At 41.9% G+C, this 134755-nt stretch overlaps 3 protein-coding genes across 7 annotated transcripts; 2 read left to right on the top strand and 1 right to left on the bottom strand.

Moving 5' to 3' along the window:
- Positions 1–17696: 17696 nt before the first annotated feature.
- On the top strand, positions 17697–21907 carry ABRACL (ABRA C-terminal like). Of its 4 annotated transcripts, none has more exons than XM_048299599.1 (3): positions 17697–17769; positions 20121–20187; positions 21354–21907. In XM_048299599.1, the coding sequence occupies exons 2-3, from the start codon at positions 20127–20129 to the stop codon at positions 21536–21538; spliced, it is 246 nt and encodes an 81-aa protein (XP_048155556.1). In that variant the 5' UTR covers positions 17697–17769; positions 20121–20126; the 3' UTR covers positions 21539–21907. The 4 variants fall into 4 exon arrangements, with proteins under 4 accessions (XP_048155556.1, XP_048155559.1, XP_048155557.1 ...); XM_048299602.1 differs by lacking the exon at positions 17697–17769 and adding an exon at positions 17882–18076; XM_048299600.1 differs by lacking the exon at positions 17697–17769 and adding an exon at positions 17986–18067.
- A 23132-nt stretch (positions 21908–45039) lies between these two features.
- Positions 45040–71555, top strand: HECA (hdc homolog, cell cycle regulator). The gene is made up of 4 exons (XM_048297440.1): positions 45040–45293; positions 60311–61351; positions 64453–64607; positions 67230–71555. The coding sequence occupies exons 1-4, from the start codon at positions 45062–45064 to the stop codon at positions 67392–67394; spliced, it is 1593 nt and encodes a 530-aa protein (XP_048153397.1). The 5' UTR covers positions 45040–45061; the 3' UTR covers positions 67395–71555.
- Positions 71556–86454: 14899 nt separating this feature from the next.
- Positions 86455–122722, bottom strand: TXLNB (taxilin beta). Of its 2 annotated transcripts, XM_048299300.1 has the most exons (10): positions 122531–122722; positions 116795–117211; positions 114766–114857; positions 110796–110966; positions 105058–105252; positions 103305–103424; positions 98072–98146; positions 92770–92862; positions 91557–91652; positions 86455–90469 (listed from the first exon to the last, which is right to left on the bottom strand). In XM_048299300.1, exons 2-10 carry the CDS (start codon positions 117195–117197, stop codon positions 89678–89680), a joined length of 2037 nt encoding a protein of 678 aa, XP_048155257.1. In that variant the 5' UTR covers positions 117198–117211; positions 122531–122722; the 3' UTR covers positions 86455–89677. The 2 variants fall into 2 exon arrangements, with proteins under 2 accessions (XP_048155257.1, XP_048155258.1); XM_048299301.1 differs by lacking the exons at positions 116795–117211; positions 122531–122722 and adding an exon at positions 115516–115714.
- Between the last annotated feature and the right edge of the window lie 12033 nt (positions 122723–134755).

Here is a 134755-nt window from a genome sequence, read left to right as displayed (position 1 = left end):
CGCCCCGCCCCGCGGTGCCGGCGCCATCTGCGGCGCCCTGGGGGCGGGGGGGAACCCGCGCGCCCCGGCCCCGCCCCCGCCCCGCCCCCGCCCCGCGGCCCCGCCGTGCGCGGCAGCGCCCCCTGTGGGTGCGGCGGCGCGGGAGGGCGGCGGCCCCGCGCAGGCCGGCGGGGCGCGGGCGTTCGGACCCCGGTGCGGGGCTGCTCGCTCTCTGGCTCGGCCGGAACTGCACAGGCCCCCGAGCAAACTGCCCAATAAATCAGGGGATGCTCAGCCGCCCTGCCGTCACGGCCGTCCCGGCTTAGTGGGTCGTGTGAGAGGCTGAGGCAGTGCCGAGCGGCTGCCTTCACAGAGTCACAGGCAGGTTGGAAAAGACCTCTGAGGTCAACCTCTGACTGAACACCACCATGTCAACTAGACCATGGCCTTCAGTGCCACGTCCAGTCTTTCCTTGCCTCCAGGGAGAGTGATGCCACCACCTCTATGGGCAGCCCATTCCAATGTCTAATCACCCTTTCTGTAAAGAAATTCCTCCTAGTGTCCATCCTGAACCTTCACTGGTGCATCTTGAGACAATGTCCTCTTGTCCTATTGCTGGTTGCCTGGGAGAAGAGACGACCCCCACCTGGCTACACCCTCATTTCAGGGAGTTGTAGAGTGATAAGGTCTCCCCTGAGCCTCTTCCAGGCTAAACACCCCCACTCACTCAGCTGCTCCTCATAAGTACTCCAGACCCTTCACCAGCTTTGTTGCCCATCTCTGGACTTGCTCCAGCATCTCAATGTCTGTCGTGAATTGAGGGGCCCAGAACTGGGCACAGGACTTGAGGTGTGGCATCACCAGTGCTGAGTACAGGAGAATAATCACTTCTGTGGGGCTTGGGACACTTGATATCATCCCCAGTGCAGGTTCTGCTGATAACTGGTGAAGGATGGCCTATTATGCCATATAGGCGCACCTATAAGTGGTTGCTCACTTCCACATGCTTCCTCTTTCCACGATCACTACTGTATGCATCAACACCACATAGCACATAATAAGTGGCCTGGATAATAGCTCCATACATCAGCCTTGCAAGGAAGAATAGGTAAGAGCTGTGTTTTCCAAGCTTCTGTGTGTTTCCTTGGGTAGAATCATAGAACGGTTTGGGTTGGAAGGAACATTAAAGATCATCTAGTTTCACCCCTCCTGCTATGAACCGAGACACTCTCCGCTAAACCAGGTTGCTCAAAGCCCCATCCAACCTGGCCTTGACCATTTCCATGGATGGGGCATACATCTGGGCGATCTGTTCCAGTGCCTCGCCACCCTCCCAGTAAAGAATTTCTTCCTTATATCTAATCCAAACCTACTGTCTTTCAGCTTGAAGCCAGTTCCCCCTTGTCCTATCACTATAGGCCCTTGTAAACAGTCTCTCCATCTTTCTTGTAGGCTCCCTTCGGGTACTGGAAGGCTGCAATTAGGTCCCCCTGGTAGATCTATGTTTTTCCTGCAGTGCATTAACAAAGTTGCCTCCAAGCTACTTTGGCTTCTGGAGGGCATGTTACAAATGCCATGATCTCCTGCCTGACCCTTTTGACTACCTGGTCTGATATAAATCCTGCTGAGTTGGCAGTCCACTACTTCATGCACTTCTATCGTTCTTAATTTATGTTTCTTCTCTTTTTCCACTTCACTTTCCTTCACAACTGTTCCAACATTTCTCTTCCCAGATTGCTGTTGCTGACTGCTCTACTTCCCTTAAGCACCTCTTTCTTTCTGCCTCTTAAGATAGTTACATTTTGAACTTAAAGCAGACATTAATCTTCCTTGCTACTTGAAATATAGAGTATATCTTTTTACTGCCAACTAAAGTTTCTGAAAATCACAGATATGTTAGTTTATAGTTAAAACAACAGACAAAGGGTTCTTCCCAGAAATGTACCATTATCAAGCTTTTGCAACTCCAAATGACACTAATGATGAAACCACACAGATTGAGCACATTGTCAGTTAAAATTCCTCAAAATAGCCTATAGTAAAGAGATAACTTTAAAAAATATTATAACTAATTATTATTAATTTATAGACTTAGATAAGGCCAAGTTAGCATCATAAGTCACTTCCTTGGAGCTATTGACCCATCAGTATCTCTGCAAGTAAAATGATTGTAACCTCTCCTCTGATGGCTGGATCGCATATCGCAATTCTACTAGTTATACAGAGCTATTTGTAGAAGAGGTTTTTAAATCACTTATCAGTAGGTGATTTGGTTCCATGTGCCTTTGCTTCTTACAGTGATTGTGCACTAGTTCAGGCACTGGAGTTTGAAACATTAATATATGTATGTATCTGTAGTTATAAGTTAGTTTAGGGACCCCAAAATACTTTTATTGTCAAAATAATTTTGAGGTTTATGTCTAAGAGTAATCTGGACATCTCATTATTTTAATTGAGTAATCTGGACATATTGAGTTGCTATTTTTTATTGGCATCTTTGCAGCAAGAGCTCTCTTTTTACATTAATGGGGATCACTTGGCTGCAACAGTTTGTACATGACACAGACTAATACAAGGATGAAGTTCCCTAGTATGGACTATTCCCACATATCCAAATGCCAAACAGTTCTGAAGTATGTTCAATAACTGTATGTTTCACTAAACCCATGATACGTCATGTGAAAATGTGATGTCTTTGCTTACTGGAGGGTTGAATGCTTTCCCCTGTGGAAAACAGCATCTCTCTGAAGCTGTTCAGGTAGATAGGTTGGGGATCAGATCATCGGGTTTCATGTCCAACTCCTGTATTATAAACTTACCTGCTTGTTTTGTGTCAGTTCAAAGACTGAGCAGAAATAATAAAAAATTACATGACTTGTAGCAAATTAAATTCTACTTTCAAAGATCTACACATGGACAAAGCATCTTTGCCTCAAAGAGTCCCAGTACTACGTTTCTGTGTTTTACCTTGGGATCTCCCTTCCCTGCCCCAATCAGCCCCCACAAACCTCCAGCCCGAGGAGGGATCTTCTGTTCAGAACTTTACTGGTGCCCATCACGCCAGACTTAGCATCTATTGAGATAAAAAAAATTAAATGTTTCCATTGGCTTCTCAATGACAATTCATTTTGTTTATCTGGAGAATATGCTGTTTGCTACAGTATGAGCTGAGGAAAATAGTATTCATGCATGTTAGTAAGAAGTTAATAACTTCTCTGTAATTGCACTTGCCAGTGCAACTGACCCAAACAACTTTGACTTTTACATCTTTTGGTTTGGAAAGATTTGTATCACAGCATTTCCCAGAGCTTATATTATATACGCAAAGAAGGTTTTTGGCAAAATACCCACCAAAATGTATCATTAGTGATACACTTTTGATACAGTAGATTCAGTGTTCAGTACATGAAACATTTGGTTCAAGTGCCTTGATTTATGTTTTAAATGGAACAAGAAGAGGACCTTTTTGTCCTGGATTTTTAGGTATTGTACTTATTATTGTCTCATTTTAATGTACCTTCTTAGAATTCAGAGTTCTGAATAGCTGAGAGTTAAATCCTCCACGTGATGCCTAATTTTACTGTATTTTATTTTCTGTGAAGAAACAGTTAGATTACATATATTGTTTTCAAAGCATTCATCCTTTTAAGAGATAAGAGTTAGAGAAAATCATCATTGTCATAGGAAGGCTACATCTAATGACCCAAGGGGATTAAAATGCAAGGTTATTTTCTGCACATAACTCTTAGAATCAGACCTAAATTATACATCAATAATGCATTATTCTTAGAAAAGGCATACTTTTGCAATTTGGTATGTGACCAGAAATATGTATGTTCATTGGTACTAAAAAACAAAAAGAATTTTGTTCATTTAAGGGCAATACCACTTAAAACTGGTTTCAGCATCTTTTATCAGCTGTGAACTTACTATTGGTTTCTGAAAACTTGTTATTACACATGTTGAGACTCATTTCTAAAAATAAGCATAACTCATAAACAGATGCAGGGTCTGGTGTTCATCAGGTGATGGGGGTGTGCCATGTCTACAGTCTACGTGCTTTGATGTTCTTATTACAGTTAGTGGGTCTCATGTACTACCTTATTTGCACTAAAGTAAGATAGATGCCCAGATTTTTTTTTTTTTTTTTATTTAAAACACCTTCAAATAACATTCAGCCTTATAATGTATGTATTCAGGTCCAGTTTCCATTTTGCATCTGGTTCTCCAAGTTTAAAAACGGCCCTGAGGTTATTTGTCATTGCCTTTCTAAATTCTTCTGCATACATAATGCTGTGGAGCAGGTTTTACAATCTCTGTCAATATACTCCTTTACCTGCAGCTCATCAGGAGTTCTGGGAATTTGTTCTATCTTGATTCTTTAGTGTAAAGACAAGTAGATTAGGGCTATAAATGAATGGGAGATGTTTAAAAATATCTGCTGTCTCAGACTTTAGAACTGGTTTGTTGTTACTGCCTGTTTTCAAAAAAGAAGATACCTTTGGACATAAGGTACTTTATTCCAGACAGAAGAAGATTTTGAGAATAGTGTTAACAGTTACAAATGAAAGAAGTTCCTGTTCTGCTTTTCTAAAAGCATGTGTATTTTCTTTGTATAGAAGCAACATTTCAGTGGGATTATAGCCACTTTACAGACATCATACCCATACTTTTGTAAATTTCTGCATGGATGTTCTGTGTTACAGTTTACAACCTCTTTCCAACCTTACATTTTTGCAATTTTGAAAAGCATCAGTTTTATCATGTGCTGTTTTTACCATCTGTGAAATGGCATCCATATTTCAAAGAACTTACCAGTTCTACCAGACCTATTGGGATTGTTTGTCCATCAAAAGGGCATCCTACATTTAAGGCTATGAGATTTCCCATGGATGAAAAAAACCGTTCCACACAGAGCCAGGTAGCAGACAATAACAACGTGGGGTTTGTTCTTTTCCTTCTATACAAGGAGAGTACCTTTGCAAGGAGCATTTGTCAAGCAAATGGTGGATCTAAAGCAATGTGGTTACTCATCAAAATGTGGTTACTCACGTGTACAGGCACATCCTAGATGGGAAAATAGTGACTTCTTTCTCAGCAGCCTCCCTAACATGTTGTGTTGCCACTGAAATATGTATGGGATCCTGGCTGAAGACATCTATTGTCTCTAAACCTCCTCAGTGCAGAATGAATGTAGAGTATCCTTTCCATATCATTCACTATTGCACCAATTTTCCCCAGTCTCTCCTTTAAACATTTAATTGTATATATCTATCATGGTCCTTGTAAAAGTTGCCCATATTAAAAAATTGACTCCTTTTCTCTTTCATCCAAATATTTCAACTGATTGAAAAGAGCAAGCAGTCAAATGAAAGCCTTTAAAGGAAAGGGGTTTCAGTTAAAGCAATCAAATGGAAGATACTGGAAATGAGCAACCTTGACTCCTTAATGATTTTGGCAGATTTCTACAGGAGATTTCATCTGCGCATCTCAAAAGGTGAGGGTCCCCCTACCCTCACCACAGCAGAGCTACATGTGTTTGGTAGTTTCCAGAGAGACATTCCTTTACAGAATATATTGAAGGCAGAGTGACTTTTTATATTTACCTGCCTGAGCAGCTGATTGAATATCACCTGTCTTTAAATTTTAAAACTATCCTTGTTTCTTCCAAAAGAAAAGAATGTCTCTTGCTTGCATGATACTATCAAGTAAGTCTCTTATATAAATTAAAACTCCTTTTAGATCCTTACAATAGTTAACTACAAATCCATCTGCTCTTGCTGCCGTATTTATTTACAGCTTATTCATGACAATGTCTACATCTTCTTTTATAAATATATTCTCTATAATTTTGCAGAGTCAGGAGGAGTAAGATTAACTTTTCTTTGTACTTTTTGACACTAACATACATGTTTATTCATAAAATTATTTATATATTGATAACTGCTGCCTTGAAGTATTATAAGGCTATATTCTAATTAATTTTTAAAAATTATTTGGGTTACCTTTGCAGTCCTTCAATATCTTTCTTTCTTTTGAAGCCCTAGAATTTTCACTACTGAAGTCCCAACTAGTCTGAAAACAGTCTTAACCTCCTCCATTACCTTTATTTACTCAGCTTCCATCACCCTGGATTCTTGAGTAGTTCTCATTGTTCTTGTACCTTTTACTCTTTCCTCTTGTTCCCTGAATGTGGAAGTGCAGTGTAATTTGATGATGAAATAGGATGTTATCCCTTCCTGATGGGATTATTCCTCATTATTCCTTCCTGATTATTCGTCATTATTCCACTGAATCTCCATCTGGGAGGGTTGTTAATAGCTACTTCAGGAAACTTCTGGCACATTACTGAATTTGTCAGAAATTGGTTATGAGGTGGGAAGAAGTGCTGAAAGCAAAATTTCACATCTCTCCCATATTACACACATACTCAACTCCTCCTTCTTTTTATATTCCCTGCTTTTAGCTGTATATATAAATGTATCTGTCCTTTTCCACTTCACTTATATTTTAGTTTCCATCTTACTATTTTTTTACCTAGAGTTTTCAGTTATAATCTGTTATGCAAGATTTTTAATTTCCCCCTTTAACCTTCCTTTCTGCATATTTTTTCATCACAGACAGTAATACAATCCTCCACAATATTGATAGTCATGGAGTTTGTATTCCAACTTGCCTTTTCCTTGTGCTTTGGTGTCTTCTCTATTCTGGATTCATGGGTTTGTTAAATCACAGAGTGATTCTCCCTCTTGGTCAGAATTTGACTCAGCCTGTTCTTTTAGCTGTTTTCCATTAATACCAGTTTCTCAAGGATTTTAATTTGTTCCTTTTTTGTCCACAATGATGTTCTTGGTATGTTAAGATGAATAAACTAAAAAACCCTCCCTGTGTCTTCTATTTTTTAAAGATAGCAATAATCTAGTTTATTTCTTTTTCTTAAATTCCTCTAGAGCAAAAACACCTTCACGTGCTTTCAAATATGCTTCATTTGTTAAAAACAACACTGTTGTGACATTTCTCTGATGTTTCAGTCAGGTATAGGAGGGATATTAAGATGCTGTGTGTTCCATCTGTGGTGGCTCTAGGAAGGAGTCTCATAATTAAAGGTCTTCCTCTCTATATATAGCTTTGCTTTAATATGTTTTTCCAGACTCTTATATGTTCACACTTTCTAACTTTTGTGTAATTTTTTCTGCCCCCTGTCTTATGCTTTTCTCTTTTTTCCTTCTGAATATCTTAAGTTATTTTGGAGATCTATTTCCAATTGGCATCTCTTTATCCACATTAATTGTGAGGAATTAGCAAGGGAAGCTGGGATCTGAGCATGATGACAAGACAGGCAGTGGTCATCTTTGCTGGCAAAAGCCCCATGCTGCCACCCCCAGCCCGGGCAGTGGGCAGGACCGGGCAGTCTGGACCAGCAGCCCACAGCCAGGAACACACAGGGCAGCAGTGCAGTGGAGCTGCAGCTCTGGCCAGGCCCTGCAGCAGAATCTGGGATGAAGGCAGCTCCCCTGGGACAAGGCTGGCCCTGGCTGTGGCTGCCCCTCTAGCAGCTGCTTTGCAGCCCTGACCCCCACAGCCAAATCCCCATCTACTTTAGATCATTGACCTCACCTACATGTCCCCAGCTCACATGTATTCTTATAAAAGCTAGGATAATTCCATCACATTGAGGAGCCTAACTTTGCACCTGCATTAGTATACTTGAGAGCAGAACTTGATTTCAAAATACACTAGCACTTTCATTGTACTGCCATTTCTATTCACAGAAACCATTCACAGACCTCACTGTTTGAATTTGACAGTAAGATACATAAAATATACACAGAACTGAAACTTCTTCTGTCTGCATTGAGAGTCTCAAGATGTCAGAGAAGGATGTAGTTTTCCTGTCAGTGTATAAATAATTCCTGAAGAAAAGCTATTACCATCAGAACTTGACTCAGTTAGCAAATGCTAATGACAGTCCTGTAATGTAAAATCAATAAAAGTTATTTGAACTAAACCCATGATTTGAGCAGAGTGGAAATACACTTAATTAACACCCATTCAAGTGTTCTAAATAAATGTAATTTCCTTATTTTTGAAACACCATGTTCTGTTCCAGTCATTTTAGCAGGACTATATTTGGTAGAATTTGGGCTAAGCCTACATAGTGCTACAACTTTCTGAATTTAAGTGGAATCATTGCCAAGTACTTTATTTCTCCCTGTTCCTTTAGGGAAAAAAAGAAGTCCGGATCTCACAGTTCTTTAAATTAATCATAAAATTAGATGAGTTTTAGAGTTAGAGACCAGCAGGATGGAATGGATCTATGTATATAAATACAGAGGGATGATTGCATCTTTTGCTATCCACGTATTTTTTCATGGAACTGTCAACTTGTGTCTGCTTTCCACCAAAGTAATTTACCAGGATTTGTGTCTTTGATGGAGGAGAGAGAATACTCTCGAGTGCATGAAGCACATATCGCTCTTATACTAGAATATGAAACAAAAGGTGAAAAAAAGCAGCACTTTGCATCATCACTCTTCCCATGCGCCTTTTCTTTCAGGCTAAGATCAGGTTAACTCTCTAAAAGAAAATAATTTAATCAGCAAGCTATTAGAGTGTACAGTCACCTCTCTGACTGAAGGGCTGTGTCCTGAATCCTTATCTCTTCTGTACTCCCCAATAGATCAAAAAACAGTTGTGATAAAAGGCAATGCTGATTTTTTGCAGGAATCTAAGCACTGCTGCTACCTGGCTAATGTAGCAGCTTAGATCTCTTAGTTTGAACAGGAACCAAAAGGTAGCAGGCTATCTCAGCCTCCTCATCCTCTGCTGATCCATAGAGTGATGTACTAGGAGGCTTCTTCGTGGGAAATGTCTGGGTAGTGCTTCTTTATACAAGTGCCTTACAAATGGCTGAGAGACAGTGAGGGCAAGCCTCAGGGCATGATCCCTGCAATTCCTTTGTAGAGGATGTCGTAGAGATGGAAGGAATAGCACTGGAGAGCAACGCAGGGCTTGCCAGGAGCACACAGTGGGCTCACGCTTGCTTCTCCACATCTCCATCTACAGCTTATTGATGAGTGAGAACAGAAATTTCTTGTCCGACTTCCCAGTCCATTTCAGTAACAGTTGTTGCAGCCCTGGCAAAAAGCCTGGGACTAGGGTGGCCAAGAGTGCACCAATGTATTTTGTAATGATGGATTTGATGATCTTAGATGTCTTTTTCAACCTAAATGATTCTATGACTCTAAAACCTTTCTCTTGTTTATATTTGATCATAGTACTCTAGCCACTCAATTAACTGAAGACTTAGGAAAAACAGTTGAGAAAAGGAAACCCAAAAATAGTTTATTGAGATTTTTGGGCAGATTATTTATTTGTGTAGTTTGATCTTATTAACTTGAAAGAAAGAGAACACTTTTAATGAGGAGCTACACTATTTTAGATGAAAAAAAACCCCACAAACTCAGAAGCTACCTTTCACATACAACCTTTTTACCAATAAGGGCTTTTCTGATATTGTCTGTGTACTGCAAAAGCCATATATATATTATTAGATATCCAAATACACTAAATCGTGATGATGCACTCCAAGTGGCAAACCATTGCTTTTTTGAATGAGGCATAGTGGAAAAGGGTGCAGGAAACTGTAAGAACAATAGGTCTGGTCCCATTTTCCTCTTCTCTTTATATAGAGATTATGAAGGAAGTGAAATGGTTCTGTTTCCTCACATCTGACCTGTGAGAAAAATAGCCTGTGCAGTCAGTTTTAGCTTGGGAACACATACAAGTTCTATTTCCCAGTAATGAAATAAAGGATATGTATTCCTTAGAAAGTGAGTAAACAAAAAAACGCCTTCATTTCTTCTGGTGTGAGACACTGGCCTCAAGTCTTCTGCTTGCCTCTGTGGTGGAAACATTTTGATCTGTAGTAACCAATTAACCAATGTACCAAGTCTTTATTGATGACTATTTGCTATATAAAAAGTGGTTAGTACTGAGCCTTTGTATTAGTTAACACTGTTAACTAATTATTAGTTAACGTTGACTTACTTTGCTTGGTCTGTGATACAACTGATTGTCTCAAGAAAAAAAATAAAACTACCCCTCCAATTTCTGTTCCCTGTTAGCACTGTAATTACAGTTATTTCTGGATTTTAGAACAGAAATATATACACAAATTCTGGAATCATCAGCCCCCTCCTCACCCTCATCATTTCTGCCAAATTTGCAGATCAGCAGAAGCCTACTTTCACGTCATCTAATATTGTTTTATAAGATTCCATTAAAATCAAAGTGGAGATTAACTGTTTACTATGGAGTAATATGCTGGTTCCTAATACAATAAATAATGATTATGCACTCAAAGTGGCAAACCCTTGCTTTTTTGAACGACTCATTGTGAAAAAAGGAGGCAGGAAACTGTAAGAACAAGATGGTTTAAACTTAGTTAAGGAAGACTTGGATTCGGAGGAAGTGCATTGGGAAGTTTCTGTAACTGTTCACTTGCCTGTGTGCAAGACAGCTTTTGTGCTTTCAGTAAACATAAAGGACGTGGGATTCATCTGTGTTATTTGTGTGACAGAGAACAAATAATATCTGCTTCAAAATATGACATCACAGTACCTTCAGAGGCAAATATTATTCATATACATGTAACACAATCGCATAAGATAAGTATAAAACAAACAAGAAAATGGTTATATATTTTTCTTAACTATATTTTAAATCTAAGTTTCTCCAACATGTCAGAGATCCTTGGACATAATTTCCTCAAGGAAAAATAAGAAGGGGTAAGGCTTATCCCAGAAGCTTAGAATACACAATTGCAATTAACTTTGCAGATGAAAAATTCATAAAATTTAGGTGTTAGATGAAGGAGAAAACTGACCCATTTGTAATCAAACCATGTGGCATAGTTAAAAGTGCAAATTAGTTTGATATTCTCATAGTACTTCCCTGGTAGATATTTGCCTACTCTCTGAAATCAACACACAGTTTTACCTTCTACACCATGACAGAAATCCTCCTATTAGGCTATTAGGTCAATATGTGAGACCACTTCCAGTGCTTCACGGGAAGCTGTGCTGGGAGTCTGACTGTTGTTCTCTCTTGCAGTTTCAAACAGCATGAAATCAAATTATTTAGGATCAAATGACTTGTGGCTGCAGTGCCAGTGAAATTAATAAAATCTGATGACACGTGAATTTGAACCTCATTTGGATTTCAGTGCTGGCATTGTATCTTGAAGCCAAAAAGAACTCCTAAAAGGCAGTTTGTATACAAATCTTATCCTAAAAAATACACTTCCCCATATGCAGGAAACAATAAGGTGTTTCTGTATGTGACTTAAGAATATAGTATAAATTCAGTGCAATTGCAAATATTATCAGATTCAAACGGTCCAATATGCACCACAAGCATTGTTTTTCATCTAAGAACCTGGAATGCAGACAAGCAAAATTACAGACAAAATTTATCCTTAAAAATGCTTATAAACAGGACTCTTTAATTAAATGATCATTAACTGTCATGAATTCAGTGATAAAGTTTTCTTACCTTTTTTTAGCCAACGGTAAACTGCTGAGAATTATGATTGCATGGTCAGCAGGTCTTGACATTTCACCAATTAAAAAAAAATTACTGTGATGCCTTTTGCCATGACACAATTTCATATGCTAAGCAAATGCATTCTGACAAATGCAAATTCACAGTTCCATTTCAGTAAGATTTGCTTCAGGAAAAGATTTGATGTACTTCTGTCATGACTCATGATAAATGCCTGAGCTTTAGAAAGGAAATTTATATGAAACCAATAAATAAAGATATTACACCTACAACTGTATTTGATGGGGATGTGGATAGTAATTCCATATTAATGTAACTGTCATCTCTGCTACCATTGTTTGACATCTTTTATGCAAAGCCTGTATTTTCGGTTTTCTGAAAAAGTCCCCAAAATATCAGTATGTGTATGTATATGTGTAGAGGGAAAGGAGAAGGGGAGGTGATTTTTTTCATGGTGCATATCAAACAAGAGGACAGAGGGACTGGATGATTCAGCTATTCCCATGCTGTCTGGAGATCAGGAGATGTACTGCTGTTTCCTTGCCACATGAGATTTTTTGACACCAGGAATATGAGAAAATAATTAGTCCTCATGTTCCTCTCTCTCCAATATTCAGCTCTTATAACAAAGAACAATATAAAGTAATTACGTATAATCAGAATTTTATACATTTTTTTCTCTTTGTAAACTGTCTCCAAACACTTTTTGATGCTCTTCTCTCTCAAAACATTCATGCACATCCTCTTTACTTCACATCCTTTCATGCAGAAAAGCATCACCCCCTGACTAATTCTGACTTTGTGCCTATTGAGAGAGGCTTTGGATTCAATCTTACAGTTTTCAAGTAACTGCTCTCAGACACATGGATTAGTGCCATCCCATAGTTTTTCTTACAGTGTGTGCTGTATAACTAACATTATGGGCCCAGTCTTCTAGCCTGTGTTGGTACAGCACCTTTCTGTAATTTCATGCAGAGGTTTACTCCTGGCTTAGGGATGGAGCAAGTAATTTCAGTGGTTTACTTCAAGATTTTAAATACTCCTTCTCTTTTGTATTCCACTGTAGTAAAGGTTTACATGCTAAATTTAGCAAGTAGCAGCATTATACTGTTTGAGGCACCTAGTGAATAACAGGAAGGCTGTGATGCACTGAGGCCATTCCTGAAATAAGTCCTTTCTCCTGGACAGACACCAATGAGTAACAGCGTAAGTGAATCACTCCATCTACCTCAATTGAAGTGTTCATTCAAGAATCAAGACTGTCAGCAGTCACTGTGTTTGTACTTGTAGTCTCTCTTGTTCTGAGGCTGGTCTGGCATATTTCCTTTTACGTCAAAAGAAATGTTTATGTTTTGCTTAGTTAAAAAAGTAACTCACTGAGAGAGTAAAAAAGAGAAGGTGTTGGGTTTTTTTCTGTTGTTCTCTTTTGGTTTGAGCTTTTTTGGTCATTATAGGAAAAGTAAAGCTATGAGCCCATTCAATCAATATTTTAAAATGTGAGTCTACATGCAAATTCGTGGAAAGTTTTCCAGAGCATCACTATGCTTTTCATTTTGGTCAAATTATTTTCTCAGCTGAAACAACTGCTGACTTAAGACAGAGAGAGTGGCAAAAGAAGACAATGATTGGACCAAAATCTATGAGGATCCTTTGGATACAGAGTTGGTAAAAGAGTGATGTTTTTGCCGTTGACTGGCTTGTCTCAAAAAATACAGTTATTCTTCTGACTGTCCCTAATATCCATACTCTTTGAATATTGGCTTATTCTCATCAGGTTTCTATAACAGTATTGACTTGAATTTTAACTTCTCATTGCATCCAAGGACCTGGTCATGTTCTAGAAAAAGATATCTTACTTTTTCTATGGTTTTACAAAGCCCACAGGAATAAGGAATGTAGTAGATCCTCTACCACTTGAAATCTTTGAACCTATGAAGACTTTTAAGACCTGTTTTAGCCGGGGCTGAAGTGGCTTTACAAGTTCATGTTGAGTCACGTTGAGTCATAACCCTGCAGCACATTCACGAAGTGGGTGCAATACACCCATGGTGAGAAGTGGCTCAGGGCGGGTCGATGGCACAGATACCTGATGGGGCTGGGCTAAGACAAGACACATCCACACACTCCTGTTTGAATCACAGCACTACAGTTTCCATCCAGCTTTGGAGGCAGTAAGGAGAATCTGGCACTTTGCACAGGTACAGGTTACTGGTGTTAAAGCAAGGGGGTGGGCCGCAGGCACATGCAGCAGGAATTCATGTCTCTACTAAATCAACATGTCAAACAAAAATGTGTTGGAAGGCAAAAGTAAGACCTGGATTATGTAAGAAGGCTGTTAATACAATCTCATCTAACAGTGAAATCTGCAAATTATGTTGTCAGTTCTAATGGTTTTTATCTGGGGAGGATCTCAGCAGAAAACTCTGTGTATGCACATGTGATGCATATGTCTGCCTACGCACAAGCACATACAATACAACAAAAATTAAAAAGAACAGTATTATACAAAACAAGAACAGCATGAGTTATCAACATATACTAGTAAAGTGAGAATGTCTAGAATATGCTGGAAAACAATAAAAATGGCCATTACCTAGCGAATGACCTTGTAACTTTCCCCTACATTTTTCAGGCTTGGCCCTAATGCTGTTACACACCTGTCTCTGGAGAAACCTGTACCAACAAATGCTTACCATGTGTTTATTGTAAACATTAAGTATTTCTATAAAACTAATTTCTCATGGGGTAAGAAGATATTAAGATTCCATTCAGAATCAATAAACAGCTGAAAGGTAGGAAGAGACAAACAGGTAAAGCTGATGGTCAACTTATGGTCGTGATGGAGAGAGGTTACTAATTACTAGTGCACTCTTAGTACCATTTCTGTTTGGACCTTCTGTGCTGTTCAAAGCTGTCATTGAAATCATGGGAAAAGAGGTGACGAAGTTTGTGCCATCCTATTTTAAATTACACAGTAAAACACCTGATGGTACTGAAAAATGCAAAGTAGTGTACTGGGGGGAGAGTAATCCTAATTATCTGTAACAGAACAATTAATCACTATCACTTTGGAAACAGTTTTTGAAACCATTGTGTATAGTGCTTAGAACTTCTGAAAAAGTCAAGTAAAATGTTGGGAATTATTATTATTGGGAATGAGAACAAAACAGAAAACATGTCTTTTGTATATGCTATACCCACCTGCTGAATAATACTGACAGTTCTAATTCAATCCCAGAAAATAACACAGAATTGTTTGAAAAATTATAAAGAGACACAAGAAGGATCAGCAACATGGAGATACATTCATCTTATATTAGATTAAATAATTAAATTAGGGAATGTGATGGAGAAAGGAGAAGATGGAATAATTACTTCCTCCAATAAGTGCCAGGAGCCAGGAGAGAAACCGATAGTTTTCGTTGATCGCACTGTCTTCCAAATGCCTGCTCATGGTCCTTGCTGGAGGCAAAATGTCCTGTTAAATTGATGGTTTGATCAGATGCAGTATGTCTACTGTGTTGTTCTCAAGCTATGTTTTTTACATTGTGCATAATTCCTCTGTTTGGCTGCCTTCATGTGCATCTGGGGGGTCAGTAACAATAAAGAGATGCCAAGGAAGGTCAAATCAGCATAGTCTGTTTTAAGGCAGAATCTCATGAGTTTTAAGGAGTACTCTTATGCAGCTAAAATGCATAATGAATTACGAGTCTGATTATGACCTTCCCCAGTTAAATGAAATATGTATGAGCAATATTTCCATGTCTGTCCTGTAAGCTTGTAAAGAACAATTTTGCGCTTCTTTCATTTTTAAAACAACATAAATTTGTGGAAACAGAATGATGGGAAATCACCATCTCCATAATTATAATGCTTCCTGCTTACTGCTGCTGTCCCTGTAAGGATATAATCAGTCACTCAGTTCTGATGCTGCCCAGCTAATTTTTGTACTTTGGCAGTATCTGTTACCTTAATTGTCATGGTAACAGATGGTTTTGATTTCTTATCAACCTATTTTAACATTACATGACCAGGAAGAGCCACGTAAAAAATAGTAACAAAAGTGTTTCAATAATCTCCTGATGTCTGGTGACAAATATTTGGGTCTAACACTTTCTTTTCAAAAGACAGAATTAAAAAATAAATTGCACTTATTCAAAAAATGTGGTAAAAGAAAATAAGATGAGCAATTACAGATTTTTGTTCATCTTTCTCAGATGTGTAGTTGATGTTTCTTGTATATTAGGGTCTATGAGTCAAAACTGAAGAGAATTTTTAACATAGATTTAATCATAGGCATAATAGTAATAATAACAACAACAACAACAATAATACATTTAGTCTGAAAAGTCACAAACTATTACTTGATCAAACATAAATTATCCATAGTAGTAATCACATTATGCAAAGGCCTACATTATTTGTGCAAATGTAATGATGTTTTTTGATGATTAAGAAATCTAGAATATGTGCAACTGAAAGCATGTTGTTGACAATAAAACCAGAAGATAAGCACTTTTATTCTATACTACTAAATAATTGGAATCTTTAACTTGCTAATATACTAATCAGATTCCCTTTTAAAAGCTTTATCTCAGATCTACCTTAAAAAAGTACCTTTTTTTACTGTAGTATTTAGTGTTTTGTCAGCCAGTATAACAAAGATCTTAGGAAAAGCAGTACACACATATGGCATCATATGCACAGAGCATCAGTGCTCTTCAGATACTACACTTTCCTGGGAATTTTCACTGTCTTTTGATTCAATTCCGATAGATTTAAATTTCATTTATTTCATTATCGACGTAGGAATGTAGGCCTTTTAATCTTGTTTCCCTAACTATCAAGGTTTGTTTTTTGCAAAGACCACCCTTTATTGATGTGAAATATATCCAATCTGTTCTGGAAAACGTTTTGATAGCATATCACAACCAGAAAGCAGTATGTTTGGTTTTTTTAGTAACCAAAGATTCTGTAACTGATAGATAAATAGTGATTATTCTATGGAAATTTAATCTTTCCATGAAAACACCATCCAAAAAATCCCTTGGAAAAGCAATGGGCTTGGACTACAATCCCTGGAGTGATAAAAATGTGATCTTCTTGGCATCATTTCCACTGTGTAAATCAATTTATCTAGCTGCAGGTTTGAATCCTAGCAGAGCTTGCTGCAGTGATTTAAGGTGCCATCACCTATTTAATTCCTCCTCACACCTGGGATGGGAGAATGTAGTAAGGGACCAGCCCCAGCTGGCACAGCTCACAGTCTGAGAAAGAATCTCACCTTCAGAAACTAGTGCATGAAAATGTGAATTGCATGGGCTGGAAATAATTTCTTATATCAACTCTGCTTTAGGGGCAGTCATGTCTGATGAGGAGGCAGGACAGACAGCCGGGAACGGCAATCTTCAGCTGTGCCAGTGAGAATTCTTCGGAGAGCCTTGGTGCGAGCCTTGACTCTGCCTGGGGCGTTGGCGGCAGCTTCGTTGCTTTGTAGGAGTTAATGCAGCTCTCGGCTTAAATGCCTGAGTCCTTGAGAGAGGACGTAAACGTTTCTGAGGTGAAGAGGAAGCAAGAGAGACAATAGCCAATGCCATGATACAAGACAGAAAAAAATAAATTGCATTCTTTCTGCAGCGTAGAGTGCAAGGACATGGGTGCTGAATGGAAATAGAGATACACTACAACACAACTTTATCGAAAGTAAATGGTGTTAACCTAGCTCGTTCATTTTCCTTGGAAGGAGAACTGATTTTCTAGGAGAAAATAAATGTGGGGGGCCTAAGGAAAGTGGCACGATGTCACCCGGGGAAGCCAGCAGAGATGGGGCGCATGGGGCATGGTACGGTGACGGAAAGTGACTAAAGCAACACGGTGAATTATTAAAAGCTGATCCACTGGCAGAGAGGGAGCTGCTGACGGGCTGGCCTTGGAAGGCGTTTTACCCAACAAACTCACTAGCGCCCTTGCCGCGGGCACGGCACGGGGAGAGAGGTCCCGGCACGACAGAGGGCGCAGCAGCGCCAGCGCGCTCCCACAGCATCCCGCAGGGGCCGAGCCCAAGATGGCCGGGAGCGCCGCCCCGGGGCGGTGGGAGCTCAGCGCGGGGGGCGGCGCGGCCCGGCGGGGGCAGAGCTCCCTCCGCCCGCCCCTCCGCTCCCGCCCCGCCCGGCGCTGCCCCGCGGTTCCGCCGGCTCCGAGCGGCCACAGCGGCGGCGGCATCGGGTGAGTGGCGGCGGGCGGGAGCGGGTGGGGGACAGCCGTCCGTCCGTCCGTCCGTCCTTTCTTCCTTCCTCCCCTCCCTCCAGCCCGGGGAGCCGTCCCTCCTTCCCTGCGCTGCGGGGGCAGAGGCTCTGCTCGGGCACTGGGTGCGGCTGCCGCTCGCCCGGGCGGGGCCCGCTTCCCGGTGCTCCCTGCGCAGGCGGCGGCGGGAGTCGGATCCCGCCGGGGTGTGGGAAGGGAGCCGCGCTCTGCCGCCCAGCGCGGTCCTGCCGAGGAGCCATCAGTGCCGGCAAGGGGACAGGTCGGCGCGGTGGGTGACAGATGTGTGGGTGTGTGTGCGTCTGCTCGCAGCGCTTCGGCGCGTTTGCACCAAATAGGGAGAAGTTTAGTTTCCATACCACGTACTGCCTTGCAGCAGTGTATTGGCATCAGAAATTAAATTAGAGTCTAATAGTTGGTGTGCACCTTTGACAGTTCCTGTGCTGAGTATCTACAGTATAAGGCAAGTAATTAAGTTTTGAAATACCGAGCATCCCAACTCCTTACTCATGCTTCTCTGATCTCAAAAGTCTTGCCTAATAATGTAGAATTTAACTTTTTTCATTCTAGATACTGCAGTTCATATTGATGGTGTACATGTATGAAAATAATTAGAAATTAACGTGAATTTAAAGAGCTGAAGGTAAAAAAGAGCCTTTAAAATGAGAAGAACGTCTTCAAAGAGGAGCTAATTATGCCATTGTGATGACCAATATCAGAACTGGCAGTCTGACAAATAGTGAGAGTGTAAGCTTTCTAATAGATGGGTCATATTTTCCTTGCTGACTTGATCTATTTAGTGCCGACTCAAACAAAATCCAGAAGTTTGTAGAATTCACCTAAGGCAGTTGCAGCTGTGCAGCCTTGCTGCCTTGCCCTAGGTAGTGGTGGTCCATTTGCAATGTCACCTGTCAGTCTGCTGCTGTTCCTGTGCACTAGGGATGAACCTGTGGTTTGGTTGGGGCTTTGCATGAAACCCGTGCTGATAATTAACCTTGCTCAATTTTGCATGTTAAAAAGAAAAAATTTTTGCATGTCAATTTTGGATCTTAAAATCAGACTCTGTTGCAATGGGTTTTTTGCCTCTTGGATAAATCATAAGGGTTCAGGAAGTGGAACTGTGTTGCTCTTACCTATTTTAATTCAGTAAGAAAGGAGGGGAAGCTTTTCTCTTAGGAAGAGTTTGTGATGCATTCAGATGCTTATTTTTTAACTCCACTTACATACTAGTGCAGAAATCCCGGTTTCTTGAACAACAGAGTGGGTTTCAGTGCTCACTGAACCCCTTTTAGCTAGCTCAGCTCCAGAAGCTCTCAGTGGCTTTTGTTCCAGGCTGCATTGTTGGCACCCGTGGAAGCTGCATTTGATGGTTTGCTTTGTCTGTGGTGCCTAGTTTCTTGTGCCTACCTTAATCCCGGTTTTTGCTTGAGGAGTTCAATGTCTAATGGTTTCATTGTGTTGATGCTGCTTTGCACAGCATAGGTCATAAAACACCGTTCAGGTGTCTGTAGTTGTTAACCTTGGACACTATAGATAGATAGTGTTTTGTGTGACTGCAGCGTTGCCATATGCTGGGCTGCCTAAGGCTAAGCTGTTGCAAGGCATTGGTGTACATTGGTGCAAATTGCTGTGTTTCAGGGCAAAGGGGTGCCCAGGATATGTTTGGAATTATTAGTAGATTTTCAGGATCACTATGAAAGGCAAAAACATTAACTGCCTCAGGTCACTTGCATAGTTTGGATCAGTTCTGCTCTCAGTAGCAGGTATGCAGGAGCTGCTGTCCTTACGGACACCATGTGTGTCTGTAACCAGCAGGATGCCTGCAGTATCTTCCCAGCACATGTAGAAAGCTGTGGTGTGGTTTAAGAAACCAAATCTATCACGTATCCCAGAGAGAAATTCAAAGGCAGATGTTCCATTTTAATTGAGGCCATCGATGGAAAGTTGCCCCTGAAGACCTGTGATGTTAAGGAGTTGCTCTGATTCTGTGGCAGCTTAAGCTCATTCTTTAAAACAAACAACCCTCCTTTTCCTTGACCTTCCCACATCTTTCATATTTTGAGATTGGCTCCTTATATTTGTGTATAGAATGTAACAAGATTGTAACTTCTGTTCTCTTCCCTTCAAATGTGGAGGTGCAGAGGCTCTTCATCTGTTCAAGACTAAAATCCTAGATTATCCTGTAGTCATGTGTCTCCAGGCTCCTGGGATTTTTGAAGTGTTATGACATCCCTAAAGAACTGAGAACACGGCAGAACAGTGCAAAGGATTTACAGGATTCCTAATAACTTTGTAAAAATTTATTTTACTTTTAGACCACAATGAACGTGGAACATGAAATTAGCCTCTTAGTTGAGGAGATTCGGCGGCTGGGAACCAAAAGTAAGTATTGTAATGTCTCTGTACAGATGTAGTCATGTTATATCAAGCTATGAACTTGGCAAATTTAAATAAGCAGGCTTAGGTAACCTGAAAACCTACATATGCACTTAATGTTGAACTGTACAGTACCACCTATGTCCCATCCTTTAAAGTAGTTCTGTTATAAAGTTAAACATTTAAGACTCTGCAGCAGAGAGGATGTGGGCTTGAAGTCCTGCTCCCTGAATCCTGAATCAGCTGCAAGATTCACGTTTTCAATACTTGCTACAGTCACCATAGAAGAAACTTGCACCTCCTCCTTCCACTTCCTTCCTTGGTAACTTCTCTACTTCAGAATTCATGCGTTTCAATTCTGCTGATGATTGTATTATTTGGAAGAAGTTGGTCTGTATGCCTAAAACTAATCCAGGAGTTGTACATGTAGTTCCAAACTTCCTTAAACTTGCTTAGAAGGTACCTTTTTTCCTTAAGATTGTTTTTCATTGCTAAAACTCCTTTCTTTACAAATATTTATGCAGTTTGTGGTTGTGCTACCTGCTCCTATATGTCAGTTCTGGTGCCATTTGTTCAGTTCCACTTGTTTTTCAAAACCTAAATGGATATGTACATCTTGCATTTTGTATGACTGCATCTGCTTTTTAGGAATAACACAACTTTAAAATATATTTTTAAATTGTTGCTTTGTGTGAAAATTCACATTGCAGCCTTTTCAATGTGAACCTCAAATACTAATGAGTGAAAAAATTGTGAAAAAAATATTTTCATGTATGGTTTAGATTTAGGTTGGAGGAGCAGGGAGTTGGACTTGATCCTTAGGGGTCTCCTCCAATTTGAGATGTTCTAGGATTCTAGGATTTTAATTATTTAAAACTATTTTCCTCCAAACACTGTGAAGAGGTTCAATAGCCTGTGCTTGTCATAGGTTTCAGGAAGTCATCAATAAAAGTAAACATAGCAGATATGTGGTCCTCGATATGAGTCTCTGGAAGGAAAGGCAAAGTTAGATTAGGCAGGAGTTCTGCCTACTGTTTATCATCAGCATTCATAATATGATCCCAGAGAAATTGGGAAACAGAGTGGGGTTTACTTTCAATGTTCTGTATGTAACCTTATTTCCCCAGTACTCTCCTAACTTGAAGGAAATCTACATTATGTCTTTTATTTAGATGCTGATGGACAAGTGAGTGTGAAATTTGGTGTGCTGTTTGCTGATGAAAAGTGTGCCAACCTCTTTGAAGCCTTGGTGGGAACGCTTAAGGCGGCAAAACGACGGAAGATTGTCACCTACCAAGGAGAGCTGCTTTTACAAGGTGTTCACGACAATGTGGATATCATGCTGCTGCAGGACTGATGCAGTGTTTCAGCTATGCATTAATGGAATTGTTTGAAACAGTGATTTGCCACATCCTCTTAATAAGGCTGATCATTCTAAGGCATTTTAATGTATTTTGTATAGCTTTATAGTCAAAAGAAAACTGTCCTATTTTGGAAAACATTCCCTTTTGTAAGTCTTCCTAAAATGGTACTGTATGTGAGTAATGTAAAAGATGCCAGATCTTTTTCTCTCTTTTTTTTTTTATTTTTTGTTTTTAAATCTCAGGTAATTCTCTCAAATGTCTGGTGGTTATTTTCAACATCTGAAGAAGAGGACTGGTTATTTAATGTTTACAAATGAAAATGTGCCATGAAAGTATAAAATAAAAGCACATACTTAAATTTGTGTTATTCTTACTGCTTTGGTTTCTCTTTTTATTTGCAATCTGAAATGAAAGCAAACTGAATTCCTGCAAGGAGCGTATTTCTGAACAGCTGGACTGTTCAGAAAACAGGACAGTGAGAGAGAAATAATTTTGCAGCGTGATTCAATAGAAGAATGACTGCCCTTCGGATTGACCAGACTGTGCACAAAAAGTCATGAATGTTGAATGTACCTCATTCATCTGTGGCAGTGTCATATGCTTTCATTTTCTCGTCTTCTAGACTTGTGAAGGAAGTGGGTGAGGAGCTCCCTGAATGCTTTCATGCAGTGTTAACCGGAAGTTAGTACAGCAGCTTCAGGTTGTGATTCTTTTCCTCACAGAAGTCCTACTTTCTCCGAATCTCTCCAGGCAGAAAGTAGGAGGGCAGCGGAAGAAAAAAGCCCTTTTGATTGTTTTCTAGCTTACTGCCAATTCTTTTTATCAGGTAAAAGTGCACCCTCCAGTAGGGAGAAAGAGTTGCTGCATGAGGAAGGCAGCTGTGGGTAAGCAAAACTGCTTCCTGCTCTGTGCTTACGCTCCGCAGCTGTAGCTCTTAAAGTTGCAGGATGGGTGAATTTCCCTTAGCAGACTTTTACAAGTGCAAAATGCTTGAAAAGCATCTCCTCATTTCCAGATCCAGCAAATGTGTGCATGGTTATGGAATCTGTACAAAGCTGTGTAGTTCCAGCTGCTACCCCTTTCATCTTGTTTTGCTCTGCTTTGTGCAACAGGAAAACAACTTAGATCCTGTGTGCAAACAGATCTGGGCTGCCTCTGCCTGTGCTGGCCCCAGAATCTGGAGAGCAGGGGAAGTGATATGCAGAGAAACTTGAGCTGTCTGGGTCCAAGCCAGCTGGACTGGAGGAGCATAGCAGGAGCTCAGCACAGCTCATTGGCCCCAGTGCTCTGTCACTCTGGTGCAGCACTTCTGCTTCCAGACCTGAGCTGGCGAGTGCCTGCACACCTGTGCTCCACAGGCAGAAAGAAGGGGGACAGAGACCCAGGCCTTCTGCCAGAGGGGTGAGACCAGACAGCTCTGTGTTGCCAGATAACCACAGATGTTTTTGCTTCTGCTTCTATTTGCTGCAAGCCTGAGTCTGGTTTGTCTGGATTCACAGAATAGCCGGAGTATGCTGACAGATACCAAGTGCTTTGTGATTCTATGAGATGCCCGTTTTGGTACTGAGGGCACCAACCTACCCCAGCCAGGAAGTAGTTCTCGGTACAAGCTCTTGACAGCTCCTTAAGTACTGAAGGGCTCAGCCGTGAAAATTCAGTAAAAACAAAACAACCAAACCAGTAAATATAAGGCTCAGCGCTGAGTTGGAGCCGAGACAGGACTAGGAAGAGACCTTTGTCTCTCTTATTTTAGATTTATCTTAACAATACTAATAAAAGTGCTCAGGGCTTCTGGGAACACCATGTAGAAAGAGACAGAGAAACTTGGAATTAAAATAAATCTGTAACAATCAGAGGAGAATGTGGCTTGTGTACTGCCTGGGGCAGTTGAGTTTCATTTTCTCTCTGCTTCTGAAAGCAGGAGAGGAACAACAGGAACAAGGATGTATATCCAAGGATTTGCACCCAGTACAAAGTTTAATCCAGTATCTACTGGCCTCAGAATTGTGTAGGGTTTTCACTTCAGGTTATATATACAAGCACTGTTGACTTTCTATTTTTTTTTTTTTTTTTTAGAGATATTTTTCAGAGTATATAAATACTAACATTTCTTCCCATGCATGGGACCACACATCTGTTGAGGAAATAATTACCACAGCAAATGGCCTGGACATGAGATGTAGTTCCTGGAGCACTTGACACAATAAGAAAAAGCTGGGGGGAGGAACTACCTATTTCTATAAACAGTAGTACAATCAGCGCTCCACTGCGATGGGTTCATGATCTTGCCAGCTGTGGGTCGAAAGGAAGTTTGCAGGTCAGCCAGGAGCACCAGTCATTCCAAAATAGAAAGTAATTCTGACTATGGGGAAGTATGAAGAATCAGAGATTTTTGACAACAGCATAAGAGCTATCAGTAAGGCTGTTACCTGCCTGCGATAATGCCGGGAAATTAGCAAAAGTCTAGCTTGACTAATTCAGTCTCCATCTTCATAAGATCTGAGAGCATGGTGGAACCTTGAAGAGAGGTTAGATGAGCTTCAGGCAAATCTAGCTAATACAATTTGTCACCAGTGCATATCTTCAGGTGGGACTGTTAGAGTAGCTGAGGGAGTGGAGTGTGTGCACCCACACTCACTCCTCTCAGCTGTTTCCATACAAAATCCAGTGACTGGAGATAAACGTGCTTTTCAAAGGAGTTTTAACTAAGCTGTGAAGGTGCTGAGGTGCAGGTCTGCATAACCTCTTGTGGTGGGTGGTGACATCTTAAACTTTGCAGCTATTTCTCTTGTGAGCATGGTATTTTGGGGTTTTTTTTCTTGGAGCATGAGCAAAGTAAGGGTTGAAATACATGCAATACTGTCATTTATGTGCCTCTCACATTGGAATGAATTTTGAAAATTCATGTTGTGTTTTTCTCATTCCTCATGTCCCCTCCAAAGCTTTGCTGGAGATATTCTTTCTGCTCCAAGGGATTTCTCTTGACAGCAATGTCACTTTTGCCATTCACACCTGTGTAAAGCTCTGCCACGAAAAAAACACTTAAAGGAAAGAACAAGCAGGAAGTTCTTACATACTGAAAACTTCTTATATTGCCACTGATACTTAGAAGGTTTTTTAAAATTACTTGGATGTTCTAGAAATAGGTTGAGATTCTCCTCTGCTCCAGCAGCACAAAATATAAGTATGTTTAAACAGTTGCAGAGCTTTTGGTAAGATGACACCACATGAACCAATTATTGTCACAGGACGGGCCTTATGGCTCCATACCAAAACACTAACCCTTAATGATACCTTTGTATCATCTCCACCTAGTATAAAAAACAGTTCTAAAAGTTTGTTCCACAGTCTGCAGTATAATTTATGTTCAGCATTACTTGAAAATCCTTTGTCTGCTAACTCTATGATGGGAATCATGCTTTCAAGAACTTAAAAAAAGCCCAGCCTGTTTCTTTTGAAAATGGGCAAAGTCAGTAATTTTGCAAAATTCATGTGATCTGCCTTTTCTCCCAGCAGCAAAACCCATACCAGCTTAGATCTCTTAACAATTTGATTTTCAAGGCAAGATATCTTCAGTATTTTGATCTGAAATGGCATTCTCAAAGAAAATCAAGAGCAGGTTGAAGAGCTGCTCCAGTGCAATGATTTCCAGGAATCTGTGTGGCCCATATTTCCAGGTACCTCTGGTTTTACAATAAGTTGAATGGGTTATTTGAGGTTAAGTGCTTGACAGTGTTTCTAGAAAGCAGTGTTTTTAACACCTAGTTACATAAACTGCTTAATGTAAAATTATTCTAATAAAGTTTTCCTGAGGGTGGCAGTTCAGTTTAGTTCTGCCACTCTTGAGTACAGCTTTAGCCACAAAAGCACTGCAGTGCGTATTTAAGCAGCCAAAGCCAGTCTGCTGGCACATATTTTGAATAACACACCAGAAGCAGCATTATCTTCTGGCGTAGCCTAGATGTCATTGCAGATTATGCTCATCTCTGCAAAAGCACCTGAGTGACTCAAATATCAGCCTGGTAACCTAGAGAGGGAGTAATTTGACCTACAAACGCTCTCCTGCATCTTGTCAGATCAGATCCAGATCAAAACTTCTTTCAGAGAAATGCTCAGAGTCAGACCTGAGCATTTTCCAGTACAGCATTTTCACAAATATAGCAGCATTATGTCCATGACCTTGCTCCTTTTTGGAGCTCCTTCCTGCACAGCCACTGAAAGCTGAGTGACACTGAGAGTTTTGCTGCCACCTTGCCATGTTTGAAGCTGTTCTCCAGAGAGGCCAATAGTGTGTACCATGTAATTGTATATGCATACTATGCGTACTTACTGCTACAACAGGTACTCAAAACCTGACTATTTTTTCTCAGTGGGAAAACACTCAGTAAAATGACAATTATGTTTGAATGGGAATATAGTGATCTGAATTTCCTGGGCTTTGCTAAGTCTGGTAAATGCCACAGAAGATTATATTAGTAAAATTGATCATCTGTATCTGCAGAATTAGGTCTTTTGCGAAGTTTTGGTAATAGAGGACATATTACTGCCAGGTCTTTATTAGTCAAGAGGCCTTGGTCCATCTCTGCAGCTAATGTTCTAAAAAGCTTCCTTTATAAAATTTTATTTTGGAGCACAGTATGATTTTCTTGGAAATCTGCTTTCAGTTTTCTTAGGGAAAAAAAAAGAAAATCAACAGCAGTTGAAGATGCTCACCACCATTCGTCAGGACTTCAGCACTACGTAGCAGTTCACAATGAAGTCAATACAAACATGGAAATAACTGTGTTGCAGGTAACTTCAGTGGCATTGGAATATTTAAATTCTCGTATGTGACATCTTCAAGGTACTCTGGTAGCTCCAAGTCCACAGACACCTAAGGTTTGACCAGAAAACTTTGCTGGGAACCTAAAATCATGCAAACCTTCCTATACCCAGACGCACTGCCACCTTGTCTCCATTGAACACCAAAGTGCCTGTCTCAGACATATGACCACAGGGAATCAAGACACACATGCCCAAAGTCCCCCAGGATGTGTGCTGGCAAGCAGGGACACTGAGTAGTCCTTAGCTTTATACAAAAATGTCTGTAATTTTCTCCTTAAGCACCCACTAAGACACCTTTCATTATTCTGATGAATGGTTCTGGCCTGAAGGGGGTGGGAGCATCAGCAGTGGGTGGGTGGAGGTTGCTGCCAGGCCCTGCATGGCACGTGGTGTGCTAAAAAACATGTCAGCAGGTGAAAAGAAATTGCTGTGTAGAAAGCTGTGCCTCAGGCTCCTTGGGAAGCTGGTCTGTGCTTCTGTGTCAAGCAGCATCGAGGTTGAACGGCTTGCTCAGAGCCAAGAGTGGGATTCCCTAACCCATGTCTTTGTGTTGTGGAAAACAATGCCCCTCTGTGTGCTTACATTTGCATTGTGTTCTACTCAAGCACGCCCAGCCAGCTGGTCCGATAGCAGGGAACTGCTGTAGTGGGACTTCTCAGAATTGTTTTCTTCTCTATGAACACTTTTGGCAGTTTATAAAGTCATGGAATACTTCAGGTTGGAAGGCACCCATTAGCTTGTAGCACACATCAGCTTGGTTCCCTCTCAGACACCTTGCATAGCGAGAAAAAGAGCTCCCAATCATGCTTGGGACCCCATACATGGATGTGCACCATAATATGGGTCTTGAGAGCTTTGTTGACATTACTGAACACATCTTGTCTTAAAAGTATAACAATATGTGGCCCAGAAAATGGAGGGTTAAAACATGGCAATACCACAGTCCCACTGCCTGTACTAAGTTTAGGCCTGTACACAACGTGCTTCCCCTACATTTTTAAAGCAGCCAAAGACAGCAGGGTTTGCATTTGGATGTAAAAGTCAAACCTTCCTCTCTGCGGTCTGCAGCCCGCGCACCAGCAGGATGTTGTGGTGGGTGACAGCCAGGGGTGAACCACTTCTGCAGAAAAGAAAACAAAACCAGCTCATGTCAGCAGAAGCAAGAGGGAGTAAACGGTATAAACAGTGCAAACTAAATGATACTGCAAATTCTTGCTTTATGGCAATCCAGACTACTTGTGATCATGCAAGCACATATTTTAAATTGCTATGTTTTGAACAAAAAAAGAAACATCTCTAAAACTGTCTAGAAAACTCAAAACTGCTGACTTGAGCTGTTCCTTTCAAGTTGCATGTGTTGCTGTCAAGTCTCATGACACTCTCCTTTAAATTAAAGAAACAAAACTAATCATCTTTGCATTGTTAGTTACAGATGATGGCAATAATCTTGGCCAGTTAATGGTGTCTTGAGGGTAAAATACAGACAGTTGGCATTTTATCTATTTATAATAATTTTTTAAATGGCAGTGCCATCCCTTCACTCCCACTCTGCCTCTCCCACACACACTCAGTGAGTCAGGCTGCAAGAATATCAAGAGGCTGATGCAAAAATTATATTTTGGAAAGTTCTTTTTTAAAGAATGCTTGAAGTGCTTTTTCTTTGCCTTCCTTACTTTTGTGGTCATATTTCCAAGCTGCTGTCTGCAGTACAAGAGTAATGTTTTCACTAAATCTAAAATCTTGAGAGTATTGTATGGCTAAGGTGGGGCTACAGAAGAAATAACTTTTTTTTAATATCAAATTTCTAGGAATGCTTTCTGTATTTTATAGAATCTTTATTTTTGCAAACATCTAGAAGTCAATGGGGCAGTTCACATGAGATCAAGCCATGTATTAGGCTGTGGCTATGAATGCAAAGAAGCAATCAGTGTGAAAATCATGAGTTATATTACTGCACTTGCTATCTATGCACGTTCCCTTCCTCAGCACAGGTAGAGTGTGAGCCACTCATGCATCATGATCCTGTGGCTTCACAACCACAGTAGTTGGGGCTACCATACCATTAAACCAGATGATACCAAGGCCACAGCTTGGACATAAAATCATGCTCTAGACACATTTGTCTCATGGTTTATATTACCAGCTTAACCCATTACCATTACTGTTTAAAAAACCATACCAGGCATGAGATGTGTTTCAGGTTTAAAGGTTCACTGGAGTGGTACAGGTGTGAAGGCTGCTGGATGATATGGTCACCTGGTTGCTGGAAGGCAGCAATCCAGGGGGAGAAGCCCGGGGTGAAACTTCTGAGAAAACTGGAGGTTCCACTGGGTGCTCTGCCCAGTGTTGCTCGTGGTTATGAGAGGAGGCTCTGCTCCAGAGACACTGTTGCCTCTACCATGGATACAGCCATGTAGCTCCTCCTCACCTGGAGGTCCATAGTCTGAGGAGTGGGCATGATGCCTCCACTTCCGACGCCTGAGATGTGCCTTTTGGGGTGACTATCTCTGCCCTAGTTGGAGAAGGTAAAGAGTGAGTTTGTGCCTCTATAACACCAGCAGTCCATTTTACAGGTATCTATTTTCTTTTGTTTTAGTTTTTATCTCTAGGGCATGCCCAAGCAACATAACCCTTCCTGTTATACTGCAAAATATCTCCATCTTTGCATAAAGGGTAGACAAAATAACCTTTCAAATTCTTAGCCCATAAATCCCAGAAAAAGTTCTCATTAAGGCATCTGATCACAGATCCTATCTCTATGGCTTTCCAGGTAGCACCAGGGCTTTTTGGTGGAAAATCTCCAGAGGAATTATTGTTCCTTTGAATTTGTCCAATTACGTACCACTAAGCCACTCCTGACTGGAACATCTGTTTTACTGATGTAATGGTGCAAATGACAGTATCATCTAGACTTTCACTTAGTTGCTTTCCAAATATTTTTTTTGTCAGACTTTGTTTTCCAGTATTACAGCAAAAAGTTTTTTAAAAATCCATATAAGACATTGGTTTGCACTTGGTTAGTGGTAAGGTGAGAAAGAGAGATGGAGAGAAATACAGTGCAGGGCTCTTTCTGGATTTCAGAAAGAATGGCTGGCAACAAGTAGATTAATAAAATAGCCCTTTTAATTAGAGAATAAAGACAGAAACATAGTTAAGTAATTCTTATGTTGCTTCAGATTGCACTGCATCAGACAGGCCCCGTATGTATTTTCTCTGGGCAGAACCTTCTAAGAAAAAGTTCTTCCTTTATGGTTCTTTGAGCTAGTAAATAATTTCCTTATAAGAAAACAACTCTTTTCCCGAAGGACATTTTCATGAGAACTTCTTGTTGCACTTTCAGATGAGGGCAAGGCCAAATGGGATGGTCTAATTGCTGGTACCAAATGGGAGCTGTCCACAGGCTCCTCTCTTAATAATGAGGTGGCAATTTGTCCCATGGTCAAGGGGTCAATCTGTGCGGCACAGCTGAGGCTGAAGGCCATGCTGGATGTGCAGTGTGGCACAGCACAGGCCTGGGACTGCTCAGGTTTGCTGTGGAGTGGGTGATTGATTCCCTGATGCACAGCAACCTCCTGGTCAGAAGCCCTACACAGATGAATCTTGGTTGATTCTTCTAACACTCCTCCTTCTCTTACTTCTGAAATGAAGTCATTTAATGTACCAGTGAAAATGGGAAGAAAAATTGGGGAAGTACATTCTGACATTGTTTTCAAGTAGAGTAACTGGTCTTTATGAGAACTCGAGTATTTCATGTATTGGAGTGGAATTTAAAAATTGTCCCAATGCAAATTTTGCCAACTACACATTTTCTATAATGTAAAAACTACATTGTATCACATAGAGTTAGGATATCAAAATGTACCTAATCCCACTTGGTGTCTTGTGATGTTTCTGGGCCTCCCTCTTCTTGCAAAATTTGGTCTTTCCTGATTTCCAGAGCTGCCAGGTACTCTAATTTTGGCCCATGTTATACTAACCTGGACACTTCTTTTCCACCCTGTCGTGTCTAAACTGTCAATTCACCGTCCATGGAGCAGACTGAGGTAGCTGTGGTTACAGTCAGGGAGGAAGTGTGCAGCAGTGGCAGGGTTTCATTTTGTAATATTCACTTGCTTTATTCCAAAAGATATGTGATGCCATGATGATTTTTTGCCTTTTCTTTTATACCCCTTTTATACCTTTTTACAACTTCTGTATTCTTAGTGCTTTTTCCCTACATTCTTGGACTTGTTTGTTCAGCTAAGAGACTAAACATTTTAGAAGCTTTATAGTTAGGGATCAGTGTGCCCCAGACCCCAAGGTCCTCTCCAGAACACATTTTGTAAACTAAGAGAGAACCATCCAGGGGAAGGCTCCTTGGGGAGGGGGGCTCACTTGAGCCTCTCATAGGGGAATCTTTGATAGATATGCTCATTAGTAAAACCTATAATGTTATACCCGATCTTTTTGGGGCATACTCAGCTGGGTGCGTCTCGATGCATATGACCTGGATGTGTGCGCCTAAGGATCCTCAAAATAAATACCAAGGTAAAATCCCTTTTCCCCTTCTAACCGTGTATGAGTCTTGATTTTAAGACCAGGAAAAGGCATCACATGTGCTCTCCTTTAGTTTCCTGCCTTTATTTTTCTCAGAAGTTTCGTTTCCTACATGGCGGGCCAAATAAAGAAACTTGCTTCTTTTTCTTACCACTGTTCTCCCTTTATGACAAGATCCCTGTGGAAAAAAAAAGAATAACATTTAATTAAAGGTTATCTTCCATCATACATACACTCCAAGTTAAGGCTCTACAGAAGATGCCATTTATATTTCTAGAGTATTTAACCTCATTCTAAAGCATATCATATAAGTGCTGTGTGATGAACATATATACTCATTGATAAGCATTATCTCCATGTTGGTATGCATTTCTACATACAAGTCCTTCATGAGGAAGATGGATAAGCAGGGTCTCACTCTGGATGTGTGTATGAGTTGTTGTTGGTAGTACACTATTCCATCCCTTCACAAAGGGCTTGTGCTCCCTTATTTTGGCAGGATATTGGTGGGGTAAACACAGATGGCCAAAGGACTGTAGCAACCTGAAAAATGCTGCTTGTCATCCAAGCTTGAACGGAGCTCCATGGGAGGCAGGCAGCACCCATGTCACCACTCCCTGCTCCAGACCTGCAAAGGCTTGCTATGAGGCAGAGGTAGCAATTGAGCTCCTCCAGAAAAGCTCAGATATCTTTTGCAATAGCAAAAACTAATCAAGCTAAATATGTAACTCCTCACAACCTGCACATACAAGTTCAGTTTGCTCTCTCAGATCATTCTTACTGCTAAATGAAGTCATAGCAAAAGGCAGGGAAACTTCTTCCGAAGAATGATTTGGGTGTGCTTAAAAGTTTGGTAAACTTAGAAATGTGTTTTATTCCTTTTGTCTGTGGATACACAATGGCTTTTAGAAGCAAGTGTAATCTTTAAACACATCCTGTCTGATCCTGTGTCACTAATGACATCTTACCAAGCATCACCAATTGACAGCTGTTTGTTCCTAAATCCTTTTTCAGAGATTTCCTTTCTCAGCATTTCCTATAAGCACAGCACTAGATCTCAGACAGCGCAAGACTTGCACAAATAATATGTAAACTGGATGCAAGCTCCAGTCCTCAAGATTGCCAATGAGCAAAGTTAGAGGACAAGATGGTAAAGATGATAGTGTTTTCCTACTCTCTGGCTGATGTTACTTATAGGAATGAAGCTGCTGTGCTCCCACTGTTTTCCCACTTCCATTTTACCTAACTTACACAATTTTGTGAGTGTTTTTCCATCTTTTTTTTTCTGCTTATTACAGCAGGGCAGTCCTGTGGAAGCAAGAATATTGTCTCTCCAGCTTCTTTCCCCTTGCAGAACAAAGCATTCCTCCACTGTGGCATTGCACTTCACAAAGATGGTAAAATGATGTACAATGTTACTAGATCAGAAAAGGTGTTTGAGCTCAGTTTGCACAACAGCAGGTGATTACATCAAGTGCAAACTGCTGTATGATTAAACCCAGTATTTCTAAACATATGCAGAACTAGAAAGGGTAAGTTCTATTGCAAGTTTTCCAGAAGAAAGTATTTGATTTTGCAGCTTGTACTTTGATGTTTATTGAAAATGTCTCAATCAGAGCTGTAAGATTGGGCTCAATATATTCAAAGTGGTTTGAATCTTTCAAGAGCAAGACTTTTTTCCATTTCCAAACCCAGTGGCTTCAAATCATCACATTCCACCACAGATGAAGTGATTTATATGTCTTAGCAGTGCTGCAAACTGCAGTCTTCTATCCTGGAACTCTCTCCACAAAGTATTAATGTCCCCCAATGATTTCAAATCACTTCACACACTGTAAAAAGGGCTAGGTGATTAACACTCTTAAAAACTCCTTATGCTTGGCAGAGATTTACATTTAAATCCTAGGCATGTGGAAAACCAGGTTGATACTAACCAAAAGATGTATTATTTTGTACCTTTGAATGTGAAAGGTATTTCCTAAGCTTTTTTGCTCTGCTAGTCAGCTAAATGTGTCAGAGTCTGTAAAATTACACTCTGCCTCTCAACTTCAGCAAATTCTCATAAGAAGAGCTGAGAAAACTGGTGGGATTTTTTTTGGCATAAAATGCAAACTCTGCCACTATTACATTATATTTCCCTAAACTGAATACTGTGTCTCACTACCCCTTTTTCTCTCCTTTTTCTTCTCCATGGGCTGTACAGAATCTCCTGTTCAGCATGATATATTGTTTATATAGATGAGGGGGTGGCTCTGAGACCATACAAAGCAGATCCAAAGCTGCATTCAAGGATTAGAGTAAATCCACTGGATTTCTCCCTCCTCCTCCTCTGTTTCCATGATCTGGTAAAATGAGGGGACACAGAGTAAGTGCATGTGAGGTAGGATCAGTGGGTGTTGATGTGTTGACTAGAAGCAGATGGACCTTCAAGATTTGTTGCCACTGGATACAGAAGTATTTGCACAGGTGGAGTAAGAACAGTCCAGTGTGGCAATTATCGTTTTTTTTTTTTTTTCTTTTAATTCAGAACAAGTTATCCTTTCACTTTCTGGACAGAGCTTATTGCTTTCCCTAGCCAGCTTTGAGCACACACAAAATCTGTCCCCTCTATCCTTGTGCACATAAATACCACCTTCACTCATGTTTGTTCTGGCTGGAGATGGACTCCTCCAGTTGGTTCAAATTATTTTCTCTTCCTTATATTCCTTTTGCTCTACCACACTTTTGTTTCCTCATACAGCTGGAGTCCCTGGTAATTTGGACCACCAGGGTTTTGATACTGAGCTAGTAAAGTCCACAGAGACCTAGCTCTTGCTATTAGCCCTCCTGAAATCTGTGTTTGCCCTGTCTCATCAGACTGGAGCTAAATTCTGCTATCAGCACATCGCTGCCACATCACTACAGTCAGTCCCATTCAAGGCTATAATGAGGGCAGTATCAGCCACGTACAATACTTGTGGTGCAAAGTGCAAAGCTTCTTGATAAAAGGATTCCTTCCTGAGTATGTGGCTAGGGGATTTCAGCAACAACCCTGAGAGCAAACAAGCTGAATCACATAGTTCTTTTGTAGCACAGAGAATTACTGATGTGTTAGTAGGGAAAATCAAATGTCAGTTCCCCCAGAGCACTAGGTTTGTCCAAGCATCTTATTTTCTCTGCTAAGGTTTGAAGGTTTTAAAAATTATTTATTTATTGCATTTTCTTTCTTTGTCCTGTAGGGAGAGGGAAGGTCTGCAAACTGAAACGTACCTGCATGTGTATATCAAGACAGGCAATCTCATGGTCCTGCAAGCAGAGAGTCTGTAGGATGAACTGAGCTATAATAACAGGAGCAAGAAGTTTGTGTTGGCCTGCCTTTGAAAACAATAGTCAGCTAGGGGATCTGTGAAGATCTCACTGTGATGCCTCTGAGATTAAGGAAAGTCCAGGCTGTTGCTTTTATTTTTTAATGGGAAGCTTTTAATCTTCATCTGTGTTTTGGATGCACACATAGGAAATTTTGAAAATTAGATGGAAATGAAATATTAGCTGGTCTTCAAAGCTTGTCACTGTTATTTTTTGTGCCTGCTCTTTTTCTAATATAGAAGCAATCAGAATCCCCTAGAACTACTGTATGTGGCTCCTCATTCCCTCTCAGCAAAGAACAAGTTACAAGTAGCCAAAAGTTAGGAAGTGCGATGTGCTCCTCACAGAGAGGGTGCGAGGGATACCATGACAGGTGGGCTGCCACCTTCCCCTGTTCCAGAGGAGCTAGCTTGAGTTTAACTCCTATGGGGATCAGTTGTGTTGCCTGAGGGGAGCAGGATGAGAGCTAGCACACTGGAGAGCTTGGATAGCTGTTTCCTGGTCCTGGCACCGGCCCCAGCTCTTTCTGTGACAGCTTGATGACTCGTTTTTCCTGTATGCAAGATGCATGTTTTAGTATTTACTTACTTGGCAAGGTGAAATGATGATTAATTTGTCTTGGTTTTTGCAGTCTGATGTACAGAGTGTGATTAGTTGCAATGTGTGCACACATTACCCCCCCAGCAGCATGAGCATGAACCCCAGCAGGAGCAGCTGCTTTCAACTCCTCCTGAACCATGGAGGGAGGTGCTTGGATTTTCCCTTCCTTGGTGCCACACAAAGGTGGTTGTTTATCTTTTATCTGAAGGTCTAGTGCAGGTATGGGTGTTTTGAAATCCTGTGGTTAACCATTCCCCAGATTCTGGGCTGGCCCTATGTAGGGTGATGAAGATCCAGTGGATGTGAGCTGGCAGTCTTAAGTGGCCAATTATATTACAGATTGCCCAGGAACATCATTCTCATCCTTCGGTCAGGGCAATACCTCCCATGAAGACAAATTTCAATCTAATTGTAGCAAAATTCTTTGAGTACAATGAGAGATAATACAAAAAGTTTGTGATGACAACAATATAAATCAGCACAGCAGTCAATGGGAACACCCCACAGGCCATTCATCCATACGCTTCCATTAATAGGTGTGTGACTTCATTTTTTTTCCCTGTTTCACTGCAAAGGATTTACAGGTCTGGACATTAAATATATCTGACTTATGTAACAGAGCAGTAAACAACACTGCATTCTAAATTTAAACTCAATACCTGAGAGACCTACTCTTTCAGATTAGAGATAAGGGAATTTAGGAAAACCAAAAAAGGTCAGCCCTTCCAAGACTCTTCACCTCTTCTCAGTGTTTCCAAATACTAAATATCACCTTCACACTTTCTACCCTTTTCATCATGTGTCTGGAGCTATACTCCATAAATTTCATATGGTTTCACTAGAACTGATAGAGCCTGTGGTTCCAATACCAGCTTTGCATTTCCGTAATGCAGAGGCCTATATACAGAAAAGAGAGAAGGAGACTAAATGATCTGCTCCAGAGCCCCCAGTCTTACTCGGAGATTTCAAGGAATGATAGCAAGTTACAGAATGAAAAAGAAGTCTCCATTTTTTTTCTAGTTTCTCATTTCTGGCTGGTAGAAGATTTTTTTCTGCTGGAAATTACATACGTACAATTCCATTATTATCATTTACAGTGAGTTCATGCATGTTTCCTGGTGTGAAACTCTGTGATATCCAACCCACTTTTCCTTTGGAAGTTGAAAAAGACTTCTTACAGCAAGAGAGACCTTTCAGCCTGTGGCAGAAACAGTGATGGCTGTGCCAAGTGGAGATGCTGATGGCAGTTGTGTACCCCCTTTTCGTTATTTATTGCTTTTACCCATCCTCATCCTGCCCAAGTCATCCCAAATATTTCTTGGGGCAGAAGTGTACTGAATTTTTACCTAACAGAGTCTGCTCCTGAAAATCACAAACCTCAGATGTTCAAAGCAGCAGTCAGGCCCAGAGTAATCAATACCCTCATATAAAGGGTATGTTTCTGTGGCAAAGCAAGTACATTGGGCAATCTCTTATCTTCTCCTTTTTGAGTTTTAAGATTGCCATGCAAGCTTATTTTCAACTTTTCACTGAAATTATCTGAGGTGGCCTCTTTTAGTTTAATGCTGTGCCCAGCAGCGGGGGCTTTGAGAGAGGCCTCAGTTTGCAACACCCAGTGCCTGGATTGTGTCTCCATGCAAGCAGCGCAGGGGGACCCAAGAGGGAGGAGTCAAGCCAAGCATAAGTTACGGTGTGAATAAGCACAGGGAAGATGGTGCTGGGAAAATCTCCTGGGATCTTGCTGTTCTGAGTGCTGGCGGTTGGCCATGCCAGACCCCCTTCTGAGAAGCTGTCTCCAGCTTGCTGGTTTTGCCTTGCTCAAGGAAGTAAAGTTTTGTACATTGTCTGTAAACAAGTGGAGCTGTGTCAAAAACACCTACTTCTCTTATCATTACTCTTCCTAACAGAAAATTACTATAGAACCTTGAATTTTGGCTAGGCATTGAGGTTAAAACAAGAAAAGAAGAGAAACACTAATTTAAATACCAAGGTCTGCTTGGTTCTCTTCAGGCATCCTGCGCAACTAATTTTCTTTTCCTCCTAACCCCCTGCCTGAGGCACCCATTGTCTATAATTCAGGATTCACTTGGGAATGTAATTTTTCTTGAAAGCCATCCTTCCTTGTTATTTCTGATTATTTTTTTTCCCTTGGAACTTGCCATTTTCGGGAAATACTAATGATTTCTGAGTTTGATATGATTTGGGCCAAAGCTGAAAATGAAAGAGAGGAAAAAACCAAACTGTCCTTGAACTGGGAATATGGCCTTTTCAGACAGCTTCATCTAACTGCTGAATTGCTGTATACATTTTTGTGTAATTTCAGGAGAGCATTCTGAGAAGTTGTTCTGTAAATGCATAATGACATTGATTTTTCAGTGTAAGGCTTGACTTTAGTAATGGATTTCAAGGAATTTTACAAAGAACATCCATATCATGGCCCCTATTCTAAGGAACATGAGCTTTTAAACTAGAGGGGATGATTCGCTCAACATCATACCATAAATGTGTGGAATTGCTGGGAAGAGAAGGCAGATTTCCTGTAAGGAAAGTCAATATTCACAAAAAATATCCAGCAGTCCCCATCCCTGTATCTCAGCATGAACTGGTGGTTTAATTGGCTATATACACAGTTTTGAGTCACTAATACAGAGTTTATTGGAATTGAAGCTATTTCTGAGTGACGTCTCTCAAGCTTGCAGTTTCACTTATTTGTGGATTTTAGTACTGTGTTTACAGCATCCCATTTGTCTTGTTCTGTTGGCCTATAAAAGAACAAAATGTACTACTCTTCAGACCTGAGTCTATACAAAGAATGATGCACTATTGGCAGACAAAACTGGAAAAATATGAAATAACTAAGCTGCCTTTGGCATCTACCGATTCAAGCTGGATTAGTAGAAAGAGAAAGGTCAAAGTACTGGCAAATTCCTTCTCTCATTGGAGGGATGTGAGCAGAAATCTCAGAGGAAGAAAGTACATTCTTCAATGTGGAATTTTGATAATATAACAGACTGAGCTGAGAACGAGGGGGAGGAAAATCCAATCGATTTAAGTAAAATGTAACAGACATAGCTATGAGTAGGTTTGGTCTCCGTTTAATAATAATGAAAAAGGTTTGAAAGTAAAGTAATTAGTTGAAAATTACGAATTATAAAAAATTAGTTGGAAGAGATCTGTGAATCAGTGAATATCACGGCTAAGAAAATATTTTCTGAGTTTAATTTCTCTTTTTTTTACATTGTTTTCATAGAGCTGCAAATTATATCTCTTCCTTTGTTACAATACATCTTGTTCAAAGCCATTTTTAAAAACCTTGCAGTTAATCTTTTGGTGAACAGCAAAACTTGAAACCAGAACCAGAATTTCCCTGAAAACCCAGACAGTCTTGTTTGCTTTTTAAGTGGAAAATGATGGATTTCATGTTTCTGAAAGCAAATGACTGGGACCTGGATCCTTAGTCCAGGCTTCAGAGGCCACATGACATTTAGTACACAAATTTTCTCTTCTTTTCTATGCCATCAGTTCATTATGAACTCCTCTCCTCTCTGGGTCCATGTAGTCAAATGCCAGAATCAGCACTGTCCTAAGACCTCCAAGCCGCCTGGAGCAGACCAATTCCTGTGATCACAAGCATACCCAGTGAATAGGCTCCCTGTTGGCTCCAGGATATTTGTAGGGCTGAAATATACTGTGGGCTCTTCTTTGGCATCCATACATTTTTTATCAGGCACTGGCTATTGCTGGTGCCTTAAGTTACGTTTAACCTATATGCTGGAACACAGATTTTGTTGGATGCTGATAGCAGGGGAGTGATTCACTACCTGGCATTATCTGACTGTACCAGTCAGCATCTCCCCTGAGTCTGGGGGGGGAAAAACCCTAAAAGTTCACACAGACCTATAAGCTATTCTGTGACAGATTTAAAGCCTGGAACATGTCTTTCTGTAAAATATACTTACCCCTCACTATACTTAGGCATGTTCTCAGAACAATCATTCGGGATTAGCTCTTGAAATAAAATTAAAGTTGCAGCAGCAGCCATAACCAGGTTGTTACCAGCAGGACCCACACTGGGTGCATGCTGAGGGTAACAGCTGGTGCAGAGAAATGAATAGCCAGCCATTGTCCCTGCACCTGGCCGGTACCAGCTCCCACAGCCGGAGATGATAAATAGGGCAACCACGGAGACGATTGGTGTATTTTTCTGGAGAGGAATGAATTAAATCATAATTGTGGCAGAAGTGTATGATGTGTAGGAATTATGTATAAATGAGATGTGATGAACAAGATCTTCCACTTTCCCCCATCAAAGAAAGCTTTTTAGTTCTCTTGTCTTAGGGACAGAAAGACATTGGGGAGAGGGTCCTTTCACAAAATTGAAAAGAGGGGAATTGCCAGACAAGGAATGCAAATGAGCCTTCCAGCACACTGGACGAGACTCTAATCCTCATTATTCTTTGTGGGTGCAGTGGAGATTTCAATTGTTGCTTTTGTTAGCTAAATGCAACTGAGACATGACTTGTACAGGAGGCCCATCTGTTTGTAAGAATGAGGATGGTGGGAGAACAGCAAGCGCTGAGCTCAGCCTGCCCTGCTGCTTCCAGCAGCGGGCATATGCCACTGCTACAAACCTCGGTGATGTTTTCAGACATGGAATGTGGAACAGATCACTGTTACCACCGTGAAGGGCTTTACCTGGTGACTGGGAAGGGACAGGTAAGCCTGCTGCACTGGCTATGCTTAGGAGGCTGGAGAAAGAAACCTTGTCCCTGTGCTGCAGCTGCCCTGGTCCCATCACTGGGAAATAAGGTCTGGAAATAAGTGGGATTGGATTTCAGCACAAGGAGAACATCATGCTCAATGCTTTGCTTTGGAGTCAGGACCTTCACCTTTGATCACAAGTGCTCAAACTCCCCTGAGTTCAAGGGACTGCATACACCACCACTTTCCTTAATTTCATGTACAGCTCTACAGAGCTTTGCAGCTTCCCTACCACAGATGTCTAAACCAATCTTCCCATTCAATTGAGTAGCAGCAATTAGTAATAGCAGAACCCATCTCCTGAGATCTTATTATAAATCCCCAAACCCCTGCATTTACACATAATTAGTGATAGCAGGATACACTAATCCCCTGCCTGTTGCTCAACCCAGGGATGGCAAATATTTCCCTGCTGGATTTTTGGAAACTCTATTGAGTTTTTCAAAAGTAAACACCACAAAAGTGAAATAAAGACTCCCCCATCCCTTCTCCTTCAACAACTGTTGCTATATCACCATCCCACAGTCGCAGAGAAAACTTGCCCATGTGTGGCTTGGAGCCTTTGCAGAAAATAGCTTCCATTATTCAAAGAATGAGTAACAGCTGACACATTATATGTTATGTTTCCCTTTTTTTCCCTTAAGAAATGGCAGAAAGAAATGCTAACTAACAACTTCTTTGTAGTAAACACTCATGGAGAACTGGAAAAATTTCCCGGTTATTGATAATTTTGTGTTTTGCAGCTTCCCAAAAATCAGGTGTTTTTCAAAGATATGTTACATTCCCATGGAAAATCTGTACCCTGCCTGTAATCTCAGCAATAACTGTGTGAAATTGATGTATTTTTCTTCAGCTTCATCACCTACCAACTTCTGAACAGCAGCAGTCAAGGTGAGAAATGCCACCAATTTTCCCTCAGTAGTTGCAAAAGCTGTGAATGTGGTGGTCTGGAAGCAAAGCTCCCAAGACTTGAAAAATACTTGTGGCTTCACAAGAGTCTGCATTCAGCCAGTTGTCACAAATTACTTCTGAGCTGAGAAGCTCCCATTTTCCCTGACAAACTTCACTGGCCAACTGTGACAAGCCTGTCTGCCACTATTCCACACCAGGGACAGAGAAAGATGCTTCAGGAAACCCAGCTTTTATATTGTATTAAAAGTTGGAAGGCTTCACATAACTTAGGGAAAATGGTAAGTGACTTCTAGGACTAAAACTACTTACAGACACTGGGTTGAAGAACCAAAATCACTTCATCTCTTGCTTTTGGAATTTGAGCCAAAGCCATTGAGGAGAGGGGAGCTGCAGCACAGATATTTCCAGGCACTCAGCAAGGGGCTTTACTAACAGGGGATGGGAGGTGAAAGTGGCACCAGTGGAAATCACAGATGGGGGCCACAGAGTGAGAGGATGAGAGACTCGTTTCTATTCAGAGTGGGTATTTATGAACGATGACTAACTGGAGTCCAGATAGGAGTTTTTAGTCATCTTAAGCAGCTGGGTGAGCAGTAATCTGTTATCTGGAGAGGTGATGGTAATAGCTAGCAATAAATAAAGTACTCCACTTTATCTCCCACAAAGGATGTTTTAGTTTTATTTCTTCATTATGGGTAGTTATATTTGATCAGCTTGAACCTGGACGTGAATGAACATTTGTTGTGGAGAACTGCAGAGGTCTGAGTTTGAGTTTTCACTCTTTTAATCTAGTTATTTCTTTTCAAACTTATGCTTACATAAAAGCACCTACATAGAAAGTTTAGAATACAGGTTATTTGTATTAAATATTTCTGACACGAAGATTCCATAATGATTCACAATATCTTCCCATTAGCTCTCTCTCACACTTTTTGACAGCCATGGACTAGAATATCTCTCCCTCTGTCAGCAATTTAAGTAAAATGGCACTATTTTATCTTCTCCCATTTCTTGTCAATTGACCCTGATTTCAAGTGTCTAGTCCGTATCTATTGAGAAAGTCTTGTTTGTTCCTATATCATTGTGCTGATTAGGTGCAGTAATTTATTTCTGTTATTGATGTTTTCAAGCTCATTTTTTAAGCTCAAAGGAGATTACACCAAGAATGAAATACTAGCCATTAGCCAATACCTGTAAACCTAAAATATATTGCTTAGGGGAATTTTTCTTCTCTGTAGAAAACAGACTTAGTACATTTTCTCAGTCTCTTGATTCTTCTATGTGCAGCTCTCTTGAAGTATACAAATGTGATGCTATTTACACTACTGCAGCTGGGTCTTAAGGTGCCTTTTATGTTCTAAATCAAAATTCAGTGAGATTTAACAATCTGTGAATGGCTGCAAATCAAGTATGCTAAGGTCAGCTTTCTGGGATTGTTGCTAGGTCTTTGTATAGGGAAAGAAATAAAATATAAAAAACCACAAACAAATAAGAAGAAAATGCAGTGAAAGGCGGCATGTTCTGCTAACATCTTCCTTGTTTACTTATTAAAGGAGATTGTATCTATTCTGATAAAAGGACTTCTGAGGAAGTACAATAAATGGAAAAGATCGAAGCGTGAACAGAAATCTGGTTAAGTTTTCCAAAATTTGTGTGAATGATATAACAAATTACCTGATTTTTAAAATAACCCGTTTCAGAGTGAACTGGTCACAACTACTCTGTGTACTATATATAGAAAGAAAAAGAGATACTTATTTTTGAGTTATGAAAAACAAGGCTTCTGCAAAGGATTAGATTGTGGAGATACAATTTGCTGATAATTTGCAGCACAGTTTGGTGCTGCACTTGTCAGAAAGATGCATCTCCAGGACAAGTCCTGGCTGATGATGTGCAGTAAGGACTTGCAGACCCAAGCAAAGCCACCTCACTTCCATGGCACAGGGAGGGGGAGGGCCTCTGTGGAGAGGCTGGTGGACAGTAGGGATCCTCATTACCCCACAACCAACCATGGGTCTAAGCAGGACATGTTCCAGGGGGACCTTGCCAATCTCGTTCCCCTGCCAGGTAAGGCGAGGGACATCAGGCTGCATACGTGGTAGCATCAGCACTTGCCAGCTTGCAGAAGAATTTTTTCACCCCCAGAACATTACAGCAGATCTCTGTGACTACTGAAACTGCCATGAATTACTTGATGTCTGCACTTGATGTCTGTGATCTCACACTGAGAAGGTCTTCCCTACACACAGCACAACCCTTGCAAGAGCATAAAGGCTGGCTGGACAGCACCAAGATTTGACCTTCCAAACCAGGAAGCTTAAATTTTGCAAAACTGATATTTGAGATATTACACTCCTGTGCCCAGCCATGGAAGTTACTCCTTCAGCTCTTCTGATTCACAGCAAGGAGCTGCTGTCTTGGCTCAAACTGGACCATTTAGTCTGACACTCCACACCTACTCTGGACATGTGAATCAGGTCCCTATTTAACATCCATGGAGTTTTCACTGTTTTAGAGGAACTTGAAGACTTGAAAGGTTTTCCTTGGAGGTCTGACCCCCTGTTACAGCAGACAAGCACCTTTATGTGCCTGTGAAATAGTGGAAAGGACCCTTTTCTTTTTTTCCTTTGTAAACCTACAGAACTAGGGGTAAAATTTGCTCTTGCCAAAACAGATTGAAGTCTTTCAACTGAGGTGGCTGCAATCAGGATTTGCCCAGACTTGTAGCCTCAGAAATTGGCCACACTTTCTCCATTCCTCTAGTTTCTAGATAGAAATGCAATTTAGAAGCTTCAAAACTGTGAACTAAGGTAGGCAGGACATTTAGCTAGGGGAATGCAAGACCCTGAAAAGTACATAATTTCAGAACACTTCCCCCAACACAAGGACTGTTGTAAAATATCTCTGAAATGCTGATGTCTGTAGGCAAAGAAACTAGGCTATTTGACTTGAAACTTCATGTGATAGTTGCTTCAAGAGTATTTGAAAATACAGTGGCTAATTTTCTTCAGGAACTAAGGCCCTGGCTACAGGTACAAGATAATCCAAATGTATACCATTTCTAAAAGGAAAAGATTTGGGAACTGTTCCAGTCAAACAGTTTGCCAAGTTACTTCAGACAAAATTGTGACTTACAAAATGCGGCACTTTCCCATTAGAGAGACCTCACTTATTTTGACCCATCCGCTTTGACTTGATCTCTGGAGCCCAAACAGCTCAGGCATGGTCTTGTCCTCCCAGCCACAGACCAGTAACCATAACTGCTCAATTTCTCGCATGCCTGTGTACTTCTTCCATAAGGAAGTCATGGAAACCTAATCTCCAGGATCTGGATGAGAAAGAAAAAAAAGTTAATTTATGTGCAAGGAAAAGGTTGCCAAGCTCAGAATAACGGCTCATCCTAGGAGTTGCTGTAATGTTCTTATGATAGGCTGCAATTTTTTTATTCCCAAATTGGATAAGCTGGTGGGTACCAATGTGAGCATATGGGCAGGTGACACCTATGAGCAGTGAGCTGCTGCTCGTCAGCCAGGAACAGGCACGTCACAAGTGCTGCTGTTTTGCAGCTGACGGGCAGCATCTCGCGTCCCTGCGTGCAGGAATCCCGTGATTATCAGTTACCAATTTTCCGCAGTGCCTCCCACCGAGCCCGGATTCCTGCAAATGAGGCTGCTGCCCCTCGACAACGTCTCTGTCGAAGCACGGTGCTTCCAGCTCTGCTCCATGCGAGCGCAGCAGTTTGAGTCTTCCTGTAGCTCATGAACTCAGGGTTCGCCCCCGCTGTCCGTCGCCCACGGAGATACCCCCACCAGGAACCACATAAGCTGAGAAATTCAAAGTCAGGGCTGTGCTGCTGTAAGGCTTCGTGCTCCTTAACCCGCACCCCCAAACCCCCGAGACCGCATTGTTTCGGTTTCCTTCCACTCCCTTTTTATTCCTGCACGTTCAGGTGACATTTTCCAACTGTTTCCCGCTGTCTGGACATTCACAGCGCCTGGCACGCCGCGGCGGGAGCGCGGCCCTCAGCGCACGGCCGAGGCCGGGGTTGCGGCGAGAAGCGCCCACGGAGACCCCCGCCCCCCTCGCCCGTCATCCGGCCCCGGCTGCGGGGGCACCGGCTACAGCTCCGGTTCCCGCTCCAGCTCCCGGCGGCAGAGCGCAACACGCCCCTCCTGGAAAACACAGCAGCCCCCCGCCCGTGCCGACGGGAGCGGGGCTTTCCCTCTCACGATAAGCCCCGCCCGCCGCCCGCGCCTGGCTCAGCCCCAGCCCCCCCCCTCCCAGCGCACGCCGCTTCCCACTGCCGCCCGCGCCTGCTCCGGGAGGAAGAGGGGCGGCGGTGGCGGGCGGCTGAGAGGGATACGCCTTTCACTCTTCCCGGCCCGGCCCCCCGGGCCCCGCCGCCCACCGCGGGCGCGGCGCAGCGCAGCGCGGCCGCCGCCGCCCCGCCATGAGCCGGAGTTAGCGGCGGCGGCGCCTTCCGCAGCCGCCGCCGCCGCCCGCCCGCCCGCCCCGCCGCGGCGGCGGCCGGGCCCGCGATGCCGAACCAGAAGGGCGGCAAGGGCAAGAAGAACAAGCGCGCCAACAGCAGCGGCGACGAGCAGGAGAACGGGGCGGCGGCGGGCGGCGGAGCCGCGGCGGCGACGGGCGGCGGTGCTGCGGGCGGCGGTGGAGCCGGAGCGGCGGCCGCGGGCGGCGGCGGCGGAGCGGGCGGCGGAGCGGGCGGCGCGGCGGCCGCGGGCGGCTCGGCGCCCGGAGACGTCAAGAGCGGTGAGCGGCGGGCCGGGCCCCGCGGCCTCCCGCGGTGGCGCAGGCGGCGGAGGGGACGGGGGGGGGCGGCGCGGGGGGACCCATGCGGCGGGGGCGCGCCCGGAGAGAGGGGGTGTGCGGGCGGGTGCCCGGGGCGGCGGGTCGGTGTCGCCTGGGCCCTGCGCGGCTGCCGCCGGCGGGATCTCCCCGAAGCGGCTGCGTGTCGGGGTGTCCCCGCCCGGTGACCCGCTGCAGGGCGGGGGCCGCCCGGCGGCGATGCTGAGAGCGGCGGGAGCCCGCCTGCCCCGCGGCGCCCGTGTGCCGTGGCTGCGGGCGGCCCGGGAGCGCGGTCCGGGGGCAGAGCGCATCCCCGGCGGGCGGGAGGCGCAGCGCTCGCCGGCAGCGGCCGCGCCGCGGCTGATTCGGAGCTCCTTTGAAAAATCCCCAGTTTATTCCGTCACGATTAAAAATGGAGTCCTGCTTTTCGGTCAGTTTTGTTTGCCGTTGTACAGCACTTGGGTTTGTCAGGGTAACGTGCTCACTTCGCATCAACCATTTTATGCTGCCTTTGGTCCGTGGGTTGGATTTTGGTTCGGAGCGGTTTTGGTAAGGTGGTGTCTTGCAGAAACTTGCACTGCTATTCATGTTTCTTTTGCTGCAAAAGGATGTGTCAGGCTAAAACTAAAGAGAGGCAAAGATTTTATTTCGGTTTTGCTAAGCCGAACAACCACACCTCTTAGGTCTGCTTCTAGGTTTACAAACTACGGTGCAGAGTCCGTACTCCAGTTTTTTCCTCTCCCAAGCTCGATTTCAGCTTCTTACTCTCCATGCATTTCAAAAAGTAGGAGGGTGGCTACAGCTGGTATTATGCTTTGTGGCGGTAGTTTTGCCTGCTGCTGTTAGAAACGCAGTTCCAGGTGTCTTAGTTTGGTTTTCAAGATGTCTGATTCCCATGTATTATTTAATGGAAACTTTTCCTTGGAAGTATTATCAATTAATTACGAATCACTTCACCTCATGAGGTCTTTGCCAGACTGCTTTTTTAAGAGTATTTCTCCAGAGAATCATGGAGAATGATTAGAATTTCCTTTTTGGGTTTGTTTCGGGTTTTTTCTTTACTATTTGCTTTAAGTGAGTGAACAAGGAAAAAAAAAGAGAGAGGTTAACATGAGTTAGAATATTTCTAGAGTATTTTTATCATTAACTTCAGTATGGTAATGAAATATGTCCAACATCCACATTGCATGTTGGCTTTTCTGTGGATGGGGAGAAACAGTGTTTTGAATGTTTGTTTGGTTTTTTTTTTTTTTTTTGCTCAAGCATAAGTGGCAGCACCGGTGTGTTTCTGGTGTGGCTGTATTGCCTGGGATGATGAGGTGGTGCTCCATCTGCAGATGCCACAGGAGGTGATGCCAGTGAATGCTGGTAGTGGTACAGCTTGCTAGCCGGACAGGTTATCAGTCTTCTTCAGCTGTAAGACTGTGTGTCCCACATGCTTGGCATATCCTTCCCCTGTGCTGGCCAGCTTCCTCAGAAGTTGAGGCTGCCTTTGTGAGATCTAACCTGAGGCGCTGCTTTATCCTCTCTCTCCCTGCTTCCGTATGACTTCAGTGGTCAGAAACATCCCTTGACTCTTTCACCAAATCCCTCACTGCCCCTTTTTTTACCCCCTCACAACAAAGGTATAGCCTTGGCTTCAACATTTGCTGTACAGTGCCTGGTCAGCACACCTGATCTTTGCTTTGACAGGATTATTGCATCTCATCATACCTTTCTTTTCTGATAATCATAAAGGCTGGAGGGGTAGATGTGGTTGCTAGCTTTATTTTATACTGGCTACTGCCCATCAGGTAATCCTGAGATGTAAGTTTTGTGAATTGTATTGTCACTGGTAAGTGGAAAGCTTTCCACAGTTTTGGTTCAGGTTGTGCTACAGAATTGGGAATCTGGCTCTTGTGCAGGGAAAAGATTAGACAATGATAACAGATTCCCGCAAATCTTCAAACCCAGTGGATCTGACATGAAGCTCTGTAGTGTAGCCACAGCCCTGGAGGCAAGTAGCCCATTACTAGACTCCAGACATTTATAAGCAGCTGTGCACTTGAGGGTTGCTTAATCACTAAGCAGTTTATGGAGGATGTGGCCTGCTGCAGTGAGCAGTGGGGTTAATAGAGTTCTGAGGTACACAGTCAAGTCTTGGCTGTTCATGGGAGACTATCTGGGTTGTGGATTAAGTCTGCTGGGTGCAGGGAAGCTCTTAGCTGTGCTGCTTTTGGGTCATGAAGCTGCGTGCTGTGACTCCTGCTGCCCAGGCTCACTGGTCCTGTGAGACCATGGGCTTCTCTCCTTCCCTCTCTCCTCTCTTCTTCTTCTTCTCTTCTCTCTCACCGTATGGTGCCCTAGCATAATTTGTGTGTGTCTGGTATTATTGCTCTCCTACTCTACCTGTACCCTGAAAAAGCAGTGGATGATCGTAATGACATAACCTGTTTTCTTTCATTAATGTGACAAGACAGAAGTATGCGGAGGTGAAAGCAGAAGATTTAACAGTTGAAAATATCTGTGCAGGCCTTGGCTTTGCATCATGATGTCAGTATGATGGTGTAATTACACAGTCACATTAGGACCCTGCTTCACTCACGAAGAGATAGTGATTCAGATATGGGTTTTTTTTAAATCTTCACACTTCCTTATGTGCTCCATGTGTTGTTTCTGCCCCTCATACATGTGCATAATGAAACAGTTTTAAATTTCCTCTGGGCTTCTCTGTGCAGCCCTGACTAGCTATGCCATGTGATAGGGAACTGCCATTACAGCATCCCTTTATGGTGGAAAGTTCTTGTTCACTTTCACATTTTGATAAATTTTGCCTCAATCCCTGCACAATTTTCCCTTTAAACTATCAGTCAGTTTTTGGCATGATGGCTGAGAAATGTCAGCAGACTTTTCTCCTGCCCCAAGAGGGCATTTGTTTATGGTTTTTTTGGTGGTGTTTCAATTTTTGCATGTTCAGAGCTCAAACTGTGCTTGAAGGTTTTAGACTCCCACAGGGGAATCAGGAAGGCAGAGAGCATAACCACTGACCAGATGTGATGGCTTTTCTCACCTTGCACTCTTAATTTCTCAGCAGGTATTGAGATGATGCCTACAAGGGGGATTCACAGTTCCTAGCTATGTCCTCCATTCCTATCTCTTCCATCAGACCACATGATAGATTAATCCTTGCTTGACCAAAGTGCATCCATTTTCTGCACTAAGTGATGCACAGGTCATGGAGAGGGGGATATGGGATGTGGGTGGATTAGTTTAACAGTATCACAGTGCACAGGGAAACTGAGATGTGATGTCACCAAAAGCCTCATTTCTTAGATTACCTGTCTTCAGAGTGATTGAGTGATGTTTCTAAAAAAACTTTAATTTTCTAATTTTCTAGCTAGTTTTTGGGGTTACTTTTCATAAAATCTGAGCTGTCATCATATAAAATTATACCAGCAGCTGCATGGGATTTTGCACTTACCCCATTGATGGCAGTATTCCTCATGGCAGTAGTTGGTTACCTTCATCTGCAGACATAAAAGAGTGTAATGTCTTGTGGATACTTTGCCCAGATCATCAGAAGAGGAAAATCCACGGAGTTTATTTTTAGATCTGAGGCTCTGAGGAGGAAATTCCTATTCTGTCTCTGCCTTGCTGAGGCTGGGCACTTTCAGATCCCTGCTCCAGGTGTTTTATCCCTGTATCCTCTGAATGTCTTGCTCTAGTCTCGACATACAGTTGTTTCGGACCCTAAAATTCCTTATTCTATTCATTTTCTTTGCCTTGTTTCCATTCTTCATCTCATGAGTAGAGCCAAGTCCTCTTCTTTGGCTTGGTGGCCTCTAACTTAACATCTTGCTGCTTCATCCCTTGTCGTTGTCACTCTGTCTCTCCAGCATTGGTGCTGTGAGAAGGCTAGAGAAAAGAAAAAGCTGCATCTCCTTAGCTGTGCTTTTTCCCTTTAACATGGAATTCATTAAAGACAGCCAAATTAAACTGAAAAACCTCCACAGCATAACTGTCTCTAAATCACTGTCTACAGTGTACTGGCCACCTGTTTTAAGATCATATTTTTTGCCCCCTTGCTATGGGTGAGCTCTTAAACTGCACAAGTGGCAGAGCTAGCGAGTTGGTGGGTTGGCAGGTGGAGCTGCTGGCAGTCAGATTTGTGTGCTTTTGAACACTTCACCTGGGTTTCAAGAATTTGTAAGACTGATTTATTTTCAAATAAAGATGCTAATGTTGGAAAAGTGTATGGAGAGGGAAATCAGTAAGCACAACAGTGACTAATGTGTTGAATGCTGTGACTGGCCAACAATTATGATTTACTAAAAAAAAAAACCAAATTATATCCTGGACGTTGGATAGTTAAAGAGGGACAGAAAATGCATCAATGCAATGTTTAATTTAAAAATGTATTTTCAGAGAATGATTTGTTGTAGTGTTTAAGCCTGGATTAATATTTGCTGTCAAATGTTCCCTGCTGCAGAAAACATCCGATTCCAGTTTGGCACTCTAGTGATGTTCAGTATTGGCACCTTCTGATTATTTAGCCTGAGGGAGTCCCATTGGTATCAGTGAGACCACCTGGAAAATTAAGTTTCTATTCTGTTGCAGTGACTACAAAATTTAATACCTATTAATTTACGAAGGGGAAATCATTTTGCCTCGTAATACCATTGTGTTCTTCTAACTGCAGAAATCAATTGAATGCAAATTTCGCTGTCTCTATCAATGCAAATCACGTTCAAAAGGACTTTCATGTTAGTTTTAGGATTTTTAAAACATACAATTACATGCTTTGGTAGCAAATGCAGTTCATGTTCTGCAAATCTTTGCAAATGGAATCATGTTCATGGTGTTACTGAGTAAAGTAAATACTATCCTTTCATGCAAGCAAGTACACACCCATTTAAGTTTGGGTTTTTTAAGTTACTTGCTATCAAAATGGTTATCAGTGCCCTGACAGCATTCTGTGTTCGTGTGATTAGTTATTGCTCAAGTGTCGTGCTTTCATGAGTAAGGTTTAGGCTTGCTGTTTACTCTATTTCATACAAGGAAATACAGTTTTTGAGCTGATCACTTTGATTTGCCTGTACTCATCCCATATCTTACTCCCAGTGATCTAACAAATAGTGACAAAATGATTTCTAGCCCTTGGAGACATTTGTAAGTTTTCTTCAGCCTTGCTTACAGCCTTGGGTATTGAGACATCCTTTGATATTAAAGTACTGTCATGACTGGCAGACGTCCATCCTTCCCTGCTTTACTTCCTGCAGCATGTGTGAGGGAAAAAACCAGAGGAAAACCTTGCATTCAGCTCAGAGTAAAATACTACAGCTAATCTTCAAGGTGTCTAAATTACAACAGAATTAGTAGGGCATGGGCTTTCTTTAAACTGTTTTGATAGAAAATCAGGTAATTTCAAAGAGGCCTCTTGAAGCAGTAATCTAGTCACTGGAGTGGGTAATTCCATTTTGAAAGCTTGTGGGATTTCAAGTGGAGCACTAGCATTTCCTGGTAGACTTTAGTGACATTTATCTTGAGAGCATTCACTCCAACCTTTATGTCTTTGTTTCTCAGAGTCTGTCAGTCCTCCTTCCTGGGCTTGAGAGGGATATTGCTGTTGTTCCCATCCTGGATGCTTGCTGGGAGAGGAGGTAGCTTATATTGGAGCCTGGCAATTGAGTATACCTGGCACTCCCCAGCTCCACTTCTGTGCTGCCAATACCCATTATGAGAGCAGTGTACAACTGAGGTCTCTGTGTGCCACACAGATGCCAGAGATGGTACATGACAGGGCTGGGAGCCAGCATGGCATCGTGAGGGGGATGTCTGTGGGAACCAACAGCTCCACACTCAGGAGCTGCTGTCTTGCAGACATGCCGGGTACTGCATCTCCTGTTTCCCACTGAGTTTTTACCAGCTTCTTTAGCCTTTAGCGTGGAAAATACAGTCTGTCACACTGAAACTTGGGAAGGATAGACCAATGACACAAATATCCCTAGATCTGAAACTGTAAGAGGTGCTGATACCACTTGATTTACCCTGTTTTCTTTTCTCTCTTGCCTTGTACATTTGGACTGAGTCTGGTGGCTAGCTGGCTCTCAGCCTGTGCAAGTCCAGCCTGCAGTGTTTACATCTGTGCTTGGCATTAGGGCATCTACTGCATGCCACAGTTATCTCTATTTCCAGCCTGAGCTGGAGTTTCCCACTGAAAACTTGCTAGAGCAGGTGCAATGGAGTCTGCTTTAGTTATTATTAGAATGTCTGTTTCTTGAAGCACCAAGGTTAGTGCTCTGTAGAAATTCAAGTTATTAAAAGCTCTTCGAAGGCTAAAGTGAGAGGATTTAATGGTTGAAGTGCTTTTCTGTGGGGACAATTCATGTACAGACTAAGCAACAGCCAATGTTCAGAACACATTAGGGCCCACCAGTCTTGTGATAGTCACTAATCTTGGCATTCACCATGATAGAGGTCATCAGAAAAATCCACATGATGCTGGGGAATCTTCTTAGCTGGGGCATGATCGCTTATGGCACAGAGAACTAATTGTCTTCTGAGCTGGTTAAACCAATTCAGAGTTCACCTGAGAGTATCGGGGTGCATAGTTGTCCTGGCACTGATACAGGTAGAGGCTTAGCCCTGTTCTCTGGGGATCTTTCCAGTTGGATTCAGGTGTTACAGCACAAGTCAGGGCAACATTGATCCTATACAGAGAGTCTGTACATCCCAAGCAAAAGCCAAAGCTGATGACTGAGGTGTTTTCTGTATTTGGACAACACATATTAAATGGAAAGAAACTGGCTAAGTTGGCTAGATGATAATTGTACAGATTATGGTGACTTCTACAAGACCATGTGAATTCTCATACTGGGTTTCAGCAGCGTAGGCAGTAGGTTCAGCTTGGAGCACAGATGGTTGTGTAAACAAGCCACAGAATTATTGTGCAAATGTAAGTGCCTGTTTTCCTTAGTTTGTACAGTTTCAATCTTGATTTTCTGCCTTACTTTGGTGAGGTTATGGTTGAGGTGGGAGTGGGTGGTTGAATGAGAGCTGCAGATAACTGTATCACATGCTAGTTGCTGATTTCATAAACAGGCATTAGCTCAGACTGTGCTGTTAGTTAGGTGTTAATGTGGCAGGTATGTGTTAAGCCTTCATGATTTCCATCGTATCTTCCTGCTGCTGTGAAGTTTCTAGGTGTTTTTTTTTAACTTATTTTTTTATTGTGAAGAGATTGCCTTGGAGGTCAAGTGTGAAGTTAGTGTAAGTGAAGTGCATGGAGATAGTCCTAGCAGCTACTGAGCCCTCTGGGAATCCTGAATTCTCAGGTGAACCAGGGTTTAGCAGCTCCTAATTACCTGAAATCTTTTCTAGGGGAAGGTGATCACTTCATGTTATTACTCAGTTATTACAATTAGTGACATCTTGCACATGGGGTAAAGCATGTGAGGGAACTGGGCTGCTTATGGCTTTGTTCTCCTTAAGTGCTTTCTGAGAGTAGGTGTTGCCTGCAGCTGCGTGGTCCTGGGCGGGTAGGAGTGGGCTCCAGGTTGGCACCTGTTGACAATGTCCATGTGCAGGTGCATAATAGATGTAAAGTGGTCAGCCAGACTGGCTCCAGACAGCTCCTCTTTGCAATGGCAGTGGCTCTGTCTGTTGCTCACTGAGAATGGACTGCTGGCCTTGGCTTCTCTTTCCAAGAGCATGAGGGAGTCTTACGGCACAGAAGAAAACCCCTGTTAAGGGTGGCTTACCAGGTACTGCTGTCTTGTTTTTTTCCCTTCCCTCCTGGAAGCTTTCATCTTGATCATTCAGCAAAGATTGCTTAAGAAGTTTTGAAGAGGTATCAGTCATCATCTGTGAGTGTAACCAGTATAAGCCCTGAGCTGAGCTGTTTTGAAAGACTTCTCTTACTGTTTGTCAGCTGTTATTTGTTGTTGTTGCTGCACTGAAGATCCAAGCCTGCCTTTTGGATCAACTTGTGAAGTATTTTTTCTCATTGCATTCTTCTGCTGCACTTAGGCTCTTAGGAAGGTGGCTGATCATTTCTGTATTGCCATATTATTTGTACTGTTTAACCAGTTATGAATATGACAATACCATTTTGTCACGTCTTGGTAATTTTTGGAATATTAGATTGTATTACAAGGTTCAGCAAAGCAAATACATCAGACAATTAATTCAAGTTTTCTCTTTCTGTCTGTTTTGTTGTTGTGGTGGTGGTTTATTTTCTACAGCTGCATTACAGTATTAGTGCAGTAATATTGTATGACTTCAATTAAAATAACCTATGCTGATGGCAGAGGAAATTCAGAAGATTCATGCAGATGGTTGGTACGGAGTAGCCTTCCCCAGGAATGACTCAGCTCTGGTTCAGGCTGGCAGAGTGAACAGTTCCTATCTGTGTAAGGTTGTGAAGAGAGCAATGTTCATGAGAAATCAGGGTAGAGATTAAAGTGCTTGATTTGCAAGGTATGTGTCCCACAGGAACCCTTCTGGTCTCAGTAATGTGCTGGCAACTAGTGTGTCCTTGGCACAGATGAAGAGATGCTAGAGTAACAGTAGATGAAGAACAAGCCATAGTAAGTGTCTTGCAACCAATCCAGTGCAAAGACCTTACCCCTTTCTTGGGGATAATTTCTTTTTCCAGATCCATAACAACCTACTGTTGCCTGACAGTTGTTTTAAGATGACAGTAGGGCTGCTGTCTCTTCCAGCCGCCACCGCACTTCCCTCTTCTCTGCCCCCAGCCTCACATGTTTAACACCTCCCTTGAGGTTTACCAGAGATGGCAAATCTGTGCAGTGAGCTGAAACCTATGCTGACGAGTACGGGAAATAATTATCTGTTTCTGTCCACTGACTGAAAAACTCTGGTGCTTAATACAATGGATAATGTGGGAGCATAGCAGGGGAAGAGCGAATTTTGCTTTAGGCTTCTGCATTGAGGAGTTGGAACAAATGAGAGCAGTCACAAAACTGAAGCCATGGAATCACTGCATTTGGCTTGCTGGGTGCATCTTTGGTTTTATGATGGGTGTGTAAACAAGTAAACAACATTCTCCTCAGTATACTTCACCAGAGGGAAGTTCCTCAGGCAGCTGTTGTTCTGCTGCCTTCATTTGGGTCATAAAATGGGAAGGATGGTCTTCATGAACTGCCTTTCTCTTTTATGAAAAAGGTAGAACCAGTTCATGAGGGAGGATTTTTTTTTTGTTGAAAGGTATTTCTCAGATGTTCTGTTTCTATTCCTGTTCCTGGCTTTTATGGATGTTTATAAACCTGAAAAGAAAAACGGAGAAAAAGCCAAACAACCCAATCCAGCTTCCTTGCAGTCTTCCATCATATTCTCATTTTTGAAAGAAAAGTTAATTTTATGGTGGCTCTGTCAAACATAAAACACAGCCTTGTTTAAACAGTGAGCTATCTTCGCACAAATGTGCATGTGTTTGGAATATTGTATGTTATTTCTGTTTTAGAAGACATTTATGTACTGCTCCTTCCAACTATTTTCAGAATCACTGTTCCGAATCACTACAGAGGAATATGAGAAAACATTTATTTTTTTATGTGGAAACATAACGTCTTGAAAGAAGCAGCACGCGCTTGTAGTTGCAACTTGACAGCCTACGTTGAAGCTGTTCTGCTACACAAAGCTGCACGCTGTCTTGTTTTGTTCTCTTAGGCTGTGAAACCCGTCTTGAAACTGAGAGTTAAACAGAAGTTCTTTTATCATTATTTTGGCATTCTTGTGAAAGGGGCTGCTGGGAGAATGGGTGTTGCTCTGATATCATGTAATCTTTCATTCTCCCTCAAGTTTTCAGTTTCATAGCTTTGGAAACCAGAAACCTGTTGAGCTGTTAGCTACTTGGAAGCAAATTATAATTAGGGCACAAACCAGCTGGGGATTACAGGTGTGGAGGGGCAGTTTGGCCATGTAATTTCTATTTACTTCCCATCATAATCTCTCTTGACAGCAATTGGTAACACTGTCATCATAAAACATTAGGACAATGATTCTAGCTAGCTCTGACTTTTTGAAGAGTATCTCAAAATGCATTTCTAATTACAGGAAGCATAAGGGCTTGATAACAAGAATTTTTGAAGTTCTGTAATACTGAAATAAGTGCTCTGTCTCATTTATAAAATGGTGATTAAATAACCCAGACCACTTTCAAGGGTGTGAATTGATGGGAAGAACTCTTCATGTTACCTAAAATGTGGCTTCCATACTGATCTGAATGTGGTCTCTTTTGTTCCTAAGGCATATCTGTTGCCAAGAACTGGCAAAATTGCACAAAAATTGCTGTTTTCTGTTTCTTATTTATTCTTTATGCAGGAACATGTGGCATGGTTATGTTTGGCAGGAGACATGGGTACAGAGAAGTCTGTATTCGGTCCTGCACAGTCTGTTTTATACACATACACCTGCTGGAATTTGAAATGTTAGGCAAAACCAAAGGCTTGAGGTTTTTGTATGATGCCATGAAGATTTTTGCCTTTTCTTTTATACCCCTTTTATACCTTTTTGTAACTTCTGTATTCTTAGTGCTTTTTCCCTACATTCTTGGACTTGTTTGTCAAGCTAAGAGACCAAACATTTTAGAAGCTTCATAGTTAGGGATCAGTGTGCCCCAGACCCCAAGGTCCTCTCCAGAACACATTCTGTAAACTAAGCTAGAGCCATCCAGGGGAGGGCTCCTTGGGGAGAGGGGGCTCACTTGAGCCTCTCATAGGGGAATCTTTGATAGATATGCTCATTAGTAAAACCTATAATGTTATACCCGATCTTTTTGGGGCATACTCAGCTGGGTGCGTCTCGATGCATATGACCTGGATGTGTGCGCCTAAGGATCCTCAAAATAAATACCAAGGTAAAATCCCTTTTCCCCTTCTAACCGTGTATGAGTCTTGATTTTAAGACCAGGAAAAGGCATCAGTATGCTTTTCAGTAGTGGAGTTTTCTGCTTTCTTAGATACAGGAAAACTACAGAAGCGTAGAAGTTTCTACCGAGACAACTTAAATTAGCCATGCTGGGCTTCTCAGTTTCTGTTGTGGAAATACTGCAGCAGTTTAATCAAGGACTTCTCCAAACCAGCAGACTTGATAATAGCAAATCTGTATCAGTGAAAGCATGTGCTTTGACTAGCATGGCATAACCCATGCTGTGGAGCACAGCAACGTGGCAGAGAGACCTGTTAGTTTTCTGGAGTGTTTCCTATGCAGCTACAGTGACAGTAGTGAAATGTCAGATGAGTTCCCAGAACAAGTCCATAGAGACCAGCTTCTCCTCCTGGCAATGATGTTTTCCAGAGCAATCTCAGTGGCACCATTTAACAGTTCATTGGAGTCTTTTGCATGAGGGAAGGCTTTGGTTAATTCTGTTGCTGTCTTCAGCTGTTTTAGACCTGCTTTTGCTGTGGTGATCATGTGACCAGCCAATTCACACTGTGTAGATAGAAGATCAGATGAGAGAATGTGTGGAAACTTCGTAATCATCTAGTGAACTTAAACGTTGAAGAAGACGTGGCTGTCCAGAATTCGTAGCTTTGTCTTTTCTTGCTCATAGTTACGCTGTATGGGAAGTTCCTCAGGTAATCTGGCATCTGTAAGTTCTTAAGGAGAAGCTGGAGAAGATCTCATTCCACAGTACTTCCATTGACCAACACGGAAAAGGGGGAAAAAAAAGTCTGTTGAAAGTCGCCTTTATTTTAGCCTTTAGACACCCAGTACATGATCATAATTAAGTAATTGCGCACATATTCTGTGGAATACACGGGCTGTGGTGATATTTTTTGTATTTCAGTCACTTATTTTATTAATTTCAGTTTTTGTCTGCATAGTGAAGAGTCTGTAAACTTCTTGGGGAGCTAGAGATCATACATTTTTGCATATGAACTCAAAAACATGTTCAGAGGCTAATCAAGGAAACGTTTTCCTTTTTTAGTCAGTTAACTATGCCAGTATGGATGAACAAGTATAGTGTCTTTATTCAATTCTAGACTTGTCTGTAGTACTTTCTTGGCTGTCAGCTATAATTATACCTGCAACTGTTAGAACATTTACTCTCTGCAGCACAGTGAGAGCATAAGTGGATTTTTGGCATGTTCTTTTTTTCGCTGCCTTCTTGCAGTGGTGGAAAGGAATATGTACCAAAATAGATGAATACAGGAAATGCATAAGTGAGAATTGTTCATATTGGAGCCTCCAGTACCTTGCCTCACAGATGCCTTCTGATGATTTGCCTTCCATGGGTTCAGTTTAACTGGCTTCTCTGAGGTAAATTGCATAAGGATGCTGTAATTGTGAACTATACTTTCAGACCTTAAATATGATGAAAGAAAGACTGACAACAAAGAAAAACTTTGCAGAGATGCTTGCTGTGGTAGTGTGACTTGAATCGAAGACTGGGAGAATGGGTGGGAAAACTCTCTGAACTGGTAAACTGACAGGTTTTGGTTCAGAGCAGGTAAGTTATCACTCACTTCTGCTCTTGGCCAGCAACATTATACTCAATAATACACACTAAAAGAGTGGAGAAAAAAATTAGTCACTGGTAGCCAATAAAATTGGTGCTTTTCAAAGACATCTCAAAACTTGCATGTTCTTAGTGGGCTTTTCAGAGACGCAAGACAACCAATAACAATATATTTGTCACATGTATAGAAGGAACGTCCAAAGAATCTGTAGGGAAAGCTTCTCTTACCTCTGTTCTCTTCAATTTGGTAATTTGTTTTTAGTGACTGAAAAGTCCATATTTTGAAATGGAATAGGCTTTTTCTTCTTTAAAGGAAAGATTTTGGCAACGTGTTGAAATTTATAGGCCACTCCCTGAAGGAAAGGTATTGCAGATGAATTCTTATTGAGACAGAGAAAAATGAAGTGAAGGATGTGGCATCTTCCAGGGAATGGCTCAGGAAAGTTTTTCTGTGATATTTGTGCCTTCTGTATAAGTAAGTTTTAAGAACTACAGTAATCTTGAATTTACTGAAAGTAGCCTTGAAGATTTTGTTTGTTTATAGCCTTTTCCAAAAACTTGCTGGGAAAGGGCAAAACCACTAGCATGGCAAAGATCTGTTGTTGTAGAGCACCTGATTTGTGTATTGCTGCTGTAAGACTGATGATGATGGATAGTGTGTCTCTTACTGAGAGTTGGAGTCAAAGTACATGTAGCACCATAAAACCTCTCATTCTACTGCAAATTATGTTGTGTTATTTGTGCAAGCAGTGATAAGAATGAATGAATGAAAAGCAATGCAACTGAGTGGTGGTTTTTTTCCTGCTCATCAGATAGAAATTTAAAGTCCTAAGGGGAAAAAACCATCAATCATGGCAGTCTCTCTCCTCAAGGCTCTGTGCACCTCTGCCGTAAGTCCTGGGGCTCTGGCCAAGACTGGGGAACTTCAGGAAACTGTGTTTTAGATGGGGTGAGGCAGCACTTGACCACAGAAGACCCTGAAGAAGCCTGCTAGTATTTGAAATCAGTCACACAGAGGTTAAAGGGCAGCCTGACAGTTCTGTTGGAGCAGTACTTTCTAGGGAAGTGGATGAATTAGGGAGACAGAAATACGGAGAAGTATCTGTAATACTTGAGTAAGCATCTAAAAAGTTCTTACAAAAACTCCAGTAGAAAATTTCCAATCTCTTTTGAGCCTCCCAGCTGCAACAGAGCAGCCAGCAATGGGAGCCATCTGTAGCCTGTGGTGCTTTGGTGAGGAACTGGAAAACGTCATTGGTTCATAAATGCAGAACATTTTATTGTAGAACATTTTTTTGTGTAGAAGCTGATATTGTTGCTGGGAGATAATTGAAGTAAACTGTTCTTTGCTCAAGGATATAGCAAAACTGCTACTTTGCTGATAAAATACCATGTTGCATTTGGATTTTTTCACCTGTCTGTGTTGCAGAACTGTTTGGTTTATGAAATTTAGCTATCCAGAATGTCAGTGGTGGTGAGTGATATTGATGCCTTGGAGTGGCTACCTGAAAACAGAGGCTAGAAAAGAGTAAGAGAATAAAAGCAGGTATTTATTGAAGGGCTTTCAATAAATGGTACGCTGTGGGTACAGAGCCCTAGGGCTACACCCAAGATGGACGCTGGGTCATGGGTTTTTCACGCTTTTATAAGTTTGGTCCATTTGCATATCAGGGTTAGTTCTCCAATTACAATTTCAGGTAATGATGCAAGTACCCCATGTTTGCTCCCCCTGTCCAGAGGCTCAGTTTACAAATTTTGGGGCCTGGGACACCAAGGTGTTCTTGAGTCCAGGCCCAGAGAGGATTTATGTCTAACCAGAATGGGAGAGCAGTGGCTAACAGGCTGTGGAGTGTTAGAATTACAGACTAAAGCAGTACAGGATCTGAAAAATATAAAAGCTAAACCCTAAGGCATCAGTATAGTCTCTATTTGCCTAAGCAATGTAGTGAAGGCCCTCCTTTCTGTACTAGGAACATAAGCTGTTTGTCTTGCTTTTCAAAGTCCTGTGCTTCCTCCTTCTCTCCTGAGCTGTTGTCTCTTGCTCAGTCCCAAAGAATAGATCAATTCCTGCCTCTCCCCATGATTGTGAAGCTGGGCTGTATTGGTTACTTGTTTTTCAAACAAACATTTGTGTGTGTTCTCCCCATGTTGCCTCTCAGGCTTCAAAGCAGCCCTCCAGGAGCATTCACAAAGCTTTCTCCTTGCTTCTTAAGGCCTTACAACAGTATCCACAGATGCTTGAGGAGGGCTAACGCTTCTGAGGTGCTTTGGTTTTGAATATTAAACAGGCTGTAATGTCATTTTGTTTCTTTATTTGTGCATTTCCTTATCTCTTTTCACATGCTTATCTCTTTTTGGCAAATACTGCTTTTTGGACTGACCCAGAGCTAGTGCTTGAGGCCCTTTAGTAATACAGGTTGTTAGTAAGAGCTTGGTGTGTGTTTGTCACAGTGTTTAAAGAAAGTACTGCAGTAAATGGGCCATTAAGTTATTAATGTATTTGTTTTACCTTCTACAGAAGCCCCTTGTGCTACTCCACTGATCTGTAGCTTCGGGAGGCCGGTGGACCTGGAGAAGGATGACTACCAGAAGGTTATATGCAACAATGAGCATTGTCCGTACAGCACTTGGATGCACCTTCAGTGCTTCTACGAGTGGGAAAGCAGCATCCTTGTCCAGTTCAATTGCATTGGCAGAGCCAGGAGCTGGAATGAAAAGCAGTGTCGCCAAAACATGTGGACCAAGAAGGGATACGACCTGGCTTTTCGGTTTTGCTCCTGTCGGTGTGGGCAGGGTCATTTAAAGAAGGACACGGACTGGTACCAGGTGAAGCGAATGCAGGATGACAAGAAGAAGAAATCAGTGTTGGAGAAGAGTACGGGAAGGTCCATTACAGAGTCAGCAGAGGAGGCCAAAAAGGGTAGGCCAGCCAACAAGCCTCAGAAAGGCTTGAGCAATGACCTTCAGCGAAGGCACTCTATGGACAGGCAGAACTCCCAGGAGAAGGGTGTCATGGGTGGCAGCTACGCCGTTCGCTCACCTTGTGTCTCTCCTGGCCAGTCCCCGCCCACCGGCTACTCCATCCTCGCCCCCACGCATTTCAGTGGCCCGCGTTCCTCGCGATACTTGGGAGAGTTTTTGAAGAATGCCATTCACCTGGAGCCTCATAAGAAGAATATGGCTGGTGGGGGCATGTTCAGGAATGCACATTTTGATTATGGGGCAGCTGGCTTGCAAGCACATAGATCAGGACACTTTGATACCCCTGTGCAGTTTCTGAGAAGGCTCGATCTGTCTGAGCTGCTCACTCACATCCCCAGGCATAAATTGAATACTTTCCATGTGCGGATGGAAGACGATGCCCAGGTGGGCCAAGGGGAGGACCTTCGGAAGTTCATCCTTGCTGCTCTCAGTGCCAGCCACAGGAACGTTGTAAACTGTGCTCTGTGCCACAGGGCGCTGCCAGTGTTTGAACAGTTTCCGCTGGTGGACGGGACCCTGTTCCTTAGCCCATCAAGACATGATGAGATTGAATATGATGTTCCCTGTCACCTTCAAGGTACAGGTTGTCTGTCAGTCATGCTAGGTTTCATTAAATTATAGAACTGCCTTCTGTGCCCTGTCCTTTCCATTACAGGTTTTCATCCCGATTCTGCATTTTTAAGAAGTTCTATAAAGCTTGAAGTAATGTCCAAAATGCTCACATGGATCAGATTGAAACACTTAGAAGGAATTACAAAAAGATGCTGTATAGAAAGATCCATGCCTTGTGTTTGGGCTTACAGCTAAACACGTTCTCATCTGATTTCTAGGTAGACCATCGGAAGGTTTTCCAGCCAATCTGTTCTGCAGCATGTGCATGCTCATTTATCTCTTGTGAGCTTTACTCCCAAGATACACATCAACCTTTTAAACCTTTTAAATTTAAGCATACTGTGCTGCAGCCTAGGTGAAAGTTGTATTTGCACCACTGATGAGGGTGAGGTACCTCTCATCTGCTTTCAGACTAGAGAGTATCAGTTTTGTTTTATAGTGAAGTAGTATTTTTTAAATATGGAGAATACTCTAGTCTGACCTGTGTTAACATAGGCCTGGAGAGGCTGGATGTAGTAAGAGTAAGCTTTTAATATGGTGTGTTAAACAGCAGTGTAGCAGTGAAGGTATTAGACTTATTTTGGAACTTGAACGTGCTTGAGCATGTCTTGATCATGTCCTAGCTCTCAGATGAGTTGAGACCAAGGCATATATGTTTCTTTTTTCCTCCTAGAGAAACAAGTAAATGTGGGCCAGCATGAGCTTTAGCGCTTCCCGAAAGCTGTGGCCCAGACTTAAGTGTTCAGGGTGGTGGTACATGGCTAGATGTGCCTGTCCTGCAGCCTGCTGGCAGCCAGCGTGGCTAAAATAAGTCAGAGAAAGTATCCCTAGTCTGGTGGTCAAAAGTATAGATTTACATATTGAAAAGTGTGTTGGTGAGGGATTAACCAGAGGTATTTTAACATTCAAGTTTCTCACCTTTCAATAAAATACATTGTATGCCATGCATGGTCATAATATGTGTTATGTAACATACTTTTGCTAAGTAAGCCTTGTATTTTATTTTTTTTTCTTTCCTTGAATCACTGTGCACTAAGTCACTAAACTGTATTCATGCTAACATTATTGTTTCTGTCTTGCCTAATGTACTTGGAAGAGAAAAAGTGATAGGCAAATCTACAAGCCAGAAAAGTTCCAGGATAAACAGAATATACATTTGTGAGCTAACTATGCTTATTTGCTTTGGTGGGGAGTCACACAATATGCTTGTGATTTTTATCAGTACAGAAAGCTGGTTTAGTAATAGTGAAACTCGTCATTTGTTAACATTTGCCACTAAGAATAAAACTCTGTGAAATTATTTTTTTTTTAACTTAATTGCTTCTTAACTGTTGGATGATATATCTGAAAAACTTGTTTGGACAAGTTGCTGTGAATAATTAATTGTTAAAATTTTTGTTTCCTTGTCCTGGGTAAAATGGTTTATTACCAGAAATACTCTTCGAAATGAAATTAAGCTTATTCCAGGCTGTTATTTTCTTTTCAGAACAGAAAATCACTTATTTTATTTCAAGCTTGTTCAAGATACCAGGTGCCCCATTTCCTGTACAAAAAATGTCCTGAAAATTAGCGATGGGGCAATGTAGTTTTTATGAAGTGCACAAACAGTGCAGAGCTTCAGAGACAGTTATGTATCTTCCTGCACAACACAACTTCTGTGCGTGGAGTTGTTTGAACGTCACCAGTCTCAAGTGTTCACTTTAGGACCAGAGTTTATTATATTTTCACTTTAGTTTCATCCCATCGTGTTTTCTAGAGCTGAACATGCCAGTGTAGAATAACTCAATTTTTACCAGTTCATACTGTTAAGTGTATTTTATATGTATATTTTAAGAAGAGTCTATTTTTTCTTGTTTTTCTAAAATAGTTGGCTTAAAAACCAAAACAAGTTAAAACACAGACTATTAATTTCAGAAGTGTCTGGTATAGACTAATCATAAATTATTAATATTTTGTTCCCATTTGTGTAGAAGAGTTACAAGATGTATGTCTGTTGAATTACAGTTTGTGATGTGTTCGGTGCTTTGATGCTAAAGAGCACAAATTGCAATCTGAGGTGAACACATGTTAAACACAGTCCTGGTTTGTTGCTGATCTGTAACTTCACTACTGCTTAGCTCTGTCTTATATAGCAGGGCAAAATCTGGTATGTCACAGGATAAGTACTCGGTGTCAGGTCACTTCTAATGGCCAGCTATTAAACTGCAAATCAGTTTAGTCACTATGAGTCAGGCATAATCTGGGTGCCAGGTATTTATAATTTGTGTAGGAATTTTTGGTTTTTTGTGAAAGTTGGTCTCAGATTTTGCATTGGTAAATTTAATCACATGTATGTAGTGAAAATATTTGATTTCCAAGCCTGAGCCACTTGATTTGTATGGCAATAAATGTAACTCAGGTTTTGAAAGTCATTGTGCATACAGAGCCTAAGGTCATGATAGAGCTCGATATATTCAGAGTTCTGAATGGCATGTTAAAGTCTTTGTATGTGCAATATGTAATGTTTTAAAATGCACTTGTTGTTAATGAACAGTCAGAAGGAAGTACATGAAAAAATTTGCTCTTCTTCCTGTTGCTTTTTTTCTGTGGGGAATGTTAGGTCCTTGTTTCCTTCTTTGCTGGAAGATACTGGCAAGTTGTTAAATGAATCTGTACCAAGTTTGTTAATAAGCTTCAGCACTTCTCCACTTCTTATGTCAGGTGGGGATGAAGCTAGGGCAAAATTCTGGTTTTGGAAATACAGCAAGTGATCTTACAGCTTAACCTGGCATCTTTTCTTGGAGGTTTAGCAACTTCTTTTATAAAATATTTTGCTAAGATCTACCAGCAAATGATGTAAGGGAGAGTGGGCAGGGTGATGACTAATTCATGAGTTCTGCATAGCTTTAGTCAAGCCCCGTGTATTTCCTATAGAGAAGCAGTTTTTACTTTATCATTCACTATTTATAAAAAAAAAAAAAAATAATTTGTGATTTGTATCACTGAAGGTCAGATAGCACATTGCAGAAAATGTCTGTTTTAATCTTCTCTTCTAGTCTCCTTAAGATGTGTCTTTTCTGTCCACAGGAAGGCTTATGCACCTCTATGCTGTTTGTGTAGACTGCTTAGAAGGGGTTCACAAAATTATATGCATTAAGTGCAAGTCCCGATGGGATGGAAGCTGGCATCAGCTGGGAACTATGTATACCTACGATATTCTGGCAGCATCTCCCTGTTGTCAGGTTAGTACCATACGTAAGTAAGACTCATAAGGTGAAATTCCAACTGATTAGATAAAGTCAAGGTTGTGTATCTCTTCTCCCTTTCCTCCTTCCATCCTTCTTTTCCAGCCTGTACCTATGATTGGAATACAAGAGGGCTGATGGATCTCTGTCCCTTTGTCATAAGAGGTACAATGGCCTTTAGCTAGACTAAAGTCATTGCAATGGTCAGTGGTTAATACATTTATGTTTTTAAATAAAGCTCCCTTTAAATGCACTGGTAATTAAATCTGATGCTTGATCACTAGCATCACTAGTGTCAGATACAGGTCCACATTTTGATCAGATGTTTCATGTTTTCATGTTCATAAACTGTGATTTATCCTAATTGTAGCAAAGAGGTGGCAAGGGAGCAGAAAGGTTCAAAGTGTGCTCGGAGATTACTCAGCTCTCCTTAATCTTTGCTGTGGCTGACCCTGGGGATGGTACTCACCCACCACAACCTGAAGCAACTTCATGTTCAGTAAACACTCGCCTAATCTATGCCTTGAGAGTGGAAGATCCAAGGCTTGGGGTTACACCAGAGTAGACGTGTGCCTGAGACAGCAGGATTATTGGCATTCAAGGGAATTAATTGTCCATGTGATGGACAGAGCACTTCTGCTGTGCAGGTAGGGGTAGACAGCTGTGAAAAAAACACTTGTCTGGGAATGACTCAGTGCTCCACTCCAGATGCTCAGACACACAGGTGGTGGTAGTAGGTCAGGACAGGAGCCTTGCAGAGATGCACCCATTCACACTGAGATCACTCCATGGTAATGTGCATACTTTAAAGCCATATGAAATGCCATTTTGTCAATATGCAGAATGCCAGTTTATTTTAAATTTAGCATATTTACCAAAATGTGTTGCTCAAAAGATAAGTACTGCTGCTGCTGGTTAAGGTGACATTGGTAGCAGTTATAGCTACAGACAGATATATTACCTTCAAATTTAGTGTCTCTTGAGGTTGTAACTTTTTTTAAAAAACAGGAACTTTTAAAGGTAAAGCACTGATACTGACTTGCTATCTTCGTAGAAGTCAGCAACTTTAAATCTGAATTGCTTCTGTTGAATGTACAAGACAAGATTTAAGAGCTCATTATACAAGAGCCTTAATTACATGATTAATGGACAGTGTGACAGTACATGGTATATAAGAACTGCCTATAAAATCATTAGCTGCAGTGACTGTGATTTCCAGATAATAAGCATTATTGTTTCACCATGATTGTTACAGATGATTCTGTGCATACAGAAGAATGACATTTAAATATGGTATATAATATAAATCCAAATTGCCTTTCTGGTTTTATTTTGAATAATTTCATGCCTTACTTCAAAATATTTAGTTCTCCATCACAAATTTGCATGTAGAATAACGAACTGCAGCCATTGTCAGATTACTAACACTTAGCTGATGTGCTGGACAGTAGAAAAGGAGAAAACACTTTGGTTAAGAATTCCATAAAAATTCATAAACCAGTAGATTGTATTTCTTAAAATTTCTGCTTTTCAAGCAGAGCAGATGGCAATGAAGCTGTTGATTTATTTCTTTTTGAGTCTGGTCTCAGCAGGGATAGTACTTTAATAATTTCCTGCTCTCCTCATCCAGGAAAATCCCTTAAATCAAGGTGGCCTAGACAATACTTTTTGTTCTTTTCAGTGGAGAGCTGAAGCTTTCATTCGTGTACTGGGCTGTGAGGTTAAACTACAGTGCAGCTCAGGCCCTCACTGCTCATTTGCCACCTTTGCTCTTTAACTCCTTTACAGTCTCAAATCCCTTCTGCTTCTCTTGAGTATTCCAAAGGGCTTGCTGAGCTTTCATGCCGCCTGTTGCTTTCTTTGTATCAGATGGGCTGTGTTTTTCAGCTAGATTTCTTCTGAAGACTCACTTTTGTGTAACAGCTGAATATTAATAGCTCTGTCTGTCCTCACCTATGACCTTGAATTATTTCTCATATCCACCCAGTTAATGTTGCTTCTTTCTCAGCTGGATTTTGTAGAATAGTTTGTGTTGAAGTGATGTTTAGTTTGTATAACCTGATTTGTATTATAAATGTTTAAATAGACACTTAAAGTGACACAATACCATGTTGTGCTGATAAAGTAGATCGAATTATGCATTTTTAAGTCAAAAGATTAAAATGCTGGTATATTTTGTAGACAGATGATGTTCAAATGTCAACCTGAACGGTTGAATTGCATGGCACAAATACATAATTTCTCTCTTCGGGGCTTCATTAATGATTTATTGAGACAGCAGTCCTTGTGCTGGGGATTGAGGAATTGATTCAGAGATTAAGCAGCACAAAACCTTGATATTCTCTACCTTCCATCAGTCAGAGTGGGAGGTGACCCACTTCCCAGAATTCGGTGGTGGTCTTTAATCTGAAAGGCATGGTGTGTGCCTGCGCGTTCCCAGTCCAGGTGGGGAGTGTCCTTACCAGCACATCCCATTACTGCCAGTTTTGTGACTGACCCCTTCTCCTGCTGGGGAGGACAGAGCACTGCCTTTGGCACCTTCTTTTCTAGAGGTGAGGAGCTGAGGGGAGTGTGGTTATTTCAAAACGTTTTTTTTGTTTGTTTCTTTGTTTTTTCCAGGCTCGACTGAACTGTAAGCACTGTGGGAAGCCAGTAATAGATGTGCGGATTGGCATGCAGTATTTCTCTGAATACAGCAATGTCCAGCAGTGTCCTCACTGTGGGAATCTAGACTACCACTTCGTGAAGCCATTTTCTTCATTTAAAGTTTTGGAGGCTTATTGACGAAAGCTTTGCTTTAGTAATAGCTATTTTATGGGTATTTCAACTTTATTACATATCTTTTTATAGGATTCATTCTGTGATGAAATCTAATTTCTTTTCTAACTGAAAGAGCAGCTTCTTTGTCAGTGTACATATTAATATGTATATATACATGTTGTTAAAACCAGAATCCTCCTGACAAGATCTCTGTGAAGGTTGGAGGCTAGCCAATTTAATGGCCTTTCAATTTATCCCATGTGTGGGGTAAAGTTCAGCTAAAAATGATTTGGGTTTATTTTTTGTATAATTGTAATACAGTTTGTAAGAAGGGTGTGGGGAGACATACAGGACAGAGAAATATGTCCAGTTGGAAAATGGGTAATTGCATAGGGTTGTTCCTCCAGCTTGGTGGAAATGGGAAATCCTTGGAAAGAAACGAATCTGTTACTGTTGAATTCATTCAGCCTTTTGCATTGGTTCCCAGGGGCCCAAGAGCTGGCCCAGTGTTGCTAGTCCCCTCAGCAGGCTTTCTTTCAGTTTTCCCATGACCAGGGCAAACTAAGGTATCATGACAAGTGAATGTAAATATGTGCCAGAAAATGCAATCTTGAATGAATTCTTCACGTCTTCCTGCCATGTGTGTTTGATGTGCATTGCCCTCACTGAGTTACAGTGCAGGCAATAGTGCTACTTCCAACAGGGCTGTCATGTGCCCAGCTGGGTCATCTGTTCATACCAGAAGAAGCTGGAGATCTTAAAATGCTTTATTTGAAGGTGTTTCTTCACAGACGTTTTAGGGAAGGAACTGGCTGAGCTGAATGGGGATGTGTTTGTATGTGCCTGCTGGGGCTGAGGCTTTGCTGCCTGCTGCAGGCTGCTGTGACTGGTGTGGAAGGAGAACCATGAAGTAGGATCTGGGCCCTCAGACCTGTCAGAGCTGAGAGGTACTGAGTACAAAACATCATCACTTTTTAAAACAATTAATTGCTGCACCTTCGTCTTTCAAAATTGTGTTCAGTCTAGGATCTAAAAACACGGAGATGTTTTAAGAAAGCATATTTACTTTCTACATGCCTCTGTGCTGTACAGAATAGACTGCATTAAGCAGTGAATTTGTATCAGAGAGCTTGGCCCTGTAGACTCTGCAGTTCTTGTTTCTTGATTCCCATTTCTCCCTTCCCTAAATAAAAATTTTTAAATAGGTCATTAATCTTTTGCTTGGTTTCTCAAATCAGTTGAGATTTAGGGGACGTTTGGTTTTTTTGCTTTTCTCGATAGTATATTTATGAAGTGTTTGTCCACTTGAGAAGTGTGGGTTTTGTTTCTGTTTACATGGTGGGATTATTTTTTGTTTCTTCTAAAGTCTTTTGGTTTTCCAAATCAGAATCTTTTTAGAGTGTATCTGTTGAAATCACGGTCTTGAAAATGGCCCCGATAGTCTGGCACCCTGGGAAAGAAAACAAAACGTTAGAAGCCAAAATAGTGTTTTTTTTTCCTATGTTGGACTGAGAATTACACTTTCTGCTGAATTAAGAAATTACCGTGCACATAAAACTCGAGGTGAATATCCATGTTTCTTTGTGTGTAAAAATGCCGAGTTCAGAGTTTTATTTCCTGACTGTTGTCACTGCAGAATTAGCTCCTTTTAGCATTAGCTACCCTTCCAGTAATACTCAAGCTGCACAGAGTGCTTATGTTGGCACAGGTGACCTACTGCTGGTTCGAGAGGCAGTGTCCTTAGGTGCCACCCAGCTCGTGTGGTCCAGCGCTGGTCTGAGCAGCTGTGTTAGCAGGCTGTGGTAGCCTTCACCACTGGTCCTCATCTCTTCTGTCCGTGTTCCTGGTCTTGGTTTTGGGTTTGGAGCACATTCTTGGGGTTTTGTGCAGTTGTCCTGTTTGCAACAGTTTTGGGAAAAACTGTTTTTTCTTCCAGGAGAGTTATGGGAAGGACTTTGGGAGACTTCTAATGCTGTCCTTTCGTGGCTACCATGAAGTTACACCAAGCCCAGTTACAGTGGGACCAGCACTGTAACCATTGTCCATAGGAGCAGGACCTGGCCTGGGCGTACTTGGGCAGGAAGAAGGTTTCTAGCAGATAAAACCTAATTAGCTGTGCAGTGTAGACTGCCCTTGTGGAGAGCAATCAAATGATAATTTGGATTAATTTCTCCAGAAGGATGAGCCCTTCAGCTTTGATGCTGTGTTGAGCAACCTGGTAGAGTGTCTAACAAGGTTGGAGTTGTGTTGCCTGGCAGTACCATGAGAACCAGACCAGACAGACAACAGTGGCTGTCCCAGCAGCCTGAAATCATGCAGCAAAGACACAGCTCCTCTAATGAGAACAATTAAAGCATACATCTCTTATTATAGCTTTGGTCTTGAGTGCCAGTCATGAATCTGGGGTGTCAGTTCCCACATGGGATACATGGCATTATGTGCCCACTTTTTTGTGCAGTGGTGAGGGGAGGTGTCACTGTGCAATGCACATGGTAGGGGAGAAGTGGGATCTGGAGTTGTCCTAGATACTTGTTTGCTTTCTTCACTTAGAGTAGCTTAATTTATAATTCTGCCCTTTAAGTTCTTGGATGCCTCTCTAGACCTGTATGTGTGACAATCAAAAATGAGTAGATATGGAATAAAGGGAATATAGCCAGCTTTAAAAACAAGTGTATGAGAGGTTGTACAATACATCCAAGTCAAAACCAGGAATGGAGCAGACTGAGAAAATGGGAAGGGGAAAGCATATTTAAAGCCTTAACCCTGACAAGGAATTACATACAGATTTATCCAAGAAAACAATTTAGTTCTTTGCCAACTTTTCCTTTTAATTCTGCTGTTAAGTGAGTCTTATGAGGAAATGCCTATTTTCTTGTAAAACACATCTCTCAACTGGAGGCTAGCAGCACACGTAGCGCTGTAAAAATGATCCTCAGTGGAAACCAGCTGAGCTACAGAAAGATTCCTCTGAACTTTCACTCCAAAGTAAATTATCCCTAATTTGTGGAGGCTTTCCCTGCTTCTTGTTGGTACTGAAAGCTGCTCTTGTGTTACTGCAAAATGCAGTATTTTCTGTAACATGCAGATTCCAATCAAGCAGTTAGCCCTCACGTTTGGCCGTGAGAGTTTCCTGGGCTTTGCAGAAGCAGAAGCTTAAATGTAACTTCTTTGGGGCCTGCTGGCTACTTTGGAGGTTAAACTAGACCACAGTTGCTCTGCTTTCTGTCTTGACAAGCACTGGAAGTAGTCATGAGCTTATAAATGCATCATAAGGGAAATTACCTCCCTAGCTAGGGAGCTGCTTGCTTTGGTTATTTAGCTAGTTTATTTTTCATTACCTTTTGTTTTTCTGATGCTGTGTGTTCTTTTTAAGCTGGCCCATGGTCAGATTAAATTTGCCTGAAATGTGTTTTGTAAATGAGAATGCAGTCCTCTGGATCTGGAGGTTCATTCTACTCAAGTGCACGATACTCCTTGTGATAGTAATAGGAGTTGCATGTGCAAATGCTTTTCTTTCCAGTAGTTAACTCTCCTTTCCATAGGAGAGGCTTGCATTTAGGTAGACTTCATATTTTGGATGTGTGAAAATGATCTCATCCATCAGTAAGATGTCTACAAATAAATTTTGATAATCATAACTAACAATGTGGACATCTTTTACATGCTGATGTGTAATTTGACATTTACCAATGTTAACAGTCTGAAATTGTTGTTCTGTCTAATGCTGCAGAGTCATTAAAATTACAGTTTTATAGCCAGCCCATAGACTATCCTATAGTCTATTTACATTAACATCTCCAGTAATGAGCAGTGTATTCATAATGAGTTTAATTGGAAAATTAAGGAATATTCCTGTAAGGGAGGCATCTAGCCCAATTTCTTTCTTCGTTCCTTCCCTACCCCCCCCCCCCCCCCATGTATTCCTCATTTTGCTGTACCGAGTAACCAAGGACAAACACGTTGTAAGGCCACTGGTGAGAAAACCCCTCAAAAATATACTTGTCCATAAAGGTTTCTTGTTGAGACATTCTTGGATTGCACTTTTGCAGATGGAAGAATATGTACATAGCAAATGAATGTTGACGAAATTAAAATAATTGGTTATGATATCATTTATGTGTGTTGTTAGAGAATATTTTGTTGTGAGTTCTCTGTATTAAAAAGTAATAAATACCAGACAGCTAATGGTGTGGGTTCTTCTTTCCCCGTTCTCTGGAGTAGTTTCTTACACCTGCCCTTTATAGAATTGCTTCAGTTGCCTTAAGTTTAAAGGGCGGAGTAAAACCAGGTTTTTGGTGTCAGTTAAAGTGAAGCTTTGTTGTTGTCGTTTTGAACCCTCTTGTACTACAGGGGTAGTGGTGGGGTGTGTGTGATGTCTCACCTTGCCAAACTGAAGTGCTGTTCACTTTGTTGACGTCAGAAATGCTCCTTCTGTAGCGCAGTGTGTCCTGCAGGAGCAGCTTCAGGAACTCCTGTCTGCTGTGCCAGCCGCTGCCTGTGGGGCTGCATGGAGGACGGAGTGCTGAATCCTTCACTTCTGGTGGAGTCTGTTAATGGAAATGTGCCCTCTGGTGTCTGAGAAATGTCAGAAGAGCTTCTGGAGGGGAGAACACAACAGGGTAGCACTAGGGCAAGAGGGTTTCCCACATTATAACAGAACACCTCATCTCGGGAACCCAGCTGCAAATCTTTGCTTCCTGGCTAAGTTTTTTCAGCAGTCTAACTAATAATGAAATCATCCATTTTAGTAAACCTTGCTCCATATGCTTATAGCATGATTTTTCAGCCTTTACATGTTACCACAGAGAAGTTCAGGAGGGATGCAAGTGATCAAGGCCATCTGGACATAAAAAAGGTAAAGCAAATACTGCTGGGAGGGAAGGAGTGCTGCAGCTCAGGAGACATGAGGTGGGATTTGGAGATTTGGAAACACACTCTAAAGAGCCCACTGTAGCTGTGCAGGTTTAATTTTGGAAGCAGATACTGTAGCTGGTTTGAATAACCTTGAAACTGACAACCTGTGTGTTAATTGTGAAAAGCCTTCTGGATAATTGCTGCTTAAAATACGAGTATCTGTTCATGAGATGGGAATGTAAATAAGCTGCCATCAGCTAATTGCAAGTGACTGTAGTGATTCCATGTTGGTGTTTTACGGAAAGGATCTTGGGTCATGGTGTAAGCCTTAAGCCAATGTTTAAGCCTTAAGCAAAGGGAAAACTAAATGAGAACTAGTATTTTAGGGAGACTGTTCCCCTAGTCTAATTACTGCAGTCTTTGGTACTGAGCACTAAACTGCATTATTTCAGGTCTGATCTGCTGTGTTACTGTGTTGCTAGAAGAAACTAAATAGCATTGTGAGAATGTAGAGAAGGGAAAAAGGGAAATAAAATCTTTTCAAGCCATTACATGATACAGTATGTAGTTAAAATAGGGGTGGCACAGGCAGATTGGATTAAGAGCATGCCTGGGCTCATTTTCCTCTTAAAGGCATCCCTGATTATGTCAGAGGAGGGGAATGAACTATTCAGGCTGCATATGTGTGTGGGTGTGTGCACCTAAAAATACATGTCCAGGTTTCACACAGAGAAATTTGTATTTGATTTCTATTCTGACAGTATTCTGTGAAACAATTTCTGTTCATTCTGAACCTGGCCATGTAAAACAAAACCTGCTTTCCAAAACAGCTGCTGCTGCAGTGTTTTGTCATTGACTTGGTACATGAATATATTTTGGTCTTAAATACATCTGTTAGTCACTGTGCTTCCTGCATGTTTGCTTTTCATTCAGTGATGTCCAACCACCATCAATGGGATGTGGAGAGAAGCTAAAGCAGCTGGTATAGCTCCTTAATCCACAGACCACCTGATCTGAAGCTCACATGGGCTAGTGCGCAGAGCTAAACCAACTGTGGTGGCATCCAGGAGGGACTCTCAAGTCATGTTTCAAGAAGAAATTTTCTCCTTCCTCCCGTGAAGAAAATACTTTCCTTTTTGTACCTCTCTTAATGTACATTCCTGAAGTGCTGTATATGCAAGAGTTTGCATTCAGCTCCATTATGTAATGTAACCCTGAAGCTACTCCCTTTTGTTAAATATGCACTGCACTTGTTTTCTTGTGAGAAAAACACATGTGCAGATCACATCCATCTTATGGTTTCTCTGTCCCATTTTCCTGGCTACCTGCTCATTTAATAGGCAGCTGAAAAAAATAAAAAGCTCCAGCTAGATCTTTTAAAAATAAAATTCTCTTTGGTTTTCCAGATAGAGCTACAGAATAACAAATCAATGCTGCCTTTGTGCAATGCTGCATGACTCTTACTGGAGTCATAACTGTGGAATGGAGTCTGTGGAGATGGAAGATAATCTGGCCATAATACCAAGGGGACTTAAGTAATAATAATAATATATATTGCCAATTGCCAAGTACTTCAGTGTTTATTTCCCCTAATTTTCTTTTTTTTTTCCAGTGCCTGAACTTTTAAATGTCTGTCTTCAAATGAAGTAATACCTTGTGTTTGAAATGTGATTAGTGTAGGCTCAGTGTAATTGCCTGAGACTTGTTCTGAGAAACATCCCTGCTAGCTGATTACTTGTATAATGTTTGCAAACCTCCCAATCCCCACGTGACAACCTAATCCTTTTGTATTTGTATATTTAGGAAGCATCATTCTATTGCCACAAGGCACAAGTACTAGTTGAGGATACTTGGTGGCTCTGAGCTGAGTTCTTCCTCTTCCATATATTTTATAAGACCTGGAGGCAGACAGCACCTCTTAAGATCAGAAACAAGAGGAAGATTGAGAAACTGAATCAGAATCTAGAATCAATATTTTAATAACGAGGTAATATTTTCTTTAAAGCATTAAATGATTGCTATGGTTACAAGCACTGTCATCAGGATATTCCAGTTGCACAAATAATGATTGAATTTATCCTGCTTTTAAATCTGTTTCCTGCCGAAAAATATATTCAACTGTGTGGAAGTCTTTCCTTGCCATTGGACAGCCTCTCCATTTGGCGCAGTCACCACTGGATTGGCTGCCAGGTTGATGGCAAAAGGGGATCAGGCTGCAGACCCCGGCGTATGGCTGGGTGGAACATGGAAACGGAATGGTTGGGAGAACAGTAACACAAAGTGTAATCCACTGCTTCAGGCAGTGCGGCAGCCAGGTTGGTTGGAGTAAAAAGTACAGAGTAAGGGCTGTTTCCAGTCAGAAGTTTTAAGGCAATTCTTCCTGATGATTTTGTCCTTACTTAAAAATTGGCAATACTTGTGCCTTGTTGAGTTTAACTTCCTCTGGCTTTTAAGAGTCCTTGTTCCACTCCATTACCTCTGCCGTCCCACTCCTGCTGGAGCTGAAGGGATGCTCACAGCAGGGAGAGATCATGGACCTGGCTCCTTGCTGACCCACTGACCTTGGCTCTGTGCACCGTGGTGCTTGCAGATACAAGATGCAGTGTGAAGAGTTGGAAGCCCTGCAGAGGGCCAGCATGGATATGACTGGGCTGAATTGTTTTGCTTCTGCCATCTGTCTCTGTCATCTCTGATACACTTGTGACCTTCTGAGAACGATTTATCTAAAAGGCTGTCATGGAAAAGCAAGGCAAAAAGGAGTAGCACTTAGCTGTCCCTGTTGCTGTGTGTCAGTGATGTGAGACATGTTATGCAGGGAACCTAAAGCATCATGAGCCTGCTCAAGTTCCCTTTTACCACACAGACATCTGGAGAGGGTCCTTGCTTCATTAGTCATGCACTGGAAGATTGGTGGGAGCCCACTGTCACTACCATGGTGTGTGTGACTGCTTAGTGCTCATGGAGAGGTGGGGGCCCAGCTCTGCAGCAGGTGGAGCAGGATTGCCCACCCATCTTTCTGCTTTCTGGGAAGATCCTAATAGAAGTAGGATTCAGCAGCTGCCTGTTTGTGGCTGGAAAAAATGAGAAATGAGTAGCTTGCAGCAGATCTAGGAAGCCAGGACAGGATTTTGGCAATGTAATTGTCCTCTGTCTCCTGAAGTCTGTGGAAATGGGATTGTGCCTGTTTATGCCAGAAGATTTGTACTAGTGCTTTGGATAATTGATGGACATTGGAACTTCAGAGTACAGGTACTGAGAATAAGCACTATACAAATTAGTCTAGTCATGTGTTTCTCAGATCTCATTAGCAAGGAATTCTTAATAAGAATTTTAAAATTAATGAGGGTTTATCTGCTAAATCCCTTTCACAGGAAGAAAAGAATCAGAAATCTGACTCATATGGTAAGGTGAGGACATTTAGCTGAAGGCATGAAAAAGGTGATGGGAGAATTAACATTGCAGTTCGTCTCTGGAACGTGTGCAGCAGAGCAGGGCTGGAGGGAGAAACGTTCTGACTCAACAGACTGGGGGAGAGGTGGAATTCGCACTCTGGTGAAGACTAGGAGAGCTTCACTCAAGCTGTTTGATGACTCAGTTTATTTGCAATATAAAATTTAGCTGGTGAGAAACCGCTGTCAAATACAAAGGACTTCCTCTGGTCTCTGTCTTGTCATTAAAGTCACTAGAGCTGGTGGGAGTTAACACCCTTAGCAGTGGTCACAGCCCAAGGCAAGGACACCGTGGGAGGGGAGTTTGTGGGTTGCAGTCAGCTTTTGCTGAGGAGGGTGTCTGCATGCTGGCACTCTCCTCTGCAGGGTTGTCAGGGCCTTACTGGAGTTTTGTTATTTGTGTAGATTTTGATGTGCTTCACATGCTTCATGCCTAGCCTCTGATGAAAATGTGCTGGCAGGAGAGGAGCACTGGAGGGCACAGCTCTGCTCCTGGGTTGAGAGCAAGGCTGCCCTGTTGTCTCTTGACCACTCAGCTGCCACCTTGGCACAAACACACATCTACACCTAAAGCATTTGGACTTTCCAGGTCAGTTTACTACTGAATATTCTCTTCCCTCTGTGCTCAGCTGCTGATTAGTGGAAACTTAGTTTTGTGAGATAAGCCAGAGACAGTAGGCCAAGTTTTAAACTAGGTGTGTATAATCTTCAGAAAAAATACTGTGTAACTGTGAACTCTCATTTTCTTCTCATTCTTTTGATGGAGGCCAAGGCATGATAAATGTGCATGTGGGAACTTACAGTGGTTTAACTGTGTCAATTTGAAAAGGTACAAGACCCAGAAATGTCAGTACTGCACTTTTGGAAACCTGTAGTGTGGCAATGAGGACCCCAAAATAAGTCTGCCTTTCCTCCACTGTACTGTTGCTCCCTCTGACTGCTGTAGGTGCACACTGCAGCAGCACAGGGGAGGATATTTCAGACAGGCTTTTAAGTCCTGGAGTCAGTAGTGCTAGGCCACAGACCATGTGAGACCTTCATCATATAGTCTCAACTTTGCCTCTGTCTTTTGGGACCAAGCTAATGCCTCACGAGTCCTCGCAGTTATGTAGTTCATCATTGTGACTGTTAGCTAAGTTGATTGAGCGGAAGTTTTCAAAATAAAAATATATATCCAACAGACTTCAAAAGGGTTATCACACACGTACATTGTTCAGACTTTGGTGGTTGGAGAACCTCTGGGGGATGCCCTGTAGGGTATGTTTCTGTTTAATGTATTTAAAATGATCTGGATGCAGCAGTTGAATGTCCTGCTGGCAGATTTGCTGATAGTACTCAACTGGGAGGTGCTGATGACTCTGGAGGGAGGAGAGGCCTTGCAGAGGGATCTAGGTAGATTGGAGTACTGGGCAATGATTTGTGGGTTGACACTCAACAAGTCCAAATGCTGGATTCTGCACCTGGCTGGGATGGAGCAACATCAGGTACAAATAGAAATGGGGACAGGAGTGTCTGGAGAGCAGCTGTGCCAAGAGGGATCTGGGGGTGTTGGCGGGCAGCAGCTCAGTGCGAGTGAGCAGTGTGTGCCCAGACAGCCAGGAGGGCCAGTGCATCCTGGGGGGCATCAGACACAGCATCACCAGCTGGTCCAAAGAAGGGATTATCTTGCTGTATTTGATGTTGGTGCAGCCTCACCTGTTCTGGGGCCCACAATTTAAGGAGGATGTGAAGGTCCTTGAATGCATCCAGAAGAGGGCAACAAAGCTGGTGGAAGGGCTGGAAGGCATGTCCTGTGAGGAGTGGAGGAGGACTTGGGGTTTGTCTAGTTTGGAGAAAAAGAGGCTGAATTTTGACCTTGATGCTCTCTGCAGCTTCCTGAGGAGGGGCCATGGAGAGGGAGGTGCTGATCTCTTCTCACTGGAATCCAGTGATAGGATGCATGGGAATGGTTCAAAGATGCAACAGAGGAGGTTCAGACTGGGCATTAGAAAGCATTTTTTTTTATCAAGAGGGTGATCAAGCACTGGAACAGGCTTCTAGAGAAGTGGTTGATGGCCTAAAACTGTCAGTGCCTAAGAGACATTTGGATAGTGCCATTAACAAAATGCTTCAATTTTTGGTTGTCCCTGAAGTGGTCAGGCAGTTGGACTAGATGATCATTTTAGGTCCCTTCCAAGTGAACTGGTCTATTCTATGCTATTCTACTCTAGAGTGGCTTGTCAGTAACAGGCTGTAATGACAAGATAAAATGTCTTTACAAGACTGACTTAAGCTTCTTAACCTTTAAGGATTAGAAAAGACTTTTGCTTGTTTTGCTTTCTCTGTTTGAACATGGCATGCCTGGATGTGCTTTAACCAAGTTCTTGTGCTGCTGCATTTTTCTTCTTGATCTTTGTAACACTTTGCTTGGCAAGCAGGAACAGTACATGTGGAAAGTTCATACACGTGTGTAAATGTTATAGTTTACAATTACTGCTCTGCTGAGGACTCAGAAAGTTTTGGCAAAACCTCAGGAGAAAAACTCTATCAAGCACAGGGACCTGAGCCTATGGGAATTAGTGCTCAAGTAGCTGTTGCTGTACCACACATCCTGTGGGAGCTGCAGTTGCAGAAGGATGAGGATTTTGTGTTCCCAATGGACCTGGATGAACCCACCTGCTGGCCAACAGTTTTTCCCTGCTCATCTGACACAGTTGCCTACAAAGTCATACCCTGAGAAAAGCCAGGTCAAAATGATTTGGTTTGCTTGAGCATTTTCATAACTAAATCTAAAGCTGCCTGAGGCATTTTCACCAGGTTGGGTTAGAAAATGATCACTTGAGCTGCTATGCTGAAAAAAATGGTGAGGATTTCTGCTGTGATGGAGTTCATGGTGAGATACTGGGAAGACTGCTGGATGACTGGGGACTGGTGGCTGCTTTACTTGGATAGCAGCAGGGTGAACAGGCAGGGAACGCACTGCTGCACTTAAACATGTACGTACGTGGGTTCTCTTGTTATGAAACGAGAATTTCCCGTGCCATCTCAAGAACTGGTTTTGTCCAGCCTGGAGAAGGCTCAGAGGAAATCTTAAACTAATGATGGGAGGCTATAGAGAAGACAGTGATGCATAATGGCAAGGAGAGAGGCCAAGGACATGGGCTGCACCAAGGAAGATTAGACAGAAGAAAATAATCCACTTTGAAGAAAAATCAAATATGGGAACAAGTATCCAGAGACACTCAGTCTCTATCTTTGGAAATACTCAAAACTAACAGGACCTGAGCAACCTGATGTAGCTTAAAAATTGGTCCTGCTTCCCTGAGGAAGGGGAGGTGATCTCTAGAGTTCCCTACCAATATAAGATATTACATGATTATAATTTTTAAGAGCATCTTAAATTAGATGAAAGCAATTGGTCTTACTGAGCAGTAAATGTTACTTGCACTCAAAATAATTCACAACCACATTTACTACCCACATTTTACAAGCAGCAATATGAGGCAGAAAGATCATTCAGACAGGGTCCCAAGTATAGAGATCATGATGCAATATTTACAGAATTCCAGATGCACCACGTGGTGTCTGCATTCTGTGTCTCCCCCTGCTATCCACTGGTGCCTGTGGGATTCTCCAGGGTGCGTCAAGGAACTCAGGTCCTCCACAGGGTAGAAGGGCACCAAGCAGAGCAGCAGTGTCCCTGCAGCTGTGGTGCTACAAAGCTTACACCACTAAAATGTCTTACTACAACTCTGCAGGTCTGTAACAGAACATGCTGCATCATTCAAGATGTTACATTAATACATAAGTAAGATGTCAGTATATGTCAGTTCACCGGTAACTGTGGCTTAAGCTGTGTTTGAGAATCTGTATTGTTATGTGTGTAACAGAGACATAGAAATAGATAACAGCAAACATAATAAACTAAAGATGTGGAAGTCCTGGGTGGGTTAATGTCAGCTGCTGTTCTGCACACACAAGGTCACTGTGACCTTCTACAGAAGGAGAAGTTCAATCTACTTTTGTCCTCACTTTGTCTGGAATAGGGTTAATTTTCTTCCTAGTAGCTGGTACAGTGCTGCGTTTTGGATTCAGTATGAAAACAATGTTGATAATACACTGATGCTTTAGTTGCTCTAAGTAGTAGTAGTCTTTATTCTAAGTCAAGGAATTCTCAGTTTTCCATGCTCTGTCAGCAAGCAGGTGCACAAGAAGCCGGGAGGTGACATGGCCAGGACAGCTGTCCAAAGGGGTATTTCACACCTCAGAGTGAAATGCGCAGTATATGAACTGTGGGGAGTGGGCCAGGAGCTGCTGGTTGCTGCTCAGGGAGGGGCTGGGCATCAGTCAGTGGATGGTGATAACTGAACTGTGCATCACTCATCTTTCTTGGGTTTCTTCCTCTCTCACACTTGTTATCTCCTGTTTCATCACTATTATTATTATTATTATTATTATTATTGTGTTTTAATCTATTCCAGTTGTTAAAGCGTTCTTGTCTCAGTCTATGGGTTTTACCTTTTCTGATTTTCCTCTCCATCCCACTGTGGGGATGAGGGTAGTGAAGGTGTGGTTACATGGTTTTTAATTGCCAGCTGGGGTTAAACCATGGCACCTTCCTGAGGAGCCATCTGAACGTACCATGCTGTTGTGTACCATGCTTGTAAACTGCAGTTATTTTCACCTAAAGTGTTGTGGGTGTATTTAATGATGCAGAAGATGGCAAGTGAGAGAAATGGGTTGACCAAGGCAGGTGCAGAGAGCTGCTGCTAAGACATCTCTCATGGTGGCAGGTTCATCTCCTTCCGACCCTGTGTCAAGCCTATTTCTGTCATTAAGACTTTTCTGAACAGACTCTCTAGCTGTGCAGAATAGCACCAGTTAAAGCTGTGGGTTTGTGCCATGGTCTGGCAGTCTAGCGATGGTCTAGAAGCACAAACTTGAAACTGTCTCCAGTTGATGTAATTCAAATGTGACCCTGGATTTCAGGAGGTAACACTGCATTACCAACCCACAGAGGCTGCTTCCAGTAAAAATGACATGGACTTCACTGCTTTTCTTCCTTCTGTGAAAAATTGCCTCATTCTTTTGACATTTCATTCAGCTTCCAGTGTAACAGAAGCAGAGTCTTGTGTTCTGGGATGCTGTGGTTTATAAATACTGATTTAATGAGATTTTGTAATAAAAGAAAAAAGAAAAGAAAAGCAGGAAGGAAGGAGAAAAAAAGATAAAGAAAGAAAGAAAAATAAAAAGAAAGGAATAAAAAAAGAGCAAGAAAGAAACTTAGTACATGCATATTGCTGAGTCATTTTGCCAGTTAGCCTCTACCACACTGACTGGGAGCAGAGACGTGATCCTTGAAGTTTGAGTGATCACCCTGCTGCTGGCACTTGACCTGTTCTCCTCTATGAGATCCCAGGGTGTCTGTACGGTGTGTGAGAGCTTTCTTTGTGTGCAGTTCCGAAGGCTGCAGCTGGTCATTATCATTGTGTGTTGGATAGTGTGTCTTCCCCGTCTTTTTGTGTTAGGGGTCAGACTGAGATTTAAAATACAACTTTCCAAATTCTGTATTTGGTCCAGGAAATGTCTGTTAAAATAGTCAATGCAAAGGCTACCATTAACTCTGAGAACAGCATTATACTCCAGAGTTAACATCCAAATTTGTGGATTCCTTTATGAGCAAAGGATGGGTGGAGTTCAATTAGCAGTTATGGTGACCAGAATTGAGGTCATGTTTCCAGAGATACCGTCAGAACAAAAACCCAACGGGATCACTGCAATGATCTGAGTTAAAATTAGCTCTTCTTGGTGATTGTGGTGGTGTATTTTTAACCTGAATTGTTTGAGTGACCCAGTTCAAATGCAGCCGTGCAGGAGCACACTGGTGAGGGCAGCGGGTGCAGCATCTGAGGGGGAGTGATGCCTTGAATGGGGGCACGGGGGAACAAGCTGTAACTCATGTTTCTGCCAGAGCTGGCATTTTATTTCTCTGGAAATTGGTGGAAACACACGGGAACAGATAGCATGATGACTAGCACCACTTCACTCTCCCCTTGGGACTTAAGGTTTTTTCCTGAGTATGTTTGGCTGTGACACTGGAGGTGTGCTCAGCTTGCAACTTTGTTTTTTCAGAACCTGAGCTAGCTGGCTGTGTGCAGTATGAAGCTTTCCAGTGTCAGTCATAGGGCACTTAAACTGAGAAACAGAAATTCCAGAAACCAAATGAATGCCAGCAAATGCTGATTTTAAAAAAGCTGTTGCTTTTCTTTTTTGTTATTGTTGTTTTTAATAATGCTTCCCAAGGGATGGATTGAAATAGGGTCTGGACATCACAGTGCCCAACTTTAATATTGCTGACATCTGAAAAAATCATGGAATGATAAAGCTAGGAGGGACCTTGAAAGATTCCCTGTCTGGGTGAGATCTGTTGCGGTCCCCGTGCCCAGGTCACGCAGGCCAGCTCTCATAGCCCTGTTATTTCGTAAGGGTTCCTAGCTCTGTGTCCACAGCACATCTCACTGGACTGGCACATGGGGATTGGGCCTCAGAGATCTTTCCAGCCCCCTGGTGTCTGAAACATAACCCTTTCTTTAAGGGGTTCACAGTGTTACACACAGTGTGTCTTTTATCTCTGGGCTGCAAAGTCAGATGCTGCCACAGCCTGCCATTTGAGGTAGCTTTTTTTTGGCCTAGAAAACTGCCCAGCTTTGCAAACTGGAAGTGCTGCTTAAGAGTCATCTGCCAGAGGAGCTTTTCATGGCCTGAGTGTTGCTGATGTGCAGGGACATACGGATGCTCAAAAGCCTTCTGCTCCTCTCAGTTTCTGAACTGGGTGAAGCAGTAGCACCACAACCCCATAGTAGGGCAGTTTTGAGACCCACTGCAGCAAAAAAATGTTGAGGTTTTTCTTCTTTTGCAATATCAGTTTTCCACCAGGTTAAACCTTAAACCATCCCAGAGCTGGGTCAAGAGGTACCAATGCCCAAATAGGAGAGAAGACAGTGACACCCAGCAGAAGTGGGAGAAGTCCTTTGGTGGTAGCTAGACTTCAAGAAATAACAAATATCCTGCTGCTCACAACAGTAGTTCACCTAGTCCTGTATTCTGTCTCTGTCTGTGGCAGTAGGAGAGTCACGCTTTAGGCAGTGCTGTGTTTAGGTAGCAAGTGAGCACAACTTTGGTGCCCCTGAGTTGACCTAGCAGCTTGCTGCTGCCAGAAGGACTATTCCCACTTTATCTGTCAGCCCTCTAACAAAAGGGAAAATAATCCTTTTTTTCTTAGTTGAATAAATTTTCTGTTGGGCTATTGAGTTAGATCAGTTCATCAGAGAGCCTGACAAGGGCCAGAGCCAGCACAGAGGAGGGTAGAGCCATAAGCTTGTGAAAGGAGCAGGACATCCCCTGGTGTAGAGACAGAGCTGTTGGAGTAGCTCAAACAGTATTGTCAGCCCTGACCTCGATCTCATGTTAAATGAAACCTGAATCTAATCATATTTTGTTCTATTTTTAACAAAGTCTGTCCAGCAAGCTGCAGCATGCAGCATAGGTTTAGACCAGCCATTAGGTGGGAGAAATGTGAGAAAGAATGAAGAGCTGCAGGAAGTCAGTGAACTGGTTAAAGAAATCATAGAATCATACAATGCTGCGTGTTGGAAGGAACCATAAAGATCATCTCGTTTCAATCCCTCTGCCATGGGCAGGGACACTTTCCACTAGACCAGGTTACTCAAAGCCCCATCCAACCTGGCCTTGAACACTTGAAGGGATGGGGCACCCACAGCTTCTCTGGGAAACCTGTTCCAGTACCTCAGCACCCTCATGGGAAAGAATTTCTTTTTCATATCTAGTCTAAACCTACTCTCAGTTCACAACTGTTCCCCTTTTTACTATCACCACCTGTCCTTGTAAAAAGTCTCTCTCCATTTTTATTTTATAAGCCACCTTTAGGTACTGGAAGGCTGCTACAAGGTCCTCTGGCAGCTGCCTTTACTTCAGGCTGAACAATCCCCACACTCTCAGCCTGTCTTCATAGGCAAGATGGTGCTCTGCCTTCCATCCTTTCTGAGGAGAGAATGTGATCTGGAGCAGGGCAGCACTTGGTGTTTGGATGAGCTGCAAAATGGAGGCTGTGACCCCTTGTGAGCAATAAAAATTTATTTTCTGCACTTTTTCTAAGCATAGCTTCATTAATGCAAGTATTGGCTAAATTCTAATGGAGGAAATCCATTCTGTCTCTGGCAGGGCCCCTGAAGTATTGCCTGGGTAAAATGTTCACTTCACAGGAATAGAGGACTGGCCCAGTAATTCAGCCCTTTGGATGGGATTCTCATTGGAGCCAATGTGTGGACCTCAGCTGGCTCCAAAGCAGCTCCTCTTATTTACACCTGCAGATAGCTGGACCTTTATCTTCCGCTGGTGGCAGTGCCAGAATTGTCAGGAGAAAGTATGAAAAAATAAGCAATTAGGGAATAAACTCATCACTGAAAGGTTTAATTCCTACCAGATTCTGTCTGGATTCTCCTCTTAAGGTTTATTCCTAGTGACATGCTTTCTGTATTTCTGCAGTGTATTACTGTTGCATTACAATCCAAAGCATGTGGCCCTCAGCCCAAAGTAAGGTCATAAGTCATTCCTTAACACTTACAGCTTTGTAGGTACAAAAATGCTGTTAGCGAGGACTTCTTGTTATTTTCTAAGTCCGTGAAAGATTTTTCTCTCTCACAGAAGAGGTAGCAGGGAATGTAAACAACCAAGCCACCTGCAACCTTGAAAAGTCTTGTTTATAGTATAGTAGAAAATATTTTGATAATGGATGTTTTAGGATTTTGGCCCATCACCCCCAAGGGGTGGCTGGTCCTTTGTCCAATTAGACTATGAAGAAAAAGGTCTATAAAAGAGTTTTTAAAATAATTAAATAAATCAATCTTGCTGCACAATTCCTGCCTGCTGGATCTTCTCCTCCTCCTCCTCCCTATGGCTGCGGGACACGGTGATATACCGTAGGAACCAGGCCTGCGGTAAATCAGCTTGAAAAGCATTCTGGGATACTCTGAAAGCACATTCTGTGGTGATTTTGATAATCAGTGTATAAAATGATTCATGCAAAATTCAAGGGGGCTTCCTCTATATCTTTTTTTATCCTCTTTTTTTTTCTATATTATTTTTCCCAGGGGAAAAAAAAAAAATCTACTAATATGGAACTTGTATTCTTGATCTGAGAACATGAGATTATTTTCTTCATCTCTTCTTTGTCTCATGGCCACAAGGTGCAATATTTTAGTACAACCTTAGAATGCTTTTTTTGGTGCTAAACATAGAGTATTTTGCGAAGGCTGCTTTTCTCACAGTCTGGATTACAGATATTTTATCTGCACGTCATAGCTGAATCTAACTAACTTTGGCTCACGCTTAAGCCTTTACCTTTTTTTTTTAAAGCATAAAAATATTTGAAATGGGATAAACAGAGAAAATAATCTCAAATAAGAGATGCATAAAGAAAAAAACCCCAACAGTTAGTATCCAAATACAATGAAATGTAAAGCTTTTTCCAGTCTTCCAGACAGGGCTGCAAGTAGTTGTGACAGGGAGAATAATGGGGTTGTTCCCTCCTTTATGGGACAGAGCACATATGTCATGAGGCAACATGAGTGGGCGTACATGCATCCCTTTGTAGCATCCTCTGGATAAACTCAGGACTGGCTTAGCATCCTCTGGATAAACTCAGGACTGGCTTAGTCTGGATGCAGGAGTTCAGTTGCTCTGTCTGGGCATGCTTACAGCATTTGGCTCCTGTGAGTAGGAGCAAAGAGTGTTCCCTCTATACCCTTGTTCAAATACATGTGATGTAGATATTGTAAAATATACTATTCTTATTTCTGAACCATTACCTCTTTTGGCTCTTCCTCTGCCCTTTCTTTCAGACCATCTCCAAATATCAGGAGTGTGCACACTTGCACTATTGCTGCAGTTCTGTCATCTGGATTGTATATTCCATGCCTGTGTCTACTTCTGATCGCTTTTGTGGGGGAAGTTAAGCTGAAACAAATCATCTGTTTCTTACTAACCTCTCATCAACAAGATTTATTGGTGTTGTGGTCTGCTATGGGGATCAGAAATTAGGTGAGAGTGTCATGTTAACATAATGAATGTGATTTTAGTAGTCATCATGAAAATTCCCTCACATTTGGAAAAACCCTTGATTATTGAAAAATGTTGTATTTTACATATTCAGCAGGGGAGCTGTTATATTTTTGAGGTGACAAAAGGTCAGACATGCATAAAGGCAAAATATTTTTGTGTTTTCCTTTCAACTTTTGCCAATAAGGACTATTGCTGGTTTGGAAGCAGTGCAGCAATGGATGGGTTTGGTAAGGAAGAAATAGCTACCATCACCACCTCTCCTCACCCCCAAATCTGTGCCTGAGGGTAAGGGAGTAACTGTGTGAAATAAAAGCAAAACTGAAGGAGGCAATCACAGAACACACCAGGATTGATGAGGCTGCCAGATTAGTAGAATAATGATGATAATGATGAACACTGGGGAGACACGTCTCACTGCCACTTGCTGCCTCCAGATGACCACAGAAGTGTTGTGGGTTTCTGTGCCTTGAGTGCAGAGGCACCTTGAGGGAAGTGCAGCAGAGCTGTTGTGCAGACTGCCATCCCAAAGGCTTTTCACAAGGACACCGATACTGTGCAGAGTCAGTTTTATATTGGGTACCAGTGGAAGAAAAGAGCAAGGGAGGCCAGGAATTAATGTTGAAGAAGAATGAGAAAATGAAGGTTAGCACACAGAAACCTGCCATGGTGATGGTGATTTAATCTTCCAGTCTGATGCAGTGGATGATTAACAGGTGCTTGGTTAAATTTTACAGATTTTCCACCACTATGAGGGTACTACAGCCTTCCACAGCTCTACAGGCTGTGAGATTATACATAAACCATCCCCACAGTTTGACTCTAAATGCTCTTTGCAGCCTGGGATCAGCCAGAATTTTCCCTACAATTCCTATCCCTTGTAAACACATGAAACCAAATCCTGAAACTAAAAGGTATAAAGGTCACTCTCCTGTGCTTTCAGTGTTGTATGTGTGCACTGAAAATGAGCAGGAAACTGCTGGGATAAAATGCAGTTGGTACATGGTATTAAAGAAGAGAAGCAACAGGTATGTGAGAGAAACTCATAGTAATAGGAATTGCAAGTATGTGAGTGCAGTGTTAGAATTACAAGGGCAAAAATGAGGAAGGTGGAATAGAGGGGGAGTAATTTTCCCAGAAGACTATGTATTTATTCATGAGGAATGATGCTGTAAGAATAAATCATAACTATGTAGGAAGTTTTTATCTGCAGGATCCTTGTCTCCCTGCTCGCTGAAGTTGGAAGGTATGAGACATCAGTTACATAATTAAAGATGTGACCATAATGATTATGCAAAATGGAACGAATCTAAAGTTGCAAGGCCATTATTATCGAACATTTGAATGTATAAGAAAACATCAACAACTGAAGACTATTTGAAGAAAAAGAAGGGCCTATTTAAAGAAAAATAAGTTGGTTTCATGCAGGTAGTTACTAAAATGGCAACAGAATCAAACAAGATCAAGAATTAAACCCCCCAAAACATTAACAAGTACATAAATTGCATCAATTTTAAAAGTCACCCTAACAACAAACAAAACTTGTAATGGAAACTATATTTCTACCAACTTCAGTCAATGGAAACTAAAAAAAGTGTATCAGGTGAGTATAACTTTTTATCTTAGGATAAAGATTTGTTACAGATTAATGTTTTCACAGGCACATAACTGGCTTGGTTATTAGAGATGGCCATTCGCTTAGGGCTTTGAATCTGAATATTTGATGGGATTCATGTTGCCTAATTTAGATACCTAACAGTAGGCATATTAAATTTAAATTTGTTGTGTTAGGCTGGCTCTAGAATCTGAAGAGAAATATCGTCTTCAGAGAGAAAGTAATTCCTTCTGACTTGGCTGCCAGTCTTACCATGAGATAACTTGTCCTCAAAAGATGCTTTTTCTTCTTCACTGTAAAAGGCTTATAAAAGGAGCTTAAGATAACTACAACTCACATTATCTACTTTCAGATGATTAAAGACATGAGATAAATCCTGCAGGTCTTGTTATCTAACATAAAGCATTCACACTTGAAAACTGTACCGATAATAGCTACAGGCCATATCCAAACACAGTGTGGCAACTTACACTCTGTATACTCCAAGAGTTAGCTCTGGAAAAGGCTGGACCAAACAGTGCACATGCATATTTAACCAGAGTAGGAACCATGTTGGCAGTAAGCAAAGATTCAAACCCCATTTTAGGAGGGTGGCATGCTGGAAGGACTCTACGGCCACTGTTTCCCATGGTCTGCCAAAAATGACATCTTTCCTCATGGTTCATGTGTATTTCAACTTTGGCTTGAATGAGTCACTTTGTCTTCAGGGTCTTCTTGGGATTGGTCTATAAACATGGGTTTCTTTGATTTTAATATTTCCCTTTTCAACTTCTAAACATCTTTAAACAAGAGTTTAATTGCCCTTTTCAAATTCTTAAGCTATCCAGCTGAGACTCTGAAAGGCCTGGATGGAATTCAGAGGAAGGAGATGAGAAACAAGGAATGTGTCCACAGGATTTTTAAAACTTTCTTTCTAAAAGCCTCCTTACTCTCCTTGCTTGAGACAGTAGAGCTGTCTGGGTAGGTACCCTCTCTTTCCTCCTTCCTTCTTCATCTCTGTTCTTGGCACCAGAATAAACCAGTTTCTGGCAAGGTGGCTACATTATTAAGCAAGAGTTGTTGGCAGGCAGATGGGAAGAGCCGGTTAGACAAGATAAGGGGATGAGAATGTAGCCAGCCCCTGGAGGTGTCTGTGAGAGATATTTCTACTTTCCTGGTTCCTCTTTGCTTCTGGGTTATTGACTTGTGCTCTGCTTCTAGAATGGGGTGACAGGCAAGTGTTCTCATCCTTCTGCTGGGAGCATTAGCACATGCGGCAGTGCCAGGAGGAGGTTGTGGTTCATGTGGCTGTAACTGGGAGGGACAGCACCATCCAGAAGCATGATCTCAGGATTATTCTTCTGGAATACATCCTAGTACCTTCCCCTCTGCTTTCTGCTCCTTGCCTAGAAACTGGGATCTGCGACCAACTTCTGAATTTCTAATCTCATTTGTGAGCTGGAAACAGGCATGATCACCACTGTTGGGCTTGTGATTCCAAACAGTATGACAGTGTAGCAGTTTTTTATTGGATGGAGACAGAGAGTTGTGACCCCCTACCTTGGAAATTGCTATCAGTTTGGAAATTGATGTTGTTTTCAGTTATTTTATGGGAATCTAGAAAAGATCTTTTTCCTTTCCCTGTAGTTCTGTTGAAAACAAAACCTATTCTAGAACACTGAGCAGGAAAGACCAATGGAAGGTAAGGCTGAAAGCTTGTGGGTATTTAGGCTACAGTGCTGAGTGGTCATTTCCTTGCCCAAAAATTCACCTCTGGTTGTTGAACTGCTCCTTGGATATGGCTGACCACATTTATACTTTCACTATTTTACTTTGTAATTACAGATTCATTTCACCTCATTTACTAAAATCACTTGTGTGTCCAAGTAGGCAATCTTTTATGCAATGTCAAAACAAATAGATAGAATTAATCGTGAGTCTTTAAATATATGCATGAGAATTGCAATGGTTTTGGAAACATGGTACTGCAACACTAAAATTATTTTGCTGAATGAGATGACTCATCATGCCTGGGAAAAAAAGATCCTGTGATTTCATTGTATTTTCATGTCATTAAGAAAATATTATACTTCAAGCAGATGAAGGACTGCAAAATTGGCAGACCCATTTTTACTGGATAGTGGTAGCAAAGAGAAGTGCATTACATTTGCATACAGATACATGAGTGTGTTTTAGGAACCAATTTTTGTTTCTTTAAAAAAAAAAAAGGTCTCAATTTAGAGGACAAAGCAGAGCTCTGGTTTACAGAAGACAAGCCTGGAAACATGGTGTCTTCAGTCCACTGCTTCCATGTCTGTGTCCCCTGTTTGCTCTGCAGACTGACCTTGGACAGCTGTATCTCCTGGGTCATCTGCACATTCTGCAGCTTTTGGTGGACAATGAATGGGTCCTGGCGTATTCTCAAGGGGAGTGGGTGTGCTTTGTGTGGGTGTTGGCACGTTTTCGGGGGTTGCTGGCATGCTTTCAGTGGGTGTTGGCATATTCCCAGTGGGTACTAGCACACTCTCGGGAGGCATTGGCACACTTTCTGTGGGTGTTGGCACCCTGTCTGGAAGTGAGGGCATGCTTTTGGTGGGCTTTGACACATCCTTGGTGGCCGCTGTCATACTTTCAGTGGGTGCTGGTGTGCGTTCAGTGGGTGTTGGTGTGCTCGTGCTGGGCTGCTTACAGTGATTCCCAGCCTCTGAATGTGGAAGGAGAAGAGCAGGGGGTTCTGGCAGCAGGATGGCACTGCATGTTTGAGTGTCACAGGTCTCTGGATTGCTGCTGTTGCTTGGGAGGGACTCCTGTGCCTTGTGGGACACCCTGAAAGCTTCAGCCAGCTGCTTCAGCATCCTCTTGTCACTCTCATGCAGCTCAATGCTTGCCTGCTCAGAGGAGGAAGGGGTTGTATCAGTGTCATCATCTTCTTCTAAGATGCTGTTTCCATTCACCTCTTCTGGGAACTGTGCTTGCTTTATTTTTTTGTACAATTCATTCCTCTCTTCCTGCAGAGCACGGCAAAGGTTCTCTAGCCTCTGGATTTTCAGCACGAAGCACTCATATTCCTTGGACCTCATGGCTTTCTGTAGACAAAGACATCAGGCAAAGGTACAGGCTCAGTTTGGGTGCATACAATTCATTAGTGGAACTGGCAATTAGGAAATAATTTGAGATCTAAGCAGCCCTCAGAGGATGCTGCCAGGTGGCTGGCTTTCACCAACTGCTCTTCAATAACTCTGGTCTTTTGGAAAGCTTCAAGAGGAAATTCATCCCTGTAACTACAGTGTATTAACATTCTGCATACATATTCAGATCAATTTCACTTGAATACATTTGCAGGAATACCTACTGATGATGTGGAGAGATGGAAAAGCATAGTGGATGTCCATACAGATAAGCATCCAAAAGCCTACTTGGACTTTTGGTAGGTGTGCGTGTGAATTTGGAGAAAAACAAGCTGCTTTATATTTTTTGTTTATCTTGCTTCTGGGTTCTGTGAGAGCATCCTGAATTGAAGCATTTTCTACACCCAGTGAGGAAACAAGAGATACAGAAATCGAAGTAGCAATAGCACAGAGCTACAAAGCTAACCAGAAAGATCTGGTCCAAGTTCAGCATATGTTTGGGGTGAAATTTCAGGCAGCCTCTTACCTTCTTTGAATGAGTTCCAATGTGCTTATGAACTTCCTTTGCAATGCCCCTGGGACGGCACATTTAAAGGTATGGTGAGACACAATACTTGCTTTTGACTCTTAGAGTTTGACTACACAGGAAGTTAATGAAAGGCATGATTTTAAAGTTCATTAGCTAGAACACATTAATTCCCTGGGTAGATGCTCTTATGCAGAAAGTAGCATGAAGTGAACTAATGCCAATTTGCTTCTATGGGAGAGCATTAAGAATCACCCATTTTTAGAGCACTTAAAATTCAGAGTTACATAATTCAGTTTATCATGGATGTAGTGAATGCCTGCACAATTTAAAAGCCCTAGCAGCTGGGATTGTCTTTTTCCTTAAAGACATCCAATTGTCAAGGTAGCTTGAAAGAGAGATCCTTACATTCAAGAAGAAACTTTTCACTGACTTCTGGCAGTTTCAGGTTATCTCATCTCCTGGTTAAAGCTTTATGCGGGGAAAAGGATGCATCTTGATATGGGAAAGACTGCTCACCTCTTCAATCATGTCCAGTAATGCTCTGTTACAGTTCTCAAACCTGGATTTCCATGTAGCAGTATCCTTTTCCAGCTTCTTCATTTTCTTTGTCATCTATAGAATCAGGAAGAAAAGCTGAATCACAACAGAAATTCCATGGTGCAGATGAAATTAGGGCAGCCCCTTTATTCAAGTCTTTGGCCCTACTCATAACTCTTCTACCAGTGGCTGTAGTGTCTGTGCTAAGTAATAATTTATGTTAAGGGATGGATTTCATTTTAAGTAGCTGCTATATAACTTTCAGCCTCTAGTCTGTAGTCCCAAAAGTAGGACCAATTGATTATAGCCAACTTCCAGCATACAAACTACCACAAAAACAAAAGGCAAAGCAATGGTGGAATCTTCGTCTCTTTACCCGACCACAGTGTTAGATTGCTGGGAAGTTAAAGATGGGCTCTTCTGAGCCATCGAGGCCAGGCAAGTTCCCCCTGGGTTAGGCACCCCTCTATACTACCTCCAAAACACACCACTAGCTAAATAGCACCATTTTCCCTTCTGTTTTCTGCAGACAGAACTCTCTGTGAAGAATCATTAGAGGCTGCCGGGATCAGGGCATGAGGATTTTGAGCCTTGGTGGCAGAGCAGAACGCTGTTAATTATGAAAGCAGGTACAACATGTGGATGGGAATGGGGTTTTAACTCCCATTCATCACAGGAAATAAGAACCCCAGCTCCAAGGAAACTGTTTGTTGGACTGTTTCCATATGGTGGAAAGGGGTTGGTGGGCTTCAGCTCTGCCTACACACTCAGGTAGAAAGATATGTAGCCTATGTCAAACTCTCTGTACCAGTGTCAGTCATCCAGAAGTTCACTCCTGGGAACATGGTCTGATAAATGTGGCTCCAGACTCCCCCTCTGGTATGTCTTAGGGATCTGTACCCAACCACCACATTAGATTTTATGTAAAATGTTTATTCTTCCAGGCATTTTCAGTTTTAGCTAAAACGGAGAGCTTTCTGTGCTCCTTTCTGCTGTTCAGCTTGCAGAGCTGAAATCTAACCTGCTGTCACTTGTGGCTGAGTGTGTCCTAAATCTTATTTCAATGTTGATGAGATTATTCTTCAAAATGTGCAGAAATGGTCCCATCTCAGATAGAATTATTACAGTAAGAAATATCAGAATCTAAAAGGAAACTATCAATTACAGAGTTCAAGCATGAGCTCCTACTCACTTTTTCCATCTCCTGTTTGAATGTGGCAAACACTTCATTGCTTTTGGTCAATGTTTTCTGAAATTCTTCAAACCTTTCAGAGTAGAGAGTGATCTGTATTAACAGAGAGAAAAAAAAAAAATCACTCAGTAATTTCAGAACATCCAGGATGGTGAACTTTTACTTTGGTAGAAGATAATAAAATAAGTATTGTGTTTGGACATGGAAATTAGCTTCTGTTTGGAGACCATGAAGCACAAACATCAGGGAAGAGAAACTCTATGCATTTTTTTATGGTTGCAAACTACTATGATTCCTCTACTGCAGAAAGGTAAACTGAGTAAGAATAGAAAGAGCCAGGCAAGTGATTTTAAAAGTACCTGGGAATTATGGATGCCCTGTTCTCCTGAATGTTGCAGCTGTGGTGTCTCTATACAGAGTGCCCAGAAAAAAAGTAATTCTGTAGATATCAAGACTTCTGAAAACATTTTCCTTGGTTTGATCCCTGGCCCACTTCCATGGGCAAGGACTAACCTGAGCTGGTCCAACCACTGATGCTATGCAGGACCATTCAGTGGGATTAACTCAAGGTGAGAGCCAGCGTGAGCAGAGCTGTGCCTGAGCTCTAAGCCTTGCTTCACCATGCAGACATCCCCAAACCCCAGCTTTAACCTGGGGGTTTCAGCCCTGACAGAGGATCTCAATACTGCCTGGCTGCCTGGCTGTTCACCTGCCTTGTGGATTACTCCTCCAGCCAGGCTGGGAGCTGGGTGCTACCCTGGCTATGATGCTTTTGATGTCCAAGTGAGCTGGGGGAGAGGCATCCCCACATCACGCTGCCGTCCCGCTCTTCCATCTTTCCACCTGATGGCTCCGGCTGTGGCCAGGAGCTGCACAGGCAGTGCTTGATGTGCTTCACTGGACTCTCCTGTTCAAGAGGAGTGTCTTTCTATGTTATCTGGCATGTAAGCAAAGCCCACCCTTCACTTTCACACCACAGTGACTCTGCACTGGATTCCTTCAAGATGCATCCCTGCACCACAGCCTGAGTGAGCTGAGAGAGCACCTTGTCAGCTCTGTTTTGGACTGCAGCTGTAGGCAAGGCCAACAAAGACAGAGAAAGCCATCCACAGCCAGCCTCTTCTGCCAGTTTCACTTCATGAAGCAGAGCGGAAGAAAGTTCTGTCGCAATGTGGCAGCATTTCAGACTACCAGGGCTCCATATTTTGCTATCAGTTTATACCTGGCAGCCCTGTGAAAGTTCATCTGTGGCTGTATTTTGTCATTATTACTTTTTTTTTTTGTACCTAAAATCATCAGATGGTTTTGGGGGAACAAATGTTCTAAAGATCTGAGGTTAGTTTTTCTGTAAGATTTTCTTGTTTTCAACTTTTTCTGGTTGTTTTGTTTGGTTGGTTGGTTTGTTTTTTTTTTTTTTTTTTTTGTTTGGTGGGGCTTTTTTGTTTGTTTGTTTGTTTGGTGGTTTTTCTTCCTTTGGAAAAGACCAGCTCCAGCTTGTTCCCTTCCTTCTGGTGCCAGAACAGTGGTCGGAACCTTCTGGTCCCAGCAGTGTTTAGGTGATCAGACATTTAATCTATCCAGCCTGGCAGCTCTTAGGGAAAGTAATGGTGTCACATGTGGTGGCTGAGGCAGGGTGGGTGCAGAGCATTGGGAGGTTCAAGAGCAGCCTGCAGTATTCCGGTGTGTGGGTGGAAGCTGGTTGCCCTCTCTCTCCACACCAGCAGGGAGCTGGATAAAGGATTATCTAGAAGCTTTTCTTTAGTGTGGTGCCAGCTAACTCACCCCCTCCTCTGATACTTCTGTGCAGTTACTGAGGAAAAGAAGATTTACAGAATGTTGCTAATAGTGGGGTGGCTTTAATTCTGATTTTGAAATTAGGTATCGTCAATTATGTATCATGTTCGTTCAAGATAGTTGTTATGGTGCCCCAATGCAAAGTACAGTGGATGTGTTCTAGCTAAGTACAACCTGGGTTGTAAGGGCTTTGGAGGCTGTGAGGAGGGCTCTGGCTTCACCCTACCCCATGGAGCTGGGTGAAGACACCGGAGGTTAACCCATATGGAGTGCTTGGTGGTGCCAATATCAGAGCTAGCTGGTGTGGAGCTTGCCTGCCTGAATTTATACAAGGCTGTAGCCAGAGCTGTGACCTAGGCACAAACAAAAACTCAGAGGGATTTGTCTTAGCAGCCCAAGTTCCACAGCCTAAGTGGGACACTGATACCAAGTGTATCAGTGGAACACTGACATTTGGAAGAGATGTCATAGCTCTAAGGAGAAATGCCTGAGCATCCCAAAGCCAGGTGATGGAGCAGGGGTGGGAGTCAGACAACTGAGGCTCCTAGCCCAGGTCTGTTTTAAAAAAACTCACCTCAATTCTGTCTCTGCTTTCCCTTCCAATTTTTGCGTACTGTTTAATTAGGTCAAAAACCTTTAACGTTTGAACAGGGCAAGCTCTGACCTCAGCTGGGGCCCTAGGCAGCACCATAGCACCAAGAACAGCTTCTGCAATTCAAAGCTGAATAATAAAGGAATGTTTTCATAGTGTCTGGGAACAGGCTGTGAGAGGTGTCTCTCACTAGGAGCATGTACCTGTGCTCCGAGGTCAGGGAGATGAGGACCCCCTTGCTGCATCCAGCAGGACTGTGTGGGCAGGGAGGGCAGAGGCAGCACAGCTGTGAGTGCAAGGCCTTGGGAAGTGGGGGCACCTCAGCATTGCCATGCTGAGAGGGTGCTACAGTGGGGACACCCCTTTGGCCTTGTTATGTTCTTCTTGGTTGCCATGGCCTAGTGGTTGCACTAAAGGTCTCGACTGACTTCTATATTTTTATTTTGTTCCAGTGTGTGAAGCTAAAATAGTCTGCCTAAGCATCATGCCTGGGGAGAGCATGCAGCATCCTGGGAAGCAGCACCACAGTTTGGGTGTACCCCCTCAGATAGTGCCAGATCCCTGTCACCATTTGGAGCGCCGGATTTGGCTCTCTCAGGCACATTGTGCCACCCAGAGACAGGCTGGCATGAACAGGATGTCCCCAGTTCTTTCCAGCTCAAGGAAGCAGTGGGTGTTCATCACCTCCTCTGAAACAGAGTAATATCTCACTGTGAAGGTTATGTTATGGCTTCTCCCTATCTCACTGACCCACTGTCTTCTCTTAAATTTCCATGCATCTGTTCCTCATGGAATCATAGAAATCATAGAAAGTCTTGTGTTGGAAGGGACCCCAAAGACCATCCCTGCAATGGGCAGGGACACCTTCCACTAGACCAGGTTGCTCAGTGTCCCATCCTACCTGTCCTGGAACACTTCCAGGGATGGCACATAATATCTATTTATTGCTTTGTGTTGTTTGCATCAAGGAACTCTTTATGCTCTTTCTGTTCTGCACTTGCACAACACCCTGCATGATAGCATCTGGTCCATGAGGGAGGTCCTTTGGTGCTACCATAGAGGAAATAATAAAAATTTAAAAATATAATACTAATAATGTTATTATTCCCAGCTGAGGTGTAAGTGACAGAGCTCTCACACTTGAGCAACACACCTAACTGCATGTTTCATTTCAGGAAGTGAATCACCTAATTTTTGTCTGTACAAGTCTGCAAGGGGCACGTGTATTCTCAATGCCTTTACAGACTTACTTGACTAGGTTTTTCTGAAAACACTTTTTCTGTTTCAAATGTGTGCCTAATATATTCTAGTTTTTATCAATACCTCCAGTTTCATTAAACTGGCTACAGAGGTCTGCCTGCATATTTTTTTTTTTTCTTCTGGTTGAACATGAAAGTTTAATTAAAACCACTCTGAGAAAATCAGGAGCAGGTTTGCAGTTGGGACAGACTCAGTTGGAGGCCTTTGAGGTTTGATTGCAGGACCTGTCAATCTATTGTCAGCAGCAGTTTATATGATGTTCTTCAGTGTGCCACTGGCTTATCTCAGCCTTTGAATAAACATGTGAAAAACAAAACCCCTCTTAACATGTTTCCAAGTTATCAGTTTAACACCAGCATTTCTTGACTGCTCAACAGGTAGCAATTAGACCATCTGCAAGGGAAAAGCTGGGACAACTTGCCTGTATGATTAACTGTGAGCAAGGGCTAGGAAGGCGCTTCTTGATGGGTGAGGAGATTGGCAGCTGCAAGAGGGGCTGATGGACTGACACCACCTCCCTCAAGGTTCTGCTAGAGGGGAATCTTTCTCACAGACAGGTCAAGGAAGATAAATCTACATAAGTGTTTCTTAAATCTAGAAAAATCTACTGATACTCTCTCCTTTTAATGTCATCTAGTGTTCTCATTCATCGATTCAAGGTCTCACTTGACTATTCAAGGTTGATTGTTGCATTGCTCCCAAAGTGTAGTATATTCTGCCTATTTCTTGGTTTTACTGTCTTTCACTCCAGCTTGACTGCTGGTGTAATTTTGGTGAGTAATTTTATTTTATTGAAAGTTTCAAATTACAATTAAGCACTGAAATTCTAGAGACCCCTTTCTATAAGCCCTTAGTAGACAGAATTCCTGTTAAAGTTAGTGAAAATGATGCTTTTGCACCCCAGTCCATAAAAGCATATGGACACAGCAGCTCCAGTTTGGTAAACATGTTTCCTGATTCATATGTGCTTCAGTGATTTGCTGTATTAGAAACCTGCCTGAAGGGTAGTTATGGTGAATAATCGAGGCACACACGTTGTTCTGTGGTTGAGTACTATATACACTCATAAATCATAGCACATAGAATGATTAGGGTCGGAAGGGACCTTTAAAGATCACATAGTTCAGTCCTCCTGCCTTAGGCAGGGACACTTTTCACTGATCAGGTTGCTTCAAGCCCCATCCAGACAGCCTTGTACACTACCAGGGATGGGGAATCCACAGCTTCTCTGGACAGCCTTTTCCAGTGTCTCACCATCCTCCCAGCAATGCATTTCTTCCTCATATCTAATATAAATCTCTCTTCTTTCACTTCAAAACTGTTACCTCTTGTCCTATCACATGCTCTGGCAAATAGTCTCTCTCCATCATTATAAACCTCTTTTAAATACCAAAAATTTGCAAAAGGGTCTCCCCTGGGCTTTCTCTTCTCTTCTTTAGACTAAACAACCCACTTGTCAGAGTATGACTTGCAGTATGGGCATTACCTTACGGTTGGCTTGAAAATAACCTGCTTCCTTTGCAATAGTCTATGGGATGTAGAATGAGGCTAGAAGGAATACACAGAAAGTAGTTTGGATACTTTACCTGGAATGTGCCTCATAGGTTAAAAACTGGCAAACAAAGGCACACCATGCAATCACCTCTCCTACGTCACCTGTGCCTGTAGGACAGTCTCTTGCTCCTTTAACATTTTGGCCTGGAGCTTCCATTCTGCAGCTTGGTTCAGGAGCTGTGTTTTGGGCGACAGAGAGAAAACTGTTAGGTCCCTAGTTTATCAGCTGGAAATCCTCATCCTCCAGCTACTCTTACTATGATAAGGAGTGATCTAGCTTTCAGGTGAATATAGTTAGAGCAGTTAGGTAAGACAGAGTATTTTGTATTATCCTGAGATACGGGACAGGCTATACGGGTTCCAAAGGCATATTTGAACAGGAGTTCAAAACCTACTTGGAATTAAGTGTGCAGTACAGCAGGCTATAAGAAGTGTGGTATTTAATCATATCTTCACCAGACTTCTAGAGAATGGTTATGGTGCTTTCTGGCATGTTCATTTCAGCACAGCTCCAGCCAAATTCCTGCTCTCCAGTGAATGGCAAACTTCCTTTTGCAATAATGACCATGACTTAGCATGTGGGTATTGTCACAGTCAGACCTGCCTCAAAAAAATCTGCAAGTTTTCAGATAGCCAGTGCATAGTAAATGTCATAAATTTTGTGCTGTCTGTTATCTCTGGGCTCTGTTTGCATTGGCAAGTGGAGAATTCCAGCTCAGGATGATAAATGTCTCGGGTTAAGTAGGCAGCCCAGGAGGAGCTTGACTGCAGTTTCTTGCCTGGCTGCTCCTGGGAAGGTGTGATTCCCTACTCCAAGGTGATTGGCAAAATCACATTCTGGCGTGCAGGCTGCAGATAGAGCAGGTGGAGGATTGGTTGAGGCTGAATGAATTGTAGCAATGAGGCGTGCAGAGACCTTTCCTAGCTACAGTTCTGAGCCAGCACTTCCACACGGTAGTGCTGTACTAGTAGTACACAGTAGTATTTTAGCAATTGGTTTAATCTGAAAGCAGGGAACATTTACCAAAGTGTTAAAGAAATGTCCCTGTTGTCTACCAAACATTTATAAAGTGTTTTATTAGTCAGGCCAAATACATTTTAGAAAAATAATGCTAATGATAGCTTGAGAAAGGAGACATAAAGAAGTTATTTTACCACAGGATTTTGCTCTGTTGCATTAAATTGTACTTAAATTGTACTGTAAATTGTATTTAAAATAGCACAGCTGGGCTCTAAAAATATATTGAAAATTAAAAGGATTGTGTACGTCAGTGGATCTTACTTGTACTGGAACTGAAAGGTGAGTAGAAGCACATGCAGAAAATGTATTTGATCCCCAGTAAAAACTTTTATTCTCAATATTTTATTGGAAATAACACATGTAAACGATGCAAATACCACCCGGTAAAAGAGCTGAGGATGAACCCTAAAATGCTGACTGCTTCCAGCTGTTTGTGGCACAGAGACTATCTGAATTAGACATATAAACATATATATATTAGCTCTAGAAAAATATTTCTTCCATCAATTCTCCCTTTTGATTTGGACCCACTGAATTTTTGCCATCTAAAGTTTCCTAGACAAGAATGTTTTACAGCTCAATTATGAAGAAATGTCATGTTGTATTTGTTTTATACCTGCCTCTTAATATTTATTTTGAGAATTTAATTTGATGTTTGGTTCAATGGAGATAAATCAAGTTCTTGAATTCAGATCTTGTTGATTAAAATTTCAAATAGGTTGTGCCATAGCCAGTAAAAAGAGCTGGTGTGGGTTAAATGAGCATCAGTTCATTCATTTATTTTCTCGGAAGAGGGTATGCTTTACATATGTAAAAAAAAATATCAATTTTTTTAAAGTTTTGATGAAATCTGGATTTTTAAGTTTCACCTTTCTTTGATATCTACTTTTTTAGAGTGCTTTTTAGAATTTATAGGGTTTGAATGATTTAATGAAAAGTCATTTGAAAACCTTCAGAGCTACCCAGTCTCTATACCAGTCATTGCTTCCAAGAACTGGGCTTTTATCTGTATTGCTTTAATCTCAGCTAGGGTTACCTCCATATGCACTGTGACTGGAATAATTAAAAGATCCCACCTCCTGCACCATGTCTTTGGCCGCAGCGTAACAGATGAACAGAGAAGGCAAAGAAATATTGCTTCTTTTGCCTCTTAATGAAATCCCTCTCTCTTATTGACCCACATAGCTTCTGCAGTCAGTAAAAATCCAAGAGTTAATAAACTCTTCTGTAATGGAAGCAAGCCACAGAGAGGCTTGCTCAAATTAGCACGCATTCTTATGCAGCCTGAGGTCATCTGCAAACACCAAGCTGGGAGAAAACGAGTCAGAACTGATACATTTATTAATAGACTATGAAGTGGTAACAAGGAGGCTGAAGTATCAAGAAATGAATAAATATTGCATGTGGTGTTTACAGAGCAGCACTTTAGTGAAGCGTGGTGATGCTACACTGTATTTATTATTAGAGCTAGGATAGCTGCTGGAGGCCCAGACAGTCACAGGGGCTGGCTTAGTGAAAATGAAGCTTCGCTTTTTTGCTGTCAGACTTGGTAAATTACAATTATATAGAAATCTGACCAATACCTTGCAGTCATATACTTGAAAGCCTCAGACACTTTAAACTGCAATTAATTGCACATCAAAGTTTGTATTAGAAGTGCTGAAAATATTTGGTATGGGGGAGAGGATGTCCAAGAAGTGCTGACCAGTTCCAGGATGGTGGTAAAATTGCATCCTTTGGTCAAGTTGACATTTGTGAAAGCCATATTATGAACCATTGCTGATTAAATTCAGAATCACATTCTTTGACGCATGTGTAGAGTGAATGGTGCAAGAAATGAGGTCCTTTTGAGGTGTACAGACTCTGCAAGAGGGGACATCTCTCCTTGCCTAAATCTAAGCCTAAAACTAACCCTAACCCCGAGCACCTAATCCTAACCCTAACCCTAATCCCATAATAATATTTGAAAAATTAAGTAGTTTTGCATGGGGGCAGAGATTCCCACATGGAAGAAGTGCATGGGAAAGCATCAAAGTGAGCCTTCAAAGAGTAATCAAATAGATAAAAGAATACAATTATTTTCATTTAAGAACATTTACAAAATCCTGCAGCAAAGGTCATGCACAGGGATGAGAAAATTCTATGGAGAGAAAGGTTCTGAAAACTGTTCTAATTTTGCACATTACTGAGCTGGAGAGAGTTACAGCTGAGTGAGAAAACTCCATCAAAAGCACCTTGATTTCATACATACATGTATATACATTACTCCCACAGACCCTAGCACAATAGCTGGGTGGGTGGGACTAAGATCACATCAATAGGATGGAGGTGGGAGTCAAGTGTAGGCCAGATCTCTGGGTGTTCGGCTACCTGTGATGAATCGTGACATGCTTAATTATGCCTTGACTCATTGCATGGCTTTTGGCCTGAAGTTCTGCAGCTAAATCTACCTTGCTTGGAGGTGATGTTAGCCATACATCACCAGCTTACCTCAAGGGCAGGATTTTTAAGCATTAATTTGGACAATGGGAAAAATATTCTTTGTACACTGTGCATGCTATTATACACCCACTGTGTAAAGGTTTTGTAGTGTGTTTTCAAACCTGTTATTTCATACACACAGCAAAGCCAAAAAGAAAACCTTCCACTCCCAATTGTGGAAGTGACTTTCAGTGCTTTAAAAGAAATGAAAATACCAAAACTGCATTTCTGGATAATGCACACAAAGAAGTTTTGACTAAAACAGGGACAATCACAGGTGACAAGCAGCCCCAAAACTCATGTTCTGAGACGTGCAGCAAGAAAGATCATTGACACAAGGCTGTATATGCCAGTTTTCCACAGAGCCAATGCCTGGTCTTTTATGTCTTCTGTTTTGAGGATGTTTTTTCTCCCAGTATCTGAAATCTGGTACTCAGTAGCAGAACTCCCAGTGACAGCAGTAAAGTAAGCCCATATTTGCCTTGCCATTGTAAGTGATTTCTTGGACATGTTTACTGGAGTTTAAATCTGCCAAGAATCAGTGGTTATGAATGAAATTTTGGGGTTTGGCTTTATGTAGGTGTCAGAGTGAAATGGAATAAGTCAGCTGGACTACAAATTGTCATGCAGTGATATGCACATCTGCACAGAGAAGCCCCAACTCCTTTTTACCCTCGCTCTTTAGCTGGGAGTAAAGCTGAGCAGGAGTGGGTGTTCCAGCTTCAAGATCAGTGCAGAGAAAGAGAATAAATGCTCTTATGGGCTGTTTTTGGTGAGAGGTGTATGCTGTGTTTCCCTTGTGCTCTAACCACAGGGCTTAGAGCCCAACATTTTCATCCATATTTTAAGATACTCATTAGCCAGACTTGTGCTAATAGATCTGTTCCCAGATATGGGGAAAGAAATGTCTTCTCTTTAGAGCTCTCTCATGCTGCTCCTGAGTTAGCTGGAGGACTAGTGAAAGCTAAAGCTTTCTTGCAGCTAATGAGAGCCTGTCACTCCCTCTGAGAGCTGCTGCCTCCACTGAGAAGAGGGACCATGTGCCAGCGTTGAACTCCGATCCTTTGTAGATGTGAGGATTGCTATGAAAATACCAGGCAGTCTGAGAAAATTAATTTTAGTCTGATTGAGTCACAAAATGTGTGAGACTACAGATGGAGGAGTGTCCTCCTCCCATCACAGCTGTGCCTGCAAGGGACATCCCTCCTGGACCTGTTTTTCCCTGTCCCCTTGCTAGAGATGTCCCCTCCACTGGAAAGGGAGGAAGAGCAGACAAAGCTGCTGCCCACCTAAAAGAGTCACTGGCAAACCTATATAGGGAGGTAAACAGAGAAGGGGAGGTTTTGTCATATCAAGTGCTTCCTGTGGACTTCCTCACTGGCAAAACTGGACGCATGGCAGGATGCCTGGGGAGGCTTTGAATCTGGGGGATTTCACTTCAATCCCACATTCTTGGGCTCCTCTCTGATGGTTTAGATGTGTGCATTTATCATGTGGGGAGATGGAGTATCAAATACCAGAGAAAATTGAAAACTAATGGCATCACCTGACCCAACATCACGATGCACCAACTGCACAATAACAGTGAGCTAGCTGGAGCAGCCTGGGCTCTTACCCACTGCTCTGCAGTGTGCTTCTAAAACTGTTAATGCTAATGCAAGCAGCCTTCCAGAGGCTGTTCCTTTGCACTGAGCATTGATGGTAGCTATAAAAACTTCTCTGCTACTGTAGCCCAGATTGGACCTGAAGAACCAATATATTAGTGAAATAGCATGCAAGGCTTGTTTTGGCCTAAAGTTAGATAAAAGACAGACAAATTAGAAGGATAGGTACATATTCCTTCTCTTTCTGATGTCGCTCCTCGGCTTCCTTCATCATTTCCTGAGACTGTTCCAACTTGGCATCCACCAGTTTCTGTTGAAGTTCTCTGTGCTTAAATATTTTATCAAGGTGCTGTAAAAAAATGAATTCTGCTGAATGTGCAGGTATAATTATCTTACATAGACCTTCATGCTTGTACATGTACAGCTATTTACTGGAACACTTATATGGCAAAAACATTGCAAAACAAGAAGACACCCAATCTATTGCAATTACTAAAAAATTACAGCTCTGATAAGAACAAACTATGCCAGAATTAGCATGGGAAGGGAAACTGGTGTACATTATCAATTTTGATTTATTGTAGGAAAAAAAAAGCCTTAGCATTTTTGCCACTTCTAGGGTCTACATATGAAGTCATCAGTATAATCTAATATGACTGAAGATCAAATAATTGCTCATCGATAATAAATATGCTGGGGACACACCTTTTCTGAGCTGTTAAATGGCTGGTGGATCTAAGCTACAATGTGGACAATGGTGTAGACACATTGCACCTGCAGTACTTGGGAGCATGTGCACAGCCCATGACATCCCCTTTGGTCTGGCCACACCTGCACAGTGTGGGCTTGGAGGCCTGGGTGACAGTAAATGAGTGGGGATCTGGAGATCAGACCAAGCAAACCAGAGGCCTCCTCTAGCCTGTAAAATATCTGCCTCCATGGTGACCTTCAGGAGATGAATGTTGCTGATAGCCTTCTTCACTCTTAATTCACTCAGATAAAATTCATAGGAGCAATTATTCTGAGTGTGTCCTTCCGGTTCACATTTTCTTCTCATAGATACCACAAGATAGGAGTGTACATTTCCTTCATTTGGTATAAGACTTCATACATGATTCAACAGATTTGGAAAAGCAGGTATTGTATCAGTAATTTCAGGTTGTAAAGACAGATTACTTATGTTTTATTTAGTATGATAATGTTGTCTAATTGCACTGAGTCTCACAGTAAACGTATTTAGAAACTATAAAAAGACCCATTGTGATATTTGTTAGTGTTTGTCATTAAAAAAAAAAAACCAAAAAACATTAGTTTGGGATTTTACTGGAGGATTTTTTTGGTGTCAAAATTTTCTGGCCAATTCCAATGTTTACAGAAAGAATAATTTCCCATCTATCTATTATCTGCTACATCTTAGTGAGCATTTTGCCTGCAAAAAAATTCTATTTCAATTCAAAGGGTCTCCTGTATCTGTCATCCTAATTTTCTGCTTTGGGGGAGGGGTCAAATAGTTTACATCAGAGCCCTTCTCAGCAACCTGCTTCTGGAGGGAACAAAATATATTTGTTGTCACCTGCAGAACAGGCTGTCCAAAGAAATGGGAGCTGGGATGTGCTCAGTGGGAGCTTAGTGGGAAGGACGAAGGGGATGCTAGGGGAGGTCCCCAGGGATTTGGGGGAGCTGTGATGGGGCTGGCAGATGGCACGTCTTGCTGCTTGGGTGCCTCAGCCCCTCTCCCCACAGCGGCAAGGCTGCCGTGGCTGCCACGGGCAGGGCGCTGTCCTACACAGTTCCGTAGCCGCAGAGACCGGAGGGCTTGCTGCAGGCATAGTCCTGCTCAGAGGGCAAAGCTTGGTGGGGACTGCCCTTGTTACCTCTGTGAGACACTCCACTAATGGCCAGGCTGCTGGTCGTGCTTCCTGCCTTCCCTGGGACAGCCGGGTGTGCTGCGTGTCCCAGCCAGCAGCCAGGGCATTGCTCACCTCTTCCCGCAGCTCATACTGGTCAATGATGCTCTTCAGCTTCTCTGCCAGCTCCGTGTTCTCCTGGCAGAGCTTCATGTTCCTCTCACTTTGCTGCTCGATCTGAGCCTGGATTTCACTCAGTGTGCCCTGGAAGTGATTAGTTATTTCTTTCCTCTTCTCATCTTCCTCCCGTGCCCGCTGGATTGTTTCCTCCTGTTGTTAAATGGGAGAGAACAGAGTAAGTGAGAGACATAATGAGCAGTTCCAGAAAAATACTGTTTCAGAGTAGCATAAGGCTTCCTTTTGAAGGATTATATGTGTTTGCACTCCTCTTTGGAGATTTTCTTGCTTTCATCTGCTCCAACATTAGGCATGATTCTAAATTTACAGAGCAAATTACACAGTGGCTTTGAAAAAATTAGGGAAATAAGAATTTGCATTTATAAAGATGGATGTAGAGCAGAGCTTCAGATCAAAGCAAGCCTGAAAGAGAGGACATGCATGCATGTCTTGCTTCATGATACTGCATCACAGCTTTTGCTTTGGAAGAAGATATTTAGTGGAAGCAGTCAAAAGCTCTTTTATCAAAATTCTCTTTAACCGAATTAAAAAATCACCCTTTAAAATGCCTCCTTCTAACAAGGAATCTTCATATCAAATTCATGGCCTTTGGGATTTAAATTTTTAAGAGAAATCCATCCCTTTCTGAAGAAATTCTTCCAATTTCTCAATTTTCCTTCCCTAACTTTTTAACTGACATGAACATTTGCACTAATTTACTAGCTAGTGGAATCAAGGAAAGCCTGTGGGCTGTTTCCTACAGAATCAAAGCAGACATTCTGATTTATTTTTTTTCCCTGTTATTGAAGTTCTGTTTTGGATTTGTTTATATGAAAGACAATGCAGAAAGAATCTGGATTTATTGCTTTGCATCCAGAAATACAGGCTATTTTTATTCCTTCCTCATTTTCTTCCAGGACAGTCTGCCCTTCTGGGGAATGTAATCCTGATATAGAGTGGCTAGGACCGTATCTGCTGTAGTTACAAATCATGCCAGGACCATGTTAAGAACTCACTCCACAGCATGCAAATAGCATACTCTAATAAGGTTTTAACTAGCATAGTAATTTGCATAAAAATCTCTGATAACACTGCATATGGATATTTTCTATAAATATATTTGAATAAAGCCTTAGCCAACTCTAATAAGGTATAATTTGTATCATGAATGTGACATAGCAGGTGTTGATTCAGGCCCTGCTCATAAAGCAAGGTGAATACCAGATGACCCAGTTTCTGCTTGGCATGTACAACACGAGCCTGATCTAGGACAGCTGCTCTTCAAGGTAGGGCATGTTTGTCCTTTTTCTGTCCAGGGAGCTATAGAGATGACAGCGCCTTGGATGATGGAAGAAAAACAATGGAGCCATTAATAATACCCTTGTGCACAGAAATCACCATGGAGCCCTGCTGTGCTCTGCAGTTCACACAAGAACCTGTGTGCATACTCATAAACAGAGTAATACAAAGTGTGAGCCCAGAAGGACTCTCTCTCCTAAGAGGAAGGAAGAATTCCATGGGGAGTTGGGCAAATGACTTGAGGGTTGAGTCCTGGTTCAGTACATGGCATGGAAATTGGACACATGGAAAATTTGCAGCAAGATGAAAGAGAAGCTCTCCAATTTTTTTTTTTTTAGCTGATGAGAATGATTTTGAAACATTTTTCTTGACCAGCAATTAAGTGGTTTGTAGGTATTTTTTGTTTATATCTTTTTAGCAGGAGAATGCTCTTCCAAAGTAAAGTTAAAAACACTGCTCAGAAGATGTTTTAAATCTAGTCCTTTAGCATTACCAAAAGGAAACATTTAAATTTCTTTTGAAAGGGTATGTTCACAAACAATGTCATCCTTTTTATTTTTGTTTGAAACTGTTCCAAATTTAACTTGAATTCCTAGGCAGTTTTGGTTAAGTCAGAACTCCATTTTATCTCTAATATACAGTTTAAAAAACTCCTCATACCTCTTAGTTCTCCATTACATAGGTGAAGCCCTGAGCAGCTAGAAGGTGCTTCACTTCCAGAAGTCAGAGTGAGAAATTGAACTTGCATGTCTGAAGTCCTATTTCTATGGCTACAAAACATCCTTCCTCAAAAATATTTTGTTTCAGTAGACCAGGTAGTGTTATAACATGTCACTACTGTGATTTAAAGCTCTCTAGAGGAAAAAGTCCATATGAATATAAAACGAAGAAAGGTGGATTGTGCGTATGTCACAGCAAACAGTTCTAGTACAAGGTGAAAAAAGACATCCTGAGACTACCAATCATTCAAATGTAAAAAACCCAACCCTTTGTACATGTGTTACTCAGAAGATCTTATTTCCTGCTCTTCTGAGGTAGAAAAATTATACAATACAGAGCACAGAGACAATACAAAGATTCAAGGTTAAAGACACTGACCCAGCAAGCATTTATTTGCAGGATGAAGTATTTCTCTGTATCTCTTCTGCTTTGGAGAAAAATATACTTGAGAAGGATGTTTGCCTGGGGAGGGGGGTGGGTATGTGTCCTGGGGAGCTCCTCAGGGACCCTCATTAGTTAAATCCTTGAGATCCCAGCCACAGATTAAGGGTAGGTGTGGGTGAGGGGAGCTGGCTACAGCACTGTGCAGAGACCAGCCATAAACTCCTGTTCTCTTTTCTCTGCCCCTTCTGAACATTTGCACTCCATGTTTACCCTTTCAAACATATATTCTTGTGTCCTAGTGCAATATTGCTTTTGCTCTCATGTTTTGCTGCCAAGAATGTAAGAATGTATTGAGTAAAACCTTGTTAAAATTAAGACAGGATATTTTGCAGTTTGGGATTTAGCACAGGAATGTGAGATTATTTGCAAATAGAAGAATGTGATTGACACTGGAATTGTTCTTGTGCCTCTCTGGGGCAGTTCCAGAAGACTATTGGTCTGCTGAAGCCATATCAGCCTTTTTTCCATATGAGGAATGCTTTTTTTCAATGAACTGTGCTCTTCATTCCCAGACACCACGGTCTGAGCCAGTTTGGAGCTGAGCCCATAACTGAAGCTGTTGACTTTTGTGACATTTGTATGAAAGTCATTGCTTAATGCCTGGTGGCAGGAAGGACGAGGGACCTGAGATGCTCATTTCACTACAAGATGCTAAATAGCTACCAAACTGTCAGATAATTGGCAGAACACGAACTCCATGCAGAGAAATGAGTTGCTGTTGCTCTTAGCAGAGCTGCTCTTTATTGCAGTGGGAACACATTCCACTATTTTACAAACCTTTATTCTGTTTTTCTTGGAGGGAGAATTAAACATCTGTGTAACTGCAAGGAAATAATCAAAATAGCTGGACTGTATGTAAGTGAGAATTTGAGGCTGGTATCCAGTCCTAACCAGAAATTTTTCTTCTTTGATCTGCCCTGTGGATTTTCAATGCAGCTCTGCATTGCATATTCATCACCACTTGGCTGCACGGATCTGCAGTTAATGGGAATTCCACACACCAGATGAGTGAAGATGACATTTACATGACGTGATGTGCATATAATGTACCACATGGTAAGTCAGAGGGGGTTTCTGATCTGGGCAGGCCAGGTTTCTCCTTTGCTATTGGAATGACACAATTGCCTAGTTTCTATTTTCCATGTTTTGGAATATAATCAGAGGTGCTAATCTCAAGAACTAAAAAATTATGAACCAGCTTCTCTGTCCTGCCAAAACCAAAATAAAAATATTTAAGCATCAGGTTTTAAAAATAACATTTGGTGGATTTTCTGATTTTGGGCCCTCTCAGTACAGGCATAAGTGAAAGAAAATTGCACTCAAATAAATAGAACATGAGTTTCTGGACATTCACAGATTTCCAGGAGCTAAAGCATAAAGGCAAATATTCCAAGAACTATGCTAAAATTCTTAGAGAGACAAAACTGGATAAAGATAATGAATGCCTTTGTTTATTACTTTATTCCTCATGCATTCTGCAAATGTATTTAGTCTTACTGTCTTATTTAACTTTGGGTTTTTTTCTACAATGATAGCACAGGAACCAGAGGAAAGACAGTATTCTGGGTTTTTTAAAAGGTCTCCAAATTCTTAGAAAGTCGTGATGAAAATTTGAACACTTCTTCCTAATACCAGATCACCTCAGGTACCTTCCCTGGCTCACCTGGAATAGACACAGATTAAAAATAAGAACTGAGTCTGAAATTTATAGATTTATTTAGAGAACCTAGTCACAAAGTAAAGCAGTCCAACAGGTGAAAAGATATTGGAAAGAGACTTTCCTAATTGTAAAGATGAAATGTGTAATGAAGTATTTATATACAAAGAGAAAGGAAAAAAATCATTCTCTCTAGTAGTAAGATTCATAAGCATACAGTAGCTGGGAAACTGCATGAGGAATTCAACAAAATTTGTTCCAAATATGTTTTCCAAATAGAACTAGTTTTTTCTCTATAGCCCAGTCTGCACTGATTTGTTGCACTGATATGATTTGTTTAGAAATATCAGTTAAGGCTATGCAAAGCACTATACACTGTATTCTTAATTCACTTTAAAAGTGGCTTGTATTTCTTTTGAAAGATTTTACACACAGATGGCCTGGTAAATCACTGTAGATCAATATAGAGAAATAGCTCAGGTCTAATACAAATGACAAGCACAAATTTAATTTTCACTACCAGTTCTGCATGACCATAACTGAGCACAGTGAGTCTTGCTTCTAGCTTCCCTATCTGTTAAACTGCTTTTATCCATCTGCTAGTGCACAGTTTGAGTGTATGTGTGCCTATTCCCTCTCCCAGCTGTATTCTTACCAGCAGACAATGAAAGACCGAGCAAGACCCTGAAGGCCCACTCCTGAGCCAGTGGAAATGAATGAAAATGAATTACCATTTCTAGAAGTTATATCAGGTAGAATTCTTGCTGCTGACAGTTCAAATGTGTAATTCTATACATAACTATATCCCCATAAAGAAAGGGTTTGAATGGATCAAACAGAGGCCTTTTGTATACTAATACCAACTCCATCACTAACATGCACTCAGAAAAAAAGGACAATCACAACAGAAATATGCTTCTTGAACATACATTTTTTTCAAGGAGCATAATCATATTATACATTTCACATTTAAATGGCATGATGCACCAAGCAATTGGCAGACATGGCATGTGGATCCCAGCCTTTTGACACTCCTGAAAATTTCCTCTTTGAACTGATTCTTGTAATCCAAACAACTTCCACAAATAATGTTGGCATTCTTTCTGTCTTGACGTTTGGTGTCATGAGGCAAACCTCCCGATTGACTGACCCTCACAAATTACTTGAAAAAGTCCAAGTGCTCAAATTACATGAAACCCCCCCCTAGCCTCCTCTGAGTCCACTGGAGCAAAGCTGGTGTTCCTGTGATTCTGTCCATGCATGTGCATTTGCGTCTGCACTGTGAGGGACCTGGTCTGTTAGCACTGCTGCTCTTCTCTGCACTGAGCTTCTAATAATGCAAGGAGGGCATAGAGATAGTGTGGGCAAACTCAGTGTCCAAAAGTGCTGGGATATTTCCAAATGAGGAATAAAGGGGTCTTGGTGTAAATGGACTTCAAGATTAGAGTGTATATATAATTATATATTGCTTGTGAAGATGTAAAATTCTCTTTGATTTGGCACTAGAGGGAAATGGGAAGGTGTCAACATCTTCTTCCCCCCCACCACTGGGTACTGTGATAAGGCTCCCACTCACCTTGAGGTTCTTGTTGTGCCTCTGGAGCTCTCGGCACAGGCTCTCGAGCTTGCTGCGGGCGAGGATGGCTCGGCTGTGCTCACTCTGCAACTGGTCCTTCTCCTTGGTGATCTGGGCCTGCCTCTTCTGTAGATACTTCAGCTTTTTCTGCTCGGCACGATGTTCTTCCAGCTGGGCAAAACGGGGATTAAAATGGGGAAATTGATTAAAATGAAACAAAGAGGGATAGAAAAGAAAAGAAAATGAGCTCTTTTGGTTTGGGGAAAGTCTTCACACTCTCTTAACCTCTTAGGAAATGATTTGTATTTACCAGCATTAATGGGAGAGGAGAGAGGAACCTGGACACTCCCAAGCCTGCTTGCTGCAACAGTCCCAAGTATGCTGTACTGTGGGTGGGTGAATATAATTTTTAACACTCTTGTCACACCATTTTAGCTCTTCCTTCTTTGGTTTGAATTTCTTTGAAGGACATCTGGGAGGTTTTTATTTTTGTTTCAACATTTGGAACTAGAGCAGTCAGTAGTGCTTTATGTGGTGAGATTTCTCCAGATCATAAGGTAATACAGTAGTTGCTCACTCTATTTTACAGTTTCCTGAAAAAGAAGAAGTTTCCTAAATACCCAGGAACCTGCTGGAAAAAACAACAAAAGAGGTTCTGGAGACCAGGAATGCTGTTTGTGTGGGGGCTTTGTTGCTGATCAAGGAGAATTCTCTTCAGGGAAGAGTTTCCCAAAATGACATGTGCTTGTCAGGCTCCCCTGGCTCACAGGACCATGTGGGAGCATCTATCAGTTGTGTTTCTGGAGGTCTTGTCATCAGTGGGGGTGGGTCATGGTGAATCAAACCTCTTTTGGGCTCTTTGTGTCCATGTAATTCCTGGAGGAAATACGGACAGTCCCTGATGTTCCCCTGGGAGCCTGCTGTTCTGTAGGTGCATGGCTCCTGCCTCCCCTAGAAGGCTGGTAGGGAGACAGGTGTATTTGGAGGGGGCAAAGTGGACCAGCAACAAAATTGCTAATAGTAATCCCTGCACAGTCTGGTCATTTCTTTTGATACATGTTTATCACTGGATGTTTGGAAAAAAATTCCTGTACTGTAAATTAACACCCTAACGGTAAGGTCAAAGAACCCTTTCACCTCTGAAGCTTTTAATGATTTCATCTCCTGTTCCAACACACAATAATCCTCCTCACTGTATCACAGGTGTGCATACATTGCAAGGCATTTCTGAAGTCCAGATATTTTCTGATTGAAAAACAGTAGCACATGAGCTTAAACATGCAAACCTTAATAACAGCTGCTGTTAAGACTACATTATCTAATAATATGGTACCACTTGTACTAATTATTAACCCCAGTATGACTGGGAAAGTCTGTGAGCACTGGGGAATGAAGTGGGGCTCTAACAAGACAGTCAACAGCATCATACTTTACACTTTCGTCTGTTTTCTGCAGATGTTCAGAAATTTATGATTACAGTAGAGAGCTCTGCATATTAGTAATCAAATCACAGCTAAGTGTACCACAAAACAATGCTCTCACCAGCTTGGAGTATATTTACAGTTTATGTCCAACTTTTAACATGTGCATTGTCTATTTTTACTCCTGTAGATCACAATAAGGGCTTTTGCATCTAATCAAGCTGCACTAGCTGAAATAATTTTTCTAGTATTATAGGAAAAAAATTACATTTCTGTAATTGAGGCTGAGATTTTTTTCCTTCATAAGCTTGTTTTTGTCCATTTCCCCTTTCCATTGAAAAACATAAGAAGTGTTCTTTTTGCTTCACATTTTGCATGCACAGCCTGTGCTCAGTGGATAATGATTTATCCAAATTTCACATGATTCACTCAAACTGTGCTTGAGGTAGGGGGCTCAGAAGAAAGTCGGTCTTAACCATGATATGAGAAGTTTTCCAAGCATTTTTTGCTTTTTGTTTCCCCATTAGTATTACGTGCACTGGAAACTTATATTTCAAAGTTCTTAGGAATATCTAAGACATGGTGTTACTTTTGCACTGAAAAAGGCAATTCACTGGTAAATAGGAATGCCAAAAGGGTCCCCAGTGATAATTTTTTAAGAATAATTAATGAAATAGAAGCTAAAATTAACTGCAAATAGAAGGAATTATGATTTTTGAAAGCTGATCTAGAGAAATAAATAGTCAATTTAGGAAAAAAAGGTTTTATCTTGATTCCACTGCAGACAGTGACAGAGCTCATATTTATTAGCATAATGTTCTTGCACCCACCCAGCACTTCTGAGACTCTCAAGACCTCTAAGAATAAGCCAGTTACAAACAATTCTGCAACAGCTGTTTGTAGGCAAAAGCTGTAGTAAACCACAGTCCGCTTTACTAACCCAATACACTGGATTTAATGAATGAAGTGTTCTCTGTTGGCGAATAGCATGGCAGAGCTTGTGCCCAAATGGCTGCGCTGTCTTGCTTCCCCATCCCCGCTGGCATGGCTTCTACCTTCACCAGCCCCTGCTCCAGCCTGCTGTGTGCACACAGTCGTACGGACTGGGCCAGGGCATGGGCTGGCAGGGAAATAACACATTGCTGGGTGGCTGTGGGGAAGGGTTGGTGCTGCATTGGGACCCGAGGACTAGGAACCTCTGCAGCCACAGTCAGCCCCAGCACTACCTAAAGCAGGGGAAGCCACTGCTAGCACATCTGTCACACAGCTACACCTTCCCTTGGGCTGAACTGCAACAAGTGTTTATGTCACCACACAGCTCACCAGACCAGGGAGCTGATCTGGCTGGAAAACAACTCAGCAAAAACAAGACGTGATCTGAAGTGTGATGGGGATGGACAAGGGGGAGCAGGGAGAGCAGCCACAGCTACAGCCAACTGCTGACAAGCCATAAATCACACTGTGTCCCTCAGCTGCTCTGAGTGAGCAGGGTAAGGCTGTCTTCAACAAGGTTTTAGTTGTTTTTACTGAATGATTTATTTTAGTGACATTGCACAGTATGTCAGAAACAAGTGTTCAGTATTTTTGTTTTAGCACCTTTCTCCTGCATGGGCTACTGGCAATATGGCCTCTGTTTTATACAGTACTCCAATGCCATTTGAATGCAGTGGAGAGTACTCTATAGAGGAAGAAGACCTATTTCAGTTAATCCATGAGCATGAAGTCCCTTTAAGCATGAGATAAACTATGAACAGCCTGAGCCAAATTTATGAAATCAGAGGATTTTACATGAAAAAAGTGACAGCTAAACTTTGCTTCACATTATGATGAGACATGGACACATCTGTGCATAAAACCAATTACAGAGTTCATGTTCTGCTTCACACATTTTTCAGCACTCCACAAAGTGTAAAATGCTGAAGCCTTTTCATTTGTAAGATTTCCACAGCTTATGGTCATATAGTCCTTTGACTACACAGAAAAAAATCCCTTCGTCTGAAAATAACCCATCTTAAGTGCGGGAAGAACAGTCAAGTAGGTGGCATTGTTACAGGGGTGACATTATGGTGGCAGAGGCTTTGACTCTTTATTTCATTGTGTTGTGGCTTCTCTTACAAGTAGTCTCAGTTGTCTATTATCTGCTTCCTAATATAGGAAGCTTTATACTAAGTCCTGTAGTATTTTCATTTTGATGAAATCACCAATACATAATTTAAAGCAATACCCACAACAGAGGCATGCAAAACTCCTTGCAGGAGGTGAAGGCAGGAGTCTAGACACCAGTCTCCAGTGTGGGTCAGTTTGGTAGATTTGCCTTAAAGTACAAATATTCTGCCTTATCAACTTTTTGACCTAAGTCTTGTTTTCCTCACTTTTAACTTTTTTTCTCTTTTTCACCCACAATTATCTGACCATGACAATTGTTCTGGGATTCACTTATCAGGACAGACGCTACTGCTACATGAGGTTTGACCACGCTGCGTGTCATGTATTTTTAATACCTTCTTGTATAGACAATTCGTACAGAAAAGAGCCAATGCAGTACTAACCAGCTCTGCATACTTCTTAAACAACAGGTCCAGCTTCTCTTCTGGAGTATTCAGCTTATTCAAACTTTGCATCAGTAGGGTGGCTTCTTTTCCTTAGAAAAAAGAAACAGATTTGATGCTAGAGGTGGTTTGTAGCTGATGTACTATTATGAAATTTGGTTGTTTGATGCATGCGTCTGTAAAAACACAGGGTGAAATGAGGCACTTTGGAAAGAAAGGAATAATTTTTGCTATAAATTTCTGGGTTTGTCTTTGCCCCATAAGAACAAACATGCTAGAACTTTCCTCCATTTCAGACCTCAGTAATGTGCTTTCTTCTAGCAAAATCATTGTCTTTGGAATGCTTTTGTCCTGTGTAATCTCATTGTCATTCAATGTTTTTGCAATATGATTAGGTCAGACACATGGCACATTTGACTGAAATAGGACAGAAAAGGCCTGGACCCCAAAGGCTCAGGAACAGATCTCTGCAAGTGAAAGTGGATCAAATCTGGTGTACTCAGCTCCTTTGCTGATCAACCCACACAAGACATCAGGAATATTAAGTCAGATATGGAGACTATGGTATGGAAGTAAACAATCAGAGAGTGGTAGAAACTGCCAGCCAGGTCTGGGCTATGTGATACTGGTGTAAATCAGTTCCCTGATGTAGTGAAGAGAGCTTGTATACCAGAGACAGCCTAATAACTCCCTGGGTGTGCAGAGCTAAATCACTGCACAGCCAATTAGGTATTACTTCTTCTCTGATACCTCTTGGTTTTCATTTCGGCCCCAGGTACAAGCGGAATCTTGAGCATTGATTGTTCATCAAGTACAAAGCGTCCCTGATGTCCCTGGAGGTATAGTTGCTGGTGGTCCCAGGGGCTTGGACATGCTTTTCCAAATGCTCCTCTTTCCCAAGGCTGTGAGACAGAATTTGCCTTCTGCTTTGGGCTGGACTTTTTCTTCTTCAAGTCTAGTGCAGTCCAGGAGTACTGTCTATGGAGAAAATCCTTTATTTCACACTAAGTTCTCTCTACAGCATGAGCACAAATAAGTTGAAGTGAACTAAAATCATATGCTGGTGTGAACCGTCACAAGTGCAGATGGAGAACTGTGTTTTGGTAGGGTTTTCACTGAGCTTGCTGAGGTACCAGTAACTGCACCAAAGCCAAGGCAATAGAAACTGAGGAACTTTCTTCTGGACATTCAAAGAATTTTTGAGAAAAACATCCATGCTCTGTCCTATGCTTAGTTCCTTGTTTGTAAGAATGTCCTGTGGTGATTTCTTCACAGGCTTAGTCTGCATTTCGGTTCGGGTTCTCATGCAAAGGAGAGACTTGAAGATTGGCCGGAGTTAAATGTAGGAAGGGAAATAATTTACATGTATGTTAGATTGAGATGTAACTACATTGCTCTCTAGTGGCTGCCCAGCAGAAAGTACATGTATACAAAAACTTGCTGAGACTTCTTTCTAGCTCAACTAACAGCCCTGCCAGGGCTGAGGTATTAGAGAATAAATGTATTGGCTTATTTCATATATATTATATGATGAGTCCAGGGGTTTGCTAAATGAAAAATAACCTGGGCATGACAGTGACTTTATTCTGCAGGTTGCCATGCCACATAGTAGCACCATTATTACTGTTGTGACCTGTGAGTAGTCATACCTGAGGAGACAGGACAAGAAAACATTCACTGAGATACAAATGAGAGGCTGGGTTTTCCTTCATCTAAAAGAGATTTTGTGCAATGTGTCATCGGACTGACAGCTTTGGCTGACCAGTTTGGGTGGCCCAGTAGTACATCAGTGTTGTGTGATAGAATCCTAAACTTTTATTTTTAAAGGACTGATATCTGATATAGCCTTCATATTGGGTAATGCCAAAAATAATGATCAGTTACAGAAAAGTTGTAAGGGTCACTGTAATTTTCAGCATAGCTGTAGATCCCTATCATCCACACCAGAAACTTAACATGGTGAAAAGCAAGGACCAGGGAGTTCTTACTTGAGTTTGCAGAAGGGGTGTGTGACTATGTAAATACTTGCCTAGTCCCTTCAGGATTTTTTTCTCCAGCTTTTGCTCCTTGTTGCCACTGAGCTCCTTCGCTTTGGAAGCATCCCCAGGAGCCGGCTTCTCTTTCTCACTCTCCTCATTTCCATCTTCATACTCTGCATCCTCCAAGCTGCCTGGCTCTCCCTTCTCAGGCCTGTCGGTTCCTGTAGCAGTGCTTTCTTTCTCCATCAGGCTTGTGGCAGACCCGTAGGTTTTAATGATGTCCTCCAGCTGCCGGCTCAGCTCCTCTGAGATGTCACACATGGCTGCTTCGGGCCACGTGCTTGTCTGCTCCATGGGGGCTGGAGCAGGGGATGGCAGGCCAGGGGCAGGTTTGTCCCCACTCTGCCCTTGGATGTCCTGCCCGGGTGAGGTGGAAGACTGTTCATTCTCCATGCTTGGTGCAGTACCTGACAAAAAAACAAATGGAGGGTTAATTTACAGGTATACAGAATTAGTCATCAAGCTGTTCCTAAAACTTGGCCAGCATGTGAATGATTTTGTGTGAAATTTGGGATGGCAGCTTATCCATTGACTCTGCCTTGACAAATATATCACACATAGATAAATAACCAAGGTGATTTGCCTGCAAAGAGAAAAGCAAATTACATACTTTCCAAGAGAAAACCCAAATCTAACATTTAAAAATGAAAACCTCCTATTCCTACTGCCAGCAATGACACATGAAATGACACCCCAGTCACTTATACCATTTTCGTTCCCTCATACACTATTTGCCACATGTTTACTTTTCTTGATCTGTTTACCTGCAATGCTGGCTACCGATGCTTCACTTCAGAGCTGCATGTTTCATTTCCAGTTTCTCTCCTGTTGGCACATCTTAAGTCAATAATCACATGTTAATTTTCTGTTTTTTCGTTTTCCCTCTGAATCTCATGTTCTTTTCCTCAGAGTTTGAATTAAAACGCAGGAGACCGAGAATTCTTTTTCGGACTTAGTTGTTTATTATATCCTATCTATAATACAGCTGCATTGGATGTGCCTCTTAGTTGGCAGGGTGGAAAATGGCCCCGAGTTCTAACTTTCAAGGCCTTTTAAAGCCTAAATCAACCAATTATGAAATACCAAGTAGTATGTTTTTACTTATAATCCAATAACTAACCTTTCATGATCTGCACTGCGGGTTTTTTTATCCAATAACAGAACCCCTAGATTTGTGAAGAAGAAGGAGAAAGGAGAAAGGAAGAAGAAGAAGAAGATCCACACTCCAAATCCTCCATATTGTCACAAATATATATATTATTATCCCAGAAACCTAAATTCTCTAAACCCAGGGTTCCAACAATCATGAAAAATAATTTAAATGAAATTGGTGCACCAAAAATTGCTCTGTGTCCTTGGAAAGCCCAGCATGGTGCTTGATCTACAAGAGACGTGGTTTGGTACCATCACAATAACAGCAAAGAATAAGATAAACAGCTCTAAACCATCTTTCTGTTGTACTTGCTGCATGTGGCTGACAGCTTCTTTGACAAAGTAAAAAATACAGAATAAATCACAGTGAAATAAAATCAACCACACAACATAATTTGATAGTCTGTGGTGTTTTATGGGGCAAATTTCAGCTAATTTATTCCCAGTTTGCAAAGGGAAGCTTTCGTTTTCTTGCATTTTTGAGCAGCTGCACTTAGCCAGGCAAATACAGAGCCCCCAGTGTACCTATGTTCCTGCTCTGGCTTACCCAGGACCTGGCAATGAGGGTGTCAGCAAGAGCATCCTGGGCACCAGGAAAACTCAGAGTAGTGAAAGCCCCTTCCCTCTCAGAGGGAGAGGATGCTGGCACCTCTGTGTTGCCCTCAGGAAGTAGTGCAGGGGTGTGGGGTGCACAGCTGGGCCTTGCTTTGCAACTAGCCCCCACTGCTGCTTGACCGCAGATTCTGTACTCTTTCCAGCCACAAGTCCTTTCTCTCTCTTTTCCAGACTGATTTTTGTTCCTCTCTTTAATGATATGATTTACTATGGTGCCAGTGTGGAAGGAAGAAGGGAAGAAGCTTGCTTGGTTGGTTCTTTCCAGCATCTGAAGTGGTTGCTTTCTTATTTTTTAAAAGACAACTTGCTTTGAAAACACGGAGCTAACTGGGAAGCATTTTGTTCTCTGTTCAAACAGGCTGTAACACATATTTTCTATAGTGTCTAAATTTCTACAGCTTTCAAAATTGTAAACTAACATGGCCAAAGGCATTATATGACAAGAGAGATGTCATTTACTGTAATAAATGACTTGGTGTTATTAAACCCTCCGCAGTCAAAGTGATGTTTGGAAGTGCAGTGATGGCCATCACTAAGGCAACATTTTTCAAGATTTGATTTTCTAGCTATATGACCAGGCTTGCAGATAAGATAGTCAAACAAGTTATCATCTCTCAAGCAAATAATTGAAAGCTTTGAGTGGGGCTCAGGAAGTGCTTGAGTGGGGCTCAGGAAGTGCTCGCTATAAATCCATGCCCCTGCAATCCTCCCAGAGATACAGCTTGCCAGCAGAAATGGCTCAGGAATGCATTTGGACCTGGTCTCACAGACCTGTTGCACAATTGCATCCCGTTCTTTCCTTACTCCTTGTGGCATAGTCATTATATCACTGCAAAATGATTGTAAAATTATATCTATCTGATGTCATATTGAGTTTAATTTACTTTGAAAAATTAGACCCTTTATGTGCAATTTAGGTAAATAATTCCAGATAGCACGAATGTTACCCTCCTGTTTGTGCTCTTTTTAAACTAGAGTTAATTGACTGCCAACTAATTCAAGGTCAGTAAGAGTATTGTAAAGGCTAAGCTAGATGCTCTGTAGAATATGTGTTTATCTCTGACATGTTCAGGCTAGTGTTTACTATTGCAATCATTAATTTGAGCTAATTGGCAGTTGGCAATCAATCAGCTAGAAAACCCAGGACTACCAGCTCTTGTTTAGGCAGAATAAAACTCTCATAAAGTATATTTCCAATTTAAAATAGCTGTTTTTGTAATATGTTCATCACAGAGGGAGAACAGGATTGCAAAATGCTCCATTTCCAAATTTTAATTTCTTTTCTGACTATCTCCCCTTCCTTGTAAGTAGGCTCAAGTCGATGTTCTCTCTGCACCCCAACTCTCTCCCTTGGCTGCCTCCCAACTCCCAACTTCATCACTCATGCGGTAGTACTGTCTGGCTAAAGGTTTCCCCTTACATGAATCACAAAGCATGTCTGCAAATACAGTAGGCTTTGAATCAACAGTGGCAATTGATGTGTGCATGGTGTGTCTCAGTAACAAGGGAAAAACATGGATGAATGAAAGAGAAACTGGACGTTTAGAATCAAGGTTCTAACACAAGATGTTTACAAGCTGGCCTTGCAGGAAATCTTCCCTAACATACATTCCTGGCTAGAAAGGGATTAGTTATAATCAGTCTGAAACCATGGCAATTCACATCTGCTGAGTTTCCATTCACCAGCCCAGAAGGGTAAGGAGGCAGGAAACCTAGAAATACACAGCAATGAACTTCTAACCTAAAGGTGCCCATCTGCTGGGTCATACTGGAGGTTTTATTTACACACACAAATAAATCTACTAATGTTTTATTTTGTTCTTCAGGCTAAACCAGAGGTCTGATAACCGCTTTCCAGCACAAACACAATCCTTGTGAAGATTTCTCTACCTTGTTTTGCACAACAGCTTCCACAGCGTTGCAGTTTATGCTGAGGGAGACATAGCATCTGAGAGTTGCCTGCTTACAGCCTTTGATGCTGGGAGATTTTACTGCAGCTGGCCCCAGTTCTCCCTTGTGCTCTAGCCTGCTTCATCTTGATGCACATAAGGAATTCTCCCTTATCAGGCCATAAAAGACTTTTGGTGTCAATCTCATCAAGACCCAAAGTGTTTACATTATATGCTGTCTTAAACACAGTAATGCCTAAAAATTATGTGACTGAGTCCAGAAGAGGAATTCCTTGGTTTTTCAGACTTGCCCAATTTTAGACTACCCACCTCTTGAGTTGTGCAACTCCTACTACCACTACTGCTGCCTCCAGGCACCTGAATTTCCAACACAGCCTTATCCTGTTTCATGGCGAGGGGGAAGACTGACCAGTCTGATTGAGTCTGAGCGTTGCATCTTGTTTACTCTTTTCCTCCTGCATTCCCAAATCCTGGAACTGTTCCACAGCTGTGAGATCAGCACCCTTCTTGGCCCTGGTGTTTTGGCTGGAAACTTGGCACTTGTAGTTGCTGCATACAAATAGTTGCTGTGGTCCTCCTCTCCCTCAGCAGGAAACACCCCCAAGGGTGCTGCTGCCTCCCCGCTGTGAGAAAGACTCTTTGCCATTCTCCTTCTTCCTCTGTTAAGAACTTGGGATAACCCAGGACAGAAACTGAGATTTCAGCATAGCTGAGCACACAGCATAGCCACCGCTGCACCCAGAGGCAACAGCAAAAGGCGTACGCCTCAGATCAGTCTGGTTACATGCTAAGTTTGTTTGTCTGTAACTATATCCCTTAATATTTCACATTTATGGCACAATTTGCCTTCACTGTGCCTTGAAAACAGCCATCATTTCCAAAGTAAAAGGTCAGTAGGCAAAGGCCAGGGACTGATTTAGCAGAGCTGCAGTAGCCATTCCACTGCTGCTAGGAGAACTGTTCTTGCGCTGGGGTGTACCAGCCCACCTCTTGCACTGCTGAAGCCAACACCGCTGCCCAGGCACCCTCCTGGCATGACCAAAACACAAGTTAAGCATCTTCTTAGCTTCTCTTGCAGGCTGCCTTGGAGACTGTTACAGAGTTTTGTTTATCTTTTATAAACAGTGTGCTTCCCCTTCCTTCTCATGGGATTTGCTTTCTGATTTCCTTCTTGCAGCTTGAACTTCTAGAGGGTTTACAGACTGGGCTATATTTAGCTTTTGCTATGTATTCAGCAGAAGGACACATGGCACCTGCTCTGCAGCCAGGAGCTATTTTAAGCTCTTCTAAAATGGGTGATGGTATTTAGCACTTTATGTTCTAAGTTCACATACACACACATTTCTCTAAAACAAAGCTTTACATATATTTGCACCAGCCAACATATGCTGATAAAATCTGAATTTTTATCCTCATACAACACCAGATTGGTCTGCAGTGACACCTCGAAGCAGCAAACATTAAACTCTCGAATTGCCTCTGCTACTGTAGCTCCAATCATCCTCCAGAAAAATACAAGTACCTTCTTACAGTCTAGACACTGCCCTATGTGTTACTTCAGAAAGTGATGATAAAACCAGCTGTATCAGCACGCATTTGAATAGCTTTATGATTTATGCACAATTTTCTAGCACAAAACTGAACAAAAGTTTGGAGGTTTCATGGCAGGTTTCCTTCCATACAGGCTCAGAACCAGACTTGGAGGCTTTCTGAAGCCTCCTACTTCACCTCTCACGTTACTGAATCATGTCCTGAATCTTGATCACTGACTGTTGTAGCAGACCACCCATGGCCCCCAGTCTCACTTCAACACAAGCTCTACGAAAGTAATCTTAAATTTCTCTGATCACTCTTAAGAGAAGCATTTCTTACTTTCACCAACAACCTTGGATACCTCCCTGTTTTCCTCAGATGTCATGGTGCCCAGACTTTTCCTAGGGCTATTCATAGAAAATGCGGGTTGACAGTCCCAAAGGGAAGTACTTACATTAAAGCCCTTGTGCCATGCCACCAAGCAGTGACAGCAAGGAAGCTGTTCATCAGACTTACCGGAGCAAAGAGAAGAGCTGAGCAGAGAAAAAAGTCAGGCAGAAAGCTCAGGCAAGGGCACGCCAGCAACAGGACACTGGTTCTATAATCCTGCCACTGAGGGGAGAGGGACAGGAAGACCAAGTGAGGAGGGAAGGAAGAATGACACAGGAGGAGCAAACAGTGCAGGGGCTGAGTGCACACTGTGCAGGGGACAGTCTCTGATAGGCGCATGGGGGAGCTGCCTGCTGGCTGGCAGTGTAAGCCAGCTATGTTGGCTATTCCCTGCTCTGACACAGATAGCACGAGACATTAGAGACTCGGGCCCTCAGAAAGACAAAATAAAGGAAGGGAACTTACACAGCTGCTACCCTTCAAATTTAAGCCTTAATCCCTTAATGACTTGACGCGTTGTGCTGTGTGAAATTTGTCTGTATTGACTATGGATTGGTCGAAGTGGGTCGAATTTTTCTGTGTCTACCACAAAGACAGGGACGGATTTCCAAAATGTGAACTCCCAGCTGTGACTGCCCTTTGTAGCCTGGGATTTGGGCAGGATTTGTTAAAAACAGGCTGATTCTTAATCATAGGCTCACTGGCTGGAAGAGACCACAGGATGTCTTTAGCTCAAGCTCTTGTTTGAAGGAAGCTCAGCTGTGATCTCAGATGAGGTCTCTCAGGGCTTTAAATTAGTCTTTAAAACCTCCATGGATGGAGACTGCATGGCCCCCCCGGGAGGCCTGTTATCTGACCTGTCAGGGCACTGAAAAAGTTTCTCTTTCTACCTAGCCTTAACCTCCCTTGTTCCAGCTTGTGCCTATTGCCTCTTGTCTTCCCACTTTACACTCCTATAAAGAGCCTGTCTCTATCTTCTTGATAATCTCCTCCAAAGCTTTCCCAGGCTGAACACCCAACCACCCCTCACAGGACGAGTGCTCCAGAGCCAGCCGCCATGGGGCTCCTCCACTGCATTGACCAACTTCTCCATTAAGGCAGAAATGCTGAAGGAGGTGACTGGTGTAGCTGCCCCCCCGATCCCAGCAGCTCCCAAACAAATATTGCTGCCAAGATAACCTGCCTGACCTACTTTCTGCATGTGACCATGCTGGCTCATATTGGCCCAAAGTTGTTGATACAAACAAGCAGAGACTCCCCAGGGAGCTCAGCTGCACGCTGCTTATGCAGCAACCAGCATTTCCCACGTCTGTGACCCACAAGCCATTCAAGCACCATCTTGAGATGCCATATCACCTAAGCACCATCTGCTACCCACTCCCTAGAAGGAGATGTAGGTCAGTTTAATGCACAGATATGCAAACAATGGAGGAAAGAAAGCCTGGTACTGGAAGTGGAGCCAGGGCTATGAGAAGAGAAATGGGACTTGGTCTCCAGCGAAAAACAAAAGGTGGCAAAACAAATGTATACTACAATGATTTGGAGTAAGCGTTCAAACCAATCCATGGCAACAGAGGAACCAGAAATGCTTTGTGCCTGATTTACAAGGGATGTCAGAGAAAGCAGTACTGGGCAGCTCAGTATCAAGAAGTACCAGCTCAGAAATAGTCTGTATGTTAGCAGCATCTCAGACTTTTATGGGAGAGGACTAAAGGTCTTCCTATATTTGTGGAGACAATGGGGCAAAAAGTTCATATTTGGGGTGGTTTCTCATTAGTCTTACTTCTATACTTGGAAGAGGCAGCTCCTATGATCTGAGGGTGCACAGACATTGTGTCTTAAGGGAAAATCAGTTCTTCCAATTCTTTCACACACTGGTGGTGGCTTGGTAGTGTTCCTAAGGAAGTCACAGATTTAGGGATACCGAAAAGGAGTGAGCTTGCAAGGTCAGGGGCTCCGGTAGAAAATCTTTTGGAGCGGGTTGGAAACTGGCTGGCTGTGTTTTGAGAGAAGATAAAACTCTAGGGATGTTTGTGACGGGGCAGTGTGAGAGATCAGAATAACAGTGAAGATAAGACTGTTTGTATGGGCACTTTGTGCTCCTCCTGATTTGACTGAAGAATTCTCCTGTTCCAGTCTCTGTTAATTTTTCTTTTTTAATAACATCAGCTCTGAGATCAAAATGCACAACTGAGCTATCAAGGAACTAAGTAACAACTGAGCTGCAGAAACTTACTTTGGCATATTCTTACCCCTTGGCAAACACAAGGCAAGATGTGTTCAGCTTTGCTCTCTTTCACTAGCTATTACATGTCAGCTCGTTTTTGCAACAGCCTGACAGCACGCACAGGACCCCTCATCACAGCTCAAATGACATGCTGGGATTCACTGGGCACTGGGAACTTGGTCATGTCCTTCAGACATCAGAGTGTACTGATAACAAGAAATTAGTTGGGGTCCTTGTCTTCATTATAAAAATCAGCTACAAGTAGTACAAAGCTACATATTCTGAGTTATTCCTAAAAATGCAAGTAAATATAACGGTCTCTGGTGCAGTCAGGAAATAGAAAGGCGCAGATAAAATCATTATTCCTAAGTTTGTGGGGAGTATGTAGGTGTAGCTTCAGAAGATTAAAAGGGATCTGCTGGATTTTGGGCTGTGAATTGAAATAAGCATCTTAAGAAATGTAAAGGGAGACCCAGACAGAGAAATTTAGAGGCATGTATTGAAACTGCCATGCAGGCCATTTACATGCTGAGGACAACCAACTCACTGGCACTTGGACTCCTCATGCTGGGATGGTTACATCTGGCCAGCTCAGGAGAGAGTGGACTGAAAATGCTTTCTGTGAAGCCTGCACAGTGTCTGAAGTTTCAGCTTTTGCAATGTTTTAGGCATTTCATGTCCCTGTTTTGGGGAAAAGAAAGAAATCATTCTCTAATATATGAGAGAGAGGAGAAATGTACCTTCCTCACATTAAAGCTGGATGACTCCTTGAGAATCTGCAGTAATAAAACTGAGTTTATTTCACAGGCGTGTTCAGCTATGAGCTGGATTGCATATCAATAACCCTACACTCTCTGTGTTGCACAGTGGGATTTCCATGGAGGTCACAGGGAATGTCACAAAAACTGCCTATTTCTGAGTTAAACATAATCATCAGCAGCATAAATCTGTTGAAGCCAGGGGAGGAAAAAAATTTCCACCTATATTTATCATTTGCTCTATATAATATTAAATGTGTCCAGCCTTACCAAATGGAAAGACAAGTTCATCATTAAGTCAACATTATTGAAACTTTGGTTTTTCTTCCTATCCTTCTCTGACATCCCTTTTCCCTTCTTTGCCTAGGTGATTTTCCACAGGTCCAACATTCAGCCCTCACCTGCTGATGCTCCCTGCTCTCCTCACTCCCTCCAGTGCCAATGCTGCTTTTGGGAGTTTCGTGTGCTCTTTCTGTGTCCCACAGGATGGTTTAGGTGAAAGACTGATGGTTCATGTTTAGAGTCTCTCTCTTAAATGCTCAAGGGCTTTAAAAAATGCAGACTCTGAAGGCAATACTGTATTGGTTAAAACCACTTGAAGAAGTTTTGAGGGTTTCTTTTTCACCACAAGCAATGTAAATGGCAAGCCTTATTTCCTCTTCCACCTAAATGAAAGCTTAGTTTCTACAGAAGCCCTAATATCCCCTAAAAGCCATACAGACTGATTTGTCCTGCAGGCCAGAATTTTGACAGAAGGCAAAGAGGCTGCAGAGGTTCTCCTGCCTTCTGCACTGGCAAGGAAAGGGCTGTCTCCCCTCTGCAACCTGTAGCTGCTCTGCTCCATGAGACCCTGCTTGCCAGCAGCAGAAGAAAATTTGGAGACTAGCATTCCCAGTCCTGTCATACACAGGGATGCAGACTTCAGTGCGCTGCCATGGTCTGCTACTTCAGTGCCAGATCTGTATCAGTGAGAGTATAATTTTTTTATTCTTGTGCAGGAACTTCTCTAAGAAACTGAACGAGTTTTTCATGGCTTTCCTCCTGAACAGTTTTTGGTTTATTTTTTGACAGATACAGGTTTTTCAAATTGTAGCGTGATGGGGCAGAACCTTTTGCTGTAATACCACTATTTCAGTCAATTATATTAGAATCTTAACTGGAAGGTCAAACACATCCTGGGCTGCATAAAAAGCAGCATCGCCAGAAGGTCAAGGGAGGTGATTCTCCTCCTCTACTCTGCCCTCATGACACCCCACCTGTCCAGCTCTGGGGTTCTCAGCACAAAAAAGATGTGGACCTGTTGGAGCAAGTCCAGAGCAGGGCTACAAAAATGTGGGAGCACCTCTCCTATGAAAAAATACTGAGAGAGTTTGGGTTGTTCAGCTTGGAGAAGGGAAGGTGTGGGGAAACCTTATAGCAACCTTCCAGTACTTAAAGGGAGCTTATAAAAATGAGGAAGAGGGACTTTTTACATGGAGAGACAGTGATAGGACAAGGGGCAATTGCTTCAAACTGAGAGATGGTAGATTTAGATAAGTTATAAGGAAGAAATTCTTTACTATGAGGCTGGTGAGGTATTGGAACAGGTTGCCCAGAGATGTTGTAAATGCCCCATTCCTGGAAGTGTTCAAGGCCAGGCTGGATGGGGTTTTCAGCAACCTCGTCTAGTGGAAATTTCCCTGCCCATGGAAGGGAGGCTGGAACTAGATGGTCCTTTCCAACCTGAACCACTCTATGATTCCATGATTCTATGAAATAAAGTTGATCTGTTCTGTTTAAATATGAACATAATATCCTTATGTCATTACATAATAATAGAATATACTTGTGACATGATAATATACAGTAACAAGCAGGCATGTAAAGTATATAATGAAAATACAGTGTTGATGATGAATTTAGAAATGCCTATAAATGCAAAACATATAATTTGAACTTAGAAAGAGCCCTCACAATGGGTCTTGAGACACAAAAGCATAGTAACATGTGAAGAGTGGTCTAGAAGTCAGAAGGTTGCTGCATCTGGCAGCGTTTTTCTGCCATTGGCACCTACAACTAAACCAGTGTTGGGAGAGTCCTATGATGTTCCAATGAAAAGTTTGTCAAGACCAATCTCCACTGGGTTTAATTTACTTCTATAGAAATGTTGTAAGCACCTGGACCAATAGGACATTTTCCATGGTGGTCTCTTGGGAATAATTTCTCTCCTGTTTAGTCCTGTGTTAGTGTAAAAAAAAGGAGGGGAGAGGGAGTAATATATTTGCATTCCGCACTGTATCAATTTTCTACAGATTTCCTAGCTCCACATCAATTTCAAAAGGGTTGGAAGGTTGTGATTTGTCTTCTAATAAGATTTTATGGCCTGAAGGGTTTGTCATATACCTAATGTTTGCCATGTTTTTTTCTTCCACAGCTCAAAGATCCTGGCTACCAATGGCACTTAATAACTCAGCCAAATTAGGTGACACAGAAAACCCCAATAGGCAACAGACTTAACTATTTTAAGCAAATAATTTAATTCTTAATCTACATCACTAAGAATATAGTTTCTGCATTTTAGCAAGGAAACCACTCTAAGAATCTGGAGGGAATCCCCATGGTCTGCTACTGAGCAGTTTTTGATTTATTCTTGGAAAGATTCAAGTCTTTTGAAACTTTAAGAGCTAGCAAAATCAATTATCAGGGTTTCAATTTTCTCCGGGCAATTTCCACCGCTTCAGCTTGCCCAAGAGACAGACTCTACATAAATACATTATGCTATGTGCTACTTGGAGAATTTGGCAGAGTTGAGAATAGCTTCACTTGAAAAATCACACAAAGGTAAAGAAAACCCTCAGGTGAGGCATGCAGTCACACCTGAATGCAGATCAGCAGTTTGAAAATAACTCTTCTCCAATATATAAAGGTAATTTATTGGGAAGGGAAAGAGCACTATTAGCTGTTTCCAGTTATTCTGGTACTGCAGTGAAGTTACTGCTTATTTACACCATTATAAACAAACACAAATATAGCATGAAACTTCAGAAAGGTACTGAATCTTGAAACAATCTATTTTTGTAATGTAATTTCATTTTAAAATGATACTCCTCTAGCTTGAAATGGTCTTCTATCAACACTCAGTGGGAACAGAGTTGGGCCAAGTCAACCATCAACCTCAGACATTTTGTGAACCTGATGTGATCATGCTGTAAATCACATATCAAATGTAATTGGGAAGTCTTTTAAATGCCAGTGGTAAGTTGGTCAAGGGTGAGTTGTAGAGAAGAAAATATCTATTCTGGTATGTTAATGTGATACTGACTTGCTTTGTGAAAGGTAGTTTCTTTGTCTTTTCCTCCCTTTTCTAAATCCTTCCATTTGCTAGTAATGTTCACTTGCATCAGTTTCATTATCAATATGTATCATTTATTTTAGATTGCTGCTAGAACTGGCTTATAAAAATTAGAAATGGAAAAGACTCATTAAAGGCTCAGTCTTGCAGCTGCTTCATGTGTGGAGCTGTCATTGATTTCCCAAGCAGCACCTGCTTGTGAGCAGCACAGAGAATAAAACAAATTAGAAATTGAAGGCTTGAATCTCTCAGCTGTATGGGCTGTACGTGGGCAGGAAAGCATCTCATAATTGGAGCCAAGCATCTTTCTCTGGGAAGGACAAGGTCCAAATTCTGCTGACAATCATAAGGAAGCTGAGGGGGGCAGAGGGCTGAACAACACTGAGGTTATGACTAACCTGTCTAGAACTACTGGAGGAAAGATTAGGGGCTGACACAATGAAAATGACACAGATTGAGATAACACTTTAAAAGAGCTTGGAAATTAGGGGAACATTTGTGAGAAAGATAAAGATCTGTAGAAAGAAGCGGGAAAATTAAGAGATAGTGATGGTGAAATAAGTCCTAATGAGAATCTTATTTTATAGGATAATGACAGGGTGGATGATGAACTGCTAGTTCAGAAGGAACGATCTCATGATCAGCAGAACTGGCAGCACTGCTGTGGGATGTCTAAAACTGCTGCTGATGTAAACACCAATGACCTATTTTAAGGCATGCATGGAAAGAGAATCACTACATGGGAAACGCAAAAGGATGCAAGAGGTATATTGGCATTGGCAGATCAGAACTGTGAAACTGTGTCAATTGGATTTTTTTATAAGGGTTTTCTAGCTGTCTATGTAGAAGCACCTTATTAAACATAATAATGTTTGTGGGACCAAATGAATAAAGAAGAAAATAAAACCCAAGAGATGAAAGAATGAATAAAGAAAAGATCAGGTGAGAGTGAACTTCATATTTTACTAAACTGAAAGACAAATTTTACTAAGCTGCCACAAGAGGTGGCACCAATGTCCCCAACTTGCTAGAATATAGTAAATCTTCATTTTGTGTACATAAAAAGACTACGCAAGTCATATTTATTGAGAAAGGCAATTTGGTCTCTAAGTTAGATCCTGGACTTGAATAGGAGTATACAGACAGATACACGCATAACATTTAGCCTTAGGTGTCTTCAGATGTGTCTCCAAAATTCTATTACTATGAATTTAAAGAGTGGTTTTCCTCTAACAGCATTCTAAAGGAGAGGATGGGTCAGATCTCAGCGCTTCTCAATAGCCTCAGAGCAGTTATGTAATTTGAGACTCTCAAACTATTTGGAGTATGGGGAATTGCTGAACTAAGGGAAGAAAATTAACTATTTAGCCCCCCACTTGGAATCAGAGAGAACAATTCTAGTTCGCTTGGAAACTCATCATCAGCCAATCTGTAATATTGTCTGTGTTTCTACAGCATTGCAAGATACATCACTAGTTATGGTTTACTTCTGTGGCTTCCAATTTTTTTCCAGTTGTGTAGTAGCTTGCATGCAAGATTGTAACCTTATTAAGTAACTTCAACATCAAGCAGCAGCGAACTGCAAAAAGCACACTGTACTCATTAGTTGAAAGGATAAACTGAGACATAAAGTGTTACATGCTAATGAACAATAAATAACGACTTGCCCAAGGTCATGCAGATGGGGACAAGATGTGCTTAGATTCTTTTATATTTTAATTGTGGCATGCTTGCTTTTATATACATGAGGACCAGAGTTGCATGCTTAGAGTGAAAGGGAGGTCCACGTCACAAAAATGTTCTGTGTCTTTGTGTGCTTTATGTGCCTTCACTTTCTGCAAAGGGTTTACATGAGTTGACAAATTCATGGGACCTGTCCAGTCAGCTTGATAAAGATGGTCTAAAACCCACACTGCTGTTAACAAAGGAGGGCTAAGTTAATATAGAACTGGAGGGCCCAAATGTTAACCAATCTAATCTATTTCTGTACAAACAAACTGTAGTCCACATGACCATGGAAATCTGTAATTCTGATTTTCATTAAATTCAGAAAATATCTGTGAGATCTCTGAGAGATTTCAGAGGTTGTGACTATGACAACCCACACAGGAGAATGTAAATAAAATCCCAGGATTGTAATATCAATATTCTAATGACTAGTAAATATTGCCTTCTCTCAGTTTGTTTTCTTTTTTTGGTTTTTTTCCCCTCATCATTAGGTCTCTCACCTGTCTTCCTTGTCTTGCAAGACAGCCAGTGAGTAAGTCACCCAGAGCCACCATTCTGTTACGTGCTTGTGCTTCCCTGGCACAGCAGGCTCCGACTGTCTGATTGTGCCTTCAGGCTTTTCAGTGTTGGCTTCTGTGCCATAATCTTTTCTCTCTAGGAGATAGCTAGTTGAGCAGGCAAGAACGATAGTCACCATTCATAAGACTATGGACTGTATCACCAACCACAAAATAGAAAAAAAAATAAAACCAGTCTTTAGTCCTATCCTTTCTCACTTTTTTGCCAGTCACAAAGAGGAAAAGCTATTGGCGGGCACACCAGTCAGTAAGACCCCCAGAAACCTCCTATGTGCCAGCCAAGAGCAAGCAAGGAGAAAATGCAGTTCTTTTAAGTCTGGTTTTCTCTATATTCTCTTTCCTTTTATGTCACCAACTAATGTTTGACTAGCTGGGTCCTTGTGAGGCTCTATCAATTTCAAAGTCCTGTTCTATCACCCAGTTCCTTCCTAGACTCTCGGGTGTCAAGGATACCCACAGGTCACCAATCTTCCAGGTAACCTTCCTCAACAAAGTGGAAGAAAGTCATGCAGCATTTCATTATGATCACCCGTCTCAGGCAACGAACACTGAGGAGTCATGAATCTGGTAACTCTTGGCACAAGGAGGTATAAGCTGCCCTTCTAAAGGAAAGTACAAAATCTCCCTGATAACAATGATGCTTTACTGGCAGTGGGAATTGGTTTGAATGTTAAATATTATATACACCTATGTCTTTACTATTTTAGCAGAACAACCAGAAAAACAAAAGTGTCTATATCCCTAGGATGTGACATATATGAAAGTGATACATGAATTTACTCAAGCTTTATTAAAAAGCAACATGCAATTTCCTCACAATGAAAGAGGCTGACCAAAGTCACTGAACAAGCACTTTGGAGCTGTTAATTTTTGTGGGGGAGTAAAAAATAAATTAGGAAAATGTTGGTCAATCACATTTCCATCTACCTTTCTTTCCTTCTCAGTAGTTACAAGGCCACCTGCTACCAGGGTGATATAAAAACCCACACGACTAAGAAAGAAGACATTTTCAAGTTATTTCACTTTAGACTGAGAAAAAAAGGTAATCAGAAGGTCTCAGTAATTCTTTATCAGAGTGATTTTAACAGTAATAAACACCAATAAGTTAATATCAGAGCAAAACATGGATCAGAACATACTCTAATCCATTCCTGACCCAAACACCACTTCAAGATTATACTCAAATATGTGATACTATATTTGAATTAAGTTAATAAGAACATCAGATAGACTCTTAGTCATCATAGTGATTGTGAAGTAATCCAATCTGAAATTACCACTGTTACACGAGGCGTTGGAGTTAGAGAGGATGGTTCATGACTGCATCTGCAGTGCTGTGCTCATGCAACACTTCAACTTGATGAAGCAGCAACACCACTCCAGACTCTCAAGAAGGACTTAAAAGACCCAAGACTAATTTACACCACTATGGTATAGTCCTCCTAAAATGAATAATGTGTTCTGAGCACTTTTAGGCCCACTGATTCTGGTGGGGTGACTTAGTGGGGAGCTGAAGTAACTGCATTAGACTTAGAATATGCAATGCAGTTTTGGCATAAAGTACTGCCTGCACTCCAAAAGCGATCCCAAGGCTATGGCTACACTGGGTAAGCCATCAGTCAGACCTTGATTTTTGACTTGGACTTCACTGGCCAAGCAGTTACCTAGGTCAGAACTGGACCCAAAGATCACTGATCTAGATTTTCATTATAAAGCTTACCTGGAAAAATCACAGGCGAATAATTAAATTGTCCTGTTAATCTTTACAATTCAAGACCACTGTCTTTTGAAAGCTAACCATAAAAAACCCCCAAAACGAAAACTGACCACAAACAAACAAAAAACCCCACACAAAACGAGAGAGAATAGAATGTGCCTCCTGAACTTTGCTGTATCTTCAATCACAGTTATGAGAATGCCATTCAGGGCAAAGCTGTTATGTAGAGTAAGAGCTGGAGAGATCTGAAGGAAAGGCAAGGAAGAAAAGTAGTCTCCTTTCCTTCCTTAGGCCAAAATACTAAGAGATCAGCTTTGGAATTTAGAAATGCTCTGCTTCACTGGTTCCTGTGAAGCCAATCTTGCCCTTTAAACACAGACCTTGGTAACAGAGCTTGGGGGAAAACAACACAGTCCTCTAATAAAGGACTTCATTGCTTGTAATGTTTACATGTAAAACAAAACCATGTCAAAAAGACCCCTGGACTAAGAGGTTTGGGCTAGAGGAATCAGTTGAGTTGAGTAGCTGTGTGTATTAATCTAATTTTTGTGAATGCATCGTGGAATTGCCAAGCTGCAATTCTTGCATTAGGTAAAAACTCTACTTCATAAGCATCCATCACTATTCATTCTGACTACATTCATTCAGTTAAAATGTATACGATAAATCAAATTAAAAGGCTGCTCTTTGAAATACTTTAATCAATAAGACAGGCAGGGCTTCAGCTACACCTAGCTACAAGCTCCCAGTACTGCAGCCTCTCCGCAGCACTGACAGTGAGGCTTTATCTGTCATGGTAAGTAACTACTCCACTGCTTCAATACATAAACTGTGAATTGATACTAAGCATCTCCAAGTAAGCATCAACAACTGAAACAGCTCCTTGCAAAAATCTGTGTGATTATCTGTGCATTGGCATCCTTCATGTAAAGTGCTTAATTAAAATGTCAGGCAAGGTTCTCAAAAGGTGACAGCTCAGACAGAGACCAGGAAGTGAGGCGATGGGATGGCAGGCTGCCCTGCAGAGCCAGGGACGGGGCAAGATGCCTGTCAGAGGTTGCTCCTCTCCTTATAGGGCAAAGTCACACACAAGGTGACTTGTGACAGACCAGTTGTCACCCTCTCTTACCATCCCAGGGCACAGCTGCAATAATGCACCACACTGGCTGACTGTGCATCCCAAAGCAAACATGCTGCTGCCCCAAGTATTTTCAATGGTTACATTTGTCGTGATTAAACCAGAGTGAGGATATGAGGCAGTACAAGGACTGTGGTGCTTCCTGGCCACTGAAAGAGTCCCACCAGATGAAGATGAGATAGTGTATTAAAAGGGGTTTAAGAAGAGAGAAGGTGGTTTTTAGAAGCAGGACTGAGCACAGGCTTCAAGTCTGTGTTTTGGCTTCAACGGTTTCCACGTGACTAGTGATGGGAATGGGACTGCTCCCTACTTGCATTCCAGCAGCAGGGACACATATCCCAACGTCCATGCCCAAGGGCAGAGAAGCAGGTGCTCAGAACTGCAGACTTCATTGGCTCCATCCAACAGCAGCTTTGCTCACTTGCACTCACCAAAGAAAATTCAGGCTTTCCTTGTAAATAATTGTCCGTGAAGAAGGTTAACACCTCATGTTTTCTTGAGTTCTCCACTTTTCTGGCACACAGTGTTGTGCCCCATCAACACGCAAAACCAACCTGTCCCAACCACTCCACTGATAGGCACCTGTTCACAGCATGTGGTTAAGGATTTACTGGTCTTCAAACCTTTTCCCTAAAACTTTCTCTGTGATGATCACTAATTTTTTTTCTGCCTGCTACTTAGAAAGAGTTTCTGTTCATCCCCATACCTGTGTTTGAACCTTGCCCTTCATCTCCTTGTTGGATCACACACTAGCCTTAGTGCAACCTGCTGATAAGCAACCCAAAATATAACTATATAACCCTTAAAATCCTATAAGCAATCCTAAAATATAACTATTTAGTTTCTGTACAAAACAGATGTGTGCAGAATCTTG

Source organism: Corvus hawaiiensis, chromosome 3 (assembly GCF_020740725.1).
Source record: "Corvus hawaiiensis isolate bCorHaw1 chromosome 3, bCorHaw1.pri.cur, whole genome shotgun sequence".
NCBI classification, from domain to species: Eukaryota; Metazoa; Chordata; class Aves; order Passeriformes; family Corvidae; genus Corvus; species Corvus hawaiiensis.
This window is presented reverse-complemented; position numbering and strand designations above follow the sequence as displayed.

Coding starts and splice junctions, on each gene's coding strand:
- HECA (XM_048297440.1), top strand. CDS start 45,062: ATGCCGAACCAGAAGGGCGGCAAGGGCAAGAAGAACAAGCGCGCCAAC. Junction 61,352..64,452: donor TGTTCCCTGTCACCTTCAAG/GTACAGGTTGTC, acceptor TTCTGTCCACAG/GAAGGCTTATGCACCTCTAT. Junction 64,608..67,229: donor CAGCATCTCCCTGTTGTCAG/GTTAGTACCATA, acceptor TGTTTTTTCCAG/GCTCGACTGAACTGTAAGCA.
- ABRACL (XM_048299599.1), top strand. CDS start 20,127: ATGAACGTGGAACATGAAATTAGCCTCTTAGTTGAGGAGATTCGGCGG. Junction 20,188..21,353: donor TCGGCGGCTGGGAACCAAAA/GTAAGTATTGTA, acceptor TCTTTTATTTAG/ATGCTGATGGACAAGTGAGT.
- TXLNB (XM_048299300.1), bottom strand. CDS start 117,197: ATGGAGAATGAACAGTCTTCCACCTCACCCGGGCAGGACATCCAAGGG. Junction 92,863..98,071: donor AGACTGTCCTACAGGCACAG/GTGACGTAGGAG, acceptor CTGTTAATACAG/ATCACTCTCTACTCTGAAAG. Junction 91,653..92,769: donor TCAAACAGGAGATGGAAAAA/GTGAGTAGGAGC, acceptor CTGATTCTATAG/ATGACAAAGAAAATGAAGAA.